Genomic DNA, 144,179 nt, shown 5'->3' on the forward strand with positions numbered 1-144,179 from the left:
AAGGACGGATCAGGAGAGGCGTTTCCAGGCCATTGTCCAGGCCCAGCAGGAGGACCGCGAGAGGTTCCAGAGCTGGATCGATCGGGAGGTTCGCGCCGAGGCCGCCGGGCCGCCCGCCGCACCCATGCACCTACCGCTGCGCAAGATGGGGCCCCAGGATGATCCGGAGGCCTTCCTTGAGCTTTTTGAAAAGTTGGCGGAGGCCTGCGGGTGGCCCCGAGAGCAGTGGACGGTGTGCCTCATTCCCCTGCTCTCTGGAGAGGCCCAGGTGGCCGCCCAACAACTTCCAGTGGCAAACCTACTGGTCTTCGACGACCTAAAGAGGGCCGTCATCCAGCGGGTCGGCCGGTCGCCCGAACAACACCGCCAACGGTTCCGGTCCCTGGACTTGGGCGAAGCCGGTCGGCCCTTCGCGATGGCCCAACAGCTCCGGGACTCCTGCCGCAAGTGGCTACTAGCCGAGGGAAGCGACGTGGAGCATGTCGTCGACCTGGTGGTGCTGGAGCAGTTCATCGCTCGGCTTCCCAAAAAGACGGCCGAGTGGGTCCAGTGCCACCGCCCCACGTCGCATGGTGGCGTGCCCAGGGGTCGGCGCACCCCCACCTACTAACTCTCTCTCTCCTTCCCTCTCTCCCCCCTCTCTCTCTCGCCCTGTCCCTTTCCCTAGGTCCCGTCCACCCGGCCCTCCTCGTGTCCCGCCCCGGGCCATTTTGCGAGACCAAGGGCCCCGCCCAGGGGGGGACAGTGCTTCCGTTTCTCCGCTCTCTCTGCGCCAATTCTCCAATCCACTCCCTGCCACTGGGGCGGCGGGTAGGTCTGGGCTGGCCTGTTGGCGTTGCGGGGACCCGGAGCACTTCGTGGACAGGTGTCCAGTGATGGAGGTGGGGACGATGATCCGGGTCCCGGACGTCCCGCAGGTCACCCCAGGTCAGGCTGGCAAGAACCAAATACCAGTGTGTATCAAGGGGGAACATATCCGGCCTTGGTGGATTCAGGATGTAACCAAACCTCAATCCATCAAAGCCTGATTCAACCGGGGGCATTGGATACAAGCCGCGTGGTTAAGGTGCGGTGTGTACACGGGGATGTGGTGGAGTATCCGGTTGTCCCAATTATAATTCAATTCCGGGGACAAAAGCATAGTGTGGAGGTGGCGGTTAGTCCCCACCTCCGGCATCCGATAATCTTGGGAACGAATTGGCCCGCGTTTCTGGTTTTATTGGGGTCGTTATGTGCGGATGCCTCTTGGGGAAATAAGGCGCGGAAGGAGACCGCGCGGGTACAGGTGGGGGAAACTGAGCCAGGACTGCTGGGTTCTGCTTCAGGGGAACCGAACGAAATCGGGAGACTGATTCTCTCGGAGCGTGATGACTTTCCTCTTGAGCAGTCTCAGGATGAGACCCTAAAACATGCGTTTCAACAGGTCCGCGCTATCGATGGCCAGTCTCTCCAACCTGCCCTCCCGCTCTCCTATCCATATTTTGTCATTTTAAAAGACCGGTTGTATCGAGTGACCCAAGACGCTCGGACAAAATTGAATACAACCCAATTGTTAATTCCAAAGGGCCGCAGGGAAATGCTTTTCCACGCGGCTCATTCTAATCCTATGGCGGGCCATTTGGGACAGGCAGCAACACTAAATCGCCTCATGGCCCGTTTCTTTTGGCCGGGCATTCATGACAACGTGCGCAGGTGGTGCGCGTCTTGTCTGGAATGTCAGTTGGTAAACCCACCGGCCGCCCCAAAAGCGCCTTTGCGCCCTCTTCCCTTAATGCAGGTCCCCTTCGAGAGAATTGGTTTGGACCTCATCGGGCCATTAGAGTGATCGGCACGAGGACATCGCTTTGCACTAGTCATAGTTGATTATGCAACACGATATCCTGAAGCGGTGGCCCTCCGCAACATTTCCGCTAAAAGTGTTGCGGATGCCCTGTTTCGTCTTATCTCCCGGGTGGGGATTCCAAAAGAAATCCTCACCGATCAGGGCACAGCGTTTATGTCACGTACGCTACGCGAACTGTATGGATTATTGGGCATTAAGTTGATTCGAACTTGCGTCTATCACCCACAAACCGACGGCCTGGTCGAACGATTTAATCGCACGCTTAAATCCATGATCCGTAAGTTCGTTCACGAAGATGCCAAAAATTGGGATAGGTGGCTAGAGCCCTTGTTATTCGCTGTGCGAGAGGTACCGCAAGCCTCCATGGGGTTTTCCCCCTTCGAGCTTCTCTATGGAAGCCAGCCCCGGGGGGTGCTCGACGTACTGAGAGAAACGTGGGAGGAGGGACCATCTCAGGGCAAAAACGAAATTCAGTATGTGCTGGACTTGAGAACAAAACTCCACACATTGGGGCGGCTATCAATGGAGAATTTGTTACAAGCCCAGGACCGCCAGAGCCAGCTGTATAACAGGGGAACTAGGTTACGCAAATTTGCACCGGGAGAGAAAGTACTTGTATTACTCCCAACGTCGAGCTCCAAATTAATGGCTAAGTGGCAGGGACCGTTCGAGGTCGCACGACAGGTCGGAGATCTCGATTATGAGGTAATACGGTCCGATAGGAACGGGTCCCGTCAGATCTACCACCTCAATCTCCTTAAAAAATGGAATGAGGCGGAATCAGTGATGTTGGCAACGGTGATTGGCAGAGAGGATGATCTCGGGCCAGAGGCGAATATCAAACCACAATCCCTCGCCCTGGCTCCAGGTGGAGATCACCTCCCGCCGTCCCAACTCACTGATTTAACGAAATTGCAGGCAGAGTTTGCCGACGTCTTCTCGCCCCTACCGGGCCGTACTAACCTGATTCAGCACCATATCGAGACCGAGCCGGGCGTGGTAGTTCGCAGCCGGCCGTATCGTTTACCTGAGCACAAGAAAAAAGTAGTTCAGGCTGAATTAGGCGCTATGCTTGATGGGGGTAATAGAAGAATCTAATAGTAACTGGGCGAGCCCGATAGTTTTAGTTCCGAAAACGGACGGCTCAGTCCTTTTCTGTGTAGATTACCGCAAGGTGAATGCTGTGTTGAAATTCAACGCGTATGCCGCGGGTTGACGAGTTGCTTGATCGGCTAGGCACGGCTCGCTTTTGTTCGACATTGGACTTAAAAAGGGCTATTGGCAGATCCCCTTGTCTCCATTGTCCAAAGAAAAGACAGCTTTCACAACGCCGTTTGGATTACATCAATTTGTTACCCTTCCGTTTGGCTTGTTCGGGGCCCCAGCTACCTTTCAGCGACTCATAGACAGGATTCTACGGCCCCATGCTGCGTATGCAGCTGCCTACCTAGATGATATCATTATATTTAGTAATGATTGGCAGCGGCATATGCAGCATCTAAGGGCTGTCCTGAGGTCGCTGAGGGGAGCGGGGCTCACGGCCAACCCAAAGAAGTGTGCGATTGGGCGGGTGGAAGTAAGGTATCTGGGGCATGGGCAGGTGCGTCCCCAAATTGATAAGACAGCTGCTATTGCGACCTGCCCACGTCCCAAGACCAAAAAAGGAGGTGAGGCAGTTCTTGGGGCTGGTGGGATATTATAGACGGTTTATTCCTAATTATTCGGACCTCACCAGCCCTTTGACTGACCTCACTAAAAAGGAGATGCCAGATACGGTCCAATGGACGGAGCCGTGTCAGCAGGCCTTTACTCAGGTCAAGGCTGCTCTGTGTGGCGGGCCGTTGTTACACTCTCCTGATTTTTCTCTCCCTTTTCTGTTGCAGACAGACGCGTCGGACAGGGGGCTGGGGGCAGTCCTGTCCCAGGAGATAGAGGGAGAGGAACGGCCGGTGCTGTACATTAGCCGGAAGCTCTCGAAGAGAGAGGCTAAGTACAGCACCATCGAGAAAGAGTGCCTTGCCATCAGATGGGCCGTCCTCACCCTCCGCTATTATCTCCTGGGACGGGAGTTCACCCTCTGTTCGGACCACGCTCCGCTGCAGTGGCTCCACCGCATGAAGGATACCAACGCGCGGATCACTCGTTGGTATCTAGCTCTTCAGCCTTTTAAGTTCAAGGTGATCCACAGGCCGGGTGTTCAGATGGCGGTGGCCGACTTCCTCTCCAGAAATTGAGAGGGGGGGGGGCTGCAGGCCGGATGGCTCCCCGGCCTGAGTCAGGCGGTGGGGTTATGTGGCAGGGGGGGCGTGGTTTAGCGAAGTCTGCAGCGGGAGAGAGAATCAGGAGACGAGCGGTAAGTGAGTGTTTTGGGCGAAAATTATCATCACCTGTTTCTTGTTCTAGTAATTGGCGTGGAGAGAGTATAAAACGGCAGGAAACCGGAAACCGAAACCGGAAAGAGCAAACCGAGAGTGTTGTGCCGATCAGAATAAAAGTCACCAGTTGGTGTTTGTGAACTTTAATTTTATATTTGTTAAATAAATACGTCAGCAGTCCAGCCGACCTCTTTGAAAGTGAAAAAGTGACATTCAGCCAAGTATGGTGACCCATACTCAGAATTTGTGCTCTGCATTTAACCCATCCGAAATGCACACACACAGAGCAGTGAACACACACTGTGAGCACACACCCAGAGCAGTGGGCAGCCATTTATGCTGCGGCGCCCGGGGAGCAGTTGGGGGTTCGATGCCTTGCTCAAGGGCACTTAAGTCGTGGTATTGAAGGTGGAGAGAGAACTGTACATGCACTCCCCCCCCACAGTTCCAGCCGGCCCAGGACTCAAACTCACAACCTTTTGATTGGGAGTCCGACTCTCTAACCATTAGGCCACGACTTCCCCTACACGACTTGTCCTCTTCCTTTCCTCCAAACGAACTTGCTACATATCTAATAAAAAGAAAACAAGAACAAGCTAGTGTTAGAGGCCTTTTTTGCATTTTGTTAATTCTATAATAAATATAAAAAAATAGAATACAAGATTAGAGAAGCTAGTAGCTGCTAGATTTCAGAGCAGGAGTTTGGATGGGTTGAGGACACTCAAACACCTGCTGAATTCAACTGGTGCTAATTTTCCTGTCAAAGAACTGGATTTGCTTTGTCAGGTTTTTTTCTACAAATATGGGGTAAAAAAATAAAATAAAAAATAAAACTAAATCACAGCTATGACCCAGTCTAGATATGGCTCTTTGATGTCCTGAAGATTAAGCAGTTAAATACATAATTAAAAATCCACTTAGATTAACACATAAACAGCAGTGTGTAACACGGTCACATTTTCTTGATTCAGCAGCTGCACGATGTGCCGCCGAGAGTCCTGTCTTGAATTGAGAGATCTGGAACTGATTCTGTGTAGATCGGTAGCTCGGTGGTTAGTGACATGTCTCGCGGTGTGGCATTCTTTTAGCGCGTGTTTGAAACCCGTGCCAACATGGACTTCATTTTGTGTTTATCCTACTTACTTCAGCCGCGAAACGGGTGATCATACTAATAACTTGTAATCTTTACAAGAATATCTGAATCATGCAATGAGCAAGTCTGCGTTTATTAAACACTTAATATCGCATCAGTTTGTGCTTTCAGAATCGCAGAGTCTGCTGCCATCGTTCCAGCACATCTGCAGCAGACACCTGAACCAGGAAATTGGTCACCAGATAACACGGTAACCAGATAAACCGTAACACCGGGAAGATTAGCCAAATAGACTGGTGACGTAGGTCTGCGCACGTTTCTCAATACAAAGTTGAGAAACTTGCATCAATACAAAGTTCGGACTTGCATCCTCAGTAGTTCAGACTTTGTGCATTCGACCCGGGAGTGTGATGTCTGCGAGGACGCAGGTCCGGTAATTCTGCAAACAGCAGCGTACTTGATAACATGTCAGCTCGCCTTGACTACTGCAATTTTCCTAACTGTATATTTACAATAAAACAAAAAGGATATGAAATACCACTGCCTCCTTTCATTTTTCATTTAAACATAATAATAGCAGCAGAAATGTACTTAGTTCAGGGAAATGTGTATATACAACCCGAATTCCGGAAAAGTTGGGACGTTTTTTAAATTTTAATAAAATGAAAACTAAAAGACTTTCAAATCACATGAGCCAATATTTTATTCACAATAGAACATAGATAACATAGCAAATGTTTAAACTGAGAAAGTTTACAATTTTATGCACAAAATGAGCTCATTTCAATTTTGATTTCTGCTACAGGTCTCAAAATAGTTGGGACGGGGCATGTTTACCATGGTGTAGCATCTCCTTTTCTTTTCAAAACAGTTTGAAGACGTCTGGGCATTGAGGCTATGAGTTGCTGGAGTTTTGCTGTTGGAATTTGGTCCCATTCTTGCCTTATATAGATTTCCAGCTGCTGAAGAGTTCGTGGTCGTCTTTGACGTATTTTTCGTTTAATGATGCGCCAAATGTTCTCTATAGGTGAAAGATCTGGACTGCAAGCAGGCCATGTTAGCACCCGGACTCTTCTACGACGAAGCCATGCTGTTGTTATAGCTGCAGTATGTGGTTTTGCATTGTCCTGCTGAAATAAACAAGGCCTTCCCTGAAATAGACGTTGTTTGGAGGGAAGCATATGTTGCTCTAAAACCTTTATATACCTTTCAGCATTCACAGAGCCTTCCAAAACATGCAAGCTACCCATACCGTATGCACTTATGCACCCCCATACCATCAGAGATGCTGGCTTTTGAACTGAACGCTGATAACATGCTGGAAGGTCTCCCTCCTCTTTAGCCCGGAGGACACGGCGTCCGTGATTTCCAACAAGAATGTCAAATTTGGACTCGTCTGACCATAAAACACTATTCCACTTTGAAATAGTCCATTTTAAATGAGCCTTGGCCCACAGGACACGACGGCGCTTCTGGACCATGTTCACATATGGCTTCCTTTTTGCATGATAGAGCTTTAGTTGGCATCTGCTGATGGCACGGCGGATTGTGTTTACCGACAGTGGTTTCTGAAAGTATTCCTGGGCTCATTTAGTAATGTCATTGACACAATCATGCCGATGAGTGATGCAGTGTCGTCTGAGAGCCCGAAGACCACGGGCATCCAATAAAGGTCTCCGGCCTTGTCCCTTACGCACAGAGATTTCTCCAGTTTCTCTGAATCTTTTGATGATGTTATGCACTGTAGATGATGAGATTTGCAAAGCCTTTGCAATTTGACGTTGAGGAACATTGTTTTTAAAGTTTTCCACAATTTTTTTTACGCAGTCTTTCACAGATTGGAGAGCCTCTGCCCATCTTTACTTCTGAGAGACTCTCTAAGGCTTCTCTAAGACAAAGCTTTTATAGCTAATCATGTTACAGACCTGATATCAATTAACTAGATGTTCTCCCAGCTGAATCTTTTCAAAACTGCTTGCTTTTTTAGCCATTTGTTGCCCCCGTGCCAACTTTTTTGAGACCTGTAGCAGGCATTAAATTTTAAATGAACTAATTAAGTGGATAAAAGTGTAAAATTTCTCAGTTTAAACATTTGCTACGTTATCTATGTTCTATTGTGAATAAAATATTGGCTCATGTGATTTGAAATTCCTTTAGTTTTCATTTTATTAAAATTTAAAAAATGTCCCAACTTTTCCGGAATTCGGGTTGTATATATAGTCATTACAAATTAAACTAAATATTATATCAGTTGCCTCTTTTATTACCGTCGACTGTGAGTGACGTCACTTCCCAATGCAAACACGCCCAATAAAATGGCCCCACCCCTGTCACTTGATTGACAGGTGTCCGTGTAGACGTTGGAAATTCAAATGCAAAAGAAATTGCGATTTCATTTGAGTTTTGGCAGTTTACATGCACAGTGCAGAGAGAGTGAAAAGGCAAATGGTAATTAATATTGCTATTTAAATATGACAGGCTCACAGCTCATAAGATATGGTAAACACAATTGCAAACGGACTTTGCATTTCCATTTTAAATTTGGCAGACAATGTGCGTTCGCTTAAACGAAAATGCTAACGGTAAAGCGCGATTTGCATTTGCGTTTGGATTATGTCACATTTTATGCGTTCACAAATTGAAAACGCAATTGCAAATACAATTTGCAATTCCTTTTGAATAAAGTCCGGAATATAATTCCATAACTGACTTCAGGAAAAGGGGAATAACCAATGACATTTGAGATAACAACTAAAACAGCAAGCCCCGCCCCACGACTGACAAAAATGAAATTGTACGCGCGAGCAGAAGAAGGTGAGAAGACCTAGCGCGAGGATGTGGGGAATGATCATGATCGCGCGAGGGCTTGTATTGCGCGCGAGGGCTTGAATTGCGCGCAGAGGACATGTCACTTGCTGGAGTTTGAAATGAGCTTGCTGGCTCCCGTTTCCTCATGCCTGATTTAGTTTTCCTCTCGCGGAAGTGATTTATCGCGCGCGCAAGCATCAGTTGTATGCTTGGTTATTATTGGCAATAGGCTTGTTTGAGATGCGCCTTGCCTCGCCTGAATTGTAAGCGAGAGTAGGCGGCTGCAGTAAGGGGAGGAGTTAAAAAAGTGCAGGCAAGCCGGACACTTCCTGAATCTCGCTGTGTTGTGGACTGCAAACGTCAGCAATGGAAGAGATCGCGTTCGCGTTCTTTATCGCAGACGAAGTGGATGCAATTGAAATACCACTGCTTTTGCACGAAGATGGTTATGATGAGGAGAATCACTTAAGGTGAAGTGCTCATTACTTAAAATGGCTTTTTCAGTAAATAGTAGGGATATAAATCTATCTGGTCTTGGTATGTTGCAAGTTGAATAGATCTAATGAAAATAAACAGTCCAGACTGCAGATAATTCAGCACTAAATAAAATAAAGGTTTAAAGGATTTAATTAAAACGTAAAATAAATGTTTTCTCTCTCCTAGGAATGTCCCTAAAATTCCTCACTTTGTTGAGAATGTGGTCCATTTGTACAGTCCTTCTGAGTTTCAAAGTCATTTCAGACTTTCTAGAGGTCATGTGGAGGTATGTAGGCAAACAAAACATCATGTTAGGCATATGCTCCCCCCATGCAAATTCATGTGTCCATGGTTTTATTATATGATAACTATTTTTTTTCTCTTCCTAATGCAGGATTTAATTAATACACTTGGTCCTTTTTACATGAATAAACAGCAGACTAAGGTGCCGCTGACAAACAGTATACTTGCCTCTCTATGGACTCTTTCCAACCAAGAGTCCTATAGAGGAGTGGCAGACAGATTTAACATAACCAAATCTACAGTTTCAACACACCTGCATGATTTCTGTTCTCTTGTAATAACACATTTGTCACATTACATCTCCTGGCCCAGAGGACAAGCCCTGCACATATCACAGTTAGAATTTGAAACAGCTGGGTTTCCTAACACTGTCTGTGCAGTTGATGGATGCCACATTCCAATAGTAAAACCGCACTGTGAGAATCCTGTGGCCTATATCAATAGGAAACAGTTCTATTCTGTAATTCTTACAGGATTCTGTGACAGTCAGCGGCGGTTCTGTCATGTCAGTGTGGGTCACCCTGGTAGTTGGCATGATTCAAGGGCATTTCGGTTGTCAGAGGTAGGCCGACTTCTTGAGGAAGATCCACATTCCCTGGTTCCTGAGGGCATGCATATAATTGGAGATTCTGCATACCCTCTCTCGCTTCAGCTTATGAAGCCATACAGAGACAATGGCCACTTGACTTTCAGGCAGAGATGCTTCAATAGGAAACTGAATTCTGCTCGTGTAGTTATTGAGCATGCATTTGGAATTTTAAAATCAAAATTCAGGAGACTCAGATGTCTTCACATGAAAAAAGTAAAGAACATTTCTTCTGCAGTCACAGCCTGTTGCATTCTTCATAACATCTGCCTGAAATCCAATGACCAAATTGACGAGGATCAGCAGGCAGATGTTATGGAGGATGAGCCATACCCACCAGAAGCCCACATTCACAATAATGCTTCACATTATAGAGATGCAATCTGTGGCCGCCTGTGAACATCACATTTACTTGTTCTACCTTCAACAATTCCCTCCATTAAACTTATCTTAAGAAGGTTTTTGATTTAACTGTTTTGTGAGGTGGTGGATGGGATTGTACAGGATTATTTTAAGCACTTACTATCAAATGATTGACATATATTCTGCTAGTCAACCACTGTCCCCTCTCTAGGGAGGAATGTTTGTGTTCTCTATAATAATGATGTGATAAGCAATAAAATGATGATACACATGGGAATGGATTATATGGTTAAACTTTATTTTTTAATAGATCGATTATCATTTCCTGGGATTTACTGATTTTTTTTAGTTGTTCAATGATTTCTCCAAGGCAGGTAAGAGATTTTTTTTCAAACATCCTTCTCCGCCTCTCTTTAAGCCTTCTTCTGCGTTCCAAGTCAGGCCGCACTAGTGACTCTAGAGCAGCTGTTCTCCTCTCTGAATGCGCTTCATAAACTTCACAGAATGTTGATGCTGTTTGTCTCCTTCTGTGCATTTCTTTGGAGGGCATAGCAGTGGAGGGACCTGGTTGTTCTTCTGGGAGAGGCTGTTCTTGGGAGCCTGTGGCCTGTGCAATTGAGGACTTGGTCTGGGATGAGGTAGTGTTGAACAGAGGAGTCGAGCAGATTGTGCCTGATGGTGCACTCCCAACTCCAGATTTCCCAAATAAGTCTTCCATTTCCTTTGAGAAAACATGTAAAACAATGTAAATAGAGATGCTTTAGAAATTATTTTTTATGTAAACCCAGTGATTTGCAGTAATTTCAATACAAAAAGCACACCAACCTTGTAATACTCCCATGTAACTTTTCCCTCTCCTGTTGACCGACACCGGTCTTTAGCCCTTTTGTAAGTAGTGATCATGTTGCCAAGTTTTTTGCGCAATTTTTCATTGCTGATGTTGTAACCTTTTTCTTTGAAGGCTTGCTCCAGCTTTTTGTAAAATGCTATTTTATTTCTGTAGTACAAATGCAGATACATTTGTGTGAGGTCAAGCAGCAGCAGCGTGGTCCTGTGTGTGAATTCTATGAAAACAGCCGTTTAAAATTGTGAAAGATCAACTTTATACATATTGGATATTAGTTAACTTTATACATATTAGAAACAGTGCATACCTTGTTGGGTTTCTTCACATTCTGACTGCATGGAAGGGGATTGAAGATTGTGTGTTTGTGTGAGATTTATTTTCCTTGTTTCAACAGGGCACTCGACAAGGGATACTGGATGATCAATCACTGGAGGGGGACACTGAGACAGAGATGCTGGACGTGGAGGGGGAAGTTGAGACAGAGTAGTAACAGGAGGGGGACACTGAGACAGAGATGCTGGACGTGGAGGGGGAAGTTGAGACAGAGTAGTAACAAGAGGGGGACACTGAGACAGAGATGCTGGACGTGGAGGTGGAAGTTGAGACAGAGTAGTAACAAGAGGGGGACACTGAGACAGAGATGCTGGACGTGGAGGGGGAAGTTGAGACAGAGTAGTAACAGGAGGGGGACACTGAGACAGAGATGCTGGACAGTGGGTAGTATCTGCTAAAGAGAACACAATAATAAAAAATCCCCATGATCATTCTAAACGTTATAATGTTATTATGGTTAAAAGAAAAATGCCTTACCTTGTTTCTGTTCTGCAGATCTCACTTGTTGCATTATATATGCTGCATATTTTTTGTCTATAAAAAACGAATTTCAATCAATAAAAATAAAATTCATTATTTTTACATCATCAAGCAACCAATTTTTTATTTATTTTTTTACTTACCATTCTTTATTCTCTCAGCAATTTCTTTGCTTACTGTTAATGTGATTGCTCCCTGGGAGTCTGATAGTTTTAGTAACATATTCTCCATCTTGCTACAATTGTAAACTTTGTGGATGCCTTTTATAATCAAAGCCATAATGAGAAATGATGAGCAAACAGATGCTGCATTAAATTTACATTGTTATCCCTAATTATGGGTTAAACATTTAAGAGTGGGACATGGCACAGCTGATTAACTTGATGTATATCCTACTTAAGGGATAGTTTACCCAAAGAAAAAAAATCTTTGGGTGAACTATCCCTTTTTTACATGAAAAATATTCCATATAAATATATTACACAATTGTGTGTCACCTTAATGTAAGTTTGGATTTCATGTTTAATGACCAATAAAAGTGTGTACAGCTAATTAATATTCAAAAATTATATAAAACAAAAACACATTCTAAATTAAGAAATTAGCATGCATTTGTGGGTTTTGTTTACTGCACTCCTGGAATAAGACATACCTAGATAAAGATCTTAGATAAAAACACAAACATGAGGCCTTATTGTAAAACCGTCACATTAGATATGCATGTTTGATTGACTAATTTATTTAATGGATTACTGTTGTTCAAAAATCTCAATGTACAAAATTAACACAAGCATGCAATACAATAAAGAGAAAATGACAACAAACAGAACTTTAAACCAAGAAAATAAAAGGGTATATAAAGCACATGTCCTAAATACTTATAGTATTATGCTAATGGACTTCTTGGAATTAAGGGAAAAAAAATATCAGCTGACATTCGCTGCCAATGACCATTAAGCTGTGTCGTCAGCAAGTCGTTTCCCATCATGCTTTTGATCAGCGCAGTCGGTGGAGAGCAACTGCGCGCGACTGCAGAATCCGACAGGTGCGCCTTGCGCTCGCGAGAGATTTTTGACATACGTCAGCATGACATCAGAGCAAGGCGGACCGCACTCGGACACATTTCTAACCGGCATGCATCTCGCGCTGATCACCGGTGATCGATTCTGCGCAGATTTTGCTCATCTCAAACAAGCCTATTGAGTTACCTTCATACACTTGGTCGTCACCATAGTCGTCACCACCGTGTGGCTTCGCACTTACGCCTGTTTCACACATACTTCCTCTGCAGTGCGTATGCGTTGCATATTTTTTTATGAACCCATGTTAACGGATTCCAGCACGCAGTTGCGGTCTGTCAGTGCGTTCCAGGAGCAGTGCGTCTGCAGCAGTGCAACGATTGTTTACATACCGAGTCTATTTTTGCTGTGCTGCATGCACTGAATTAAAGTGACAGCGCATTGTTCGGGGTAAAAATGAACATGGATTGACACGGAAATGCAGTCATTTCACAATAAATGTATGCTAATTAAAGCCTAATGTGTTTCACACGCAACACATGGGTTTTGGCTAGATTTAAAACAAGAAAAAGAGCAACTTTATAGAAACAAGGCAACATTATATATGCACTTTTATAGAGGCAGAAAAAAGTTATTTAAGACCCGTTGGATTGCGTGTAATAAAGATTTAAATGCAAAAGGCACGAGAGTCTGTCGGTGGTGAGTTTTAATTTTAAATGTTTGTGATAGCCTAACAAGAAAAGTAGGCTAATGTTGTGTTTAAATGTGTTGCAGCTTGTTTCAGCAACTTATTATAAAAACCTAGCAGTGAAATGCATGAGTAATACGTTGTTTATATTTGAATTTAAATATGTCTATAAAAGATTGTTACTGTACTGTGATGAAAGAGTATCACAATGCTGAAAAAGCTTTTTTTTTTTTTACATTATTTGATATCAAAATAATGGACAAATGTTGTGTTTTGTGGCTTAAACAGCCGCGTTACGCCTGTTTCACATATAATCCGTCTAATCCGTTTGTATTGCTTTAATTCTCTGCAGAGAATGATCTGGTTTACACACAGCTTGAGTCTGTGTGCAAAGAGATAAAACTTTTTATAGTATGTAAAAAGATACATTGAAGGACAGATTAGGACCTTTGAGCCAATCATGTTGCTCAGTGCACATCACCTCATAACACACGCACATCTCATGCACATTACATGGTAGATGCCTGGTTACTCTCAAAACTGCCCGTCCCTGGTACACAGTTTCCCCATAAATGTTGTTTTTCAACCTAAAGCAGTTACGTGCACAAGTTACATAAAATAACTCAATATCCCTATGGACTAAATATACTACCTTATTCATTGTATGTTTAAAAGATACTTAAATTAGATAAATGTAATCAATGCCAAATTAACAAAACTAAAAATTTCCATAACATTGGTCATGAGAAAAGTTGGATCCTGTCCCTATGGACGGCTCTTTTAAATCAGGCAACATGGAAAGTGCCAATTCCATAAATGGGGGACGGGGAGACCGAATATTGGACCACAAAAACATGAAAGACTCATTTCATAAATGGAAAGATATGAAACGATAACGGGACAAGGGACCAAAGAAACAAAAAAAAAGGAAAACATTTCGTTCTCAGCCTCCTACGTACTAACCAGCAACAACTGCCCCAGCCCCTGAATCTCAATATCAACCTTACATTTATCAAGCGCCTAATCTTTATTCAGATTTATTAGCACCAAACAGTGTAAAGACTGACTGCTTAGTGTCAATGCAGATCAGGGCATGACAGAATCACCTAAGAATTTTAAACAAACCCATCCGGTGAAAGCTAGTGAAAATGAAAACGTGCAACAGCTTACCTAAACAGATGCAGGTACAGTATATACATTTTTGTGGATACTAAAAGGCACGTCAGTACGTCACAAAAGCCACACCTCTTATGTGCAACTAATGGGTCCAGATTTTAGAACAATACTCTTTAGAACTTATTATATAACAGAGGAAATCTTGATTGAAAAAGTCTCCAACTTTGGACCCCACACATGATAACATTAGATTACCCCTATTTTCCAGACTATAAGTCACACTTTTTTTCATAGTTTGGCTGGTCCTGCGACTTATAGTCAGGTGCGACTTATTTATCAAAATTAATTTGACATGAACCGAGAGTAATGAACTAACAGAAAACATTACCGTCTACAGCCGCAAGAGGGCGCTCTATGCTGCCAGAGATGCTGCTCAGTACTCCTGTAGCCTACCACTGAGCAGCATATAGTGCCCTCTCGCGGCTGTAGACGGTAATGTTTTCTCTTGGTTCTAAATAAATGCTACTTATAGTCCAGTGCGACTTATATATGTTTTTTCCTCGTCATGACGTATTTTTGGACTGATGCGACTTATACTCAGGTGCGACTTAAAGTCCGAAAAATATGGTAGATTCAACTTTATTGTCATTGCACATGTAAGGTACAAGGCAACAAAATGCAGTGATAAAGTAAAAGGGTGAGGGAACGCTACTGACCCTGATCTTATTAATTGGGATAGGCTTGAATACATAAACAAAGAACTGAAAACAATGTTAGAAGCAAGATAGAGTGCAAAGCAAGATATATCACATGCCACAAATACATCAATTTTTTTTTCTTTCTGAAACTGATCTGTATCTATGCTAAAGATCTGTGCTAAAGATGTCATCCGAGCCATAACCACTTCCTGTTGACTTTGATAGCTGCTGATGAAAGTATGCCAGAACTCTTGATGGTAAACCCTGTGGGCGACATATAGAGATGAGGCCGGACTGATCAATGGTAAATCACACAGAGCACATGTAAAAACACATTGCCTTGTGTATGTGCAACAATACCCATTCTCCCCAGAAAAGGAGCAGGGAATCTCACCAGTGATACATGATCACTTACAAGAAGATATTATTGTAAAAACCTGCTAGGTTAATGGCTAGATGACCATGTTACTGTTGAGATTGAACAACACCAAAAACACAAAATGGATTTGAGAAATGTGTGTGCATTGTTGACAAAAGAATTGACTGAAGAAATTTGGCAAATAATAGTTTCCCCTAAAAAAAATCTAATCGATAAAGTAACTTCTATTTCAAACAATGCTGAAGCGTATAATATATATTTAATGACACATGTTTCATATATATTCTCTCGGAACTTTATTGAAGCTTCAGTACATTTCTATCAGTGAGGGTGATCACAAACATATTTCATAATGTAGTTGTGAGTAAGCCACGTCTCCTTTGCAGTGGAAACTATCTGGTCGGCAGGCAGGAGGAATCCATATTTGCCAGTTTCATGCAACTCAAAAGCAAAGGTATAATTGATGCCACATAGGTAAGCCCAGTCAACACTGAAATGAAATATGCATAATGCATTTTGCAATACTGAGACCACATCTACTTTTTCTCTTCAGTATTTTCGAACACGCAGCTTTACAAAACAAGTATGACAACACATTTACTGTGTAGCACAGGCCTTTCAGTACTTTGCAACTGTAAATCACACATTTTTGGTACTATTCAAAATATACAAAAGCTGTCAGTGTGGTGGTGTGAAAGGTAGATATTTGTATCTTATGTACTCCTTTAAGGAATATTAGTACTTCAAATGAATGGTTCACCTAAAAATGAATATTTGCTTTGCAGGAAGCATTATAATGGGTTATGGACTTGTACTTTGGGCAGAAGTGTCTAAGTTAAAATGCCTTGATGGATTTGTTTCTTACAAACACTCAGCTTTTCACAACATATTAATTAAAGAGCTTGAACCATGTGGATTTGTGGATTATTGTAATGTTTTCATCAACTGTTTGGACTCTCATTCTGACGGCACCCATTCACTGCAGAGTACACATTGGTGAGCAAATGATGTAATGCTAAACTTCTCAAAATCTGTTCTAATGAAGAAACAAACTCATCTACATCTTGAATGGCTTGAGGGTGAGTAAACTTTTTAGCTTTCTGCAACTATTCTTTTAGGGTACATATTAGTACATTTTGAAATGGTTCCACCAACTTTTGTACCATTTTTTTGAGAATAAAAATAATTTACTTGTTGTTTTGCATGGACTAGATCTGATCTTTAATATTCTTCAGTAAATATTGATGAATAAAGCACACTGTTGTCTAGCTGAGCATATTTTACTGTTACATTTTGGCAAATTAATTTAAAACATAAGTGCAAAATAGGCTGTATATATACAAAGCTCAAATGTGTTTGAATGAGAAAAGATGAATGAATTATGAATCATAATTATGAGGATCATAAATCGTGCTGACTATGGTCACTGAATGCAATTTGTACTAAAATGTATTCAGTCTAAGACAAATACAGACAAATAAAAAATAAGGGTTCTTCATTCTAAGAAGTACCATGAAACCTTCTCAATGATCAAAAGTTTCTTTACAGTGGAAAAAGATTGTTTATATTATTAAAGGGGTCATACGATGTTGCTAAAAATAACATTATTTTGTCTAGGCAATTTAAGGTTAAAAAAACAAATTATTTTCCACATACTGTGTATTGTTTCTCCACGCAATCACACAAGTTGAGTTCTCATATATATTAGTGCTGATGATGCCGGTTAATATGCCATTTGTGACCTGATGCACCCAACTTCTGTGTATCCGTACCAGGTTTGCATTGCTGTGTTTCTCAGTGACTCCAATAAGATTACTTTATAATCTGTATAATGCAAGATACACAGAGCCTTCAGAGCAGCTCATGTTGAGGCTGGGTCAAAGGGAGAAATTATCTTTGTATCATTAATCTTTTGCTCCAACACCAATTCTTAGTCACGAATTTACAGTCTCTAACTTAAAAATCTCTAGCATTAGTTGGATTGTATGCAATAGTTTGAATGGGCGATGGACAGTGTAACAACTGTAACAACAAATGCTACTTGTAACAAGTATATGTCTATAGAAAAAAGTAGTATAGGCTACTATGAGACATCTTGTGGCTCAACAGGGTTTCCCATTTTAATAAATCACATTTTATCATAATATTTAGTCTTGGACGTTTAACAGGATTACATCTATTTTCTTACAGTTTTTCACAAAATAACTTTATCAGGAAGAAATGACCCAGTGTATGCAGCAAGTCATTTTAGAGACTGTCAGTTCAGTTCAGAGGTACAGACCACTGATCATATATAGTTCAGAGGTACACACACAAAAAAAAGAAAAAAAAGGCGGAGCCTTAACTTGGCCGTGACGCATCAAATCACGTGACGCCTTCATCTTGTCAGCTGACGCTTGGCGGAACTGTAGTTTCGTTCGTCCTGCATATTTTAGTCATACAGATAAAAGTAGTGAATAGTTTAGTTTAGTAGTTCTAAAGTTAATATTAAATCTTTAATGTGATAAATCTCTCTTCAGAATACAGTAAGTGCCTTCAAATCATCAGCCATGGCGCTCAGCGATGCCGCTGTTCAGAAACAGGTAAGAAAACCAGAAGTTCATAAACTAAGATTATAATTTATTTAATAAACCATTATGTTTCAGATCAGGTAGCCTAAGTATAGAAATATCTGTTATAAGACTCATTACATGAATACGGTGCACTTTTAAAGTCCCATGACTTCTATAACGAAACATTACAAGCACGAATCTGATGATTTACGTTTAGGATACTAATTTTATACTGTACATTTAAATATAATTTAATAAACTAGTAACTAATAAAAACAACATTATTTTTTAACAAAGTGTCATTATTTTGGCATATTCTGAACTGATATTCAGTTAACTGTAAACCATTTTCATTTTTAAAATATGTAACGTAAACGTAATCGTCTAATTTTAAATCTCGTTTTAAATATCATATTTAGTGGTAGGATTATGTTTTAATAAATCTGAATTGATATTGTTTATTATATTTGTTATAAATGTGTATATATATTTTGCAAGGTGTGTTAAGTGTTTTGAAAGGTGTATATAAATAAATTCATTGTTACTTTATAATTACTTATTATCTTCTACTCCTAGCAAGACATCTTTTTATATTCCATTCACTTTGAGAGTTACCAAATTAGGTTTTGCAATTAATTAATATGCTGTGATTGTTTAACGCTGTGTATTATGAAGGCAAAAGAGGAAATCTCTTTTCTTTCAGTTGTCCAGCACACATCCATGGACTTTCCTATCAGCACTGAAGCAACACTTTCAGTCTCATTTCCCCATCAGTTTCCCTCATCCCCTTTTATTTCATTACATCATCTAAAAAAAGGATCAGAGGGGCTTTCATTCTAATTTAACCTTGTTTTGCTTGTTTATTGACACTGGTCTCCTTGCATCTCTCCAGCTCAAACACATGATGGCCTTTATTGAACAGGAAGCCAATGAGAAGGCAGAAGAAATTGATGCGAAGGTAACATATAAATGCAGTGATTAGCATAAGTGCATGAATATGGTCTGAAATTGTCTAGAGCATTTTTAGAGCATCATGTGTATTGCTGGCATTTCACAGGCAGAAGAAGAGTTTAATATTGAAAAGGGACGACTGGTACAGACCCAGAGGTTGAAAATAATGGAGTACTATGAGAAGAAAGAGAAACAGATTGAACAACAGAAGAAAATGTGAGTTGGAGTTCTTTAAATGAGTAACCTGGGTCATTCTTCAGATTATTTAACAACATCTCTGGTCAAATCCACAGCCAAATGTCGAATTTGATGAACCAGGCCAGACTGAAGGTACTCAAAGCCCGTGATGACATGGTTAAGGTATGATGATTATGTGATTTTTGACATTTCTATAGTTTATACTTTTGTAAAATCGCAAGAAATCTCACCTTTATCTTCCTCCTGTGATTTTTTTGCAGGATCTCCTTAATGAAGCACGACAAAAGCTGGCCGACATTGCCAAAAACCCAAATGAGTACTCAACACTGCTGGAAGGCTTGGTGTTACAGGTCAGCAGACTTCTATTTTAAATAAATGCCATTCTTTTTAACTTTTTATTCATCAAAGAATCCTGAAAAAATGATCCTAGGTTCCAAAAAATATTAAGCAGCACAACTGTTTGCAACATCGATAATAAAACAGCATATCAGAATGATTACTGAAGGACCATGTGACATTGAAGACCGGAGAAATAACTGATGAAAATTCAGCTTTGCATCACAGAAATAAATTATATTTGAAAGTATATTAAAATAAAAAATGTCATTTTAACTTGTAATAATATTTCACAACATTAATGTTTTTTTATAATTTGTATAATTAATAATTACTTAATTACCGTTTCTTTTTGCCTCGGCAGGGATTTTATCAGCTGCTGGAGCCCAAGGTTATAATTCGGTGCAGGAAGGATGATGTAGCAATGGTGCAGGTGAGCTCTATTCACCATCAACGTCCGTATATCAACTATACAAACCCTTTACATTTTTAAAGAGGTTGATATACTGTTCATTATAGGCTGCTGTTAAGAAAAACATCCCTATTTACAAAGAGACAGTAAAGCATAATATTGAAGTGCGCATCGATGAGAACAGCTTCCTGTCCCCTGACATGTAAGATCACTTATACACTCAGCTTTGTTAGAAAAGGCTAATTTATACATAATTAGATATGTTCATTTTTCATCCTTGGCATCCTCAGCTCAGGAGGTGTTGAAGTCTATAACGCTGATGGCAAAATCAAAGTGTCCAACACACTGGAGAGCAGATTGGACCTTCTATCGCAACAGGTAGAGAAACTAATCACATTGTAGAACAGGAAGAAACAGGATAAAAGCTGTTTTGTTTTGTTTGTTGTATTCAGGTTCTCATATTCTTTGCTTTTTTTTTGCTTTCACAGATGATGCCTGAGATCAGAGTGCAGCTGTTTGGTGCGAACCAAAACCGCAAGTTTATGGACTAATGGTGCATTACTAAATATGCATCATCGGTAGTTGAGAGAACAGTGAAATTCTGAAGCCCTGATAAAGTGATGAAGAGGTTTGATGGGAAGTTCTTTTTTTAAGGTCACTTTGTGGATTTTCTGTTGCAATTCATTTAATCATGTTTCAGCAATGAGTTGCACTCTTGTCGGTTTTTGCTGGTTCTCTTAAAAAAACCATGCCAAAGAAAGTAGTTTGAAATGAAAGGCTTATAATGTGTGCTTATGTTACCTTATACCTCTCCTTTGAGTGTTTGAGTGCTTTCTGTTTGAAAATCATGTCATCTGTATGGAAAGTGGACACCTGAAATCTTATCTCAGCCTGTCTGAACAAAGAGCTTTAAGCTCTCAGGAATTGACATTATTTCCTTGAATGTTGTTAGCTAAGCTAGCAGCCTTACCCTCATTCGATGTCTAAAAAATATGGATTCCTCTGTGCATGTCTTTGTGTTTTCATTTGTAGTTCAATTGCATTATACTACAGTGAAATAAATATATTTTATTTTTATTCTGAAGCATTTCTGTGCTCATTATAATATAAACAAAACATTGCTGGTTACATCAATTCAGAAATCTGACAGAGGTGTAAAGATGCTACATATCCCTCAAACATTAAAAACATGCTGCCCTCTTGTGGAGTTCAAATATACAAGATGCAAATTAGCATCAGTTGTGTTCCACAAAAGATGTTTTGCATTACCAGATTTTTTATTTTTATTTTCTAGAAACACTCTTCAGTGAACAAATTAATAAGCAGAAATCAGTCTTCTATCAGATATCAGTCTTGCATATTTAAATGTACAGATTTCTTGTTGCTTTACAATTTATATATATAATAATATATGAATAGGAAGTTTCTGAGATATTTATCAGAAATCAAGTCTTGTCTTTCAGGAATATGCCACTGCATACTTTGAAAAATATTGTATTGTTGGTATTATTAAAACTGTATTTTTAATAACAGCAATTTTGTATTTATTTTTTCTAGAAGTACACTCAAAATGAAACTATTCAAGATCTCATTTCTCTATTTTTCACTTTACCCTTTTTCTACCAAATGTGAAAAAAAATTTAAGCACAAATTCTCTACATAAGAATATATATACATAACTTGAGTGGCATGGATAAGGCTTTGTTGCTTTTGAATTTATTGTGCACTCAAAAAAATCATTTAAAGAAGAGTTTTTTTTTTTTTAAATTACCCAAAATTATATAGCCTACAAGGAATTTCGTCCCACAGAGGAACATAAAACAGGAGGACAAGGCATCCGCTGCGAAGTCCAGCAGTCTCTTCACATGTAGAGACTGAGATTTACTGAGAGATGAGAATTTAAGCAGCAGCTAGATGAGGTCAGCAGACACTAAACCCAGTTTCTGCTTACTTTTTGCTGTTTAAATGGGTGGTAATCAACAGTAGAGAGCCAAAACATATATTTAGAAGATACAAATCCATAATCTCAACTTTGATTCAAGTCTTCTTTCTATGGAAGCCTGTTTCTGCCACAACATAAAAAAATGTGAGATAAAGCCTTTTGTATTTTTTAATTTGGTCTAGGGAATAACAAATTGTGAAATGTAAACTCAGAATTCAGAGGGGGAAAGAAATCCCAATTGTTCAATTCTCTGTAAAAATGGGCTTCCATACCTTTCGGCAATTTAAATACACATCGATAAATCAATTATCAATAAATCAATTATCACAAATCATGTTGGTTTAAAGCTCATTGTAACTATGGGCTTAAAAACAATATTAAATTGGACAAGACACTGAGGACAATAAAAACCCTGCCAGATTAGTCAGAACGGGACCCTGTCTTACCTAAAGAACCCTGTTTTTTAGTTTTTAGGTACTTAAACATAGTTAGTGTTCAATATAGGCTTTTATGTTAGCGTTACACAAGCCTCCCCTGTTTTCCCAAAGTGTCTGAACCTCCTTTGGACATGTGAATTTCTCTCATCCCTTGGCCCATGTAGAAACAGTACTGTGTGTATGATTACTGAGGTAACGTCACCTGCTGCTATCCCAGCAGCCCCAGCACGTGCTCGCCGATTCCCAGGAAATACACACCCTGAGCGATGCCGAAGAGTGGAGCGATGACTAAAGCTCGACACGTTGCTCCTTTAAGAAACGCAGCTGGTCCTTCTCGTTTTAAAATGCGTCTGTGGATATAAAGGAGTGACTGCCATATAAAAACTAAGATACATGAATATGGTCATTTTTATATTATCATAAACAAAAAAAGTCAAAACGTGCAAATATAAAGCTTACTGTGCACAGTCAATGATGCCTCTATAGGAGTCCTCTCCTTCCCCCTTCTGCAAGGTCTGTAGGCGAGTCTTTATAACTGAACATGACAAATATTAATAGATGCATTCATTTCAATATTTATTTTTAGCATAAGGCGTATATTAAACTTTTCTTGGTTCTAATTTTAATTTCCCAAATGCAGGTTATAACAGAGCTATGTTCAGCAGGTAGTCTGACTTAGTTCCATGATTTGGTTCTTTCAAACAGCTCATATTAAAGATTAATTCAGCAAAATGTTTGAAAGGATAGTTCTTCCATTCTGTCATTTGAAGCAGTTACAACCCTTGGACGTTCTTTTGTCTGCTGAACACAAGTTGACAGTAGCTATTGACTTCTATAATAATGAAAAAACTAAACAAACAAAAAAAAAGGGTATGGAAGTCAATGGCTACCATAAACTGTTGAAGATATCTTCCTTATATTGAACAGGTTATAAATATCTAGCTTGTTTTTAAATGTTAGTTTAACATTAGTTAGATATTTCTGCATAAGGACTTCAGCACATAGACTTTAATTAGAATATGTGTCCATGCTGTAACATGTAGGCTCTAATTAAGTTATGAAAACTGGATGATATGTTTTCTGTGAGTCTATTTTTGAGCCTCTAGACAATGTAATATTACAGACAGTACTGCCAAATCTTCAAATATAGACATTGAAGGGGCTGCCAGTGTTTCCAAATAATCCCCCTGTACCCTTCACTGATGTTTTAGGCAACAAACAGTTGTCAGTCGGACAATACAATAAATGTAGAGATGAGCTATAAACAAAATGCTTTCTGAATAGAACATGAAAGCAAACTTTGCAAATGAAATGTTTCAGTCTACAAATTACAGCAGGAATCTGTCACAGCACATGGACTTGACTAATTAATCACTCAGAAACAAAATACTCATTATGTGGCTTTATGAAATGCTGGGAGTGACCTAGTTAAGGGAACATTTTGGTAAAAATTTACCCATAATTCATCACAAACAAAAAAGCTGATTCGTATTAAGTATTTGTGCTCACATTTCTTAAAGATCATTTTAATTAACTGATTAATCGTCAGTAATGAGTAAATAATCTTAAGTAGAATTAATCAGTACTTTTTTAAAGAAATGTTTAAAATATTTTGAGTACTTGCACAAATGTTAAATGTATATGTGTAAGTGAAAATTTGTGGATCCACTTGTTTTTATTCTGCAATCTGTCATTGCAAATATATTGACAAATATAGCATTCCCTTAAATTATATTCATTTTATCTATTAAATGCAACATTGTTATTGCATAGTATCATTTTAATATAGTTTTATTGTTATTAAAACTAAAACTAATAAAAAAAATTGTTCATAAAAACAAAGCTTATATGAAATAAATATGAATATATTAAATTAAAATAATAATATTTAAAAAACAAACATTTAACAAAACATTTAAGAGATTTAAAGAAACATTTAAGAAATTTAAAAAAAAATTAACAATCATTTTTTTAACAAAAATAGGAAATTTGTCTTGGCAGCTAACTGAAATAAAGTATGTTTGAGCTGAAGTAGTAAAAAAAAAAGCTAATTAGAAATATACAATAAATAATAAAATCACAACAAATTCACTTAAACTACAATTCACATAAAAATAAAAAAATATCAAAAATATTAAATTCAAAATATTCACAACTAGAATATTATATAAAATACATATATTAAAATATAACAGTACTGTATATAAATAATATTAAAATAACAGATTTTAAAATAACAGACATTATTTTTCTGATATTACTAACTACTACTGAGACCTATTTAAAACAAATTTTTTAAAAATATATATATATATATATATATATATATATATATATATATATATATATATATATATGCAGCAAGCAATTTGGGAAATAATATATTAAAAAGTATAATATAGTTATATGTATTCAATATATTAAAACATAAGTAACACAGCACATTCAGATGTAAATAAATAAATATGTAGCATCTGTTAGCCATACTAAAACTATAACTGACACCTATGCACAGTTTCTCAGCAGTGCAGCAGTGGTGTTAAAACGGGATTAGCACTGATTTATATAGGCTTGGGTGACTCCAACCGTGACTCTGACTAACTGAATGGGACTTTTATCTGCGTACAATTCTAAAGGAGAGAGAGCAAACTGTGTTCCTCTACTCTTCTCTTGCATGCATCTCACCGTCCAGGGGAGTGACAGCTACTGCTGCCACTGAGCCGGCCATGCAGCCAGCCACGAAAGACTGCAGGAAGGGGGCCCGCTCCTGGGGGTTACTATGGCGATCCTCAGTGCGGCCCACGGCATTGAGGTTGGCGAACAGCGGGAAGTAGATCATGGAAAATGGGACGTCCCTGAACAAAGAACAGACATAGAGCCATACAATGCAGAAATAGCTGCAGGATGTTATTGATGAATCGTGATTGATTGCTGTGTCTGATTTGTTTAGTCTGTAAATATAAAAGTGTGATTATAAAAATATGATTTAGATTGTGTAAGCCGCAGATGAGAGACAACAGAGTGAGATAGATTGAGTTCTCATTAGAATTCCATTAAGAAGAGAATTCCACCAACGGTTAATTAGAAGCTATGAATAACAGATCAGAACTGACAGCTGGCAGGTTACATCAGTTCAGCTGGGGTTACATCACAGTCTGCGGGGAGCCTGTGGGGGAGGGGCTTATCTGATAGGTGAGTGGGTGTATTTGTGTGGGAGGTGTTAAAGGTGAAAGGTTACTGTGATGTACATCCATCCTTTAGTAACAAAATAGTGCACGTTTGCTGAGAGAGCAATCACTTGAGTTAGTTAAGACAGCATCAAAAGATCTGGATGTTGATCGGCTAACATAGCTTAGTTATTTGACTAAAAGGGAAAGTTCACTAATCCATTCAAATTCTGATATTATTTATAAGGGTGGCATGTCATCTGAACTTTCATGGCTTTCTTTCTTCTACAGAACACAAAAGGTGCATTTGTAAAGAATCTTCTTTTACAATATAATGACAGTGAATGATGATTGGGCTCTTAAAAGACACCAAAGAATTTCATTAAAAATGTCCATATGGCTAATGCACTATAAGTCAGACAATAGTTAGATGAAAAAAAACTAAATTTAAGTTGTTTATCAATTAAATTCTTCAGTAAGGATGTCAAGTTCCACATCACAAATATAATGATAATGTCACAGAGGAATAATATAATTGGAATTACTTTCAGAGCTATTTTTTTCAATTACTTTGAGAGCTTTTTTACAGTTGTTGAATGATAAAAACAACTACTGTATATCAGTGTAGATAATATTATAGTTATCTTTATTGTGGTTATTCTTGATTGACCTTTTTATGGAATATTGTTGAGTTTATTATAAACAATTTATCCATGCAAATTAAGTTTTGAAATTTAATCAAACCAATTCCTTATGAACAAATCAAGTCCTATGATACATTCTTTCTCGTTCAAGGAGGCATTTCACTTGGAAATACTTATAAATAGAGAAGATGAGCACAACTTCGGACTTCAGACTGTTTTATTTCTTGAATTTTATTCAATTAACCAGTCATCGTGGTTAATTGCTCACCGGAGAGAAAGATTTGAATGAATAACAACTTAAAATGTAGTCTATTCATCATTAAATTATGATTTATATTACTTCAGAAGTAGCATATGAGTCCTGTGAACTACTTTTAAAGTGCTTTTGGTTTCTTTTTTGACATTGAAAGCTCCAATTCAATCTATGTTCAATATGTATCCTTGTTCCACTGTAGAAACAAAGTTATGCAGGTCTGGGGGAGTAAATGATGAGAGGATTTTCCTTGACAACATCAAAAATATTCCTTATAGTCTATATTCTTATAGGTCAAATAGGTGATTGTGTCTTACCTCATCAGTGTAGCACCAGCACCCTTATAAAGACCCCTGAGGCCTCGAGTCTTAAGAAGCTCCAGGGTGATACGGGTGGCTGAGGATCGAGGAGGGGGATTGGTGCTCGGCTGTGCTGCCTGAGAGGCAACCAGTGAAGGGGTCGGACCAGCGGCAGAGGCAGTGACAGTGCGCTGAGCAGCTTGTAAACACAAAAGTGGAGAGGTGACAACTCATTTCTTCAATATCATCTTTATATTTCTTTATCTTGCAGTGTAATAAAACTGGAACTGCTGTTTGGTGGACACATTCCTACTCAAACAGCTTATTTCTGGCTAGCCTTTGTACTTAGTAAGGCATCCTGAGATAGAGAACTACATACCTTGGATGACACTCATGGGAGCATAATAAACACACTTACCCAACCTGCCAGCATCCTGCAGTTGTATTTTTAGCATTTCCATGGGGGTGGTGACTACCACCTGACAGGTTCCGGCTCCACAGCCTGCGAGGATTTCCCCCCACAGAGGTAATTTTCTGCGGGTGGCAGATACAATGACAGTTGGGGCAGATGAGACATGATTATTATTGCTTTTACCAAATAAATAATTGCTTGCATTAGTCAGCTGGTGAGCTAAATGTCTCTGTGGAATAGCTTACAGATAAGGTTTTGTTAAGAACCACAATAAAACTCTGACAGAGTTTTCTCAACACCACTACTGAATGCACCGACCCACAGAGTCATTTCTTTTCAGCTAATTTAGTGAATAGCTTTTAGTGAATCGGAAACATACAGTGCAACCAGTGCAGTTAAATTCCTAAACAAATAACTCTTATGAGTCAATGAATTTTTGTGAATCAGAAACATACAGCGCAACCAGAGCGGTCCGATTCCTGAACATATGAATCTAATGACCTGATTCTTTTTTTAGTAAGAAACATACAGAGCAACAAGAGTGGTCTGATTCCCGAACATATGACTCTAATGAGTCAATTCTTTTTAGTGAATCATAAAGTGTTCTAAAGAAAAATAAAAGTCATACAGGTTTAGAACAACATGAAAGTAAGTAAATGATGACAGAATGTTGATTTATATGCGTTTTATTCCTTTGATTCTAATGTCCCCATTATTTCAAGTGAATCAGAAACATACAGTGCAACAATGTGCCCCAATTCACGAATGAATCGATACTTTTAGTAAATCAAACAGATGCTTTAAACATACTGTGTGATTTAAATCAGTATAGCTTTTTAGACAAATATCAGATGTGGGAGTGTTGTGGGAAAATACTTGCTTTTAGAAATGGATAAAAAGTGGAGGTTACCCATCTTTGGAGAGCTTCTGTCTGAAGACATCATTGGCAGCCAGTTTGATGGCTTTCTCTGGTGTGACCAGTGTAAGATTCACAGCTGCACCTGAGAGAATATCAGATATTATATTCAGAATATAAACAAAAGCAACATATAACAGAACCTGTCAACAATTAAAACTATCAATATTTTAAAACCCAAGTCGGCACTGTAGACAAGAAAAGAAACTTCATACCTCGATACATGCCAAAGTAGCCCTCCATTTTAATTGTCTTTGTCAAACAGTCCAACCTTCATAAGAGAGAAATGTTCTGCGTGATTAGTTTAAATACTCCAGTTTGGTTATGAAATATGCTAACTGAAGTGATTCATTTATTCAAATGCAAAAAAATTCATTCACAATTCATTCAAATGCATTGTAAATTTCCTTAATAATATTTGGTGACTCAAAACAACCAGAATAAACTATGTAAAATCTCTTAAACAAGAGACACCAAAATGCTCCTTATGTCGGTGTATAATGAACAGCCAAATTAGACATTCACAAAAACATTCTTAGAAGAGTGAGTAATGTGTGGAAGAACGATATTAAAACAATGCAGCCTGTCTCTTGCCCACAAACCACTTGGGTATTCGCTTGTTACCGTCACTACAAAGAGCACTTCTCTTTATCTCAAAGATATCACACATGCATAAAGAGCAAGCTACTTAAAGAATATTCGGAAGCGTGAACAGATCAAGCATGCAAAGCATGTGATTCAAGTTGTTTTGCATCATCTGAGTCATTCAGTAAAATCGAGACAAAGTCCTCCGCCCAGAATAAATCACCAACACATGCTGCCTTCGTGATTCACTTTGAGTGAAACCATAAACAGTTGTTTTTAGAGGCAGAAATGTTTAAAAAAAAATTAAATCAAGTGCACAAAAACAATAATACACATGACCATTTACATGGAAGAACTATTTAATAATCTAAATAATAGTTTTCCACAATAAATAACTTTTTTGTCCAGTGGAAAGTTTCCATGAATGTGAAAGGTTCTTAATGCAGTCATAGATGCCAATGAAGAACCTATGCACCTGCAAAACAAGAGACCCCAAAACAAAGTTGGGGACATGCAATGTAACATAGTTATGGGACCTCATAAAGATGTTGAACTCACATTCCACTATAAACACGAGCACTCTGCTGATTTTGGAGGCGGGTCTTGGCGAGATCAATGGGAAACACGCAGGTCACTCCCACCAGTCCAGCCACGCCCCCGTTAATCAGCTTAGCAGGGAGGCTGTGAACACCAGGAAACAAACACGCACATGCACAACAAAAACCACACACAAAAACATGTCAGTATAACAGCTTAGATGGATCTCAAATTATATATACGACATCAGTGGAAAATTTACCTCACTTTCTTGTCGGCCATTTTGGCCAAACTTTAACTGATTTCCTCCAATTCTCCTCTCTCTGCTGCAAAAGTTTCAGGATAAACTGTCCACGGCGTGCCCACATTCACACCCTTCCCTTTAGGGAGAACAGCAAGTCTTTGGTAAATATAAATCACCTTGAAACTTGTTAAGACACAATTGAAATACAATTCAGGACATCTGTGATGATGTTTTAGTATAACGCAATATTTCTGCAATAAAAATAGACTTTACATTTGTTTTACATGCACTGATTTCACTTTCTGGATAGTATTTTTCTCAGGCTCAGCTCCAGAATCAAATCAAATGCTTCTTAAATTAGTGAGGGTGCTCTCTCTCTCACTCTCATTCTCATTCTCACTACATATATATATATAAGAAATCAACAGATATGTGTGTGATTCGCAGAATTGCTCAACGCTCCAAAAGATGTTGAAATAGAAACAGATTCCCAAAGCACAAACCATAAAGCAATGGATAGTTTGCCAAATCTGCAATGAAATGCCATTACTACAGAATTAACCGAGGGTGATATTGATTTGATTTGAGGGTGCTTAGCAACCTCTAGCACCCCCGTAGAACCGGGCCTGGGTTTTCAACAGTGCACAAACAGAGAACATCCTCCTTCCTAAAGTCTCTCTAATCTTGCTGCTAATGAGGTTGTGACCTCTTGAATTAATCTAGAGAAGAGAGCTATGTGAGGGGCTTATCAATATGACTTCCTGTTCTTCAACACAGTATAAACAACATCATTAAAAGATGTACTTTCTAAGCTTTTATTGACTACATATAATACTAAAGTCTTATACATCAAACTAAATTATATCAGTGTTTTTAGTTTTCTAGAGTAGAATGATGTAGTGTAAAACTGAAAAAAAAATCTGAGTAGTTGACACATAAAATGTCTCTGTCTTTTATTCTAGATTTACCTGTGAAAATGTATATATATATATATATAAAGGAATGTCTATATCTTCCAGTAAATATAAATTAGCACTTTCTTTTATTTTTTCTCACTTTAAATGGTCCTGCAATTTGAAAAATAGTTTGTAAAAATATTTAAGGTACTGCTTTATAAAAAGGTTAATTTAATGCATTAACTAATGTTAGCAAATGGAACCTATTGTAAAGTGATACAATAATTTACATATTCTCAAATAAGGGATATAAATATGCATACATAAATAATATATTAAAATAGTTCTGATTGGAAGTCATTCCACTGAAACTGGTTGAAACTACTCATTACTGATTATTATTGCAGGCTTTCTTTACACTTTTTCATTGTTACGCTCTTCCTCTCGCTCTGGCTTTTCTGGAGCCCAGTGGCATTCTGAGCATGCCTTTCTCTTCAGCACTGGCTTCTTTCAACCCTGCTCTATTCATACCACTCCACTGCCAAAACATAGACAAGTGAGATCTGGCCCCCCTTCCCAATCCTTAAGCGCACCCTCAAAAGTCTTTCCACAATTACCCCAAACAGATCCCCCTCATGCAAGCCTGCATATTTGACCAATTCACAAGTTAGGAACTCTGTTTGAGGGGATGATTATCAAGTTCTTACCTCTGTCAGTGCATTGACCAGGCAGATCAAGCCGTCCACTTCCCCCGTCTGCACGCTGACAATGTGTGCAGCAGCCGTAGTCAGGCACAAGAGATCCGACAGAGCCAGCAGCCACTCAGGGGCCGTTTTACAAACACAAGCATTGTCCCTCCGTGTTTAAGTCCCTCCCTCTTGTGGCGACTCCCAGTGACAGACAGGGAATGAACAACTTTCCACTAATGAAACTTGACACACATTCACACATATACACACAAACACAAGCATGTACACTCTATTACACAAGTTCATCTCAAATTACAAAAAAGACAAAACAATTATATTAATACAATTATATTAAAATGAATAAAAATTTAACACAATCATTGGATCCATTATCTGCTACATCCATTGGACTGTTTTGGCTACCAAATGATTATTGATTATCATAATGAAACAAATACATATTTATGATCATCTGTGTTGCTGTAAAAAACAAAAATGCCATAATTCACATAAAATGTTATTATGGTACTGTGTAAATTTAATTATTATTATTACTTTTAATTTAATGAATGAAGAATCATATGTGCATATGTTACTCTTTGGGAACAAAATGTTTCATTTATTCATATTAAGTTCTTGTAAATAGAAAAATAAATAGTATCTGATGCTGGAACAAACAATTTAATAAAAAAAGATAAACGATGGGCTATATAGACCTTTAACACAGAATGAACAATGCCAGCCATCCAGATTGCATTGGCAACTAATACTTGGCAACTAAATTTTCTACATTTCTAAAATAGGATATTGTGTTGCTTATTGTCACGTGTCGCTGTCGTGGATGGTTAGGACAAAAAATACATGGAAAAGATACTTTTTATCACGTCACATCTGGTTGGGACACACGGTGTTACAGTTTGATCCCCCAAAAAATCTAAGTTTAAAAATATTAATGCTGACTGATCTGATAACTGAATCTGCAATTAGGGAAAGTGGAGAGAAGAGATCCAGTCTGGAGATGATCAGGAACATTTGATTTGCATGGCAGACATGGAGATCCAGATTTTTTTTTTTTTTCATATGTTTTTAATATTCAACAGGCAATTTCTTATTTTTCTAAATGCAAAAATGTTCACAATTGTTTGAATAAAACAAACTATGGGGGGTCTGAATATTTATCTTTTGGTTATTTTAACAAAAGCAACAATAATATAAAAACTGTAATAATTATATATATATATATATATATATATATATATATATATATATATATATATATATATATATATATATATATATATATATATATAAAACTGTGTAAAGGCCACCAACAGTGTGCGTTATATATTTATGTCACCAGGGGGCGCTGGATCCTTATAGTGAACACCAATTTGTAATTCACATCGTTAGAATTAGGCATAAGGTAGCAGTTTTAACTCGTGTCTGCTGTTAATAATAATAATAAGATCTAAGGACTTATACTTTGTTTATAATCACTATGCCAAAACACTATTTAGAAACAACTTTAGCATATTAAAAATTACAGTGCCAATCAACTTCTGTCGTCGGTAACAAACAACAGCCTCTATAGAACAACGATTTAATTGCAATGTCTTATTTTAATGCAATCGTACACTACTAAAATTACAATTAAACGATCAATCGAACAAAAAATATGATAGAAAACGAATTAACAAATTTAATGCAAATTGTCAGTGTAACGTATGATGCTATCGCCCGTAAACATCTCATCTAGATAATTCGCGAGGATTCTCCAGTGATCATAACACAACAGAGCAACTTCCCTTTCAACGAAATTCAAATGTGTGTGCATTCCCTTTAAACGAACATACTATTTCGAGCGAAGGAAGGTCAACTGACCGCATAGACTGACTAGCTGCGATGTTTTTTTTATCTCACAGTGACTCTACCAGGTCAGCTAGTTATAAAAATAATTAATATTGTAAACAGCAGATATTATTAGGGTTTAGTTTGATTTGTGTTGATATTTTATTTGTTTTGGTACGCGTAAACCCCTATCCCCGTGACAGATGGTAGCGCCCAGCCCATCTGTTCTCCTCTTGTGAAATGCGGATCGAAACAGATTGTACGACTCCACGGGTCGCGATGGCTACTGCACCTCAAGGACAACAAGTTTTGTAGTCCAGTTAAACTAGTCCTATGTGAAGAACACGACGGACGGAATCGTCTAAGCCACTCTTTTTAATGTGAGACACTCGTTGGATAACAGAAAAATGTCCCAGGGATGTATAACTTCTGTGGAGGAGATCCAGTCTTGGTGGGAAGTCCCCGGTATAGCGCACTTCTGCTCTCTCTTCAGGACGGCGTTCAATTTACCAGACTTTGAAATCGAGGTAAATTATACCTGTCCGAATTAACGCCTGTTTCCTTTCCGTCAGGTTCATTAAAACGAAACTAACTAAACAACAACAACTCAAGTTGGCCATATTTCCCAGTCATATGACTTTGTTTGTTACTTTAAACATTGACTCTATTTGTGAGCTAATAATGGTACACCAGCGCAATTCTATGCTAGTGAATAAAGTCAGTAATTTAGCGTTGGTTTATATAATAACAGAGCTAACGTTAACCCGTCCATCCAGAAGTCTATCCAAAACACTTGACGCGCTGACTGTTGTGTTTGTGATTTGTTTTTACTTCAAAACAAGATTTTAATAAAGACAAAGCTTGTTTTTTCAGTGGTTAGTAGTGTTTGGTTTTGTCTTTGTTAATAAACAGCGTCTCTGAGTAGCGAGTTGGGTTATGTACGTCGTTATTAGGTTAGAGTTCGTTTCACCTTAAGTTCAACAAATGATTAATGTAATCGGTCTGTTTGTATCCGCGTTGAAGTTATAGTCTTAAATTGGATTTTAAAGTCGCCCCTTTATTCTCGTGAGACATTTGTTTTTTGTTTGTTTAGATTCATGTCGCAAGTGGCGTCGAGTAAAACTGACTCGTACGCTTTTAGTGACTTGATTAACTGGATCACCTGGGCTTGTTTTGTTGTATTTAATCTTGGGTCTTTTTTGTAAACTCAAGCCAAGTTAATGATTATTGGGTTACAAGTTTATCGTTGGATCACAGGCTGCCTTCGAATTGGTCATTGTTTCAAACAGTCTGTTTTGTTTGTGTTATTGATTTTGTCACTTTACAATGATGCTGAAAAATTAGTCTTAAATTGATCTGCCGGTGCGAGTGTAAGCCTGAAACATTTAAATAGCGTCGTTTTTACAACACACCCATTTTTAACATCTTCCCATTAACTTGAATTTGAAAAAAAAACTGAGTTTGTCACAGTCATCAGTACACTCGGTCCATCTCGACCCCCACATGTGTGGAACGTGCTAGTCACTGGCTTTGTGTTATTGCATGGAGGATTTGAGGTGCTGATCACCGCGTGCGTCTTCCCGGAAAAAGTTACAGCTGGCATGATAAGTTAGGAATGTCATACTAGAGATCTATCGAGATTGCCTGGTTTATGACAGATTATTGTATGAAATATTATCGTAAGTGTCTGATATGCAGAAATAACTTTTTTAATTGTCTTTTTTTTTTACTCAAAATAGCTAAATAAACGATAAAACAGCTTTTTATTATGGCAAATTATATTACTATTTATTTTAATTATTATTGCTCTCAATTAATTTAATTACGTAGCTGTTGTTAATTCAAAAGTTAATTTATTTTATGCTTTTTTTGTTATAAAAATGTAATGCTTAAGAATAAATAGCTGTAATTAAAAGTAATTCAGAAAATATATTTTAAATAAGTTACTTTGCATGTAGGTGCTATTTTTTTCAGAGAAAAGTGATGCCATTGTAATACACATGAGTGTATTAATAAACTACAGCCGAACAGTGAATGTTTATTATAAAATAGATGTCATCGGTTTCTAATTGGTATGTTGGATGATTGCTATGGTATGATCATTTTTGGGTCATGTTTGATATTTTTTTGCAACACCCAGCTTCCTGCATATGTTTACTGTGTGCACAGTGTTTTTTTTTTTTTTTTTTTTTTTTTTTTTATTGCAGTGATCGCAGATTACAGGCAGCGTGTGTCAGTGCAGTGCAAAGGATTTGCATTCAGAGGGTGGGGGACAGTGTCAGGCGCAAGTCATTGACTGTTTCGCGATTCATCCTTGCATCCTAATTGCATTCAGCGTAGGTGTCCAAGGTCATTCAGCACAAAAGCTCTCAGTCCCACTTCAGTATCCTGGTAACTTTGCAGCCATGCGTGAATGGGACTGTGAATAATCCAATCGGTTGCTTTAATCTTGTGATTGAGACATTTTTCAAGTCATCCCTCACATTGCACCATTACAATCTTCTATTATAATATTTTCTCTTAATCTCAGTTGTCATAATGCCTAATAGTGTTAGACTGACTGTTGAACACAGTAAGGCTTCTCCTGTCTTTGCATGACCACAGAAGATTGTGTGAAAATTTGGTTGAACATCTATTGGCATTGTAATTCCTTATAGATTTTAAGAACTTTTACATTTGATATGTAGTTCAAGTGCAAAAATTTGAATTGTGGTTTTACTTGCATCCACTTTGTGCCATTGGATTTCTGTACGATTTTGTCATCTCATTTGCGTGAGCCAGTCAGCACAAGTTGAGGGGAATGTAATCAAAGCAGAATTGCCAGCAACTCGCTCAAAGATGATCCTTAATGTGGTGATGCATCGGTTTAGCTGACGTTTTTATGTGCCTGATCTATTTGTTTTCAGTCCTTGTGGGTCTTATCCAGGGCCATGTCTAAAAAAAGCAGCTGGATAAGTTCAGTAAATAGAACGCAAATCCAGGTGTAAGAGGATACAATGTTTTTTTTACGTAGGAAAAGGCCTACCCTAAAAGGTGGCTCTATGACTGTTTGTCTTAAATAAACAGATTAACTTTGCAAGTTGTTTTTTTCACACACCTGATTTTTGTCACAAAGACCTTGATCTCACCTGTTTAATAGGCTATTAGTTCATCAGTTGAATCAATCTCTTGACTTCAGAACATTTTATAATATAAACTCCGTAAACCAAAGTCAGGAATCTTGTTTTATCAAATAATCTTGCATTATTTTGCCATAATAAGGCTGAAAACCAGTGAAAGATGGATTTTTGCTGATGAGTGTCACCCTCCTAGCACAAGCTTTGTGTGTCAGACACAGTGGATATTACAAAGGCAGTGATCCAGTATGAAGTTTAAGGTGTTGGCCAGCTCCTTTTCTTCTCCGGATCCGTTCCAGGGGCTGACAATGGAGATTCTTCTTGGCAAGCGGACAATACGGCTCCTTGCACATTGTTCCTTGGTTACACTTCACAGTCTCGCTTCATATCTCTGCCCTAGATGAGAGAAGGGCTCGGCAGGAAGAGGCCTTATTCGCTTGGGCTCTCTCCGTGCTCTTTGTCTGTGTGAAGCACGCTTGATTTCCTGGCAGTGTGTCTGTGAAACGAGCCCTGAAATCCCACCGCTTCCAATAGCTGAGAGAGGCCGAGTCCTTCAGGATGTCCCCCCTCACCCTTCATACACAAACACAGCCAGAGGACCGAGTCTGCCGACTCCACACAGAGAATGAGAGTTGGTGTTTTGTTGCTTGACTTTTTTTCATATGTCTTCATTATCAGTTTGACTGTGTCTAGAGAGTGGGTGGATAATTGATCTGTGAGCGTTTGTTCCAAGTGTTTACCACATCAAAAAATTTGATCGGGACACCAAACATTTGTGTCAATGAAATAAAGTTGCAACTATACGTAGTCATATTTTAAGGATATAGTGACAAATAAGACAAAGTTTAAATTGCAAGAAACAAAGTCAATTTCTGTGTATATATATATATATATATGCGAAGGTGGTAATGATGAACCATAAATGTCTATCATTCATCTTATATATATTTTTTTTGTTAAAGATTTGCAAAGATTACATTTTTACACAGTTTGATGCAGTCATCGTAATTGACTCTTCATTTCATCCTCTTGTGGCTGGACTACTTTTGCATGTGTTTAGTAGTTGTTTCTCTGTGTTATTTCTAATGAGAATCTGTGACTGAACGAGTTTATAATTTAGACTTGATGCACTCCTAATTAACGCTCATCTCTGTCAGAGATCACATAGGCCATTGTGCAAGAGCTCATTAAGCCTTTGTCGAGCTCTGATGTAGCACGTCCACATGTTCCCTGACAGCTGTTTGTCTCATCCATGATCTTTTACATGGCGTAATTTTCTCAATGTCTTCCCAGTGGATTATCACAGACTCCCCCTTTCATCTTCCTTATCTCACCTTCAGCTCAGGGTACAAGTGCCCCTTTTGCTCTTTCCTCCACTCAACTTGGGGTTGTGTGTTCTGCCAGTGTTGAATAGAGCCTCTTTCACATTTCTCTTCGCACACTGCTGCTCCATCATTGGCCCTGGCATGAGCATGACTAAATCACAGATGGTGGCTTTCTTTGCCTCTCCCCCTGGAGAGCCAAGATGGTCGTAACTTTGTGCTGGTGTTCGTCTGGGGCACCTTTTCTTTAGGGCCTCGCACTGCTTGATTGTAAAGGGAGATTTAATCTCAAGGGCAAAGCGGGAACTGACAACAGCTCTTGTTTTGAAAAGCAGATGGGTTAAGATTTGGAAAATGGATATGTGTCAGGATCTGTAGTGCTCTCTCGTTTTGCTCCAAAACCGGTTGCCGATTGAGAAGGATGGCCATGAGCGCATATGCGTGTGCACGTGTGAAGCCTGTTTTGAATTAGCAGCTTTGATGTGTAAGGGTCTTATTCTCGGTAGAGCTCCTGTGGTTTTGAGGAGGAGGAAGTGAACTCTGGCTGTGGGATTTGCACCATCAATAACTGATGGGTCATCAGGCCTTGTTTCAGACTCCAGATGCTGCAGCTTGAAAAGGACCGCTCTTAACCACCTTCATTCTAGATATTTTAACTAATCTATTCCAGTCAACCAGATGAGAAAAGACATTCACACATTCTTAACTGTATGGTTTTTATTTTTTAAGATAGCTTGTCAAGGCATGTTACTTGTCCCAAACTGTTTGCTGTCTTAGCATCCAGATGAAAGATTTTTTGCTATGATGTGATCATTTGTTCAAAAGTTTGGTTTCAAGATGCATTTTATTTTGTAATAAGAAAAAAAAAATTTTAGTACTCTATTCAACAAGGAGACATTGAATACTATCAAATGTGACAGTACAACATATATAATGTGGAAATAGATTTCCTTTACAAATAAATTGTTCATTTTATACTTTCTATGCATCAAAGAATCCTGAAAGACTATTTCCACAAAAATACTGTTTTCATCACTGATAACAATTAGAAATGTTTCTTGAGCAAATCACCATATTAGAATGATTTCTGAAGGACCATGTGACACTGAAGATTAGGGTAATGGCTGATGAAAATTCAGCCTTACGAGACATTACAGGAATAAATAACATTTTAAAAATACATTAACATTGTAATAATTAGCAGTATTACTATTTTACTTTATTTTTATTCAAACAAATAAAGCTTTGGTGATCATAAGAAACCTATCTCAGAAACATTTAAAAATCTTATGACTCCAAACGTTTGCTAATATCTTTATTTTTAAAGTATGTAATACTAGACAGATTTATCGGTGTCTGCGATTTTTCTCTGATTCTAAAAAGGAGGCCTTAAACCACTAATAACACCTTGGCAACTGCATAACAACCACCTAGCATCATGATGTCATTTTGCATTTACTTTGCATTCTTCATGTGTTAAATAATGACCCCATGCAACACTGAATCCATCATATGTACACATCACTTCTGCCTTAACCACCGTATCCATCCACATTGTGATCACCAACCCCCCACCTCTGATTGACAGGTGATGATAGAAGTAAATCTATCAGCTGGGTCCACATGGGGTAAGGGTGGAGTGGGGTGGAGGCGTTTGTACTCTGTGGTGTTTGTTTCAGGCAGCTCCATTGTTAAAGCACCCCATGGCTCCCAGTGTCTGTCTCCAGTTTGAAGCTGCCGCTCCACACGCCGTTGCTTGTTTGTGTTTCGTCTGGGATGAAATCGAAGTCCCCATTGTGATTCTAGTTTGTCGGGTTGGTGTTAACCCGCTTAGAGTGTGCCTGTCAGGTGTCCCTCAGAGCAACGTGCTGTTTATGCTTGTGGCAGCATGATGCAAGAACCTGCTGGTAGCTCGTAAGAGCACGGTGGGAAATCTGATGTTTTGTGTGTCACTGGGGATTGCAGCTCTCTCCCTGCAGACAGTTGAGTAGGCAGCGATGGGCTCTCCTGCGGGAATATCACCCTGCAGGATGGAGTTGGATGGTGGGGGAGGCTATGCGCATTAGGGCTGTGATGGTGAGGAAATTTTCCCACCGGTTAATTGACATGTGACAACACAGATAATACTGGTATCATGTGGGGCGTTTCGTCTTTCCTCGCTTTGTTTCGCTTTTAAATGGCTTGTAAAAGCAGCGTGAGCATTTTACTTTCACTTTCAAATAGCGCCAATTCGCCATAAAACAATTGTTCGTTTTAAGTTTGTTTGAATTTTTTTTTTAAACTTAAGTGCTGCGCAGCAGTTCCGCATCAATTGCTTTTATTAGCAATGTTTGTTAGCAAAACAAATAAGGCACAGCATACACCTTGATGTCAAATAAAATAAAAAAAGTTTACACAAAGTTTAAATAAAGTAAAAATCTTCAAACAATGTGGAACCAATTAAATAAGAAACGAATGTAAAAAAAAAAACTTCCAAAATTACCTTAGACAAATCGCAAAAGTCAACAGGCTTTACAAAATCTAAAATATTTCCAAACAGGCACTTTTGCATTTTGTTTTGAAACTAAATCATCCGCCATTGTCTTGTCTGTCTCACCGCACTCTTCTTGTCAGTCAGCTTGACTCACTCTCCTCACTGGATAAATAAAATCTAATCTGTGATGCGACTGTCATTTGGTATGCTGCATTGAGCAGCCACGTTCAGTTTTTAATTGTAGTGTCTGTTTTTTTTACTAAACTAAATGATTTTTATTACTATTAAAAAAATCTAAATGACGTTGGGTGTTGGTGCTATGGTGGCCAAGTGACGTAACAGGTGTTGCAGTGTAACAGTGATATCACCATTAGCACCATCTATAGTGGGCCTATTTCACCAGGCTCCACTCCGACAAGCCTCAGCTGACTGCGCGCGCATGTTCCCAGATGGACGAGGCTTCTATACTTGTGTTCACCATTGTACTATTCCTTGAAATGACGGGGCGACAAGGAGTAATTGTCCTCTAAAACCATCGTCGTAATTTGCCAGTACAAGACTTTTTGCATGATGAATGAGTTGATGAATTAATAATTTCTTCATGTACAAACTAATTAGTATCTAAATTAGTTCTAATTCTATTTTTAAACAATGAAAAGAAAACTTACTTCAAATAAAAAGCCTTGGACAAACTATGCAAAAAAAAAAACTATGCATTGTTTTCCATCAAAGCATCAAAAAAACACCTGATGTAGTTTGAACTTCGTATTAAACCGTTTCTGTTTCACACACCGGCAAAGATGTGCATGTTCGGATGCGGAGCTGTGTGGAAAGTTACAAAAAATGCTGTGCACACCGCCATGCGAAATGAGTTCGCACACACTCAAAGCAAACTTCCAACAACACCGCAATGACGTCATATTTGCCGCATGCACCCAGGCGAACTTGCGGACGTCGAGTATAAAGGCTGATTTATTTTTTGTTTAAGGTGGAAGATCGCTTTGAGTGTGCACAAACTCATTTCACGTGGTGGTGTTTACGGCATTTATTTGTAACTTTCCATGCAGCTCTGCATCAGAAGATGTACGAGTTCAGGGTGATTCTAGCCGAACATGCTGGCATTTGTGTGAAAACAGAAGCAGTTTGATGCGAAGTTTAAACTCCATCAGGTACTTTTTGACAATTTTACGGAAAATGCATAGTTGTTTTGCGTAGTTTGTCCAAGGCATTTTATTTGAAGTATGTTTTATTTCTATTGTATAAAAATTGAATTAGAATTAATTTAGACACTATTTTTACGATATTTGTTTAAAGTTGTCTTGTGTTTGATGTGAAATAAAGCCAATAGTTTAAGATTGATTTAATCAGTTTGTACATAAATAAATTATTAATTCATCAACTCATTCATCACGTGATTGGTCTTGTACCGGCAAATGACTTCTCATCTGTGATTCCCGATGGTTTTAGAGAACATTTACTCCCCATTGCCCCCTTTCGTTTCAAAGAACAGTACAACGGCGAACGCCACAAGTATAAAAGCCTCATCCATTTGGGAAGGTGCACACGCAGTCGGTGGAGCCTGCCGAAAGTATAAATCACACTTCAATCAGCCTTATCACGGCAAATCTAGTATGAGCATGAGATGTGAGGAACCCTCAGCCTTCAGTGGAGGTAGCAGAGAGAGCGTGTACGTGTAAAGCGTGTGTGTGTTTTAGAGGGGTTTGCTGGGGGGTGTCGATGTGCTTCAAGAGGCGAGTGTGTAACAATGGCCCAGCTAGACCCACTCATCTGCTCTTGGGAACAGTTGTTTGAAGAGAAACCATGATTGTCTTGTCTGTAATGCTTATGGTAATGTTTCCTGGTTGTGCTGTCATCACAAAAATAGTCAAACTGAACTCTGAAGTTGGGGCAATATGGCCCAAAAAATGATCATGATCATTTTTTTTCCTTCATATCAGTTGATATCAATAATTATCACAATAAATGTCAAATCTTTATTTCTTTCAAGTTTAAAGCCAGATTTTTGCTCCAAAGTGAAAGTTGTAAAAACCAGACCATGCATTTTTCCTTAACAAAATAAATAAATATCTGAATTGAAAAATGTATTTCTTAGTTCCTGCATGTTCTAATGAGTGATAGTTTCAAATCAAGAAACAGATTTGGGTTGCCTGATAATATTAGTAATATCACTTTTTTTTGTCTCTTACTAATGCACATATGATAGTAGCTTGAGTTACTGTGCGTTCACACCGCCGGCGTCGAAAGCGTCAAAGTGGCTGGAAGTCATTCATTTTTAATGTAAGCCGGCATCGAGCAGCGGCGAGGAGCGGTGTGGCGCGACTTGGCCATTGAGAGCGTCTAGGAGAGTTGAAATCAAGGCAACTTTATGGTAATGAGCTATGACGCGGTTGGGCAGCAACCAGTCGGAACGTAGAAGTCCACCGCTTGAGAGGATTCCAGAGAACGCAGCTCCGACCACATTAGTTCCCAGGACAGGCTGATTATTGCTGTTTCGCATTTGCATAATCTATGATGTGTCCCTGTTTGCGTACAGGGACATAAAAAATAAATTAAAAGTGATACGTGGACCAAGGTGTCTGAGATTGCTGATGTGCAGCAACGTTATAGGAATAATAATCTAATGATATAATAAATAATAGTACTGTAGTCCCAGTTTACTTTTAAACAAATTTCCCTGATTATACTTACATTAAGTAATGTTTATACTTGATTATATTTACTTAAGTAGCATTTTCAATGCAAGACTTGCATCAGAGTATTTTTACAGTGCTTTATACATTATTAGGTAAAGGATCTTAATACTTTGTCCACAACAATATTTACTGATAGTCTGCACGAGATCAACAAGCTTGTTTGCTTTGTGGCCACTTTAAATACAAAATAAGCTTTCGATCTACGTCAGAGCGTCGAAGCGCTCACAAATCTTTCTGCAGCATCGTGAGCAGAGCGGCAAGAGCGATTTTTGACGCTCTCGACGCTGGCGGTGTGAACGCACAGTTAGGATGTAGAGGTTAATTTTAGTTCATTATCAAAATCAGTAATATCTGTAAAAATTGCAGCAACCTCTTAAGTTGATACTTTGGGTCCAAAAATCACTCTTGAGTCACATCTCAAATTAGACTCATAAACAGTTGACAAAAATGTACTTAAATTGTTTATGCCTACAAGAAGTATTTTATCTGAATCTTGTGGAATTGAAGATGAGCAAGTCTTATCTGTGGTCTCTATTATGAAAACAAACACATTTTTAATGAGCGGTATTTAAAGAACATTTTTATATTTTTCCAATTAATTCCCCATCCTTGGAATGTTAATTATTATTTTTAAAAGCACTGTTATTAATATAAAATGGTCAAAACTAGTGATGCACAAATCATGATTTGTCATGGCCAATTCCGATACTGATTTCCACGATCGGAAAAAAACAGCCGAAACTTGTACCAACCCAGAAGGAAGATTTTCGGCACAGAAATTCTCAGTCATTCTTCTACATTTTTTTTTTTAAAACTTTGGCCATGGTTAGCATGAGAATCCATCTCTTTAACACTGTGACCAGCTCTGAATACACAAAACACCATTGCCCCCCCCCCCTAACATCTAGCACAGTTTTATCATAGGTAGAATCCAAAATGTTTCAATAAACATTTCAGTCAACCCACGGGGGAAATCAACCCATGGCAACAGTTTAAAAGAAGCTGCATCCATTACGAGCTCCAGGAGTCAGATTTCACTGATCATGGGCTGACAGACCATGCTGGAGGATTTGCTGCTCAACAGATCCTGAACTCATTGACAAATTTCTGATCTTCCTTTACACAGAGTGTACGTGATCGCAAAATCGAAAGTGAACAGTGAGTGTTCATTCAAAAGAGATTTAAATTCACATATGCCTGTCTATATGCATACATGTTTGCGAAAGTGGGTGGGACTGGACTCTTGAGCGGGTGGTAATGGTCAGAAATTCAGCATGAGCAGGATTAAGAAAACAGATTTCAAAATACTTCCACACAAATTATGTTTGTGAATGAATCCAATGTAGTCTTTGCACTAGGGCTGCAACTAACGATTATTTTGATAATCGATTAATCTGTCGATTATTTTTACGATTAATCGATTAATCAGTTTATGTACTTATATTTTAGTTTTTTCCATTTTTTCCCCCAAGTAAATTATTAATAAATGGTCTTTATCCTTCAGCATAGATTTTTAAGAGATTTTAACCATTTTGCATTGTCATATCCTAATCAAAAATATACCTGGAGTTGTTTTATTGTGTTAGTAATCCTTTGTCAAACTCTTCTGCAATCAGAACACTGACCCATACTCCGGCAAATTTCACAAGGAGATTTAAAATAATGTTTTCACCATGGCAGTCCTTAGAGCTCCTAAAATAGTTAAACATCCCGAACGAAGCTTATTAAGGAATCTTTCAGAACATATTTTCACGAAGAATAAGGATAAAACAGAATAAAATTGCAGTGCATTGTATTTTATTATTTACTGGGAAACAGCTTTATAGCTTTTGCTGTGAAATTGTAAACAATCCTTCGAATAAAGTGCCAATGGCATGAAACCTGAATGGAAATCACAATTTAAAGTAAAATCCATCAGAAGGTTGTCCAGAAAAAAAAAATTGGACAGTCACACACAAAAAACCTGCTGTGTGAAAAAGAGCAGTGAATACTTAGAAAAAAAGTGCATTTCAAATATCTTTAAACATTTACCTCTCTCATTCAGTCATAATTAGGCTGCACGACTGAATTTTGAACTGGTAAACTACAAACTGATCACAGAACATGTTTGTAAAGCTTTAAATGTTAACTGTTAAAAAGCAATGTTATCAGCTTTTACGACTAAACATTTGCAAACAACATTGTACTGGAGAATCTGCACAAATAAAAGTCTTAGGGGCCGTTCACATATCGCGCCTAAAAACGCGTAGAAAACGCTAGGCGCACCGCTTTCTCCTCCTTTCCAAAGCGCTCGGGCAGAAGCGCCCCTGAGGCGTCTGCCTTTGCTAAGCAACCATGACGTGCTCTCTCCTTGAAGACGCGGAAATTTCAGCAAAGGATAAATGGATTTGCAGCTCAAAAAATCGCTTGCAGTAGCTCTGCTACTAAATTTATTTCAAAATGGAAATCCATATACAACTATGATCAGCTGTTCCTTTCATCTTGACTGAGCTTTTAACGTTGTTACGGGAAAGGATGAAGCTGATTGGTTAGTTCTTGTCACATGACCCGCGATGCGCTTGCAGCATTCTGAAAAGTTGAGATGTTTTTAACTCGACGCGGTGCGGTGTTGGAAATAACGAACTTGAGCGCGCAAAAGACGCGATATGTGAACGTCCCCTTAAACAGTTCAGTAGTGCAGAGTTTACAGGTTACTCTTCTTTTTTGAAGGCTCAAAGTAAAGTACTCCCAGTCTCCCACATCCCGCTAAATGCTGCAGAGACGCTGTTCGGGAAGCACGTGACATAAAACGAGGCCAGCTATTGGCTATTCGCTACTTCTCCTGCTGTACTGGCTGAGTAAAACCTCCGGTGGCTCATTACTGCCACACTTTGGTCACCGCAGATTTGAAATATGCACAAAATGAGCCGCTTACGGCAAATAAAAGTTATTTAGCAACGAATCGATGACTAAATTAGTTGACAACTATTTTAATAATCGATTTTTATCGATTAAATCGATTCGTTGTTTCAGCTCTACTTTGCACACAGAGGCACTTCCGGAAAAATTGGCCGAAAAGATGCAAAAAAAAAAATACATAAAATGTTTATGGCCGGTCAACCGGAGCATCCCTAGTCAAAACCAACTTCTAAAATATATATATAAATATATAAACTAATACTTTTAATATAGGATGATACTGATGTTCATTCTGTATTATACAATATGCTTTTTTTTGAGGCATTTACTTGATCATTAACTTTTTTTGTTTTTTTTTGTTTTTATGATTTAAAGTTATCTTTACTGACAAGGCATCGTTTAACCTGTTGACATTTGTTTAGCAGGAATTCTTTTATAAACAACAAATATGGTGACATTCTCTCATGCTGCCAATGTAAGTAACGAGAAGTCATTTTGTGCTGTAGTGTTTGTTGATAATGTTTTAAAACTTTTTTTTTTTTTTGCTCCGTTTATAAATGTCATTTTGTATTTTTTAAGGCATCAAGCTCCAATGCTGTGGCAAACTAGTCCTGTGTTCATGGTCCATACACATTATTGCATCTGGTGGTATAGAGTAATATCGTGTTTAAGACGCTGGCAACAAGACCACCAAGTGGAGGCTATGCAAGAGATCAGAGAATATGGGGAGGCCATTGTGAGTGGAAGTTTCCTACAGTTAATGATCCCCATTCAGTCGTCTGTATAGTGTTCCCAAACCCTGGATGTGTCTGACCACCCATCCATGGCCACCTGTTGCACCTGGCCCTGACATTAAGATGGGTGGCCCAACTCTTCTGTTTAAGTTGCCCTGCTCTTGACCCTTTCTAAAATTTGACTGGTGGGTGGTATGACCAAAATATTTTTTTAATTAAACCCAAAAATGTTTTGCATTTTTACACAACCATATAATAATACCTAGTTATGAATCTAGAATTTAGTATTTAAAAAGTTAAAGGTACATCTAATCTAATTATTTTTTTATTTTTAGTTGGGAAGAAATAAATATTACTTAAGTTACAAATAGAATACATTATAAAAACAATGCATAACATTTTTTTAATTTCACTGGATGAGCTGTAAGTATTTGTAAAAGTGTACAGTAAATATACTGTACTTGAAGAAAATGTAAAAAAACAAATAACGGATTCAGATTCTGTAATATATGAAACATTTTTTTGTTTGCAAATATTATAATAAAACTATAGAATCCAATAGAATTCCACCAGACATATTTTAGGAAGGATAAATAGCTAGGGTTTGTCAGAGGACTGAATATCTTAAAGAATAAGTCATAAAAATGCACTTTCTCACTGGTGACTCAGTTGATTATTTGGGCTGTACGGGAATCAAATAAACGATATATCTCTATGTAGTAGTCTATATATGGGAGTAGCTGTTAAAGATGTTTAAATGAGCCCTTCATAAAGCAATCAAAACAAGCTCTCCAAATGAATAAGAGAACAGGTTATAAAGACCCTTCATATTAAATAGTATTAGATTTTTTTTAAATTGCATTTAATAGCCTATATTATACTTCCAAATAAACTTTTGCATTGGGTCTTTATTAAAGCAAGTTTTGGGCTGAGTTTTTGTAGCATTTACAACGTTATGACCTGTAGGCGTCATTCGAGTGATTGGAGTGATTCGAGTGAATCATTTTGCGATGCTAATGGTTCAATTGATTATAAAGCTTTGAAAAGGTTTGTTTCTTTTATCAGTACAGTGTCAAACAGTTTATGAGAATAACCATGTATTTTTACCCCGAACTCGAATTATAGTGTCAATCGAGTTTTTAAATAATTTTCTGTGAACTAAGACTTCTGTACAGTATTCTGCACAGTGCTAAAGGCTATGTCAATTAGCATTTCATTGTAAATAACAATTATCCTTATGAAAAATGCCAGAGATGACTTGAACACAGATACACCATACAGAGTTGCAATCGTGTGTTAAAGGGTAACTCCGCCCCAAAATGAAAATTGTGTCATAAATAACTTGCCCCATGTTGTTCCAAAAGCTTCGTTCGACTTCAGAACACAATTTAAGATATTTTTGATGAAAACTGGGAGGCTTGTAAATTAAAATTACACTGTCAACGTCCAGAAAAGTATGGAAAACATCATCATAATAGTCCATCTGCCATCAGTGGTTCAACTGTAACGTTATGAAGCAACGAGTACTTTTTGTACGTGAAGAAAACAAAAATAATGACTTTATTCAACAATTCGTCTCCTCTGTGTCTCTCCGCATTACCGTAGCGCCATTTTGGAGAACATGAGCTGAACGCAGGCTGCATATGCTCTTCTGTGTCAGGCACATCACAATGGTATGCTTTCTGCGTGTATTTAAGCTTTGCTTTGAAAGAAAACATTGCATCCTTGCAGCGCAGCTGACACAGAAGAGTGTACACTGCCTGAGTTTACTTTACAATTGTTGAATATAGTAATTATTTCTGTTTTCTTTGCATACAAGACGTATTCTTGTCACTTCATTACATTACAGTTGAACCACTGATGGCAGATGGACTATTCTGATGATGCTTTTCATACTTTTCTGGACCTTGACAGTGTAATTTACTTAGCAGTCTATGGGACAGTCACAAGCCTCCCGGTTTTCATCCAAAATATATCTTAAATTGTATTTTGAAATTGAATAAAGCTTTTACAGGTTTGGAACGACATGGGGTTAAGTGATTAATGACAAAATGTTAATTTTTGGGGTGGAGTAACCCTCTTTAATTCTCTTCACGTTTCATCAGCCAAAAAATACCTGACAAAAGCAAAGCAAGGCAAGTCAGACATCTGAAAAGAATTCTCATTTGTTACAGAAAAAAAATGGGAAAGAGCGAATTATTATTATTATCATTTTATTTTTATTATTTTTTTTCTGTCATCTCAAAATTCACGCGTTTTATTTTGAGCATTTCCGCATCTAGTGCACCATCAGAGAGGGCATTCAGTGTGTATGGGTGGATCTTGGAAGAAAGATGCACAAGTCTGGGACCGCAGTCAGTCAGCAATATACTTTTCCTTCATAGCAGTATGGAGTAAGCATAGCAATAAGGCCTAGTGATCAAAATGGAGCGGCACTTAATAGACAGAGCGATTCGAATTTGCTATAATGAACGCGATCTTGCATAGCTTTTCAGTGATCTACGGCTCTGTCTATTAAGTGCCGCTCCATTTGAAAGCAGGTGGTGGCGATTTAGCGGTAATCACGGAACCGAATTTACTGACTAGGTGCGCATGATCATATTGTTAGATATATCGCCCAGTCCTAGCCATCAGCAATCAGTCTATCGGCCCAACCCTAGTTCACGGTCTTCCTGTTGCTACCTTACACAGCAAAAGCTGTTTATGCCCATAGGCTATACCATCTGTAGAGAGTTTCTGGTGTGCACCAAGAACTGGTACGGGGGCGGCTCGGTTTTGCAAAAGCTCATGGCAGAATTACAAACCTGTATCATTGCACTACAATTGTCACGTGCCCCACCATGTCATCCAAATTGAAGATTTGCTTGGTAAACTATTAAAGGGATAGTGTATTCTTAAGTCTTTTATATTCTTAAAAATATCACACAATATCACACAGAGTGAGTTAATGATGACAGTATTGTATTGTTGGGTGAACCCTTTAACCTTGGATTTGACTGAAGATGTTACTCCTAATGTATCATCAAATGGTTTCTTGCCCAACTGTGCTGTGCACTTGCCAAACCTGTTCTGCTAGTTGGTCAAGGAAGAAGATTGAGGTCTGAGATTTTCAGGGAGCTGTTAGGAGACTTTGTGGAGGAAAGGACATGTACATTAATTCCCCTTCTCTGCCATCTGATCCACTGAATGGCACTTCAAAAGCGAAGTGGGATTGTTAATCCCCCACAGTCAGCCTCAGGTTTGAAGTGTGATCAAAGTCATGGCTGCACTGATAGATGGGCCCACTCCGGCCCTCTTACTGTCAAGGGAACAGGAAGTTTTGTAGGTGTAACAGAGAATCTGAGGGATGTGTGGAAGGCCAGAGTGACCCATCACTCGAAGATGATCCTGGATGTTCATGAAAATCCCAAACAATCATAGTGTTAATGAGTCATGAACAGATGGATAAAAAAATAGATGAAGACCAAATTTGCCCAGCCATAAGCCTTTTTGTTACATTTTCAACTCTGGACTTCCTGCCCAAGTAGATGGTCTCCTTCAATAAGGAGTTTCACAGACACTTTAGACTCTTTGAGTACCTGGAGGGAATAATCAATAGCTCTTAAATTGCTTCAACAATCAACCCAAAATAGCCTAATAGATTCAGCATGTTAACCACTGACATTTTTCCTAGAGAACAATCTAAGGACTGCTCCTTTTTTTCACTTTAAGCACAAACATGTCTCATCCTGTTTTTCAAGCTCTCCCTCTGTTTTTCCTCCTACTGACACTGGGCTCCTGGTTTCCGCGCCTCTCCACAGCCAGGAGGTGTGTTAGCTGACCCTCTGTGACCCCATCCTCTCCGCCATTTCTCTAGAGAGAAACCGCAATCTGCAGCTTGAGTGAATCTCACAATGAATAGATGGATGGGCTGCCTCTCTCGTCCTTGAGTTAATTTTGTAGTGTCACTCTGTTCTGAAGGGGTAAAGGGGAGAATGTTTTATACGGGAGCTGAAAAGTGCTCCCTGTTGCCTGAGGGACTGAGCAGCTTGCTGAGTCCTTGTGAACAGAAAGCAATCGCAGTCTGTAAGCTCCTTGAGATGGGCCGGTGATGAAGCACTGGCCATTGACATTTCTCAATATCCCCCTCCCTCTTTCTTGGGGACACTGGGCATACAGAGGAGAAAGAAGTGCATGCTGGGTTAGGTTGTGCTGGGTCAGCCCAGTCCTAACCATGGCTGTGGGCTTATGCTGTTGCTTAGCTTCTCTTCTGCTCCTTTTAGTAGGCTGGAGTTTGCAGTCCTTACTGTCGCTTCATAAACCCTCAATAGCTGCAACACAATGGAAGAAGACAGGGGTCAAGGTTAAACCTCAGTTCCATCTTGTTGCTAGAATCTGTATTGAGAACCTGGAAAATTTTTGAATGCATTTTCAGTGTATAAATTGGTCATACATTTTCATTTACCATATATGCAAGTCAGGTGGTTACCTACCATGCTTTCATCGTACTCCGTTGTTAATTCATATTGACAGTGACTTATTGCTTCTCGTATTGGTTTCACCTAATGTTTTCATAACCTGTTTAGATGTCTAATTTGCTTTGAATTTTCATTAAGCTATCACTTTCATCTAGAGCAAATTGCTGTACACCTATTATTGGGAAAATCCCTTCAGAGCTACCCAGGATCAATTGTCTCGCCCAAGGCCGCAATAGTAATAGCTCATAGATTGCCCCTTGAAGGGATTGAGTTTACAATGGTGCCCAGATTGTTCATGACTTGGATACACCAGATGTTATAATTTAATGCATTCATTTTTTTCAGGAATAAGGACTTCTGACCAAAGACATTCAAGTTGTGCCACCCTTGGTACTTAACCTTCACATGAATCAACATTTGTGAATCACATCACAAATTATGTTTACTTGCTCCTTAAAAGTTAAATTTTAGTTGGACTAAAGCAAAGAATTTACTTTTTGGTAACACTTTATTATCTTATTAGCATGCATATTACTAGCATGGCTTTTTTATTAGTACTTATAAAGCACAATGAAATGTATTTATGCGGTTTAAGGTTTAAAAAACATTATTTTTCACATACTGTACATTATTGTTTCTCCTCTATGCCCAGCCTTTCTGAAATGCATAGATTTTTCCAAAGCTCATCGGCCTGAAAAGCGAGATGTGCTCTGATTGGCCAGCTACCCAGTGTGTTAATATTTGGCCGAATACCTTAAGCGTGTGACGGAAATGTTAAGCCCCTTACCATATTGTGATGCCCTGTCCGGCCCGAGCGACGATTCAAAAACATTAAAACCCAGTATAAACAAGGCATTTGTTGCATCCAGTGGGGACATAATTATGGGTTATAATGACTTTAACTGTCTTTTTATACGTTGCATTGCTTCATGCTGCGTAAACGTAAAATCATGTCTGCTTTTGTGATCTGAGAATTGACAAACAACAAGTGCTACTCTACACTGCTCAAAACTCATGTTTGAATCGTCAGTGGCAAATTCTTTAAATATAATAAACCTACTTGCAGACTGTGAGTCAGAACAGCCAGCATTGTAGTCTTCTCTACCAGGATCAGGAAATAGTCCTCCATTTAAGATGAGCTGGACACATCTGAATATTTGAGTTAATCTGTTCTGGAACAGTGTTTTGTCAGACAAAGATACTAATTTGTAGTTATGTCCTCTCTTGGAAGGCCAAACAAATTAGTTTAGCTTTCACAACAAACAGCGTGGCCTTGAGTGAGCAGAGGCTGGCTTGAGTGAGCTGGACCCTGGGTTGGACTCTGCTTCGTCCACAGTTGAAAGTGATCCAGCGATCCACACTGCGAAGTTGATGTATTTCCTTAGTGACCAGCACAGATCAGCTCCAGGCATGATGCAGATATCATCCTCTTTTTGAAGGCCAAACAAAGTAGTTTCACTTTCACAATGAAATACACAGCCCCTTCATGACATTGCGGTGGCAACAACAATACTACACTGAGAATAAAAGTTATGCCTTCTTTCTTTGCGTGAATATTTGGGTGGTGTTATGCAAATCTTCCCACATCGTGACATAGACATGTGGAGGCGAGTTAAAATGAGCCATTTTAGGGGGGCGTGGTTGACTCTTCTATAAAGAATATCTTTTTGGATTTGAGACTTTAGTCTTTGCAACCTGACGGATCTTCATGCACCAAGAGCTTGTAACACTCCAAAGAGAAAGGGAAGCTTGAAATTGCATTATATGACCTCTTTAACAAATACATTTCAAATTATTAATAACCAGCAAATAAAAATTGGACCCCAAACTAAAGAGTGACTGTCTTTTTAAAATTGAGATGGACAAGTGATGGATGACAAAATTTAGTCCAACTAACTTCAAAGTTTCGAAGTGCAAGGTTGAGAACCAAGGGAACGCTTGGTAAATTTGGTCATGTCAACCCGTTATTATACTACTATTGGCCTCTGTGAAAGACAAAGGTGATGCCCAAGGTGCATTTAATCCTTTTAAATATTCAAATATGCATTGTGTGGTAACTTGCCTACATGAAACCTGCTGTCGTTAAATTATAACTACATAAGTGTCCTCACTGTGACATACCCCTACTCCTATGTGCTGATTAACCAATCAAAGTTGACTTTGGGCTAAATGTCATTAACACAGGTGAGGAAACAAAGACATATGAGGATGAGTTATAAACATTTATAAAGGAACTTGGGTTTAACCAAATCAAATGGTGCATGAAATTGCTTTGTATTGGTGTAATATTATAGCTAAAAATATTAAGGTGACACCACTTTAATCCAACATTCAGTGCACATTTAGAGGGTTTTTAACGTGGCTCTTGCAAACAAAAATTTGTCAGGTTGGCTTCTGAACTGGCTATGGTTGAGTGCCATCACTCTACAGGCAGTTCCTTGTAACAGCAATTTGTTTTTCTCTTGTTTCAGTCGTAATGCATAATGACAACATTAGAAGGTAGTCAAACATGATGTTATTGCATGCCCTTTTAGCTTTAGTAAGAGTTTTGTAATGGGAGGTTACTTTTTTTCTCTGAAAATTTAAGCTAGCATATGAAATTCAAAAATTTACACTACTACTGTCTGTAAGTGCCTCACGCTATGTGGCTTTAGTTAGCAACAACATTTTCTCATCAGTGAAAGAGTGGTATAAAAATGTCAGGCTGGGCTGTTAACGCTGACATCATTTCATATGTTCATAAAAGCAGCTGCTAGTTAAACTCAACCCTGCTAAAATGGCTAACGTCCCCTGCCTGCTGTTCTCTGTTTGATAGGAACTTGAGCAAGCACTACTGAAACAAGACAAAGACTTCCTCTCAGACCTCCTCTGCTCCCTGCTAAAAGGATGTTACCAGCGCAGAGACATCACGTAAGTGCATCACTATAAGTATTTTCTGTTCCCATTAAAGGACTAACAGTCACAGTGTAACTGAAATAGAATCAGTTCTTTTCTTCCAGATTGTGACGTACATCCGAGTAAAACAGATTAATAATAATAAATAAAATGTAGGACGCCAATTATTTTGATTAAAATTGTGACGTCAAAAATGAAATGATAAAAATATGGGTTTAGAAAAAGCATAATTTTTTTTTAAATAAAGCTTAGTCAGTGGTAGAGTCCTGCACAGGTCACCCGTGATAACCGTCACCCGTGATGATATAAAAATTAAATCCATAATTTATCAACCCTCCTCTGTGTTCTTGAAACATCTTGCGTCTGTTATTTCCCAACCCATCCTGAATCCATCTACATCTGCATGAGACCAGTTGCCTGTAGTAGCACTGTAGTCGTGCAGCTAGGTTACCTGCAGAAGTAGTAGGTCAAGGGGCCATGGGCCCCTTCCTAGTAAAGAGTGTGAATTATTGTGTGAGCCAGTGCTGTGATGAATGATTTGCCCCTAAAGGGAGCTCCCTTCCATAGTGGTGCCTCATCAGCAGCAAAAAGGAGTCTGGTCGATGACTGGGTAGGCAAGAATGATCCCTTTCGCATACTCAGGCAGGCCGTTAACAGGACACAGGGTTTTATTGGATTCGACAGCAACTGGCATCCAGGGGGAGGCCGCGGGGCACTGGCCTTTCACAGAAGTGCCCTTTTCATTTTACATGTGCTAAACGCCCCATCAGAATGGGGGAGGGAGTGTTACGGATGAGAGAGAGGCAGAGAAAGATGTAATGGCAGGGGGCCTGCAGCTGTGAGAGAGATCATTCTACTTTCTCAAGATAAGCCTATTCTTTCTCTCCTTTTTTGCTCTCTTCCTTCTCACTTGTTGTCCTAAGCCTCACCCTTACCCTATGCATTCGTACCAGGAACTGGGTTTTAGGTTGATCAAATTGACCCCACCCGGAACTATCTTTTTTTTATTATTATTATTATTATTTTTAGGGGTGTACCATATCACGATATCTATGATATAGCGACGTGATGACGTATGGTGGATATATGTTCCCTAGCACGCACAACAACAACACCACAAACCCAATAGGTGTGTTCGAAGCAGCGTTGCGCAGACTGATCAGTGTATGACTACAAAGTTTCGCGAGGTGGGGGGGCTAGAGCAGTGGTTCCCAACCTCGTTCCTAGAGGTCCCCCAACACTGGACACTTTGTATCTCTCCTTTGTCTGACACACACATTTTAGGTCTTGAAGTCTCTACTAATGAGCTGATGATGATCTGAATCAAGTGTGTTTGATAAAGGAGACATGGAAAACTCCAGTGTTAGGGGGCCTCCAGGAACGTGGTTGGGAACCACTGTTCTAGAACATATTTAAGCACTCACTCTTACCTTCAAAAATAGGCAAGGAGCATATCTTTAGTAAAGCGGCATGGAGAGAGGGGAGGGGGACGGTGATTTCAACCGACTGCCTGAGGCCAGCTTAAAAAGATTGTCATGAAAGCTTATCGATTTCACGTGTTTTAAGCCTTTCCACTTTAAACATTCAAAACAGTTTAAAGAATTAAAACATTAGACGCGTAAAAAACTCAACATAGTTCAGTGCCGAATTTGGTGCGCAGATGGAGAGCCGCGCAAACACCAAACCGAGATCATCTTCATTTCCTCCCGTGTCTGAATGAAATAATACACCTCGCAAGTTTAAACACAGAAGCACAAAAAGACAAGGAAAGCTTAATTCAGCACCCGCACCTGCAATTCATGCAGAGAGCTGAGTTTACAGTACTTATAAACAACAAATTAAGTTTTGTCATTTCTGGCTCTTGAATCAACAAATAAATACAAAATTGTCACCTCAAAAGTATCCTCGAAAACATTTTCTGTTATGTCTTAAGTGAAAGTAAACAGTTGCAAAAGAAATGGAATGTGTATCATATTAAATGTATTATCTCTTAAAGTGACCGCGCCTAATTTACTAGCTGCTGTCAGTGTCCTTAATGTTAATCCAAGAAATGAAATGGGAGAAAACCACTCACTGCTCTTTACTGAATTACTTTGTAGATTTAACAAGAATTAATCTATATTTAATTTATACAGTAAAGACTATGCTTTGCTATTTACATTTGATTATTCCGTTTCTGTACCTGGACACCTAGAAACTAAAAACATTGTTTAATTTTTATATTTGTTTATTTGTGCTATTTACACAATTTACAATAGGGCCCACTGGTAAAACTTGCTCCGAAGCCACGCTAAGCCCAACTACGGCCCTGTACACCTTATGAAAATTGATTTACACTTCAAATTAGGTAGTCTGTCATCAATGACAGTAGCTCATTGGAAAAGCCCTTTATTTTGTTTGCACTAATAAATGCTGCTGCCTGCCAGCTGCAATCACCAATGAAACCTTGTTTATTATTATCGCAAATATTCTTAAAATATTGTGAATTCTTTTTTAGGCTATATCGCCCACCCCTAACCCTAATTTTTTTTTATTTTTAGGATTCAGTCCTTTAGCAGCTACCTGGAAGACATTATCAATTACCGGTGGGAACTAGAAGAAGGGAAGGCCAATCCACTGAAGGAGCACCCATTTGAAGAGCTGCCACCACGCACACAGGTGGAAGTCTTGCACAGACTCTGTGACTATCGTCTTGATGCTGCTGATGTCTTTGACCGGCTCAAGGTAGTAACCTTTAATAGCACAAAAACTGATACAGGTTTTGCATTTGTATAATACTCCCCATAACAGAAGTGATCAAAATGCATTTTGTCTAAAAGAAACCCGGGGTTTTGCAGGGCCTGGATTCAGACAGTTTACGTGTTGAGCCTCTGGGCCAAGATGGGAATGGAGCCCTGTATTGGTACTTTTATGGTACACGGCTGTACAAAGAGGAGCCAGTCGAAGCAATGTCTCCCCACTACAGGTATGGAGAGGTGCTTTCACAAGAGCCTACAAGAAACAATGGCATTAATATTTGTTAGTATATGCATGTTAAAAATTAACAAACCATTTTTATAGTGACAGTTATGACAAGAAAAGAAAAGGGAGGCCACCAAAGAAGTCTGAAGATAGACTGGCCATGTAAGATCGCTTTAAACATCCGTTAAATGCATTGTATATAAATGCTTTGTTACAAAGACTTACTACTTTCTAGGCTATAAAGTTGAATTATTTAGAAAGATGCATGTCTATTCTTGTTTGTTTTAGGGAGGAGGGGGAAGACACTGTGAAGGAAGAGGATGAAAGTGTTGAGGAGCCCAAGCCTGCGACAGGTGAGTCACTGGAAACAAGTATTGCTGCTTTTATTATTTTTAGTGTTTTATTAGTATTGCTGCTGTTTGTTGAAGGCCTAAACATGTACTTAACCATTTTTTTCTTCATTATTTTTTCTGCATTGTAAGTGGCTTAAAGTGCCCTGGGCAGCTGTAATGCATGTCTGCAATGTGCATGAAATGCACTTTCAGCAAATTCATAAAATGTGAAACTTTTTAAATTAAAGTTTAAATTAAATTCCAGTAGTCATACCAGATGTTTTAGCTTGTCTACACAGGGATTTCTAAGAGATGAACGCTCAAGCTACTGGCTGGAATCTAAATCGATTTAGTAACATTTGACAATTATCAGGATTCTTTGGTTCTTTAAAATTTTTATTTGGTCATTTTTGTGTACTTTGTGGAGGGTTTTAACTGATTAATCCTTGATATTGATCATTTCTGAATCTGTTAAAGAGGTGATATTTGTGTTGTCAGATCGTGGGGCCTGGTCTCTGGTGTGTAACACAGAGGAGCAGTGGGTCAATCTGGCTGAAAGTATTAAGGACAAAATCTCTCCTCAGGACCGGCACCTGTACCGTATCATCACTCAGAACTTCCTGCCTGAGATCAGTAACATGATTGAACAAAAGGTGAGACTTTTTGTGTGATGTAATCGTGAGTCACATTATGAGTCAAACTGGGATATAGGTTCCATAATATCATTGTCAGTAGGGTGTTTAAATGTTTCTTTTAGAGATTCTTTTTTTTTCTTAAGATTTTGTAAGGGTGCTTTCCCAACAGTGTTTCAGGCTAGGGCTGCATGATTTGGGGGGAAAAAATTAATTGAGATTTTCTGGTTAATATTGAAATTTGCGATTTTAACAAATTAAAAAATAACAATATATCAATTAGATATAAATTGACAAGATAATAATTCTAATTTTATTTGACAGAAAACTATTGTTTTTACAGAAAGCTGTAGGGTTTTTAACATAGAGGCATATAAGTGTACATCATATGACGCTCCATGAAATCCCTAAAATGAGCAGTGTCTCATTTCGAAGGCTGCATCCTCTGGAGATCCCATCCTCTAAAGTATGCATATACGGAGTGTCTCCTCAACCCAAAATTAAACAAGGCAGCCTCTGTAGAACAGGCGGAAAAGGAAAAAGGAAGTGTCTCGTTGCTTGGCCAACACATTTATAGTGTCGTTGCACTCTCACACTACTTAAATGTAAAATACCAGAGGGTTAAACAAATTAACAATTTCTCGTCTGCTAGAAAAGAACTGTTCTCAACATTTGAAAATTACTAAACACTGGTTTACCACATCTGCCAACTGAGATAATACAACTTAAAGATGAACTGGAAAATACTTATTTAAATTTCATTGCTTGTATGTAACTTTACATCTGTGGGCGCCTCCTTTTTTTAATTTTATTTATTTATTTTTTATATAACGACTGTTGTGGGTTATCAGTAGCAGCGAAGGATACATCCTCCGAATTCTTGTAAAAGAAGGTCGCATTCGAGGGTCGCATTTGGAGTGTCCTACCTCGATGACGTATGCAGCCTTTGAATGAGACCTCTGGAGGGCACAGCCTCCGAAATGAGACACCGCTATGGACAAACATCTAGCTATCACTGTGACTGAATAAAAAGCAGCTAGAAACGTATAAACTGATACCAAGTCAATACAAAGACGCGGTCAGATTATGGATCAGACGCGTTCTCGCTCGGGTCTAGAGACGCGATGCCGCGTGTTTGGCGTGTATGCCCCATAATACTAATCTTGTTGATCGTTATAATAGCATACGTTTTCTGTAAAGATACGAATCAAAACAACTCACCTGTCGAGTAAAACACAAGCGAGATCGGCATCTCTTTCTAGTTGAAGTTTGTCGTGAAGCTCTCTTCATCTAGAAAATACAACACAGATATCGATGCTCGCTCTTTCTCTAATCTTGTCCTAAACTCTTCTTGGGTCGTTTGGTTGGCTTGTACACTTACGTTTACGGGAGCTGTCCTTGTCGATTGAACCAGCGGCAGACAGTAAACAGTAATTATGTTCCATAAATAAGTAACACAATCCACCATAAGACCATACATGATCATTGTCTTATCTTACCAGTGAGAAACAGTCTATATCAGATGCATGTTGGTATGCACATTTTGAAGTGGTGTTGACATGTAATTTCTGTGGCTAATCAAGATCTATTAGTGTCTGGTTTCCATAGCTACCATGCTTGCAGCAATTACCATTACATACCTTCACCGTAAAATTTACGCCTTCAGTGCTTAGCAAGCATCAGCATTCAGCATTATGCAGCTTCACATTTTCCACAGCTGTACATAGATCCGAAAATAACCAGATATTTTCTTTCGCAACCTTGATGCAATAGGTTTTAACATGGACAACTGCCTCTTCAAATCAAACAAATCCACCCACTCTCTCTCATACATGCACACAAGCGAAGTCTCAGAGCCCTGTCAGAGCCAATCCATCTAGCCGTCATCACGTGGCAAGCTCTCACCTTGAAGTGAGCTGGAGCATGGTGATTGACGGCCTGCAGTGCTGCAGGTTTTTTGACCTCTTAAGTGGTGATACCAGAGACACTCCATCTTCTAGCATGGGATTAAGTGGTGTAGGGTAATGCACAAAACTGAAGATCCTGAATATACTGATATGGGGGAAGATGGGCCTTTGTCACCGTGGGCTGTTTGGTTCTGTGATGACAACCTTTACCCTTTCTTTACTCTCTTGGTTAAAACAAAGGGTATATTCAAGTGACCTACCTGACAACCACAAATGTGTGTAGCTGATGAGAATATTCTTCCCCAGGAGAAAGAAATAAAGCACAAACTACTAAATCCGCCCAAGGAACACAACAGCCATTGCAACACTGAACAAAATGGCAGCAAAGAGAATGAGGTAGGCTTTTTTAAACTTGCCAGCACTTTCTTGTTTATGTATGTGATGTAAGTCAGGGGTTTTCAACCTTAGTGGCGTGTGCCCCCAGGGGGACGAGCATCTGTTAATTCAGAGGCATACCCTCCAGAGGCCTATTTATGAATACGAGCTAGCAAATATTTAGCCATCCCCAAGGGGGCAGTCTGATTAGTCCCACTGCTAATCAGTTGACAGTTAGAGAAGTGTTGGCTTGAGTATCAGTCACACTTATTGACAGTGTAAGATGATTTACGGTAAGCAGTGTCGGGAATACAACCACGTATTGGCATGTTGCGATCAGAAACAGGCTCACCCATCACACTGAATCAGGTAATATATTTATTATCAGGTTATATATTTGTTTCATTATAATTACGCACTCTATACCGGGACAGTCCTAAACCCTTTTTAGACTTCAGCCCTACTATGTCATTTTAGCCCCCAAAAACTGTCTGAACGATCGGGCAAATGCTGCTTCCTCAAAGTTTTGGAAAGGTTGAAAACTCCTGATGTAAGCTATGGTTTCATTGATGAATTTGGGTAAAGCAGACACGAGCCACAACTGAGGTGGACAAGCAGAGGGAGGAGGACCTGGAAAGGCAAGTCCTGCTCACTGAACAACGGCAAGAAGAAGAAAGACTGCTTCAGGAAGAACGGGAGAGAGAGGAACAGGAGCGAGTCAAAGCTGTCGAGGGTGAGTCATAGTTCAGCCAACCAGTGACCAAAGTTTCCCCAGAAGCGTGATTAAACACACACTGGCGCTAGAGCACATTCTGTGGTCTTGTCTCAACATGGTGGTTTTGAAGTCAGCATGAATTTAACACAAGGTTGCTTTAATCATATAAAGAGCTGAGCTAGGGGAAACGATGAGCCTCACTCCTCGTGACAATCATACAGCTGATATCCCCTGTCAGCCGGTTAATTAACTCTTGATTGTGCTGCTGCTGATGGGCCTATCCACATTAATGTATTATGGATGAAGATTGGGCCTGCAGTCCTTTCCAGTGGTTTCTTCCCTCAACCTCTTTTTATCCTCCTAGCAGGGTGTGTCAGTCAGGGCCTTTAATCTCAGCACATAAAGCATTTCTCTCCTTTATCTTGCCTGTGCCCTTTGATCAAATGTGCCTTCTAAAGCTGCCTGATGAATTGCTCTTATTACTATTTGATTTAAAACTTTTCATTACCTTGGCCTAGGCAGAAGTGGGCAGGTGACAATCGCACTATTAATGGTAATTAAAAGTGTAAAGTGCTTTTTTATTCTGTCATTCACTGATATGTTTTTCTACGTTGTTCAGAGCGTGCACGTAGAAGGAAGCAGCGAGAGGAGAAGGCCTGGTTGCTCTCTCAAGGAAAAGAACTTCCCCCTGAGCTGCTGAATCTGGAGACTCACTCACTTAGTCGCCGAGCACGTCGCACCAAAGAGCTGTAAGGAGTTTGTTTTAACTCTCAAACTCCGTATTAGCTTTACATTCTGATAAAAATCTCCTAACACATATTTGGTGTTAGTTTTGCTTGTTAATTAATGTGTAAGCTTTTATGTGTAGATTGGTGTGGTTGTTGCTATTCATTACTCCCTTCTCTTGCTGTATTGTAGTTATGACATAGACGATGATTACACTGCTCTCTACAAAGGTAAGTGTTTGTGTTATGATTAAACCACAGTGTTTGTTTCCTCATTCAATACCTACAGTAAAGTAGAAGCTCCACTGAAATAATATAAAATAATTTTCTCTTCAGTGTTGGATGCCCTCAAAGCTCACAAAGATGCCTGGCCTTTCATGGAGCCTGTTGATGAGTCTTACGCTCCCAACTATCATGAAATCATACAGGTGGGCATACAAGCTGTTATAAAAAATATTGTTTGACCTTAAGAATAATTCAATAAGATAATTAAAATGTTTTGTCAGACTCCAATGGACCTGTCCACCATTGAGAGAAAGCTGAATGATGGGGAGTACGTTGCCAAGGATGAGTTTGTGGCCGATGTAAAGCTTATGTTTGAGAACTGTCTGGAATACAATGGAGAAGAGAGTGGTAAATATGATTTAACTCTGTTTTGTTGCGAAGTTAAGCAGAAGAGTCAAGCATAAGTGAAATGAAAAAAAGAAGTGCTAAAAAATAATCTACTCAACAAAATGTAGGAATGTGTAGCAGTGTTTAAAAATTGATGAGCAAAGCAAGTCATAGTAGTAGTGGAAGTATGTGAAAAGGCACTTAGGGCTGGACGATTATGGCCTAAAATCAAAACCTCGATTAATTGAACATTTTACCTCGATTACGATTAATAAACGATTATTTTGTTTCTGTTTTATTTATTTTTTTGCCCTCATAGTCAGTGGCGGAGCTAGAGTTTTATACATGGGGTGGCCAAGGCTAATTCAGGAGGTCCATGACAGAAAATCAGTGTATAACTCCAACCTGGTATTAAAAAATGGGAATTATATAAATAATTTTATTTAACAAAGATGTTTTAAATTGATCAAAAGTGATGATAAAAACATTTATAATGTTACAAAAGATTTCTATTTCAGATAAATGCTGCTCTTCTGAACTTTCAGTTCATCAATGAAACCTGAAATAATTATACTCAGCTGTTTTCAACATGATAATAATTAAAATTACTTTTCTGAGCAGCAAATTTGAATATTAGCACGATTTCTGAAGGATCATGTGATTGGAGTAATGACGCAAAAATTCTGTTTTAAAAATCGCAGGAATAAATTACATTTTAAAATATATTCAAATAGAAAGTTATTTTAAATAGTAAACATTTCACAATATTACTGCTTTTGCCTTATTTTGGATCAAATAAATGCAGGCTTGGTGAGCAGAAGAGAATTCTTAAAAAAAAAAAAGAAAAAACATTAAAACGTTTTTGACTGGTAACGTACACTATTTTTTCTAAATTGTTCTAAACTAGGCTTTACAGGGAACCCTAACAATTGTTTTGTATACAAATTTATATTAGACCATTTTCAACGTTATATATATATACATTTTTATTAATTATAATAATAATAATAATAATAATAAAAAGCATTGAGTAAATATATAAATGTAATTTTTGCATTACATTTTCTCACTAGTTTATGGACACTAGTGAGTGGATTTTCTGCTGTTAATATCTTCTAGCTGCTGTCTTTCCGCGGTTGAAACACTCGTTGAGTGATTACATGATACACAGTCAGTAAGTTGTAGTGTAACTTTCAACATGGATCGGATGTTCCTTCAGTGTTTACTTCATGCTACTAAAAATGCACTCCTGCTTTGCTTGAATTTGAGGCAAAGCGGGAGTGCGCATGGCTCCAAAAAGCTCCAAAACTATATATAGTTTGAAATTCTTAATAAAATCTGAATGAAGATTTTGAGTGCTGTTTCCTGCTGTGTCGTGTCCGTCAGCTCGTTGTCTGTCCTCACTGCTCTGCGATGTTTTCGCGAAAATGAACCTGTGTAGCGAGAGCGCGTGCACGAGAGGCTGGAAACAGATGCGATGCTAGACCAGACGCGTCGCATCCTTGATTTCGCGGCTAAAATAAATGCTTCTTTATGGGGTGGCCTGCCAGATGTCTGCTCATAGTTCACTAACAAGGTTTGTACTGTAAATATGATTAACTATTAAAGGTGGGATATTTTTCCTATTGAAAGAGCGATCTGACATCATAGCTCACTATCAGCAGTTATTTTATCTATGCTCGTAACATTTCTTACAGGTTATTGCTCGTGTAATAGATAATTAACACAGTACCAGTATGAGTGATTGCGTGTGTGAATTAATCATTCCGTCTCTATATTATTGTGAAGCTGTGTTGTAAATAGCCTAGCTCCTTCAAAGTAGAAAAATATGCTATAAGTTTTGAGATTCTAAGCTACTTTAGTGATAAATCACAGGACAGCGCTGACAACTAGTTTCTGCGTTCCTCTGTGTCCGCGATCTTCATAGCTACTGTTTATATGAGTGTTCGTGTCTCAATGCAGCTGCGCGAACATGGGAGCTCGATATAATAATAAACATCCAATCGTCTAATCACTGGAATGTCCAAACCATAAAACAAATACAACTGACAGAGTTTAGTGAAGACGCAAGGCTCACGCACGCATACCATCACTATGTGTTGAACCAGCGTTCACCTCCGTGTTTTGTTTTTATGCCACTGACTGGACGGGGCAGAGTCATGTGGCTACACACGCAGTAGTATGCTTTTAAGGGGAAGTATTAAAGGATTAAAAAACCGAAATAACCGACATGGGAAAATTACGTCGGTTAGAGGTTCTGAATTTCGGTTTTGATTAATTTTCGATTAATCGTCCAGCCCTAGCTCTGACATTGATTGCGTTGCGTGCATCAGGTCCTGCAGTGCCACAGAGACATTCCAGCCCCGCAGCTCCCCTCCCTGGAGCCATCCATCAGAATACACTCCCCTGGGGCTGGCGGGGTCAGAGATCAACTGTGGTTCTGTGACCTGGTTGGTGTGCTTGCTGTGCATGGGGAGATGAGATTGTATGTGTGTGCGCTTGTTTACCTGTCTGTATATCCACAGAATACACAATAATGGCTGAGTCCTTGGAACGCTGCTTTAGCCGGGCCCTACTGAAGCACTTCCCTGCCGAGGATGGTGACACGGATGAGGAGTTTCACGTAAACAGTGAGGACCGGGACCGCAAGGATAAGAAAAAGAGCAAAAGTCACAAACAGTTGGGTCCTGAGAGCTTGATCAGAGCCACTGAGCAAGTTCAAAAACGCAAAACGTCCAATAGTGGAAAGGGAAATTATCAGCAACAAGACAAACCCACATCTACTTTACAACACCCTCCCCCATACTACATCAATGGTCCCCCACATCCTCATAACATCCACCCAGGGCAGCAACAGTCTGGCATGTTACATCCTGTTCAACAGGTTGGACTACACTCTCTACACAAGAAAATTTGTTTATTGTTGACGGCTGAAACAAATTAGTTTTGACTTATCATAAAAGCACTTCTGGAGCACTTATTATTGCCAGTACTTCAGGGAAGTCGTGGCCTAATGGTTAGAGAGTTGGACTCCCAATCGAAAGGTTGTGAGTTCGAGTCCCGGGCTGGCAGGAATTGTGGGTGGGGGGAGTGCATGTACAGTTCTCTCTCCACCTTCAATACCACGACTTAGGTGCCCTTGAGCAAGGCATCGAACCCCCAACTGCTCCCCGGGCGCCGCAGCATAAATGGCTGCCCACTGCTCCGGGTGTGTGCTCACAGTGTGTGTGTGTGTGTTCACTGCTCTGTGTGTGTGCATTTCGGATGGGTTAAATGCAGAGCACAAATTCTGAGTATGGGTCACCATACTTGGCTGAATGTCACGTCACTTTCACTTCACTTTCATAAGAGATGTGCTCTTTTTTTGCCTATAGTTTCAACAAACTGCAGGTCCTTTAGGACCAGGAATGTATGCTCAACAAATGATGATTGACCCCCAGTATCCATATCCTGGACAGAGACCCCTCATGTCCAGGCCACCAATGGATCATGGAACTCAGCATATACCTCACTACAACATGCAGGTATGTAGTGATCTTCACCAGTAACATTAGTTTTGATCACTTTGTGAGGAAAATTTGTTCCTCACCACTTGAAGGTTGTTTATAATGGTTTTCTTTTTTTCTTTAATCAGGGTTCCCACATAAATGGTCCAAATCTTGGTCCTAGATACCCAATTAGACTTGATGGTCAACCACTACAACATCCACATCAGCAACATTCTTATCCCGGTCCTACTCATGGTCCTTCTCTTGGCCCAAGGCCAATGACCCTTCAGCCTGGAGGCCTCTGTGCCCCTCCACCTGAAGGCAACATGTACCCTTCATGGCAACATCCAGAAGGGCAGTCCATGCAGCCTGTGGGGAACCGGTATCCCAGGCCAGGTGTGCCAATGCATAGTTCCTACTCTCCTTATGGCCCCCATAGCATGAATGTACCCAGGATGTGGCCACCCATGAACAATCAGGGGCAGCAGACACCTGGTGGACCTATGATGCAAGAACAGAGTTCAACTAGCCAGCATCCATACAATAACAACATGATCCATCCTCCACACAGTACTGGTTATGCAGTGACAAATGGTCAATATAGAATGCCCTCTGTCGGCTCCCAAAGTCCTATTGGCCAAAGACAACCAGGGGCTCCTCAGGTATTGAGGAAACATTTGGCTTCCATGCTTGATAGTCCAGAGATGATTGCCCTCCAGCAACTCTCTGCCTCATCGTCTCCTCCTGTTGAGAACTTTCAGCCTACCCCACAATGTGGTGGTAATACTTTAGCTTCTGATGCTTTGTCTTCTCATGAAAACCAGCTCATCAGGCCTTCTATAGATGATGCTACAAACATCCAGCACACTCCCATATCCCCCAAAGGTGAGAGTGGTATTTTTTTGCAATGTTTGGCATTGCAGTATTGATTTCAATGAAAATTAGATTGGGAGTTTGCATTTGCATGATTTAAGCACATTTTATAACCATTGTATATCCCAACAGGTTCAAGTCCACAATCTGGTAATGAACAGTCAACTGGAGAAAATGCCTCGACTGAAGCTGACATGCTTTCTCATCTTAATCCAACAGAAAAATCTGAGCAACCACTTCTAGGAACAGTTCCGGCATCAGTGTTCAATTCTAGCACAGAAGATCCTAGTCAGAATGAAAAGAAACATAGACTGTCAAATCTAGAGAAAATCCACAACAGTGACCACCCAAATTCTCAAACCCAACCAGGTCGCCCACAGCAAAAATCTGTGAATGACTCTTCATTACCCCTAAATGGTCCTCAGCCAATGCCTCATAAAATCCCAGAGGAAATTCCCCAGTATCCCTCTCAACAAATCCATAAAAATGTTCCAAAACAATTTATTCAGAATAGTTCTAAACGACAGTTTCAGAATGTTCCTTCACATATTCTGCAGAATCTTTCTCAACAGATGCCACAAAATGAATCTCATCAGCATCCTCAGAACATCTCACAGCAAATACCACACAATAGACCAGTCAGAGGGCCACAGGTGGGACCTCTTCATGGAATGCCACAGATTCCACCTCAGGGGGGTCAGCCCGGTGTTCATCAGCCTGCTACCCTCAGCTCTCTACCTCCTAGCCACCCTGTATCACATCCACTTGCTCAACCCTCTCCAGCTGATCAGGGAGACCAAAGGCCCTGTGAGCCTACGAGCAGAAAAGTGTCAGGTGGTAGTACAGCCTCCAAGGATAGCAGCAATGCTGACATTAGGAATGATCATGCCAGTGGGCTTTACAAACCACAGCCCTTCAGTCCAGAGTCACAAACCCAACTAGGAAGGCAGGAGCTAGCACCCTTTCACAATCAGGCTCCTCCAATACACACTCAGGGTCCAGAGAGTAAAATTGTGACCCAATATGGTGCAACTGAGCCAGCACATCAACACTTTGGTCCACAGATGGGTAGAGCATTAAACCCACCAGATCACCAGCCTTACCAAAACCAGGGACCACCATCACAGGGAAATAACCCTCATCAAAATCCTGTACACTATCCTGCTTATCACCAGCAAGGTGTTCCATACCAGTATCGCATGGCCACACAGCATCCTCAAGGCCAATCCAGCATGTATCTTCAGTTCCAGCAGCAGCAGTTCTATCACCACCCACGAAATGGCAGACCTGGATTTCCATCTGAGGAGTGGCCTAGACCTCCGTACCACCCTCAGCAACCAATGATGCCCAATTCTTACCCATCACCATCCACTGGAAGTTTTAATGGCCGACGCAAGGACAGTAGCGTGTCTCCACATGGCTCAGATCAATCTGCTGAAGGTTTAATGTCACCTATTCCTTTACCGGATGGGTCCCATAGCAGTGCATTGGAAAACAGAGACGATGGCAGCCCTGCCAAGCAGGCAAGGACTGAAGAGCCTTCTGAACGGTCTGAGAGCCCAAAGGAGATCTTGGACCTGGACAGCCACAATGCTACAGCCCAACATCGTACTTCAGCTCAGCCACACCCCAGTTTCCCTTATGGGCCTCAAAGCATGTATCCCAGCATGCAGCAGAGTGGTGCTCCTCCATCCCATATGGTGGCAAGTGAGCCATATTCTAGTCAGCAGTTTCCCAGTGGACATTTTGCACCACAGCATCCTCATCCACATTTGATGGAAGCTTTACAGAGGCACAGGCACCTGCACCTGCCTTTCTCTCCAGGCCAAACTCGCATGGCTATGTACAGGCATCCAAATGTTGCAGGGCACTTCCAGGGAATGATGGTTGCTCAAAGAGCAGTGGTTGCAGAACACTTACTTCACACTGGGTAAGATATCTCATTTAACTCTCAGATCTTATGATATAATTGAGTTGGATCCAGAAGAATGATCCGCTTTCACATTAATTTTTATAAATTTTAGTAACCCGTTTTCTTGTCTGATAGGCACCAGATGTTGGGTACAGCATCTCCCAATGGCCAAGGAAATAAACTAGTATGAAAAGTAGGATTTCATTGAAACTCAAGAAAAATTAATATATTTTTGTACAACACCGTTACATCCTGAAATATACAGGAAAATGGAGACCACAACAAAAATCAGGAAGATTGTTGATGTGATAATTTGCTGAAAATGGCAAGTTATTTTATCAATTGAAGTCCTGATCCTCAGACATGCTCCACTACCCACCTAGAAAACTTGGCACTGCCTTTCAGTGAGGAGGGAAAGGAATAACTTGCAGTACCAAGAAGTGGGACCACGTACCAAGGAAGTGCTGTGAATCTTCAGACCTGTTTATTGTTCCATAATACTGGTCTAGAGCTTTTCTTCTCAGCCTGGAATGTCTCTTTGGCCTCATTCCCTACAAAGAAACAATATCTCCAGTCTCCTTTGCATGGGCTGTTACTTGGGAAGTAAATAAACTGATTTGTTTTTTCAGTCCATGAGAATAGCAAGATATGATTTACCAGTTTGTGGTTAAACTCAGGTGTAGTAAAGAAGGTACTGAGAGTACTGGAGCTTTTTCCAAGCTCCGTGGAAAACTAGACTCTGTTACCTTCATGTACTTGTTGAATGTTCTGTTGAAAGATTTTAGATGTAGTGGTAGTAGTAACTCAACTTAAGGAATAAAAGATTAATCTTCTGCTCCAATAGGAAACGCCACACTTGGAGTGTTTTAATGAGGTGATGTTCATCTCAACTAAAACACAGTATCTATCTGCATTCTGTTAATGCCACTTCAATTTAAAGATTGTCTTTGATTTTCTGGCAGAGAACTTGGCTTCTCTATTTATGCACTAGGAATAGTCTTTCATACTGGAATTGGTGGCCTTGGGCATAACTTATATGTGTGCTCCTTTGTATGGGACTAAAACTTTTCACTTGTTTTATTCCTTATTGATGGGTCCTGCTAGTTTATGTGTGCACAGAATGAACCAGATTTCAGATACTGAGGTAGCCATATTTCATCTTAATATCTGCACGGTCTTCTAATTCACAGTTATCCACAGCATTTGGGATTCCTTGAAGGCTGGTTTATTGTTGTCACCTGATATCATTCATCACTGACCATCAATCTTAAATGTTTTTTTGTTTTACATTTTGGAATCTAAATTGAATTTTTGTCTCAATTGACAACTAGGTAGAGTCTCAATACTAAAAACACATTAGATGAGAGAATCTATATTAGCCTTAAAACATTAAAAAAAAAAAAAAAATTGCTCCTTTTATCCAATGGGAGATATGTGGATGTGCTCATATTTTACATGAATGCTTCCTCTTTTAATTCAATGTACTGAATGTGTCCTCAGGGTGTAGTGGTTTTAATACGGGTATTGTCAATAGAATATTCATAGAAAAAAATTGCCATGAAATGTCACTGGAACTATGGTTAACTTAAATTCATCTGTGATCTTCAGTATAGACATGGGAACCAGGCAACCAGTACATGTGGTTAATGGCGTTTGTCACACTGTTTTTAGAATTACTCTAATATTTCTTTGAAATGTTTTTTGTTTTTAATGGGGGAAGGAAGGATGGACTTGATTTGTTCATTTTAATTGCTTCTACTATTGTCTTGCACTAAATGAATTGCTTTGAATATCTGCTTGTTTTTTTATGTGTCCTCTTGGTCTGTCCAAATTACTAGCCTATTTTACTCTGCTCTTGTCAACAAACCATTAAAAAGAAACCACAATTCAAGAAAATATGGCAGGAAGAATATCTACCTCATAATGCCAGAATGTGGCACATTGTCTAATCCCTTCACATGTGGAGATCTTCATTTTTTTGGTCACTTGTTTGTATACTTCGATATCCTTTTTCATGATTTACAGCTTGATATGTACATCAACACTATATATAGCCTTAATATGTTCACTTGCAAAACAAAACTGTAATTATTACTTTATCAGTGCCAAGTTTGAACATGATTACATTTATCTGCATTCCACTTTTTGATTGTTGGTGTTTAAGTGGTTTATCAACCATAAGTAAAATGAAGGCAACAATCCAAGTTTCAAATTTTGCCCTCATTGTGCCATTTTGTGGAATCCAAACATTGAAGTGGAAAGTTGTACACCTTATACGAAGGATTTGACAGTGATTTTGTGTTACACTGAGATCATTTTCCCAGAAACTTATGATGGTGCAAAATGGCGTACAGTAATATTTTTGTGGACAAAAACTGTTTATATGTATTTTATGAACTAGGGATATGGAAATACTAGCAGCTGTGAGATGACATTGACATTGTCCACCATTTTGTACCAGTCTTCGCTAATAAGTGAAGAATTATCACTTTAGCAGTCTGTCAGAGGACTGTCCTACTCCACTGTTAATATATAAAGGAATTTAGTTTTCTAATGTACTACAGGAATGTGTGGGTTTAGCTGTGTACATAGTTTATATATATATATATATATATATATATATATATATATATTTTATATATTTTATATATATATATATATTTTATATATATATATATATATATATTTTATATTATATATATATATATATATATATTTTTTTTTTTTTTTTATATATATTATATATATATATGTTTTTATATATATATATATTCTTTTCTTTCACTTATTGCTGGGTATTTGGTAACAGATCTGCATCTCTTGAAATCCACCCTTCAACGTCTCTGCTGTCATCTATTCTGTCTGTACTAGTTAAGAAACTAGTTGGTTAAATGTGAATCATATTTATTTGCTCTTATGATTTGTACATTTTTGTCTTTTTTAATATAAATGTGTCCTCATGTTTGTTTTGAAACGGTTCACTTTATCTCAGTAATTAAGATGACATCCAAAACAACACCTGTAACTTTCATAACGTAAAGTTTACAAGTTCTTACCTGACTGAAAAATTATTTTCGAAATGGACCGAAGTATTTTCTATACTGTACATTTTTTTTAAATAAATTATGTTTCATTAGATGCTGCTCTTTCTGTCATTTTTTCTGTTTTATAAAAAATATGTGCTGGTCCTATAATTAGAATATCATCAAAAAGTTGATTTATTTCACTAATTCCATTCAAAAAGTTAAACTTGTATATTATATTCATTCATTACACACAGACTGATATATTTCAAATGTTTATTTCTTTTAATTTTGATTATAACTGACAACTAAGGAAAATCATTAAGATTGAGTTAATTAGCTGATTAGAGTGTGGCACCAGGTGTCTTCAATATTTAACCTTTTCACAATATTCTAATTATCTGAGTTACTGAATTTGGGATTTTCCTTAGTTGTCAGTTAAAATCATCAAAAATTAAAAGAAATAAACATTTGAAATATATCATCCTGTGTGTAATGAATGAATAAAATATATAAGTTTCACTTATTGAATTAGTTAAATGAATCAACTTTTCGATGATATTCTAATTATATGACCAGCACCTGTACACTGCAGACCGTGCCATTTTTGATAACCTGGCGTTTACATGGTGGTACACTAAAGTACTTACATGGTAAGAATACATGGTAACACGTGTTGCACTTCTAAATTGTTAATAACTTCTTAACAGACATTGTCATGATACATATGCTGTATATATTACAGATAATCGTGGTCTGTTCCTTGTACTGTAACGTTACTCAGAAAAAGTCTCAAAAAGATTTCAGTCGGTTCAAATGCCTCACTGAAGACCGGAATAGTAAGAGATATCACGTTCATAGTGATCACTCGTCATCTTCTGGACATTTAAACTTTAAATAACAAGACTAAAATGAATTTATTATTTTAGTTTTTTTTAATACAAGTCTTTGTCCTCAGTCTTTTGTCCTCGCGCACTAGCACACAGCGGAGCCAATGAGCTTCAAGCAATGACATGACGTCACTGTCTGTTGTGGAAGTCAGAAGTGGGGCAGAAGTCAGTCAAGCTCGGTTAAATAAAACAAATTGCATCTTTGTTACCGGTGTGTTGAGACACGGCGTACTCAGTTGTCAGAAGACCTGTTCTAATTTCGGAAGGTATTTATTTTTCTGTACGTTTATTTGGGCTTTATTCAGGTACCTTAACCGTTACTGATGCGGTTTAATGTATGCTTGGTGAAAAACTCTTATTGGATAAGTAAATTCGCAATTAAATGGTTTCGAAACTTGAAAGGCATGTCAGGATGTATATAAGCGTTATAAAGAAAACATATCACAACAGCTAGACAGACTTAATCATGACTGATAATAGGTAGCGTACCGCTGTGTCATGTGGGTTGTTTACCAGTAATTTGGTCTGTAACAGATGGTCACATTGTTTTAGCAGGATTGATAGATTTAATTTCTATCATATGTGTTAGTTTATATTTTGCTATAGAAGTAAACAGTTTCCAACAGCTGACATCTGATGGTTAAAACGGTTGAAACTGGTGGTTGGAGGTTGAAACTTCCTTCAAGGTAAAAAAGAAGTGCAAGCAGTGAGCAAATCCCCTTTTCTGCAGTTTCATATACACATAATACTGCTAGTACATTCAGCATAGACCAGTAAAATTAACAGCTGACTATGTTCTAATGAGTATTTTTTTCTCTCTCTGTGTGTGTCTTTTAAAACATAAATTGAACATATTAATTATGTTTCAATTGATTTATATTTCTAAAAAAAAAAATAGTTTTTTCTACATAATGTTACTAGCTAGCTATACACTATTTTTTTATTAGAAATGTACACATTTCACAAATGAATCATCGGTGAGAAATGCATCTGTAAATAACGTGTTTCTATTAAATGTATTTTTATTCAAATTAAGCGAATTCTAATCAACAGACACGAATAGGCCCCAGTAACCGAAAACATTTAATTTTACTTGTCATTTACTGCATCACCTGTTATTAGTATTAAATACAATACCATCAATATCAGTCAGTGGTGCATAAACATAAAAATCACTTAAAAAATAATTAACCAGCTACTTGTTTATTACTTTTCATCAATAGCACAGAGATCTGTGGTTGAATTACATCACAACCATGCACGTGGTGACACTAAGAGACCTGATGTGGATATGGATGCTGTTTCTGTGGTGTGCATCATGTCACTGTGGACCAGATCCCAGGAAGCGGGAGGCTCTGATAAGGCTGGAAGCGTCTAGACGGACAGGAGGCAACATAACACTGAACGAGAGAGAGGAACTGCTTGACAGGAAGCTTCAGAAACTGAAGCAGCATGATATGGAAGCAGGACACGTCCCACCGTCCATGCATTTCTTCAAGGCTAAGCGCTTCATCGATCAAAGTCCTGTGTTTAGTTTGCTTCAGAAGATGCCTAAAGGTGCTATAATCTAATAATGCAGACTTTTTGTGTTTGTATGCCTATATGTATGGTCACACTTTATTAAGGTTCATTTCTAACTAACTATGACTTTTGCCAGAAAGACACTGTACAAAATATTTAAACTCCACCTAGGCTTAAGTATGATGATTTATCTGATCTTTTGTCCAGGTGCTGCCCTGCATGTTCACGACTTTGGTATGGTGAGTGTGGATTGGCTGGTGAAGAACGTGACCTACAGAGAGAACTGCTACGTGTGCTTCACAGATGAGCAGACCGTGCAGTTTATCTTCTCCTCCGGACAGCCTGCGTCTCTTCCACGCTGCTCCTCATGGACTTTGCTCAGATCCCTCAGGGAGAAGATTAAAAACAGCACTGATTTGGACAACAGGTATATCCTGAAAAGAAATCTCCAGTCGTGAATCTGAGACTGGAGGTGAGGGATGTTTATCTCAAATGTTCTTTGCCTCAACAGTTTCATTCGAAATCTCACGCTCTTCACTGAGGACCCAGACAGAGCCTATCCGAGCCAAGATATTGTGTGGAAGAGATTTGAGCAGGCATTCTTGGTGGCCTATGGGTTGGTCACCTATGCACCTGTGTTCAAAGACTACCTCTATGAAGGTCTAAGACAGTTTTATGAGGACAACATCATGTATGTGGAAATCAGGGCGCTGCTGCCAGCGGTATGGATGAAATACTCCTTAGAAAATAAAGAAAATTAAAAAAAATAGTGTACTGTAAATAGATACTAATATGTGTTCATTTTTATTATAATTTCAAGACATATGAACTTGATGGCAGATTAAATAACAAGGACTGGAGTATGAGGGCCTGCCAGGACGTTGTGAAAAGATTTAAAGAAAACTTCCCAGACTTCCTAGGAGCTCGAGTGATTTTTACCGTCCACAGGTGAGAGAAACGTTGTAAATTAGAATGCAAATTATTATTGTGATGCAAAGCTGTTTTCATCAGTCATTACTCCAGTCTTCAGTGTCACATGATCTTTCAGAATAAATTCTGATATGCTGATACTGACATTTCTTATTATTATCAATGTTGAAAACAGTTGTACTTCTTAATATTTTGTGGAAACCTTGATATATATTTTTTTTCAGGATTCTTTGGTAAATAATAGTTCAAATAAACTGTTTTTATTTGAAATCAAAGTCTTTTGTAACATTATATCAATGTTTGATTTGGTTTGATTTGATTTCCTGTTGCTTTTAGGGGTATAAATGCAACTGAGGCGGTGAAGACAGTAGAGGAAGCAATGAGACTACACAGGAACTTTCCAGATATCATGGCAGGCTTTGACTTTGTGAGTGTATGATGAGCATATTACTAAAATACATGATTTGTGAATAAACTCTGAAGGAAACACTTGCTTTTATAACTCCAGGTAGGACAGGAAGACCTTGGAAGACCTCTGTGGTACTTCAAGGAGGCTTTGAGTCTACCTGAAGACAGGGGTGTTAACCTGCCCTACTTTTTCCACGCAGGAGAGACAGGTTTCTTTTGACATCTAGGTTCTTTCATCTTGTACAAAGCAGTGTAATTCAAAGTTGTCCTTTAGGCTCAAAAAGTTTGAGTGCTTGTTCTTTTTTACGGATGCTAATGCTATTGTAAAATCTGGTAACTTCATTCACTTTTCCCACACAGATTCACAGGGAACAGATGTTGATCAGAACCTCATGGATGCTCTTCTATTCAACACCACACGTATAGGTCACGGCTTCGCTTTGGCACGTCATCCTGTAGTTAAAGACTTGTCTAGAAAGATGGATGTACCTATTGAAGTCTGTCCAATCTCAAATCAGGTATATCTTCACTCATTATGCCTTTAAAGTGAAAAAATTATTCAAATAATTCAATAATTTAAAATAATTCAGTCAATTTCCAACGGATAAGTCCTGCCCTCTTTTTTTATTTATTTTTATTTTATTTTATTTATATAGATATCCTGCTAAACTGTCACATTTAATAGGTTACAAACAGGATTTGATATTCATACTTACTTAATGTGTCTTAAACGTTCACTTTTTTTTATAAAAAAAATGCTACAATCTCATAATTTAAGATGTAAATATGTAAATACTATATGAATTTAATTTTATGCAAGGTTACATTTTGAATTAAATTTACAGTTTGAAATTGCCATTCAGACGATTGAGGTTGGTAAAATGTCTCATACAGCAAAAACTCTTCAGTGTCACATGATTCTTCAAAAATCATTCTAATATGCTGACTTGAAAAAATATTTTTTGTGGAGACGGATACATTTTTTATGAATAGAAAGAACAAAATAACTTTATTTGAAATAGAAACCTTTTGTAACATTATGAATGTCTTTACTGTCACTTTTGATCAAATTAATACATCCCTACTCAATAAAAGTTTTAATTTCTTAAAAAAAAAAAAAAAAACGTACCGAAGCCAAACATTCGACCACTAGTGTATCTTTTTGTTTTAGTACATTATACATATTTTTTTTTCCTTGCCACTATGCTACTTTTTCAGTCTTTGCTATATTTATGTTTCATTGTCTGAATAGCCACTCATTTGAAAAATGTAATAATGCTTTAACTCTTTGTCAGGTGTTGAAATTGGTCTCAGACATGCGGGACCACCCAGTGGCAGTACTGATGGCTGAGGGTCATCCTGTAGTTATCAGCTCAGATGATCCAGCTCTGTTTGGGGCCACTGCCCTTTCACATGATTTTTACGAAGCCTTCATGGGCTTTGGAGGAATGAGCTTTCATTTAGGCACATTGAAAGAGCTGGTCATAAACTCCCTCAGGTAACGGATAACTACTACTCTCATGCTTTAGGATTTATACAGACATTTTTTGGCCATAAGTTAAATCTACAACCAGGCTTTGCTGTTTTTTTGTAACTTATTTGTCCTTTCGCTCTTCATTTCTAGGTACAGCTCATTGCCAGGTCAAACTAAGAAAAATGCTATTGAGGTATTGCTGGTAAATTGGGACAAGTTTGTCTTGGAAAGTTTACTGTAGACTACTTTAACAGGTAGTTTGTAAATCAGGAGGATTCAAGCATGCTCTAAGGGCATTTTTACTAGATGTTTTCCCCATTTGTTTGTCATATTGGTGAACATACTGGGGTGTGGATACTGCAATTAACGCTGTTACTTGGTATGAGGAAAATGAATGTATTCTCTTGAACTGGCCTGTGCTGCCATCTGGTGCAGAATCTATGTACTACTGATCCTCTGTACTTCCCTTGAAACAAAATGGAGGACTGTAGTGCTTGCAACTTCAAGCTGATGACAGCAGTTTTGTGCAATTTTGTGAATTCAGGACACCTGTTAAACAACAAAACCGTGATGCACTTAATGTCAGTTAATTATTTTATTTGAAAAAGTAGTTATCACCAATAGATCCTCTGCAGTGAATGGGTGCCGTCAGTATGAGAGTTGTGACAGCTGATAAAAACATCACAATTATCAAAAAGTAATCCACAAGACTCCAGTGAAGCAAAAAGTTGCATGTTTTTAATAAATCCATCAATACAATGTTTTTAACTGCAAACTGTTGCACCCAGCTAAAATCCTTCATCCATAATATTGCTTTCTCTGGTGAAAATGTCTCGTCTGAATCAGAAGAGAAATACACATAGATTAGGCACCATTTACAAGTGAAAAAAGTTCTAAACAAACAGTTCTAAACAAATATGTCAGTGGATTCTGATGTAAGAGGTCAAAAGGGAATAGACTTTCCACTGGAAAAAGCGTTATTATGTTAACGCATAATAATATTATTATTATGTATTTTGGCCAGAAGAGAATATTTAAAGTTAAATTCCTTAATGACTGGTTTGTTACTTACAAACACACAGCTTTTTGCTTCATAAGAAGTTAACTGATGGACTGGAGTCATGTGGAGACTGGAGACGTTTTTATCAGCTGTTTGGACTCTTCATTCCAATGGCACCCATTCACTGCAGAGGACCCATTAGTAAGGAGGTGATTTAATGCTAAACCAAGCCTGTTTCATTGAAGAAACAAACTCATCCAAATTTTCAGCAAATTTTCTTTTTTGGGTGACCTATTCCTTTTAAGTTTTTAAAAGTACATTTTTACTTTAACAACCTCTGCAGGCTGACTTTAGTTACCTGATTTCAGTTGTTTATGAATATGCAGCTCATTTTGTTTACAACATGAATGTTTTAAAAAACAAGTGTTACAACTCCATCTGCCATCTTTACTGACCTATTAAAAATTGTGCAGCTTTCCAAAACACTTCAAGTGGAGTCCCCGGTCTATTTAAAGCTAAGGTGTTTACTGTAAAATGATATAGTGTATTGTCCTCGATTACCGAGCCCTGATGGTCTTCATCTTTCAGGTTCCAGCTGTAATGTTTATCTACTGCTGGTATTAAACTGGGAAAAATAGCGCTCATCGGGAATGTTGGTGTACACATCCTGTAGATGATTATTCCTGTAAATGAAAAAAGCTATTATTTCAGTTTTAGTAATTTTAATATCTTAATACATTTTAGTTAGTTATCACTGCCACATTTTTCATTTTCATATAATTATCTAATATTTAGATTTTGTTTCAGACTTTTGTTCAAATAATTAACATTAACAATGCTGCTGTTTAGTCCACTGACTTATTAAAATGCATAATATTTAAAAAGTTATTTCTAATTAATTAATAGGTGTTCTAATCACATATAGTCAGCCAAACCCTATTTAACTCACTGAGCGTCATGGGCCTGGGCCAGCTGTGTATTGGTGTTGTCCATTGCCCTGCGCAGCTCCTTATTAATACGCGCTTGCTGTCTTTCTAGCAGCAATGCAGCACGGGCAGATGTCATGCGCTCATGATGCTCCTGAAGCTCCTTCTCTTGTTGCTCCATGACGGCATGCTGCACACATTTGTTTGGTTATTAACTCTTAATTGTTTGAAACATTTCAGAAGTGCCATTTGATGTTACTTACTCGTAAATAAAAGGTGGAAAAAACAAAGTACCAAGTGCTGGCTTTACCTTTCTATCTTCTGCTTGCTGCAGCTGGTATTGTGTGTACTGCTGGAGTTCTTTAGGACTCATTCCCTTGTAATAGTCCCTGCGCAGGCGAGACGGACCCAGCACGCTAATATTCTGTTCAGGGTTTTCCATCAGCAGGTCTCCATTTAGCTGGTTCAGGATGTCCGTCTGGTTGTTTTCCTCCTCTTCATGATGCTCTTGTAGATGTCGGTGTGTGATTTCTGCAGCCTGTGGTCGAGAAGCAGCATGGAACAACAGGAAAATGATGGTTAATTGAGAGTACTGATAGTTCTTCTTGAATTTTAAAACCTAACTTGTGAACTTTAGTGGTCAGTGACTCACCAGTGCAAGGTTAAAGTCTTTGGTGGTGATGGCTGCAGCTCTCTTGCTTTGTTCCTCCATCTTCTGCAATTCAAGAGCTCGGGTGTCTAGAGCCAGACTGCTTTGATCATATTTGTGCACTATATAGTTTGTAAAAAGAGAAAACATTTATAGGTGGGCTGGGAAAAACTGAATTCATTCACTATACCCTTTCAGAAAGAATAAAGCAGAACATTCAAGATTGGGACCAAGTGTGACTGATTTTTTTGTTTTAAATTGACAGTTTTTGGGGCTCAGACAGAACGGGCTCCCATTCAGCCAGTGAACTTACTCTCTTGTTGTAACCCGTGTTTTGCTCGCTCTAGTTCGTATTGCTGTTGTAGGGACCATGCTCTGAGCTGCTCCTGCTGCTTCCTCAGCCTGTCCTTCTGGACCAGATCTTCTCCACCCAGGCCCGGCAGGATCTGCATCCCTTCCTGCTTCTTCAGCAGCTCTGGATCATTCAGATCAAACTCACGCCGGCTAGACGGTTGTTGAAACTGTTGTCTGAATTGCACAATGGCTTCATTCAGCAGGTGGTCATCTTTCTTCTGACGCTGCTCCAGGATACAGGCTGCACGATCACTGCACAGCAGCTCATCAGCTAATAACAGAAAGGAAAGGAGTTCGAGTTAACTTCAATGTAAATGTCAGTTGTGTTATTGAAGTTATCCAAAGACGTTGTATTTGCTAACATGGGTTAATGTATTGTGGACTAACATGAACAACTAATGAATAACTATTCACATTAACAAAGATCAATAAATACTGTAACAAATGTATTGTTCATTGTTAGTTCATGTTAGTTTATACATTAACTAATGTTAACAAATGATACCGTATAAGTGTTACCATAAAATGTCATTAAAATGCTGAAATTAGGAGGACAGTGGAAGCAATCAAAAACAACAAAAAGAGCAATGAAATATAAGTGCTATAACAAGTCTCAGTTAGGTTAACACCGTAAACGTAGCATGGGCTTTTAAATAATATAATAAATAAAAACAAAACAGATAGAATAAAAAAAGAATAGAGCAAGCTAGTGTTAGAGGTCTTTACACATACACACACACAATTGCATAATAAATGAAAAGAAAATTGAATACAAAAAGATTAGAAAGGTAGTTAGATTTTTTTTAAAGAATAGAATTAGAATAGTGAGTGTTAAAGTTAGAGGGTCAAATAAAGATGGAAGAGATGTGTTTTAAGCCGATTCTTGAAGATGGCTAAGGACTCAGCTGCTCGGATTGAGTTGGGGAGGTCATTCCACCAGGAGGGAACATTTAATTTAAAAGTCCGTAAAAGTGACTTTGTGCTTCTTTGGGATGGCACAATCAAGCGACGTTCACTTGCAGAACGCAAACTTCTAGAGGGCACATAAGTCTGAAGTAACAAATTTAGGTAAATGGGTGCAGAGCCAGTGGTAGTTTTGTAGGCAAACATCAATGCCTTGAATTTTATGCGAGCAGCTATTGGAAGCCAGTGAAAAATGATAAACAGAGGTGTGACGTGTATTCTTTTTGGCTCATTAAAAATTAATCTTGCTGCCGCGTTCTGGATTAATTGTAAAGGTTTGATAGAGCTGGCTGGAAGACCTGCCAAGAGGGCATTGCAATAGTCCAGTCTGGACAGAGCAAGAGCTTGAACAAGGAGTTCTGAAGCATGTTCCAAAAGAAAGGGCTGGATCTTCATGATGTTGAATAAAGCAAATCTGCAGGATCGGACCGTTTTAGCAATGTGGTCTGAGAAAGTCAGCTGATCATCAATCATAACTCCAAGGCTTCCAGCTGTTTTTGAAGGAGACATGGTTGATGTGCCTAACTTGATGGTGAAATTGTGATGAAATGATGGGTTGGCTGGAATCACAAGCAGTTCTGTCTTGGCAAGGTTGAGTTGAAGGTGATGGTCCACGCACACACACAAGCTTTCTAAATTAATTGCTTTACTGATTATTTTTTAGTATATATAATAGAGGGCAAGAAGACTTTTTTTTGAGGAATAGAATTAGAATAAAGAGTGCTACAATTATATATAGTTATATATAGTATACATATAGTAACTATCTGTATACATATAGTATACAGATAGTTACAGCACCTGGACATGTTCTTATTTTTTTTTATAATAAAATTGGGGAGAAAAGTTAATTGTAAAATATAAATGTATTAATGTAGTCATTGCATGAATAAATAATATTTTTAATAAAAGATCCAGACCAAAAAAAAAAAAAAAGTTCCTCACAGAACTCACTATAGACTTTCAGTTCATTCGCTTGGCGTTGCTCTTTCTCTCTTCGTTCTTTAACTTGGTGGTCGAGAGCATCCTTGTCAACCTGACAAAGAGAGAGAGAGAGAGAGAGAAAATTGCATATTATGTTGTTTACAGCTGTATAAAGTTGTTTACATCTAGCAAACTTACTCCAATCGTACGGAATGTGTCATTGAAGACCCTCTCCCTGCGTTGTAACTCCATGTTTCTCCTTCTGTCAAGTTGAACAGCTTCAACTCGGTCTGACAAATGCTCAACTTGATTCATTGTGTATCACCACCACATCAAATCGATATAACGAATATAATCGACGTACTGGATGTCACAAAACGAGGGAAGCCCACAAACAAACACGTTGCTAAGAGACTGAAGAAGCGTGTTTGAAAATTGCGCCTCTCACTGTTGTTTTTCATAGCCTAGGTGCCCTAATCAGAATGGTTGAAATACTCCAGATGCATATTTAATGTAGGTTTCAATAGTAATTACTGGTAATTAAACACTTTTTAGAACTTGATCCTGTACCTTTTCATTTTTTCTAAATCGTTGATAACTGGAATCCATATGATAATGCGCTTTATTCAGGCTGCAGTGGAGCGTTTAGACTAGTACTTTTTATTATGTATCTTGCATTTGTAATTTGTTATGCTGCACGCCAACACCAATGTCATTTTACTGTAATAGTTTGATCAGTGTTTGAACAAAATTTTGAAATGTCATCAGTAGTTTAACAACATGAAAATGATACTTTGAAAATAAAAAAACATGATAATGTAATCTGTCACAGGACACAGACCTCAGTAGCAATATAACACTCAAAGATATGTTTTGATGTGCAGCTGTTTTAATATATTATTAAAGATGTCACCTGTATCAGGTTAAACTTTAACAAAAAAAAAAAACACACAGAACACAGTCATATGTATCCAGTTCACATACTTGTACATGCATTTCATTTTGAAGTTCCTTCTACATCTACGTCCTTTACAATGTTTCCACTTCGTTGAAATTATCTTTTAAAAGTCTTTGATGACATGTTGTATTGTCCATCTTTGTCCTGTGCATGTTTGCAAAATCAGATAATAGTAGGAGTCCCCTCCTTGGCCGATCTCAAGACATCGATTTGTGTTTCTGTTTTTTATTGCATTTCCCTAAAAATAAAACAGAAACCAGAAAATACATTTTCACTGATAATAACAATTATAAAAATATAATTGTATATGACAAAACAGAATGAACACACATTTAGCAATGCTAAGCAATGTGAAATATTCCATAAAACATATAAATAAAATACACAGCAGGACCTTACCTGAGAAAAGTCCCAGTATATACTCAATCCTTTCACCTTGGCATTTTTACAGTCATGCAACGCTGGTGTCTTTCCACTACCAGGATCCATTAGACAACGGTTAGAGTTATATGTGTGAGATTTGATGCCTCCAATGTAGATCTCTCCATTACGGTTGTAATAGCAATGCTGTGAGAGACAGTTAAATGAAGAGTGCTTTTTGGATGTGGTAACTCAAATAAAAGGTTTACACTCACATACAGTACCTGAGGTTTTTAGTAATGACACCTAAACAGAATTGGTACACTTCCAGGAACAGGTCCTTGATCAATACAGAATTTTTCTTTAAGGTCATTATTCAGCTGTTATGAGAATAAAACAGAAGCAGTTTAATGATAACTAGTTTAGATTGAACTAAGCTTTATTTATCCCGTCTTTTCACGGGAAAAGTGTATAATAAAAGACTCTGAACATCCTTGTTTCTTACCGCACCATAACCAATTATGTCTTCCCAGACGTCTAGGAGAGGATATACATTTTCCAGATACCATCTGAAGGGCTTACATTTGAGTTTATTTCGTAATCGTTTTCTTTCACTCACATCACCAATATCAATCCCATGATTCTAGAGAAAAAAAACAGTTCATTTATCAACCAGGTCCAAGCTGATATGAGAATCAATGAAATTAATATAAATGAGACTGTAAATACAGGTGCATCTCAATAAATTAGAATGTAGTGGAAAAGCTAATTTATTTCAGTAATTCAACTCAAATTGTGAAACTCGTGTATTAAATAAAGTCAATGCACACAGAGTGAAGTAGTTTAAGTCTTTGATTTTGGCTCACATTTAACAAAAATCCACCAATTCTCAACAAATTAGAATATGGTGACATGCCAATCAGCTAATCAACTCAAAACACCAGCAAAGGTTTCTTGAGCCTTCAAAATGGTCTCTCAGTTTGGTTCACTAGATTTCAGGATAATGGGGAAGACTGCTGATCTGACCGTTGTCCAGAAGACAAGCATTGACACCTTTCACAGGGGAGGGAAAGCCAAAAACATTCATTGCCAAAGAAGATGTCTGTTCACAGAGTGCTGTATCCAAGCATGTTAACTGAAAGTTGAGTGGATGGAAAAATTGTTAAAGAAAAAGATGCACAACCAACCGAGAGAACTGCAGCCTTATGAGGATTGTCAAGCAAAATTGATACAAGAATTTGAGTGAACTTCACAAGGAATGGACTGAGGCTGGGGTCAAGGCTTCAAGAGCCACCACACAACTGGCTACAGTTGTTATATTCCTTTTGTTAACCCACTCCTGAACCAAAGACAAAGTCCCCCCCCCCCATGAAAATATCCAGTTAAAATAAAATATATTCCAGACTTTTCAAGGGCCCTCTCTTCCTTTGGGGCCCTGGTAATCAGTACTGGTTTTACCCCCAGTCCGACGCCCCTGGCAGCATCCCATACAAATCATCCCACGGGCATTCTGTGAAGACTCCTATTCTGCCCCTGATTGGGTATGACTCGCTGCCATCATTGGATTGATTGGTTTGTTTCAGGTTCACGACCAATCAGAGTCAGAGGAGGGCGGGTCAATTCGTCGGCGAGGGTTCTCTGTTGTGCACGGTGGCTTGTCAGATGTGCGACAGCATACCTCGGGAGAACTCAATCATCTCCTGAGGCAGATAGTGTAATGACAGTTTTTTTTTATCACCTCAATAATTTTCTGATTGATTACATTAGTTTTCATAGGTTGCCTATTTGTTAAGAAATAATGTTAAAAATGTTAATGAATCATGTTATGTTATGATTTGTTTCATTGTTTCATTTGGTAACACTTTACAATAAGATTAATTTATTAAACATGAGTTAATGTATTAACTAACATGAACTAACAATGAGTAAGTAATACATTTGTTACAGTATTTATTAATCTTTATTAATGTTAGGTAATAGAAATAAAGCTGTTCATTGTTTTTTATTCATGTTAGTTCACGGTTCATTAACTAATATTAACAAGATTTTAATAAAGTATTATTAAATGTGGAAATTAACATGAACAATCATGAACAATTGCTGTATAAGTGCAGTTCATTATTAGTTAATGTTAATTAATGTAGTTAACTAATGAACCTTATTTTAAAGTGTTACCGATTTGTTTATTACGGTTAAGGTGTACAGTCAGACAAAGCATTATTTTAATTAGAGGGATATAGTTAATAATAGAAATATAGTGCCTATGTGAAGCAAATAAACAACTAATTTAAATGATTGAATTCTTCAATAGGCTACTGTAGAATTAACAACATAAGTTATAGCTGAGGTTGTGTTTAACCGTGTGGTATCTTTTATGAAAACATGTTTTAAGCTGTGATTTACCATCGCTGGCATGTCATCGGACCTGTGGTCATCGTGGCCCCCCCAGGCGTCCCTTATTTTTCTGTATTGCCTAACAGTAAATGAGCATACTTCCCAGAAGGCCAACAATTCACTAAACATTTTTTTTATTGGTCTTATGAAGTATTCTAATTTTTTGAGAGGAATTGGTGAGTTTTGTTAAATTTGAGCCAAATTCATCACAAAAAAAGAACCAAAGACTTAAAATACTTCAGTCTGTGTGCACTGAATTTATTTAATACACGAGTTTCACAATTTGAGTTGAATTACTGAAATAAATGAACTTTTCCATGACTTTTTAATTTATTGATATGCACATATGTGATCTATTCTCTATTCTTCAGCTATTCTTTAAACAATGTTTACTATCACTATTACCTTTAGAGGGAGATTCCAGGCAATATTCACATTTGATTTATATTCATCCAGCCAGATTTCAGCCACTCTCAGAGCGTTTCGAATCATGGGTTTCCTGAGATCTTGTGAATAGGGCTTATGTGCTCTTTCAATGTGTGCGATCTTTGAACACGGCACCACTTCAATACTCCCACCACAGAGCCAGACCTGATTTATTACATTTTAGACATTAATCAAATTCAAGCACATATTCTAGGCCTAATTCTGGCACCAAAATGTGCAGTAATGACTTACACGTATTCCTAATTCAACATTTTCACCTCCATAAATTGTCATTCCTTCATCCAAAACTCCAATTTCTCCAAGGAATTGACGTTCAGCAACAAGGATACCCATGACTGATATATATATACGTATATATATATATATGTATGTATATATACGTATATATATATATATGTATGTATATATACGTATATATATATATATATATATATATATATATATATATACACGTATATATATATGTATATATATATATATATATAGAGAGAGAGAGAGAGAGAGAGAGATAGATAGATAGATAGATAGATAGATAGATAGATAGATAGATAGATAGATAGATAGATAGATAGATAGATAGATAGATAGATAGATAGATAGAAAGATAGATAGATAGATAGATAGATAGATAGATGATACTGATCAAAAGTGACTGCAAAAACAATCTCTTTTCAGCAAAAAGTCCTTTAAAAAATCACTGGGGACAAAAATATAAGCATCAGTACTATATGGTGGCTGTGAAGTGCAAATGAAATTTACATTTCAGATAACTCAACAGCAAATAATGAAACGGAAAGAGCGGCACTTATTAAAGTAAGCCTCCTGATTGGATAGATAAAGTGTCCATTTTTTTTCATATCACGTGCAGTTGCCGCGGGTTAAATCGATCTCTCCCCCGCCCCCTTGTCTATCATCTCAGCCCCCTACAACTAAATTCACCTGTTTGAATGATTGGGCCAGTGAAGTTGTTCCACTTTTACGAAAGGCATTGCGCTACACAGGGGCTGGGAATTGATGTTCATGGTAATGAAGAGAGGAGAATTGCGCTTTTGAGTATGTAGGTCCACTATCACAGCGGTAGTTTGCTTGGGCGCATGCTGAACTAGAAGGATGGGCCCAGCTTGAATGGAGCTTCCATCGCTCTGTGTTGAACGGAGGGATGGAGAGCAAGATCAAGCTTTCTTTGAGGGAGTTCCGGCCTCTGCGAGAACTGATCCTCTCTTGTTCCTCTCAGCATGCTGTTTAGGACAGCTTCTGAGGCTCAGGTTCCAGCGTTACTCTGGAGCTTCATGTACGGATAATGTTTTGCCATCTGAGGGTGCTGCTGGAGCCCGGGCTCAGGTTTTGGCTGGGACTGAGGTGGCATCGGTTTTTTGCAGGATGAATCTGCACACTGAATCGCTTTGGCAAGAAGTGGCACAGAGCCTGCGAGGTCCTCTGTGCCATTATAAAATGCTCGGCAAACCCATCTACAGCAGGGCTAAATAGTCCCTTAGGGGAGACTGGCGAGTCGTGGAAGGCCACCTTGTCAGAGTCCATGATCTCAGTTAGATTCAACCAAAGGTGTCACTCCAGCACCACCAGATTGGCAATAGCTTTGCCGATCGCCTGTGCCGTTGCCTTAGTAGTATGCACAGCCAGGTCAATTGCTGTGAGCAGCTCCTTAAGGCGTCAGAATCCTTGGTCAGACTCGTCCATGAAGCGGAGAAGTTTGGCCTGAAACACCTGGAGTACTGCCATTGTACAACGGTGTTCCTTCAGGTACCATTCATCAAGAAGGCTGTTGGTGGGCTCTTCCAGAGCCGTCCAAGCCAGGCCAAGATCCTTCACAGCCTTAGACAGAACGTGGATGACTCGCTGTCCAAGCTTGTCCTTGTTGTTTGTGTCAGAGGTGGGGATTCTGGCTCTTTTTCTGAACACTCCTACTCATCAGTGTCCGATGCTGTTAATGACATGGAGTCGTCAGCGGTTATCCCCTCTTCAGAAGCGCTGAAGGATATAAGGCTGCATGTAGCCATGAGGGGCACTGATCCTCACACCAGAAATGGGAGCGCAGAGTGGGAGGACCATCATCATGGAAGAAGGTGACCCCCGAGTGAAATCATCACAGTCTAGGTGCTGTGACGCACTCGCAGAGTGACATTTGAAGCAACTTCACTGGAAATTTGCTCTGAAATATGCTCTTTTAAGCACAAGATGGCTGCAGGGGAAGGCTTCTCCCTTCTTCCACTGCCAGGGCAGCTTCAAACAAATGCTTGGAAGTAAAATTGCTAAACATAAAAATATAAACTTATACAGCCATATCTTTGCAGAGTATTAAACAAAACAATAGAATTGTTCCCAGTAATAAAAACGGATTAAAGATTAAACTAAACGATTAAAAAGTACACACAATCACAAGTTACAGCAGGTGGCAATGGAATGGTCACACCCTGAGTAAGCAAGTTTTTGGGTTAAAGAATTTGGGTATGTTTTTGGACCCCCCATCCGCCCCCCTTCAAATTGCTACATAAAATTAAATTAATTTTTTGATTTAGCCATACAAGAATTACTACTTGAGCACCAAATCAGCATATAACAATGATTGTTGAAGGATAATTTGACACTTTTATACTTTGCAATCAACAATATTCATTACATATATTCAAATAGAAAATATATAAACTAGGAAACCGTTGTAAAGCAGTTACCTGATGTCTCGAGTATCGGGGATTGTTCTGTTCAGTGGTAATCTGTTACTGAGGAACTGTTCCACAACAGTCTCTCTGACTTTTTGATTTCTATGGCTGAAATTGGAAGTATATTGAAATAATCCCACAGGATAATGAAATCTTTCAGTTTTTAATAATGTTCTCAAAATGGATGTAATGAGCACAAACTCACCTATTTCATTAACTTGATCTTCTATTCTCTTTAGTCTTCTAAGTACCTCTGAATCTTCTGATCTGATAAATGATATGTACACAAGAATGTAAACTATGATACCAATAACTAGCATACAGACTCTTGCAGCAATCCTCATTTTCAAAAGCTCTCTGCACCCATGTTTTCTAAGAAAAATCCTCAGAAGGTATGCAAGTGCTTGTTCATAAAGGTGAGTGTCAATAACGTTGTATAGTTCACTTTTGATTTATGCAAGACACCTCTGAGATATGGGAGTGGTTAAAGTAATTGCTGATTTGATCAGAAGCATAAGATTAAAAAAAAATTATGCTCACCAAGAAACATTTCTTGTTATAATCAATGTAGTGCTGCTTAATTCTTTTGTTTTTTCAGGATTCTATGATAAAGAACAGCACTTATTTAGTTCTATTAAACTCACATTTATATGGATAGCATTTTTTACAATTTGAGTATTGTGACCTTAAAGAACATTCTGGATTATAGTGTAATAAAATGTCTGTTATATACACATAACATTTAGGGACTTAAATAAAACATAAACCAGCAGCAATGTTTTGTAATTATCATAAAACCTAATTGGTAGATGATAGATTTATGATTATATTTTCTTGACCTGGTAAGAACTGTACACTGTAAGAAATTGCTGTAGATTTAGCAGCACAGTATTGTAAAAACCTACAGTAGCCTACAATACCACATTTATACATTAAAGTAAAATACCGTAATTTATATTGCATTTTGTTCTGGGTAGTTTTGACTGAGTGGGAATATATTTCTATATTTTAGTGTTGATGTAACCTTCCTGTAACTGTGATGCAATAAGCCAGGCAATAAATAGCTTTATTTGCTGTAAATTGCTGTAAATAGCGCACCACCTGACATCCCATCACATTACTATTGCTGACTGGAGAAGTGGAATGGATTTCTGGATTTTAAAAAGGCATTTATTTGAAAACTAGACTTTTTTTAAGTAATACAAACGTCTTACTGTCATGTTTGATCCATTTTAAAGTATCTTTGCTGAATAAGTTTTCTTTTATTTATTTTTTAATAATAATTTAAAAAAAATAAGATAATAAGAAATGTGGGATCAAAGTCATGTGATAAATCACGTGTAAATGACCTATAACTTATCATACAAGACCACTAGTCATTAAAGACACTGAATATTAAATAACATTTTTGTCTATGTTGTTCACAAAATGTTTTACATTTTTAAAAAATCTGATCTGTCCCATCTGTAATTTTTTTCTACATCAGGCAAATGTAAGAAAATGCATCGCACTTGCACAAGGAGGAAAAAAAAACATGCAAAAGCTATAAGTTGAATATCTTTATTTATGTACAGAAAAGTGAAACTAGACAACAAGTGAGGACCAGCAGAGATCTGACTGGACACTTGTTTAATAGCTGACTGTTTTGGCGGCCTTGGTCTCTCCGATCTCAGCATCCAGGTAGCGGTAACGGCGATGGCGACGCAAGGTTTCAATGGCCTTCTGCTCAATGGAGGAAGGGGTAATGCCCAAATCCTCCAGTCCTGGGAGGTCAGGGTACTTCATGTCCGTTGTGTGGAACTATAAATGAGGGTTTTAACTATTTGTTACATTCTTGATGCTATAATAAATGCATAATTTTGTAATGCTCTGAAACACATACCCGGTCGACTTTATCACGGGTCGTCCAGGGCTCGAAAGCGTTCATCTCAAAAAATCTTGCAATGAGGCTAAAACCAGAAAACACAAAGGGAATATATATGTGGCTGCCAAAGTAGGTAAACTTCTGTAAACGGTCAGGTTAAAAGTGAAAGTTGTGTGATTTTTTTATCAAACTACATTTTCTTAATCCATGGCATAAAGTCTTGTTTTCTGAAAAAGTTAACATTTGTCAAAGTGTATGTTCTTGTTTTAAACATAAACATTTATTTTTTATACATTTTTAATTAAACAATAACAAATTTATTTTAAGTATTTTTGCTTCTTAAGTAAATTTAAATGTTGTGTGATCAGAAGGTAGTGGTTGTATTCAAGACAGTTTTTTTTTTTGGATCTTAAAAAGGTCTTCAAAACTCTTAAAATTTACCTTCAAAAAAACCTGCCGAAACCATGTCTAGGTGACACCAGTACTAGTAGCATACATCACCTTTAAGAAAAGTCATATAAATAGATTTTTTTAAGGAAATGCTTACTGATAGAGAGGGCGAGGTATGGGGTAAGCCAAATATGGCCTGTGGGACAGAGCATATATGTACTCCACCAAGTCATGCAGTAGATACCGGTTGGGCCTGTGGAGCAAGAGATTCATTTCATATTATTTTGGACACAAGAATCCATAGATTGGAAAGTGTGAACTTTCCAAAATTAGAAGACAATGAAGGAGAAACTGTACCGGTTCTTACCCAACTAAAGCATATGTTTTCTCATTAGCATCGGGGTCTTTGATGACATTAACGATGGCTTTGGCCACATCCACCACCTGTAGAAAGCAAGATATTGCATAATCAGAGACCATGATAATGAATATTTACTTGTGTTCAAACTGGTTAATACTCACATGAACAGGCTGTTTGACTGTCTTCTTGCCCATTGCAATAAGAGGAACAGCTTTACCAAACCAACGCATGTCTACACAACAACAATTACAGGAAATATCAATTTAAACACAGGTGAACTGTCCCTTTAAGACTACTTCCAAATTCTACTTCTGTCATCACAAAACACATAAAACAACAAGGCATATTTTTAATAGTTAAAATCAGTAACTGATTACAGGATATAATCAGACACCTACTAGCAAAATGGTTCAAGAATCTATCCTCTCTTCCGAAGCATTCAGCGGGTTTCATAATGATGGCATCAGGGAACTCTTCTCGCACCACTGCCTCACCTACAGCCTGCAACATGACCAGTTAGGACACAACAACTGTGCAATTATCCACTTTGTAAATGCATTATTATTGACTTTAGAAAGGTTTACCTACATCAGCAGCCTTATTTTGCTATTTGATAATAAGCACACCCAATACACCATATAAGCACATTATTAAACTTTTACCTTATTCCTTAAGTACTTGGAAGGGCTGCGGATATCTGCATTAAGGTGGGATACATGTATGAACTTTTTGATTCCGGCTTCATGAGCTGCCCTTGCGATCTGCTGGGGGATAGAGACGAAGACATCTTCAAACTTGTAGTTCCTTTAAAAGGGGGAAAGAAGACAGCATGTTTTTTAGAAATATAATCTATTTGAATGCATCTACAGACTACCTTGTGGTATCTAAGTTAGAATTCGGTTTAGCTTAGGAAGAATTTTGTTCATTAGGCTGGTTGAGGATCATTTGGTTTTGAGATATAGAAAAGATCTGATGTTTTTAGCACAGTAATTTGAAACAAAATCAAAACTGAAATTACAAAATAAATCAGATTATCAAATGGCAAAGGTTCCTGTTTAATGAAATAAATATATGTGCTGTATGTGTTCGAGTGAAGCATGGCAGTGTGTTCCTTCCTTCACATAAACAGCTCATCAATAAAAAAAAATTAAAATTAAGAAATTAAGACAATTATTATATTAATATATTCATTCTATTTACAGTGAATTTTTACATTAGTATTTATTGTATTAAGTAATTTTTACATTTTATTTAGTAATATTTATTTTATTATTACCATCATTATTGTATTATTATTATTATTATTATTATTATTATTATATATCCATATTGATATATATTCACAAAACCCAGGCCAAATCGTGCAGCCCTACAAACAAGCATAGTAAACATGGACTTCATTTTAATTGTATTTTTAAAATCCCTACTTTCTAGTACCTGGTCTCCCACTCTCTTCCCACAAGGTTGATCACCACGTTGGAGTGAGAAATTGCCCTTTTGATCGATTCCTTATCCCTTGCATCCCATTCCTGTAAAAGCATCACAGTTTAGGCCACTTTCATTAGAGATGAAACTCTTCCTATGGATAGAGTGCATTTACCATAAAGATGATCTGGCCTAGATCACCCATAGGTCTGAGGTACATGAGATCGTACTGGTCACATCGGTGAGGAATCACGATCTGGGAGCCCATACGTCCTAAAATAAACCCATACAACTTTTCGAACCAATGAAACAGCAATGGATGGCTTGTAAGTGAATGAGGCTCATTATGGTTTTTACAGTGAATAATATCAGGACTCACCGAGTCGGTTGACAACATATCTCCCCAGGAAGCCTGTGGCTCCGAACACTGTTGCAGCTACTCCACTGAAAGACGAGCGGCCTCCTTTTCCTCTGGGCACCACAGCATGATGGATCTTCCTATGCTGAACGGTCACAGGACCGGCCGCCAGCAACACTGGAGAACAGGTGCCTGACGACAGAAGAAATAAAAACAAAATATGTCTATTTAACTAATTCAAGTACACTGACAAAACTGTATCTTAAGACTCTAAATCCAACAGTATAATATTTGATACATGAATTTCTGAGAAATCAAATCTGTTCTACATGACTTCTACAACAATGCATTCAATATGATATGCAAAGTTTTTAGAATTTTCTTTGACAAAAAGTATTCGATTTAAAAAAAATATATAATTATTATTGTTTTTTTATTTATTTAGGCTTTACACGGTTAATCTGGCAGTGCGACTTTTAGAATAACAATACGTAGCATACACATATAGCATGATAAAGGTTGCAGAACGTATAGAGGAATACGTAGGAATCATAGAATAATAAAAGAGGCGTTCTGTGTATCTCGTGCGCTGGTGATGTCTATAAATTCTCTCAAGGTATGTTTTAAAACAGTCTCTGATTATTCTGCACCGCACACAGCACATAATTACTGCATTCAATTGAAAATAATAAAATTAAAATCTTACAGCAAAACCGCACGTTTATAGTTTTAAATGACACAGTAGCATATTTCTGACAATAGTAATATATTTCAACTCAACTGTTCTAGTGCACAAATGAGGCCTGATGTCTTCAGCCGGGGTCACAAAACATAAGACAACAACTTATTTAAACATCTTCGAATCACTATATTACTCGTTCTGTTAACAGCCTCAATCATAATAGTATTTATATACACTCACACCGTGTGTATGGTAAACTAATCTAACTGTGAACTCACCTGAAAGCTTGGGTAGGACACCCGCAGGACGGCAAAACAGAGTGACAGCCGCCATGATTCTGGCCGTCAGAACGGAGGCTGGGGAGGGTCAAACGCAATCCGAAAATAGCCAAAACTTAATTTTAGGGACAGTACTACGGAAAGAACTTCCAGAAATATACATTTATCTTGTATAATTTTAAGTACGTCGAAGAAGCAAAGACTAAGCTATAGATATATTATAAAAACAAAGCAGAAAGCGTCGGATTCGGACAATAGCCTATATAAAGGATTTTCCCCACACTTTGCAATAACATTACGAGTTGTTTACAATAGAGGCAAACCTATAAAATCAACATATAAAATATGCACAGCAGTTATTTTCCAACTTTTCAAAAATAACCTACTTTTAAAAATCAGTATTGTTTTAGTAGCCTACATTATAATAACATCGATTCTAAATATTAATGTAGTAATGAATACCCGCAGCGCCCCCCCCCCCCCACCCAAAGCAAGTTTTGCACACACAAAAAAAAAATGTATTACATCTTTATTTTCATAAGTATGACAGTATTTTTTCAGGAGACAATTTAACATATATAATTATAATACTGAAAGGCACTACCTAACACCCTTGATCCAAGACTTTCTTCTAAAACCCCATGAACTAAATTGTAAAACAACAAAGGAGAGAGATAGCACATGGTAGTAAAAATCTCTTTTTCTATTATAACTAATAAACAATATAAGAACAAGTAAAACCTTGTCTAATGTTTACATGACTTGGTGACATCCACAGGGTGCGTGGTATTTATCTTAATAACTCTATGTACAGGAAAATATACTATTACAATCCATAAAATATTTTAATTTGGTATAAACATACAATGATCCACTAATTTTACTTTAAATGTCAACATTCTTGACCTTCCCTCTAAATCTAAATCATCAACAGCATTGCCATCATTATCAGTCATCATCAATTCAATCAAACAAGTATTGTGCACATTCTGATGATCTAGTGTGCTTTTCGTCAGATTTAGTCTGAGGATATGTTGCTCTAGAACAAAAATGTATATGATAAATCTCTTTGGCTCAGTAATTACTTCACGACAGCTCACTAACTCACAGAAACAATAAAAAAAACCTGGCAAACGACAACAAAGCATACAAACCCTGTTAATCCATGCAGTAAGATTGCACAATAAAGCAGCTTTGGAACTCAAGTTTACCTTGAGCTCTATTAATGACATTACTAAAAGCTTTGATGTTTTGAAACAAAAAAGGAAAAAGCACACTAGACCCAATAAACATGCACATAGCATGATGCTCAGCAAAATATTCCATTGTTACAAACAATCTCATAGTAATAATCCTTTCAAAATACATCACAAGCACCAAATTATTCACTTTACTTAGAAATCAATAAATCATTTGAATAATCAAAACACAGACTACCGCTCTTTGACCACTAATCTAATTCCTCTAGACTGGAGAGTGTAGATGTGGTCACATAAGACTATATATAGAGGCTCTATTTATTTATTTTATGTTATTTTTTATTTTAGTTTAGTTTGTGCAAAACAGAAATCTTACAAACATCATATCCTCTTTCCTCAGACCATGAGTTAGAAACTGCTAAAAAAATAAATAATTTGTTTGACTTTTTGTACTTTTTGCCATACAACAAGTCAAACACAATAGGTAAGTCCAGACCAAGCGGCTGAAGTATAAACCATACGCTATAAAACATTACTCGTTCTTTTCTTAAGGGTGTTATACAATAGGAGGGAGAAACTGAGGCTCCTGTCCTTCTGAAGAATCAGTGCTTGAGCCTGTCTGAGGTTTGATGATGATCTGAACAGAATGCTCTCCACTTGAATCCGACTTGCTATCTTTGCTCACACTTTTGCCTGTATCTTCACTCTTTTCTTCATCGGCTGATGCTCCTATAGGACGCAGACGCTCTTCTGATGCCATCTTGCCTCCTTTTCTTGTAGTGTCACTGACCCGCTTAATTTTGTCATCAGAACCAGATTTATCAGCTATAGAACAATAAAAGATATAAATTATAATATGCATAGTATAATACAATGTTAAATAAATAAAAATAATGTAATTGTTACATTAAAGTCAATATTAATACAAAAAAGTAATTTAATTATTTAAAACATATATTATTATAATTATATATCATGTTATTTCATTTTATTTCAGAATTATTCATTAAAAATCCATTAGTTTAAGACATTCACACATTTTCCAGCATGTCTAAGGGCCCTTGTATATCATAGCCGATAGTTATAAGCAATTATTATTTTATAAGAACATATTCTGACCCTTGCCTGTCCTGTTTAAAGTCGCTTTGCGGTAACTGATTTCATAATTGTTGTCATTGTCTTTCCGGATAGTCCGAGGTTTAGGATGGAGCTTGTTGAGACGTCCCTCTGTGATCCATTCATGCTGCAGCCCTTCATCAGGTGTCATGCGTTTTGTGGGATCCCACCTACAAGAACCCGATGATACAGGTTGAAAGAATCTGTTTATGTGTGTCGTGGGGATAATAAATATGAAAACAAACCATTACTTTACTATACATACACAAGGCAGCGTCGAATGAAGTCAAGAAACAGAGGATCATTGGTCTTCAACAGACTGGCAAGATCTTTTGAGTTGGGTCGACGTTTCTTCCCTTTGCTGTTGGTGATATTCCTTGGGTTACCTTTGGAATCTGATTGGAATATTTTATTGTTAAGATGTCAGTCAAAATAAGTTAGCATGAACAAAGTTATTTTTAATTAAATGTTATTTGGATAACACTTAACAATACGGTTCTATTAGTTAATGAATTAAATAAAATGAACTAATAACAACCAATTAATTTGTAATAGTATTTATTCATCTTTGTTAACGTTAGTTAATAAAAAATATGACCCTTCACTGTCAGTTTTTCTCAGCTCAGGACCATTAAATAATATTTACAGATATTGATTTTAAAGGAGCTATGTGGAGGTTTTTACTTAAAAAAAATCTTTAAGATAGAGTTTTCACTTGTACATGTATGCGCCAACCATGATGTAAAAAAAAGAAAGACACCTCGACTGTCCACCACGGTTGCCTCTATCAGCCTGTAGGCTCAATTGTGTGTGGAGGAGTCGGGCCCGAATTGGCGCGAAAATTCACAAAATGTGACGTCATGCGCGCTCTCGTCTACTTGGGCTTACAACCGTACGGCACGCCAGCCATTATAGTAAGCAGCGGCAATAGTGTTTTCAAATGGACTCTGCGGATGGAAAGAAGCGACCAGCCTCCAGCACAATTCAGACACCCACGGACACTCCTCGTAAGTTAAAAAAAAGAGTGTGCGCACTGAGAACGAGCATGAGACTGGCTGCAGTTCCTCTAACGGCCACTGGTGTCAGTAACGGTTAGAAATTTCAGAACCTACGCAATGCTCCTTTAAGAATGTACAAACAAATGTTGAAAAACATCAACTTCGATTAATAAATGCTTTAGAATGATTTTTCATTGTTAGTTTATGGTAACTGATGTTAACAAATGGAATCTTGTCGTAAAATGTTACCTTTATTTGTAAGCAATCGTGTACTTACCAAAAAATAACCTCCGTCTTGATGCTGTTTGAACAAAGTCATTTGGAGGAAGTCCCATAATCTGCAAAATCAAAAATGATTGTGTTCAACAACCATTGCATTTCAAATCACTACAAAAGAATCATTAAAGCACATAAAGTTATTTAAACAACTTTCATCCACAGAATCCAAAGACTCTTTCAAAGACTTTGAAGACTCTTTTCTTTGCTATTTTCAGGCAATAACAATTAACAATCAGTAAAGGTTTTATGACACTTTTATGCTGTTTTTGCATCCATTTTAAAGCTGTGACGCTCCAGTCCCCATTAGTCGTAACTGCATGGTTTCAGAGAATAAAGAAAGTCATAATATGAGCTAATTCTTTGACTGCTGATACAGTCTCTCACCTCCATGATACAGGCGATCTGCTCCACTTCACTCTCTCCTGGGAAGAGGGGATAGCCAGTGTACAGCTCTGCTAAAATGCAGCCCAGACTCCACATGTCTATTGCCATGCTGTACGGATGGCCCAGAATCACCTCTGGTGAGCGGTAGAAGCGGCTCTGAATGTAAGTGTACACTGTAGATGAGAATACAAGTGGTCTATTAGAGCTACATGGATTTAACAATGACACTTTAACATTATTAATTAGCTTAATGGATCAAATAGCACTAAATCATTGTTTGTAAATCACAGATTTGTTTTAAACTAGGATAAAATTATACTAAATGCAAATGACAAAATGAGCAAAAAAAAATCCTGCATAATTAGGAGAGCAAAAAAACACTTCACTTCCACTTCATGCCAATTGGGTCTAATCAACCGATTGCAGATTTTGCTATGTATTGCCCCATATGGTGAAAATCACACAATCAGGATAAATCTGGTGATGTGCTCATTACACAGAGATTTGATGCTTACCTCTCTGTTGCTCATAGCAACTTGATCCAAAGTCAACAACCTTAATGTTTCCTTGTCCCCTCTGGGACAGGAGAATGTTCTCCTATTAAGACAAAAAAAAAATTGTGGATTACAGGGGTTTTGTCACAATGGTCCTTTGCACTGGTGAATGCTATTTGCTTGAATTGAAAACAGCTAAAGGAGCTATTCAGCCGAAGGTCCAATTTGCTCTTTTCCAGACTTGGAAAGTGAATTCTGACCACGGCTGTCCCTGGTCCCCATTCTTCAGAAATCATACTAATATGCTGATTTGGTGCTCAAGAAACATTTATTTTCCATATTAAAACAGTTGTGCTGTTTAATATTATTGTGGAAACAGTTATACTTTTTTTTTCAGGAATCTTTGATGAATAGAAATTTCCAAAAGAACAGCATTTATTTGAAAGTGAATTTTTGTTGTAACATTATAACTGCCTTAACTGTCACTTTTAATCATTTTTTAATGCAACCTTAATGAATAAAAGTAATTATTTTTCATATATATTTTTAGTATACTTTATAGTAAAGTATATTTACTATATATAGTGCATTACATTTAAATTCTTAAGGGATAAAATGTCCTTAATTTACATAAAAATAATGTTGTAATAGTCCTAAAACATTTTTTTTTTTCGCTTTTCATTTTTGGCTAATTTACACTTTAACAGACTTCAGTTTACCGGTTTTAGGTCACAGTGGATGATCTTCTCTTTGTGCAGCATCTGGAGGCACTTGAGCAGTGAGTGAGCAAAACGGCGAATCAACCCCAGACTGAAGCCCTGGAAGTTGTTCTTCTTAATAAGCTCGTAGAGGTTCACTCTGTATGGAGACAAGAGGTACAGTTAACATGTAGTCATCTGTGACAATGTTACAGTTTGATGTTAATGGTTAGTACCTTGGGAACTATGTATGGCCTTGGATTGGAGTATGGGAGTATGCCATTTATCTAAATACCTCTAGAGGGCAGCACAGTTATTTTTGCCACTTCCTCAAACTGAAACGTTGGACAAACACAACCATTGTCACTCAACAACCTCCTGTCTTAAAGCACATCCATAAAAATACAAGTCTGTGTTAACCGCTAAGCATTATGCTAAAGAGCCATTTGAGAGGGAACCCATAAAAGTCATTATCTTTGTCAGTAGGGATGCCTTTAACAGCAGCTGTGAACAGTCTAATGTAATCGGAGACTTCACACCATGAGTGGGCAAGGAAAGAGATAGGGGCCTAATCAAGGCATTAACTAAAGGATTGTGTTACGGTAACCAAAGACAGGGAGGATGCATCTGATGTCCTCTAAACGTCAGGCTGCCAGTGATGTAGCTGCTTTTCCTGCAAAGTGACTTAATTGATCACTTTACCCAAAGCCCTTAAGGTCTTCAGTGGGAAACTCTCACTTCACACCTAAATATGGTCACTGTCGGGACAAACCACCACACCAGGAGGTAAATCACAACTAATGTGACATCTAACTAATGAATTATAACTTATATATGATCTGGAAACAAATATTTTTTTTTTTACCTGTTTATACCTTGGATATCTGGTCTACTATAAATCTTAAAGTAAACATGAAATCAAAATGGACTAATAAAAATATAAATTAATAAATAAATGTAATTAGTTACAATTAATTCAAATGAATTGTATATGGTTTTAATTGAATATCGTATTTCACTCATAAATATGGTATTCACTTTAAATAGATGTCTAAAATAAGCTGTAGTTACAGGGAAGTATTCTATTTAAGTCCAGTACATGACTCCTCTGTTTAACATGAGTTACAATATAAGTTTTATAGTTAAAATTAAAATAGATTATGTCTAGTTTTTTCCACCCACCCTAGCAGCTCAAAGGTGATGCACAGGTGGTTGCGGAAGTAGAAGTACTCCTTCATGTGAATGACATTGTGGCAATTATCTCTGTCTCTTCTCCGCACGGCATCTAGGATCTTCAGCTCTACAAGAGCCTGATGATGGAACCTGAAGGTCACAAGAAAAATAACTTAAGTTAATATGTATTAACTTTATCAATATGCAGATTATTAGTACTGTTTTTCCAAATGTGACGGTGTTTCTACAATGATATACTGCATATGATTTCGAAAAAATAGTTTGAATGGCTTACTACAGTTTTATATTACTTTAGTTTATGGCCAGCATTTTAGAAGCTAAGGCTACAGCTACATTGATCCAGATACATTTGAAAGCAGTGTTTTTGGTTCAAATCGCTCCCCGTCCTCATTAGTGTTTTCAAGAGCATGTTTCCAAAAGTTTCTCATCCACACTGAAATGTCCAAAAAAAAAAACAACAACCCTCAATTCATCTTACTGTGTATCCGTAAAGCCGCATAAAAGCTTATTAAGATGATACAGTTCTTACACTACACTTCTGGCAAGATTATTTTTTTAGCAAAATATCTCACCATTCATTATTGCGTCCAGGTCGCACTGAAGCACAATTTTACGTGTGGTCTAAAATGCAACTGTGTTCATGTTTTGCCACGGGACAGCAATTGTAAAGTAAATTGTAAGTACATTTTTAACACTGTGAAAGTGAATAGTAGGCACAATACTGATCTAAACATACGTACATATGTGGCACATGATTAAACATGCATAATTTCCACACTACGATGTGAAAACTACGTTTTAAGATTTATTCACATGGGACAGCGTTTTCAAAAAGCTCAGATTTTGCAGGACAAAAACAATGTCTCAGAGTGGACAGAAAGCCAAAATGCAAAGGAAAAGATGAATCTTCATATGTATACACACACACACACACACACACACACACACATACACACGGCAAATAAAACCTGAGAGACTCTTGAAAGCAAATTCAGAGCCGCATTACAGTATTCAGCACTGAGCTCTGCATTTTGAGAGGGTTTAAAGTTAAAGCGGGTGTGAAGGTAGTTGTGAAGGCATGAGATCAGTTCTACCAAGACACGTAATGCGATACAAAACAGACACCTTTTAACACCCTTCAGTGTATCAAGTCCAGTGTAAGCTATGACCCAGTTAAGCGCCGATTAAAGACCTTTTGATGGCCTTATTAAGAGAAGAGTATGAAAAGGCTTATTTTACTAAGGCAGGGGTCTTCAATATTGTGCATATTTTCAATGCTATTTCTAATTTTAATGGGGACAGTAAAACATTTTGCCTTTTAAGTTTAACTTTATTAATACCACAATATTATTTTAATTAAATAAATGTAATTCTTTTTTTAATTAATAGCAACTGAATTATTATATTATTTATAGTATTTGTTACTACTTAGTTCACATTTAAAAAAAATTCCCCACAGCAAATAGCTTGAAATCAAACAATAATTGACAGACCCCCTTGGCAGTACCACCACAGACCCCCTAGGGGCCGCTGATCCTGATCGTACAAAGACTGCATGAGGATTTGAATGAAGACATGGACGGGAGGTTCATTTTACCTCTTTTTATTCCGAATGACCTTGATGGCCACCATCTCATTTGTCTTGTGATCCAAACATTTCAAGACTTGGCCAAATGATCCTTTTCCAATCACCTCAAGAACTTCATAGCGATAGCCTATATGGTCATGCAGGACCTGCACAGAGTATTTAGAGGACAGAGTCAGCTGACAGACAGGTCAGCATAATTATTTCCGTCTCCTTTGCAGTGGCAGACTTCCTTTTACTTGGAGAAACATCTCAATGGTAATATTGAAATGCATAAATGTTTATCATTTGTTTATATCTTGACTAACACTCAGGCACATATCTGGACTGTCCAATGTGTGACACAGTTTACATGTTTTGAGTGCAAATGCCTGCAATATGGCTGTTTAAATCGTCAAGCCTGAGGGCATGCAGTCTAATGCCCAGTAATCCTGAGGAACGTGTTTCTGAAAAGGCACATTCATGGAAGACAGGGTGGGACAGCAGACGTTAGAGTCTGGCAGCCTGTAGCTGAATTAGCCAGCCTCGAGCTGTAATGCAATTTCATCATTTAGCAAGAAGTTGAAAATTAGGTCAGTATGTCACCCAGTAAGGTGTTTGCCAGAAGCCATAAAATAAATGTTAACTGAAATAAAATGAAATCTAAAAAAAAAACCTTAACCTATTTTATTTCAGCTACTGTAGCTGCCAAAGCGACATTTCTCATTTTCATTTAGTTCAAGTTAACTAACATCCTAAAGTGATGTAAAGTAAAACCAGAAGATAAATAATGTATACAAAATAATATAGACATATATATATATATATATATATATATATATATATATATATATATATATATATATATAAACATTAATTAAAATGGAAAATATGAACATAAAAACTAATTCAAAATATTAATAAAAACTATAATAGTATCTCACTCATGCTAAAATAATACAGACAGGCAAAAGTAATATAATCACAGAAAGATATATGAGATGTCATATTTAACCTTTAAGTAGCTGCCATGCTCATCGTCGTAGCCTGAATTCTGTGGGGATCCCTGGGAGCCCTCAATCTTCTTAGTGTCCAAACCCAGATACCAGATCTCAGAGTAGTCCATGATCTCCTCCCTCTCAAATTCGGTTAGCTGGTTCTGGAAGTGCTTCAGTGCCGCTGTTTGCAAAATGAAGGAAGACGTGCATAAATAGTAAACATTCCTGTATATAATCCAATTAACCAGAGAGATACCAGAGTATTAGAGCAGTCTAATTCTATTTTCCGTTATTATTGCACTGATTACATTTATAAAATACATGAAACAAACAAAAATCCAGAGCACTTCATACTTGTTGGAGTCATAGGCAGCCTCTGTCCCTCATATGTCCTGATCTTCTCAAACTTATTGATGATGCTCCTAGTTAAGGATTCGGAGAGGTTTTCCACAGATGAACCAAAGCGATTGGGAAACTGCGGCCTCGGTCTCTCCTCCTGTGTTGCAAGAAACGGAAGTCAGGCTGAAAAAAGGTCTTTATGTAGCCATTACATTAATTGTTTACTCAAAAATATATCTATTTACTTATTTAATGCCAAACCCATATACTACTGTATTTTCTTTTCTGTAAAACTCCCAGAAAAAAAAATACAAAAATGGTCCATACGGCTTAGGCACTATATTCCAAGTCTTTTAAAACTAGCCATAGCTTTGTGAGGAACATACTTCACATTTAGTTGCTATTCTAGTCATTTGGACTATTTTTAGCTATTTCTGATGGGTCATTTGTGATTTTTGGAGAATGACAGATATGACTACTGTTAACAGTTATATAAATCTGCATGAAAAATCCTGTTTTGAGTTCTAGAAAAATCATAGAGAACCGTGTAGACATGAGAGTTAGTGAACTGGATTTTCATTTTCTGAGTCTTATCCCACCTGATTCCCTTGAGTGCTTTGCACCAACTGTTTGACGATACTGGGTAAGGTTCCATTCGAATGCAGAAGTTTGCCGTTGGTCACCAAAACTTGCTTGACCGGAGCCTCTAGCTGGGGCAAAGTACCAACCCCCGTCCCACACTTCTAAAAAACATAAGATACAATACTGTAAGTACTGTTCAACATGAAAAACTCTATAAATCAGTAACAAGGACTGAACGGGGGGAAAGATATGTGAGCTTCACACAAGGCTAGTGGCCAACGACCCCAGTGAACCAGACCCCCTGCGTAGAGGATGGAATTTCAGCGGCGGTTGAGACCGAGGCGGGACAAAAGCAGAGATACAGCAGTCTATCACAACCCCATCATAGGAACGAATATACACTCTACTTACATTTACATACATACAATCTTACATTTAGGGTGTAATATAAGTGAATGATAAAGATTTTCTCTACCCAGGTACTTTTTGTCAATATATTCTTCAGGAAGGAGATGAAAGGTTCCCTTGCTATGAAACAAATGTAGGGCACTGCACAAGGGAGGGGCTCTTTCATAGCTTGCTGGTTTCCCCCAACTCACGGTTCAAAGCAAGTGCTCGACAAACTTCTGGGCTGAAAAAAGAGCAAGTGTGTCTATAGATAGATGCGATATTTAATCTTATATGTTCTGGGGATACTGCGGCATCTGCCAACTTGATCATGATGCATAGAAACAGAAGCTAAATTTAGCATGGGGCACCTGCAGAGACCTACAAGAATACAGTAGACTGCTCAAACAACGTGCACCGTTCAGGTACCGCAGCTGTGCGTTGAAACCACTAACGAATCAAAAGATTTCCACATTCAGAGGCACTATGCCAAGCACTTTATTATGAGCAGCTGTTATCACCCGTGAATAGATTGCTTTTAGCTAATAACAACTGTTAGGGGTTCATTTCACACCCAACATTTCAGATTTAAAACAAGGCTTTCCATGGGTGCTTGGAGGGAATGTCCACTGTCATCTATACATAGCGGCAAACAACGTAAAAACCTATTCACACGTCAGCTGAATGGTTGTATATTTAGGCCAAAAAATGTTGAGCATTAGTGTTGGGGAGTCCAATTAATTTAGCAAATTGTTTTGTTTAGATTGTTTCTGATTTGCTGAATCATTGAATCATTACATAAAATAGCCTAACTGCTCCCACAAGTATTTATGCAGTATTTCTCATAATACTGCTGTTTATTATTGAGTCTGTTCGATGTGTAATGTTAAATTGATGCAAGTGGCATGGAAATTACACACGCATCAACTTTAAGATAACTCTATTGTGTCACATTAGATGGTTTGTAATTTAAACACTTTCTTAAAGTATTAAGCCATGTGTATTTATAACCAAATATTCCAGATTAGAGGATGACAATTGTAAAATATAATAATCAGTCAACCAGTTATCTGAATATTGGAGGGACGTGTTTTCCAAAGTGTCAACAGTGATTATGGTGACTCAAACAATTCGATCCACTTGTGGAGTTGAGTCAGCTTTGGATTCTTGGGAGTAGCTGTTCGAAATGCCTGATCAAGTAAAATCATATATGTGAAAATGTTTTTTCATATTTAACATTTGCATAGTATACAGTATAAGCTAGCATGCTGAGTGTTCAGGTTGCAAAATGTTTGCTAAATAAAAAAATAAAAAACATAAAAAAGAATATGTTGATTTGCTGCTTAAGAAACATTTCTTATTATCATCAGTGTTAAAAACAACTGATGTTTTATATTTTTGTGAAAATATGATACATTTTTTCAGGATTCTTTGAAGAGAACAGTTTAAAAGAACAGCATTTATTTGAAATAAATCTTTTAAAATCGTAAACGTCTTTACTGTATTCCTTCTGAATAAATGTATTAATTTCTTTAAAGCAATACCGATCCCAAACTTTTTAAAGGTAGTGTATATCATATAGCGATTTTGTAGGATTTAAATGAAATGAAATGAAATCGCTTTGCATCCTAGACAGATTTGATTTAGCAGGTGGACTGAAATATTCACAACACCCTGCGACCATCTCCCAGTTTTTCTGTCAGACAGAGTCAGACTTACAGTAAAATGATTTGCAAAGCCTTCATGAATCAATAAAAATGAATCATCACTGTTAAGTAACCGCTTATGATTTTCTCTGTGAATAAAGTCTCACCTGTGGGTAGGTGCAGTTGGGTCCTATTTTTGTGTTCTCGGCCTGAGACCTGTGGGGGTGAGGGAAAGCCTCGGGTCTGGCTGACTGTGAAAGAGAGCGGAGGAAAGACGTCATGAGCGTGACGAGTGGGCACAGTCTCGCAACCCACATCCACAGTCATACGTGTGGGATCCTGGCTATATAACTCCAGAATCCATCTCCGCTCTCTCTGTGTTATTCAACACAGTGGATGACTCAGGTTCAATACACCAAGGTTTCTTGTTTTTAATTCTAAAGCACATTAATAGCATTTCAATAATGCCCACATGATGCAGTTTGACCTCATAGCAGGGCAGTCGTGATTTGCAGGCTGGTACTTCACAGCAATCAACTACTATCTAAAGTTCCTCTTAAGCACGAACGCTGAGTGACCAATATATCAGGAGACCTGCGAAGACTAGTCAGTCATGATTGCAGACACATGAGGAAATAGGCCTACATCCATCTTATTCAGGTGGAGCGTGCGTCAATAGTGTTGACAGACAGCATAAGGATGGATGAAAAGCTCCAGCTAAACTTAGAGCCTCTCGGATGGAGGGGGTTGAGAAACAAAGAGAGGATATTGGTGGGCTGGTAGCAGAAGTCAGATTGGCCAAGAAAGATACAGACAATGGGATGATCTCGCGTGTATACACACCTTGGAGACTTGTGTGGCTCTCAGACCCTTAATCCAAAGGGTGTTTATTTGCAGAGTCTAAAACATATCGCAGTTTTTGGTCAAGCAGTGGGGGGTTCAGCCATCCTGATGTGTTGGGACTTAACTGCATTCATTCACTTGCAACGAAGTACATATTGGCTTATGAGGGATCAGAGAGTAGATAGACTCCAATGTGGCAGCAACAAAGAGAGGCATTTAGAAAACAGGCAGTAAAAATTTGTTACACTTAGACTAGACTCCGGCCATCAGCTATGCAATGTGAGCCCCGGGCTTTAAAACACTAATTCAAATATTAACACCTTTGCTATGTTCAGGACCAAGGGCTTTGTGTTACAATGTGGGTCACTGAACAATGCAAGGGTGAGATAGATACTTATTGGTCAGCTTCATTTGCCAATAAAATGCTTGAAAAATCATATTCATTCCTTGGGTGATTTGACTTTTTTTTTCTGATTAGAGATGCACGATTGGCACAACACCATTAAAAATATTTATTTTTTGACGTTGTAAATAAAACAAAATTATTGCAGTACAAGAAAAAACGATTTCAGATTTTCTACATCGAAATTTCATGTTTAATTAAGTATTACTTTCTGTTTCTTTAAATGTGAATTTCAGTAGCAGTTTTTGAGTGAGAAATATATATATTTATATTTGGTTGATATTGGATATTTAACTGTGCATGATAATTTCTAATTTTTACATTACTTTTGCCATCATTGCAGGCTTCCTTAAAGTTGATCTTTAAAAACACTGACTGTTTAATACCACTGTTTAGCAAATCTCAAAATGAATATCAATTTTTAATTCTCACATTATGTTGTGATGGTTAAATTCGATTGTAGCACTTAAAACACTTGATTAAAATGTTTTATTCTTATATATATATATATATATATATATATATATATATATATATATATATATATATATATATATTATAGAATTTTAAAAATCACAAAAAAAATGATTTACCAGGATGCATCCCTAAAATAAACTCTTAAAAAGGTTCTTTCTATGGTTCCATGAAAAATTACATTTCTTTATTTGCATCTACTGTATGTTTCCATGAAGAACCTTTAACATAAATATATTAATAATATTATTTAAATTCTCTTCACACTAAGTAAAATGGTTGTTATGAGAACGGATCACTGAAAGGTTCATGTTTTTTCTATGATATCACTGCAAAAACACCCTTGTGAAACCTTTATCTTTCTACTGAGAGTTAAACCTTTCACACTACAGTTTGCCCAATTTTATATCGCATATGCTATTTTAACACACTGATTGGTGTTTATGCCCACCACCAATGGGTTTTACTCATTTTGGTATCATATACACAGAGAGACAAATAGAGGATTTAGGTCACCCCAATAAAGAAGAAACTATGATCGGTGAAACCTAAACCACACCCTGAAAGGCTCAGAAATACATCTTATACCATTCTTAATACTCAGGACTCTTAATGCCTTTCTTAGTAACTTGGAGCTCAGTACTGAATCATTTGGTGACAGCCACCTTAAAGGTTGGTTCATACTTAGACACTGGCTTAAGGTTTTTTAAGCATCCTAAGCATCACATGTTCAGACCAAATATATTCATAGGGTGCAAGAGGTGTTTTTAATATCAATCTTTGACAGAACAGAACAATGTAGCTGTCAATGCAATTCACTTCATTATACATAGCTGGGATAAATCTCAATGATGGAGTGATAGGATGAATAGAAGACTGGGACTTATATAATTTATTGTAACCTTGCACTCATCAATAAAACCAAAAATACACAGAATCGTGTTACTGTGAGTTACGATTCTTAGATGGTGAAGTGCAATGAAATCTGAGCAAATAACCAAATAAAAGGAAGTTTTTTAATAGTCCCTTACAAAATGAACATGGTAACCACATTTTCTGCCTCTAAAAAAGCCTATATAGCTACAGTATAAGTTGTATATGTAAAAATAAATAAATAATAAAATACAAATAAATTAATAACAACATATTTTAATTAACATGCATATATTTGAAATAACATTTCATCTAAAAAATATTTCTCGGCATTTCGGTTATTTTATCTTTTTATGATCAGCGGAGACTGATAGGCTACCAATCACCGCTATAACATCAATAAACTGTATGATCAGCCATTATATTAACTGTATAGGTATGGTAGGCTATTATATAAACTGTGCTTACCATGGTATGGCTACATTTTAAAAGGCGTACCTGCAATTAATAATAGGCTATATTTTAAAATATGTAGGTTATTTAATAAAAAAAAAAAAAAATACACATTCGTAAATTATTTCATGCTAAGATTGTATAAAGTTTACAACTTTTTTCATAATAATAGTAAACTTCTGTACAACCAATACAGTAAGGTTAATATGTTGCAAATATTTACAACGCTTTAAACAAGAGTATACACTAGTCCTAAATGCATGCGAGGGAATGCATAAACTGCTAATCTTAATACATTACCTTGTTATTAATTTCAGGAAACATGTCGCTTTTTGACACGTGGATATTTAACGCATCCAAGTCACTCACAAGGCATATGGCATGAGAAAGAAAGAACGCGTTCGTTATTAAATCCAGAAGGCAACTTGCATGTAAATCTTAAGGATTCTGTAAGACACCGGAACCCGTGCTGTCAGCACTGGAAAATAGCAGCTAGACTTCGCGAAATGAAGTGTTTCCCGACGAGGCGGAGAGGGGTTGAAAAGCTTTCGTCAGGAAGAGATTAAAGGAAAGATGCAAGCTGTCCCTCAGCTCCACTTGACTTGTATGTCCCGAGATATGCCACCTGTTCAGGTTTTCCAGGCTGCCCGCACTCTATATAGATTTGTTTACGTGCGCTTACCTATCACTGAACCCATATCCTTCCATCCTAGCACACTGCATTTGTTTGCCAAGTCATGGCGCTCCTAAAGTGGCAATCCAGGAGAGTTATGGCACAATGTCCGAATGTGCAGCTGCACAAGTCAGCCTCTAATAACACACTTTTTAGTGTGTTCCTGCCGCGCTCAAAATTTCCTAACTTTGATACGAGCTTTCAGTTTGTAAGGGCACCGCCTTCGCCAATATCTGTTTACTGCTCTCTCTTTAAGTTACCATCTGTCAACGGACGATGGGTTCCCAATAAATAACGCCTATCAGTACGTCGTCATTCCCAAAGCCCTGTGTATTTCAAAATGTCAGAAGAGCAGTGGGCGAGCCAAGAACTAAAAAACGTCCCTCACTCTACATTATTAACTCCGTGATTAATTAGGATTTGATTTGAACGGGAGATCAAGTAGTTGCATAAGTTGCAAAAAAAAAAAAAAATAATAATAATAATAATAATAATTATATATATATATATATATATATATATATATATATATATATATATATATATATATATATATATATATATATATATATATATATATATAGTAAATTTCCACACCTAAATATTATTAGTAGGCTACTGTTGAAAAATGTGTTTAGATGAAAAATGAAGACTGAACGGTGTAAATAATTGAGCACAGTTATTATATAAGTAAAATATATGTGTCATTATTAAAAATATAATAATCACAAATAATTATTTAAAAAAATAATAAACATGCTCCTCCAGCCATCAGGGATTTTCATTGAATTACAGAGTCGGCTACCTACTGTCATATTGGGGTTATGATGTGAGTTTTTAACAGCTTAACTGTTTTTAAGATGACATGGCGTGTTGGTGCCAGGCATTGGCACAAAATATTTCTGCATAATAGTCTGCATGTTTCCTTAGTCCAACCAATTAAAAAATCTCACAGGAAAGTGAGAATGTGTGAAGAGCCCCTACATCTGCCTACGACAGCTACATTCAGATTGTAAAACTATACTAGTGATAGATTATGTTTAATGATAGACACACACACACACACACACACACACACACACACACACACACACACACACACACACATATATATATATATATATATATATATATATATATATATATATATATATCTTCGTAAGACATTTGTAACATCTTGAATTATCAACAAAAGTCCCTTTTACTGAACACAGTCTGAATTATTCTAGCTATACAAAACACTTAAAGCCTTCCTAAATGGCAAATATAGAAGGTAGCAAGTTGACACTTTTTCTCACACCTATTCCCTGTAGAGCTCAACTCACATGTAACAAGCATGGTAGAGGCGGAAGCTGCACTGTATCTGATACAACTCAACTCAGTATGTTGGCTTATTATCGAACCACCTTTCTCAAATGTCAGACTCAGGCAGCCTGTGTCTATACTAATTTAGGCCTAAAAATTGTGATTGTAGTTCTGAAATTCAGTGATAGGATGGGGAAAAAGAGGAGAGCATTTAGTTTTGACCCTGTAAAATTTAAACAAGCATGCATAGCAAAATAAAAAACCACAGTGCATGGCATTTGGAGTATTTTTGAAATTGGTCTACTTAAGTGAATAACAAATCTATTGAAAATGGATTGAATATGGATTAATGTTTAAAGACCAAGTTCATTCTGTCATTATTTATTCATGTCTTTCCAAACACACGTTCTGTTGTTTTATCATAGTAAAAGTAGAACTTTGATGGAAAATGTTCAAATAGATCCATACAACAACAGTTCATCCCCTGCAAAATATAAAAACACTATAAAAGCAGTCCATAAAAAACAGAATGTGTTCGGAAAGACATGAGATGACAATATTCAGTTTTAGGTGAAGCTATTTCTACTTTAACTATTGAGAGAGCAAACTAGACTATTTACAAAAGACAGAGATAGATAAGTAGAGAGAGGCAAATGTGTGAGAAAGAAGACCAAACGCTTTCACTATGGTGGGAGGAGGGAAACGAGGCCCGATTATGATTAGTGTATGTTACATAACACAGAGGCACTGTAGTAATCATGGTGAGCTATGGGGATGAACTGTTCCTGATGGATTGCTCATTCAGCACAATGGAGCTCAGAGAGGGCACATGCATGACACCTCTTTCCCAGCCCAATCCTCATCAGCCTGCAAGCATCTCTGGTCCAACCCATTCAAGGCTCCTTTATTAAGAAAATAACAGCTTTGCATGACTGAAACCACTCATGGAAACATGTGAGGTTGGATGGCAATGAGGTTTGGATGAACTACTCATTTAAGCAACAGGTAAAACCTAGACAGTTCTTCACAACAGGCTGCAAGGCATTATAGATGATTCCAAAATCTACATAACCCTTATCTCACATCAACTTTTACAAATGCACTAAACAAGCTGAACTGCAATCTAGCTGATCTAGAGTTGCAGGTACACTTATCCATGATTCATTAGCACTACTACAGGGGCTGAACATTTTAGGAGATGGCACATTCTGTCAGCAGAACTCCACAAATTTTTACCTCGGGTTGAACTCTCCTGTTCCTCTGACTCTGTCGGGTGCCCCAGCAGTTCTGGAGGATCTCAAAGCCACAGCAAGGTGGTGTGGTCCCTTCTCCACCCATGGCAGGGTCTCGCCATGCTGTGGTAACCATAGGCTTCAATCCCCCTACATCATGTCCACTTGCTGGTTAGGAGCCCTGAAGTTAACTACACCAACTTTGGTCTTCGATGATCTAGCGCTCCATGGTAAAGAATGAACAACTTGAAGGGATTACCTTCTTTCAGAATTCTTCAGATATGTGCTTGGGCAAAGGATGCCCAATCTCTGGATCTGGGATGTAGTCACACTTCAACTGTGCACACTGTATTTAAGAGTCCGTTTCACATGCCATCTCCACATCTCTGTTTGAGGAGGTGTGTGCTGCAGGCAGGGATAAATCAGTGGTAACATGGGGTGCTCGGGGAGAGCTTGGTGACGTGTGGACGAGACTCCACAAGGGAGCCATCCTGAGCCGGAGACTGAGCAGTGAGGGCTCTCAGTGCCATGTTCCTCTTCCTCTATGGGAAGCATCAGGGGAGTGATCCCTGACAGTGGAGTTCCACTCAAGGGACGCAGAAGCTGCTTCTGTTGGGACTTCTGCTGGTAACTATTCCCTACCAGAGGTCGTCTCCTGGAGACAGAGCCGGAGATATTTCCTCCCCCTCCGCTGTTCACATTCCCCCAGGACGCTGACAAACAGCAGTGAAGTGCAGAGAGGAAATCTTATCTCCCAGCATGTACACATAGGCTTTGGTTTCTCCTGCTAAAGCACAGAGAGAGTGGGAAAACTAGCCCTGCCCTTCATAGTGGTACCTCCGCCATTTGCCTCCATAGAGGATAATATTTCTGACTGTTTCATCCATGGGGGCTTGGGGTCTAATGTGTACACCCACATCTCTCAGTGCCACTAAAAAGAGAACAAAATGGATCTTGTGCACCTGCCATCAGCTGAGAATTGAAATGTGTTTACAGACATTGTAACTAACATTTGGAAGACATGTCACTTAAATTGTGTCACTCAAAGGTTATGTAACAGATGTGTCATCATAATACATGGCCACTGGGGTTTTCAATGTGAGGTGGACGTGTTACAATCTACTGTGACATTACAGGCCTTTTCAAATATAAAAAAGTTTTAAAATAGAACAGCTTGGAACTGTCGTTAAAACGTCATCTCTTCTATCAAATTTCTTCAGAGATAACACAGAATCATTTGGATTGGGATCAATTCTTGTAAAATATTTTAAACCAATACACCATTTGCCACCGTCCTGCATAGTTTAGCTCCAACACACCTGCCTTAAAGTTAAAGCTATCCTGAAGATTTTGACTAGCTTGTTCAGGTGTGTTTAAATACGTCTGGAACTAAATTCTGCTGGAAGGTTGCACTCCAGGACCAGGAGCAGTATTGGCCACTCCATATACAAATCAACAGTAAATTTATAACAGGGGTCACCAATCACAGTCCTGGGCCCATATTCACAAAACATTGTTTGGTTGCGCATCATATAGTAATTGCTGTTAATAGTGTTTATCTTCTGTTTGATTACATCCTTAAATCGATTTTTCCGTATATTTCTGTCATATGCAAATAAACTGACAATCACCACTGTTAAGCTGCTACTAAATATTGTAGAAACTTAATTGTCTGTAAAGTTGCTTTGTATCATAAAAAGCTCTATAAAAATAAACTTGAATTGAATTGAACTGAGTTGAACATCTTAAGGCTAAATGTAGCTCATAACTCACCAATTTACGAGAAAATCGTAAAAATAATGGGTGTGTCAAGCCTAAATTTAGGACTCCTAAATTTTTGCTCTAAACGTATTTCACAAAGCGTTTTAGCACTAAAACTAGCTCCTAAATCTGTGAAACGTTAGGAGTCATGAAGAAAAATCTTAAATCATAAGACCAAGCCACAACGTATCCTAAAATGGCTTTTTCCAGCAATCAGCCTCGGAACATAAACATTTTTGAAACAACTGACGATAATGTGCTTTTAAAAAGGTATAACCTTTGGTTTTGGAGGTTATCCCAACTACAAATTTTCCTTTGATTATATGCTTGTTTTCATTAACCAATTGGGCAAGAGGTAACAGCTGTGTTTACGTCCAGTTATTTTTTTATTTTATTTTTTTGCATGTCTTACTATCAGACATGATTATTCTACTCTGTTAATTAAAAGGATGTTTATATGCATGTTCACAATTTTTTTTATGAGAAGCATACAGGCTGACAATTAGCTGAACATATACATATATATTAGATTTAAATTAAACAAGTATACATATATATTACATATACATGACACTTTATTTGAATGTGGCAATTAATATTTTTATTTTTAAACCTTTAAATATGGCAACACAACATTGCGCTCTGCTATATTTCTATGAATAATTCTCTGACAGAGACCCCTTCCCTATTAACCAATCACTGAGTGCATAGTTAGTAAGCACTCTACCATCCTGCATAGCAACAAGGTCAAGCCCACCCTTACTCTTAGCTTAAGACTTCTCTCTATTCCTTAGTAAAAGTTTGTCTCAGCAGCTTTGTGAATAGGTTTTAAGAGATAACTCTTAGCTAAAACCTTTACTGCTATGTAGGAGAACTCTTAGTGGTAAAATAAAATGTTTTGTGACTACGGCCCTGGGGGCATATTACAGAAAGTTTCTTATCTTAGCTTTTAACTTAAGATGTGATATGTTAAATTAGGATTTTTCTGAAATTCATATTACAGAAGCAAATCTTAACTTGATTTGGGATTCTTATCCTATCTTACAAAATCATATATTATCTCTAGTTAGGAAATCTTAAATTGCATTATCAAGCTCGACAATCCACTCTCATGTCTGTTACCAAGCAACCAACACTGCAAGAGCTGCTGATGTGGTAAACAAAATAAAAGAAGCTATCACTTTGAAAATCGCCTTTTGCAATGCTCTGTGATGCTTTGTTGGTCTCTGTAATGCTGGTTGCAGTTCCTGTGCTAACTGTAATAGCATGTTGCGAGACAGGCTGTAATTACTTTATAAGTGTTTTGTCATCAAAATGTAACACATCTTCAGGATCCTTCTACCATTAAACATCTCCGTTCTTAATTTTCAAGTATTAATAAATGAAATACCTTTGTTGGACAGTGCAATTGTAAGCGTTTTTTCTGTTACATTTCAAACAATTTTGAAGTTAGTTAAGACTTTAGGATTTTTTATCAAGTAAGGAGGTTTTTGTAATAACGCTATCCCCTTCCTATCTGTAGTTAAAGGAAATATGTGTAGGTTTTTACTTAAAAAAATCTTTAAGATAGAGTTTTCATTTGTACATGTATGAGCCAACCATGATGTAAAAAAAAGAATGACACCTCGACTGTCCACCACGGTTGCCTCTATGGAAGAGTCGGGCCCGAATTGGCGCGAAAATTCACAAAATGTGACGTCATGCGCATTCTCGTCTACTTGGGCTTATGTCGCGTTCCAGGCAACCCGTAACCCGTGTTTTTCCAACCTTCTACCCGTGAAACTGCACTGGAACAGCAGTCAAACCCGTGACTTCCCACCCGTGAACTCGTACTAGATAGATGTACTCCGAGTTACGAACTCTGACGTCACATAGCCTGCGAAACAACAGTGGCAGCCTCTACGGATAATATTGCCTATGGATGCAGTGTTTACGCAAGTGGTGCACGTTAAAAAAACGAATTTAGGACAATATAACATTGCAATAAAATTAATAATCTAGCTACAATTGCTTGCGCTCAGGAAGTTTGGCGTGACTTGCCTGGAACGCTATAAAGTCGTGAGTCGTGGTTTGAAATCGTGACTTACGGGCTCAAAAACCTGCCTGGAACGCAGCATTACAACCGTACGGCACGCCAGCCATTATAGTAAGCAGCGGCAATAGTGTTTTCAAATGGACTCTGCGGATGGAAAGAAGCGACCAGCCTCCAGCACAATTCAGACACCCACGGACACTCCTCGTAAGTTAAAAAAAAAAGAGCGTGTGCACTGAGAACGTGCATGAGACTGGCTGCAGTTCCTCTAACGGCCACTGGTGTCAGTAACGGTTAGGAATTTCAGAACCTACGGAATGCTCCTTTAAGATAAGATAACACACTTAGGAAATGCTTTTCTGTAATAGCCTTTGTCCTAAATGTGGTCCTAACTGAAATTACCATTGTTAAAAACATATAAGATACTGTTATAGTAGGATCTTTCTGTAATACGCCCCCTGGAGGCCAACCTTCCTGCAGAATTAAGCTCTAACTTGGTTCAACACACCTGCCTAGGAGTTTCGAGGAATCCTTTTGACCTTGATTAGCCGGTTCAGGTGTGTTTAATGAAAGTTGGAGCTAAACTCTGGACACTGGAGTGGACACTCCTAGTTTTGAATACAGTTAGGAAATATCTTCAAATTTCTCTCTATATAAACAGTTCTTAATCTAGAGAAATTGTTTGTGGCAGTTAAAGAACTAAAGAACACAAGCAATTCCTGAATAAAGTGAATTTGGAGGATTATAATCATAATCTATAGTCATGGAAGCAAAGGAATGATTTTGACTTACTGTGGCCCTAAACATTACATCTGAGCCACAACTTTAGTACATTGGATGATCAAATATAGTGCTTTCTACAAATGATGCTAGACCTTTGTTATGAGAACAAACTTTTCTAGCCTTGCTACTTCTGGCTCATCTAATCTAATGTTAATGTGACTTATATTGATGCTGCAAACTGGCTGTGGCTACAAAGTCAATATCACCCATGATATTACAAAGGTTTAACAGTGTATATATCGGGGGTGGCCAAAACTGGTCCTGGAGAGCCACAGTCCTGCATACTTCAGCTCCAACCCTAATCAAACACACCTGAACAAGGGTTACTTAAAGCAGGAATGTGAGTTTTTATCAAGGCTGGAACAAAACTCTGCAGGACTGTTGCTCTCCAGGACCGACGTTGGCTATCCCTGGCAAATATCATGCGACAGAATGCAACAGACTTTTGTTTAGATACCTAGTTGGCAGATATGCAACTTAAGCATATGTAGTGATTAGCAAGTGGATATAAGTTGTTCTGGTGAGAACAGGGTCATCCAATAGCAGTTGTTGCAAAGTAGAGGCTATATGGATTAAACACATGTGACATGTTTAGGAAGCCAGAAGATAAAGTCGAGGTAAAGTCCACACCTTTGCTAAGATGTTATTTTTACACATGACCATATACATTTGTTCCTTATTGAAACTACAGATGATGGTCTATTTTAACAGATCAAGTATGTTGATGACCAATTTAAGGCCTACGCTTGCACTAATATAATTAAATGGTATATGCAGTCTTGTAGCTGAAAAATGTTGAGTGATTTAGTGTAACATAGTGTAACACAGGTCTAAAGAAAGACCTGTATATATCTATTTGGACACACTTTTTTGTGTGGACTATTTTTGACTTAACATACCGTACTAAAAAATGCAACCCTCAGCAAGACGATCATAAAACTGAGCAAGCCTTGGTGCCAAGTCTAAAGATGTCGGTCTGAATATGTATAGCCTCAACAGCTCTGCTTAAAAGATGCATTTATGGCCACAGCCATTCAGTATGCTAATTAAATCACTGTACAGTAACCTGTACTATTGATATACTTCTAAATATTATATACTCAACAGACTTCTGCTTACCTAATTCTTAAATGCCTGTGCAAAACCTTCTAATACGACGTGGGTGGTTGCCAGGGGGCTGCTCTGTGGTTGCTAAGCTGTAAAGAGTGTATTTTAGCATGTTACATGCTACATGTTCTAAGTGCCCAAACCATCAAAGCCCACCTTTAAGTCTCCATGATATTTAAGATAGATCCCTTCTTGATTGTAAATCTATTGAATCCATCTACTTTGTACTTGTTTAATCACCCACCAGGCAGAAATGGTCAAATTACCTAGAAAACTAATAATGCACATTTTGTGGCATCACTCCTTTTCTTAGCACTAACACCCAGAACAAGTTATATGCCAAACCTTAAGATTAGCGTTTATTCTCAACTTTAGCAAGCACCATTTGTAATGAATGAATAAGAACAACACTCCAGTCTCTCATGAATATGGTCGGTAATGCCTGATGCTTGAGATATACAGATGTTCATGTTCAACAGTAGAGTAGTTCAGTGAGTGGGCAGAGAGATAGACTGACAATGCCCCACGCGTTTATGCCAGCATGAGCAGCATTAGTAACATTATCTATTAAGGTCAGCTGTCTGGGCCAGGCCTCACATGGGCTAATCCCTATCACACACACAAATACACAAACCCATGTGCATACACACGCACACAGAGGATGGGACAGGATGGCGAAGATAGCTTTCAACATCTATTCAGGTTTAAATTACAGCTGACATCTACAGTAATCACTCTGAGAAGCTTTGCTTTTGTTGCCAGGGATTTCATTTTGGCTTTGACCTAGACTTTAAATGTGCTGAATCTTTGAGCACAGATGCCCCATGGACTGTCTAGACCAAGGGCTGTTCCAAAATGACCCAACTATTTTCAGCAGTGTCAGGGATCTTCTTTTAAACTAAGTATTTTTTAATGCTTAATTTACAAAGTGACTAACATTGAAGCTATTAAAAGCTGGCACACTTCAATATATGAATTATATGTGTATAGTACACTTTAAGTACACAAAATTTGATCTATAGAGAAACATTTTGAGACAAACTTAACCTAATTTAATGATTACTTGAAAATTGGTTTGAGTCAATTTCATTTTTTCAGTAACCGCTTTCATTGGTTCATTTAGGGAGGTTATTCAGTAAAACATCAACAGTCTAATTCAAACCGCAGACCAAGATTGAAGGAACAAGTTCAGAAGAGTCATTTGCTTTTGAATCGTACTGCATCGGTCGAAAGACATCTTTGGGTGCTTCACAATATCCCTACTCGTCTCCTCGCTCCTCCGTCCTCCATCCTATGACCCGGAAACCGATCGAACACAGCCATCTTGAAGGACATCTCAATTCTCTAATTGCACCACGAGGAGACGAGGATCGAGGAGGGAGGAGGCTTCATGAGGAGAGATGAGCGAGGATACACAGGTGTATCCTATGCGGAAGTATTTTATCGACTTAACGTGACGCACGTAAAAATTCTCCTCCCCCTTCACATCTGTTGTAACAATTTTTATTTATATTTTACCTTTTCACTTCAAATAAACCATGCATGTCATATATTTCAAACAGGGCATCTTGCTTTATTAATATTTATTATGAATGTCTTAATTAACAAACTTTAACAACATAAGGGCAGATCCCTTTAATTACAGCTGATGACACTTTGAAGTAACGCTAAAGGGAGCGAGGATAAATCATTTCACTTGATTCAAGTCCTCCATCCTCACGTCTTTTCCTTGCGTCCTTCCCTCGCATCCTGAAAGGGTGGAGCTAAGACACGAGGAAAGGAAGCGAGGAAAGGAAACGAGGATGCACAAATATGAATTGAGAAGCACCCTTTGTTTTGCAGGCAGACGTCACTTACAAAAACTCAATACTTGTGTTCTTGTTATTTTTCAGTCTAGTGCCTTTGAAAAACAAAACATATTCATTTTATACTGCAAGTTAACTAACAACATAATTTAAATACTCAATCTAGTGAGTATTTTACTTGTGTTATACTTAAAATAAATTCTAAAATAAGTAGAAGACAATCAAAATTTGTTCATTTGTCCAAACGATAAGCCTTTAGTGTGTTTGTTTCATATATTGTATAGTTATTGCAGTTGTGTGTTGAGTGTACAAGTTTGAACCTAATGCATCTTTTTCAGTCAGCTGTCCAATGGCCTTAAACTAAATCTTGGATGTTAAATAAAGAATATAATTAAGCAGATTCACTTCAAGGTTATGACACATCCTTGTAGACATTTGCCATACTCAACAAATTAAGAACTTTTACAAAGGTCAACACTGTCACTTTTGGCCATAATTTATACAGTCTGCAGGTAACGTTGTTTATCTTACAGGACTATGGGCATCAGTTAACTAAGCTCAAGAGACTAGTTACTTCAGTGTTCTCTAGTAGCCTGGGTGAAGTGAGAAACCTCATACCCTAGAAACACTAAGGAAGGGACTACCTTGTTATTGCAAAAACAATATCCCCCATGTTTTACATACAGTGTGTATATTATCTTAAACTGAATTACAAACACATGAAATCACAACCTATCAAGAAAAAAGCCCTTTGTTTGGCATGGCATAATTGTCTGAATATTTGTGTACAACTCATGGGATACACACTCTTAATATGTAATAACACTCTTCTTTTTGCCCTCGGTTTGTTGAATGACATATCACAATTTGTAAATTCTGAGCCCTAAGGATTTACAACCATCTACAGCATCACACACCTGCTCATTATATAAAGTGTTCTTCTTTAGTCTTTCATCTCACTGTTCAACATCTTACCTTGTTTTCTCCTCCCTCTCTCTCTGATTCTGCTCTTGGGCCCATTTCTACCTTCTGAGGAGTGTTCGGATGAATCCAGGCAACAAATTAAATAACAAATCTAGTCCTGTAATGGATGGTAGCTACAGCGTGGGCTGCGATGACACTGTTTGGGTGCTGTGGAGCTTCAGCCAGTGAGCCTGGTGTCTGGTGCTGACATGTTTGGCTCAGACAGCGAAGGAACCTGATGATAAGGCATTGAGTGATGGAAGCAGGTGCAGTCAGGCTACCACGCGCTCATTTTATGCCATCCACAGGTTTACTTTTACTACATTTGCATTCTTGTGCTCTTCAGAAATGCATTAGATAATGTCAGTGTCACAATCAGGTAAACATGAAGGACAGATTTGGTAAATTTTAGCTGTTTAGCTAATTTTAGATTTTAGCATTACATCACTTGCTCACAATTGGATCCTCTGCAGTGAATGGGTGCCGTCAGAATCCAAACAGCTGATAAAAACAAAACAATAATCCACAACATGACTCCAGTCCATCAATTAACGTCTTGTGAAGTGAAAAGTTGTTTGTAATGAACAAATTCATAATGAAAATTATTGTTGTTTGAAAATATGAGTCCTCTATTAACAATATTGCTTCAGTGAACACTAGCTTGCTTTATTCTTTTTCTATTCTATCTGTTTTCTTTTTATTTATTATATTATTTAAAAGCCCTTGCTACGTGTACTGCGTTTAAGCTATTTGAGACTTGTTATAGCACTTAAATATCATTGTGCTTTTGTTGTTTTTGATTGTTTCCATTGTCCTCATTTGTAAGTCGCTTTGGATAAAAGCGTCTGCTAAATTACTAAATGTAAATGTAAAGTAATTTTGTCTGAACAAGCAAAACAATTCACAGTTTTATACAAAAGCGCATTTTGAAATGTCTTTTAAAATGTTAAAGTTAAAATGTCATTATGATAGATTTGTTTCTTGCAAACATGCTGCTTTTCATTTCACAAGATGTTAATTGATGGACTGGAGTTGTTTGGATTATATTGTGATGTATTTATCAGCTGTTTGGACTCTAATTCTGATGGCACCCATTCACTGCAGAGGATACATTGGTGAGAAAGTGATGTACAGTAATGCTACATTTCTCCAAATCTTTTCTGATGAAGAAACAAGCTCCTCTACAAAAAAAGTATAATTTACATAATATATAAATATAAATATATACTGTATATACTGTTTATATATATATACAGTACAGACCAAAAGTTTGGACACACCTTCTCATTCAAAGAGTTTTCTTTATTTTCATGACTATGAAAATTGTAGAGTCACACTGAAGGCATCAAGGGCTATTTGACCGGAGAGTGATGGGGTGCTGCGCCAGATGACCTGGCCTCCACAGTCACCGGACCTGAACCCAATCGAGATGGTTTAGGGGTGAGCTGGACCGCAGACAGAAGACAAAAGGGCCAACAAGTGCTAAGCATCTCTCAGGGAACTCCTTCAAGACTGTTGGAAGACCATTTCAGGTGACTACCTCTTGAAGCTCATCAAGAGAATGCCAAGAGTGTGCAAAGCAGTAATCAAAGCAAAAGGTGGCTACTTTGAAGAACCTAGAATATGACATATTTTCAGTTGTTTCACACTTTTTTGTTATGTATATAATTCCATATATAACTCCACATTTTCTTTTCATTTCATTCAGTTTTCTATCACACAGGTAAACTGAGAATTGTTATGTCACTGTCTGTGCATCCTTAACACAACCACCCAGTACAGACAGAAAAACACATGACAACATCAGTCAGGGGGCAATGTGATCTTCCTTTGTAACGGGACACAAAGTAAGTCAAATTCTGTGAATTTCGCAAAACAATTTGAGGTTCTGTCTGTTTATATTACCTTAATCCGGTGCTGGTGGGAACCATTTTTAATTTTAACCAAACAAAATCGCTTAATCCCTAAACCACAATTAATCATCACCATTTAGTTGATGGCATGACCACTGTAATTCAACATATCACTAAGCACAGCATCTCAGCAAATTAAGAGACTCGTGCTTTTCAGGTTTGGGATATCCAGTAGTACATCACATGGTAATGCACACCTCTGGGAAAGATGGATCTCTACGTTGGCCACTCATAGTGACACATGTCAAGACTTAGTCAACACGCGATTAATCATCACCAGTGTAGTAGAACAGTCAATCCCATTATGTCATAATCACCATCATATGATGATGTAACTCCAATATTTGTTTATGAACAAACACTTCTGGTAATGTGATGGATTAGATGAGGCATCTCTAAGAATACAGAACTGCTATTATGCATCATTTTCCCTTTTATTCCATATTGTCAGACAGACATTAGTTGTGCTTCTATAATTTGAGTTTGAGTGTGTCAACAATAGTGAAGTTTACTCTGATAATGATACAGCATCATAAAGAGACTCCTGAGTCACTAAATCCCCCACAAATCCAATTATGTCTTGTTGGGGTAAAGTGGGAAACCAGCTGTCCATAGAGCTGTGTTCTCTGTAAGGCAATGGTGTGGGGCTTGTTAGTCCACTGAAACAATAGATAACAGACTCTGGTCACAGACAGGGCAACCTACTGCTAGCTGTACTGTTACAACCCCAGAAACATCACTGTGGACACGTGGACAAAATGAAAGATAGGATGTTGGCATGTCGTTCATGGTTAGGGATGATCCAGAAGGCACCGGTTGATGCCAATGAAAACATTCATTCATGAACTGCCTGTCAATAATTCAGCGAGGTTGATATACTAATGGGTTATGTTGGCTTGAAAAGACAAGGGGAACTTGTATACATCCTTCAAAATAAAGGTTCTTTATTAGGTTCCATGAAGAACCTTTAATATCAATAGAACCTTTCCATCGCACAATAGGTTTATTATGGTGGTGGAAAATATTATTAAATGTGCTGTATGTAATTTTTAAAGTACCAAAGCATAAAAATACCATAATATGTTTGGATATATTTAGGAAACATCCTAAGTTCACATACTTGTTTCTTTGAAAAACTATGATACTACCAGTTATTCTACTTAGAAATGTGGCGTCTGTGTCGGAATGTCTGTTTTTGTTTTGGTCTGTGTGATTTCACCCACTGACAATTTGCCCAATAGCTCAAGCCTAATAACCCAATAGGTGAATTGCAAATTTGGAGTATCCAATATCATCAGGAGTGCGATAAGCTCCATAAGAAACATTATCAGGTGAGGCGTTATCTCGATAATGGCTATATCAGCAATGAACACTCGGCTGGAGGTCTAGTGCTTGCCAACACTTAGCTTATCAGACACCAAATGCAAATCAGTTATCATACCCCATATGAAAATCAGATACGTATAAGATTGATATCTTATTAGTATATTGAAGATGAAGTTTGTAGTTTTTATCAGCATAGACAATTGCAATCTGCTCGTTTATACTGAACTGTTTTCTGAAGATATAGCTATTTTTCACTTCCCTGTTCTTTTCTATTCCATTTTTTTTAATGGAAACATGCACTAGGCCATTTTACTCGCATCTTTTGCAGTAGTTCAACTTTTTTTTTTTAAGTGTCTCTTAAAGGACCAACACATTTTTGCATTCCACCAAGCTGCTTTTGCATTGTTTGTCTGTCGTTTAAAGTTACTGTACCTTGTGGGTTTTTTTTTTTATTCCACTGCCATGCATCTCATGTTTTTGCATTCTACTCCACATTGTTTTTCTATGTAAACTTGCTAGATGGACGTATTTGACCATTGTGCTTGAGTTTTTTGTCTTTTTACAGTATCTTGCAAGACATGGCATTCTAAAAAAACATTTTTCTATATAAACTTGTATTAAACGGATGCTTTCCAGATGCATTTTCTTTCCACTGTCACAATTCTGTGTGAATTAACGCTAAAGGCTTCTTTCTCAAATAATGTTTAATTAATAATAATGCTTAATAATATTTTGCTGTATAAATCACAAATATTTTAATAACTATATTATAGCAGATATTTTTTGCTTTTTTTTTTGGATGGCTCTTGACAATATAAATCCCTGGTTGGTGCCTTACAGTTTAGGATAAAGGTTTGAGAAATGCTTTAGTATTTCCGTAGTTACTCACAAAAAAGTCTTTGAACCAAGTCTTAACAATAATATATATATATACAAATAAAAATTCATTAATTCATTTATTAATAGCGTGACATAAATCATCTCAGGCTTAAATTAGAACAAATGTTTAGCAGTAAGTAGATGAACAGTATGTTCCTTGCACAAACTGGTGCTAATGATAGCTCAGCACCATGTTCAGATGTGCCACATTCAGTGAATCTCTCCTGCAGTCAAAGGAATGTTGGGAACACAACACCTCCACTAAAAGAATTGAAACCAGCACCAGTCCACCATCCAAAGCGGCAGCTGTTTCCATGGCAGCGTAACTTGTTGAGCAGAAGTGGGCTCTTAGAAACTCAGTTGCTTCAAGGTTTTTACTACTTCTCACTCTGATTAAAATGATCTCCTTTAGAAAACAAATGTTCCAGTTTTTCCGCCAGCTGACGTATTAAAGTGATGCACTGTGAGGACCTTGTTCAGATTGAAAGCAAATACGCACATTATCTTGTAATACTAATTTTACAGACAGATTAAAAAAAAATCAGTCTTACGTTAAATCCATGACAACTCACTGCCTGATTCCTCTCACACGGCATCTATTCTACAAGCAAAGAAAGAAACAGTCACTCAAGACGAAAACATCTTCAAAAAGTCTGATAGTATGTAGTTTATTTTACATTAAAGGAATAGATATTTCACACTTAAAATTATATTATTATATCATTTATTCACCCTCATGTCATTCCAAGCCTGTTTAACTTTATTCTTCAACAAAAGTAGATGTTTAGGAACATGTTCATGGTGCTCTTTTTGCATATGGAAGTGAATGATGACCAGGGACTGTCAAGCTTCAAAATGACAACAAACTCCATAAAAGTTATAAAAAATTATAACAGAACTGTCATTTTATGATAAACTACCTCTTCATAAAACATGCAGCACTGAGCAGGCGGATTGCTGAATCTGAAAACATGAAAACATGTTATTCCCTCTACAACAGAACAGGTCAAGCCATTCATGCAAACAGTGTTCCTGTTTGACATGTACAGTACAGCACAATGATCTGTGGACAAATGTCACCATCCTGTCATCCACAAAACAAATAAATGGCATTATGGCTTTGCATTAAAGTTGTGGTACCTGCCAAAGCTCCGGGAAAAAAAGTCAAAAGGGATGTGCTCAAAAAGAAGTCAAACAATTCTCCAACAGACACTTCCAACAAATAGATGCCCCAGACTCATGCTTTGAATGAGTCTGTGTTCTTACCTATAGTTGTCCATGCATGTATGTAACTGTTTTCTTTTCTTTTTTTAAGCCAACAGGAGCAGAGGTTTATTTATGTGAACATAGTGCTGTATGAAGTTATGAGCATTAAAGTGCACCTACAGTACCCTTTTCACCAAAGGAAGGCTAATGTTCTTCTCCTTCATGAGTGTCTCTATTTTCTTCCTCACAACTTTTCTGTTCAAAGCAAAACATATCTATGCTTCAGGAAATGCTGTAAAAGTAAAAAAATAAAGAAATTGCTTTACATTTCACAAATAATTACAAAGAAACAGTAATAACACATTCATAAAATTCATAAGAAATTCATAAGAAATATGTATTTTTACAGGTTCTATCAATTTTATGAATTTAAATTATGTACATGAATATGGATATAAATTGTTAAACTAAATATATACATCGGCAGTTATAATTGCTAAAAGCTGTACTGCAAGCCTCTAGTGACCCCCGCTGGCTAAAAGAATATTCCTTCGTATAGCCCGTACATAAGCTTTAAAATATTTTTGCCTATATCATAAGCCTTTACAGATTGTATAACTTGCAGAACTTTATATTAATATATAACATAAAAAGGAAACTAAAGGTGGAAGAATTCTGTTTCTACATACTTTTTGTCCATGGTCAGATCACTAGCTCTCATTTAACAGGGTGTACGAAAAGTCATCCACTTCTGACCATATTCTTCAGATCCTGTCTATATGATGGAGAAGTGTGTGCTGTAGTAAACGGGAGCGCGCAAAGTGAAACTGATGAGGGCGGCAGGCAGGGTGCGCGCCTACCACGCACGTGTTTCATGTTGTTGTGGTGGTCGACGTATTTTAGGATGCCTGATTATTTCTGGAATTATTAAACTGTTTATTTAAAGGCACAGTCAATTAATACTACATAGTAAAAAAATAATAATTGTTGGGCTTTGATTTATATAGTCTTAGCTACCATACACCTATCCATTAAAATAAAATAAATCTTTGCATGTTTGTGATCTAAACAAAAGAGCTAAATAAACCATTTCAATATTTATAATGTGGAAATTATTTATATATATTTTTATAGATTTTTATAGTCCCTTCCATTACAACCAACAACTTTTTCTAAAAAGTGAATGTAGGCCTATGTGTTTGCAACAGTGTCCGTGAAAAGCTTGAGAATTATAAGAGACATAATGACTGAAAAAAGGGGGAAAAAAATCGAATTCATATTTTATTAAATCCACGTCATTTTTATTCAGGCTGTAATTTTGTCAAAATATGCAAAAGGTGTGAAAATGTTACATTGATTTTATATTATGTATTTATGATACAAAAAGGTAATTTTACTCCAAAATATTTTAAGTGGCATTTTCATCACATTAAACAATGTGTCACATGAGATGTGTTGGAAATTACAATATGTGGTGGCAATGCTCATGATTTTTCGACAAAATGACAGAATTCATCTGAGATGCCTGTGTGTGCACTTATTTTAAATTATTGAAAACAATAATAACAATCAAAGCATTTACATTTTACATAGATTATTTCTATTGTAAGCTTTTTTTAAGCTCAGGCCACATGATGATGTGATGATGTCCTCATATTTTTCCCCGTGAGGAATTGTGCTTGATTTAGGCTTCAAGAGACAAAGAGCTCAACAAATGTGTCACTCTACCTGTAACTGATACAACATGCATCTTTAATACAGGTCTTGTATATGTAACAGAGAACAAATCCTATATTCACACCTCATGCTTCTGCTCAATGACAGCAGTATCCCATCCTAAAATGCTTAATTAAACTATTAAATATTACAACAGTACGAAAGGGATTGACATGGACAATATATAGGTCCACAACTGCTATAGATTTTTAGAAACATCCATAAACATATTGGACAATATATATTACATTTAAAAATGTAATTAAATTAAATTAAAATTAAATTTAGTCATTAAGTAGATGCTTTTATCCAAAGTGACTTACAAATGAGGACAATATATATAAAATCCCTCTCTCTTTTTCTTTTTTCATTGTTTGAACACTTATTGAACATATTAATGACATTGGTAATTTGTGGGGAAATAAAGTTTAGAATGCATGTTGGGATGATCTTTAAAACAACTTCAGACCAGTGATCAAATAACCTAATTATAGCCTATATTGTTAATTATAATAGTAGGCTATTTTATCTGATAAACATGTTTAAATGTTTTCTTGCAGTGTACACACAAAGCACTCTGCTTGCTTGTATTTAAGTAAAAATTAACAGCTGCATATGCAAGAATAATATATATATATATATATATATATATATATATACAGCAATTAACTTATTTCATCGGTGGATAGGCCTACATTTTTTAGGAATGAAGAGGAGAGGATTGATTGATGTATACAAAGAATTTACAACATCAAATGAAAATAACTAAGTTGTCTTAATAAATAAGATATTTATACTGTAGCACCACAGATACAACGCTTATGCTTATGGCACAAATTAAAAAATTATGTTGCTTTCTTCTGTATTTGGTGTTGAACGAAGCACTTTCAACAAATAAAATGTAGCTGACTTTTGGCCTGTATGTTGGTATATGTTGGTAACCCACTAATGTCATAATTGTAGTTTTCTCTGCACATTAACATTAATAAAGGTATTTTCATAATTGGAGGAAATTCCCCACTTCAGTCACTTCACTATAAATTAATTTGTATTTAGTATGTCAATAGTCAAGTCAAATTTGCTTACATAGTGTTTTATACAATAATAGTTTCAGAGCAGCTTCACATTAATAAAACAGGAAAATAACAGTGTTAATTTTGTAAAAATCACAACTTATGAAACAAATTGAATTTAAGCTGCAAAGCAGCTCTACAGAAGATAAGTCATTTTTAGTCAGCTCAATGTAGATCAGTGTTTAAGCAGCTCTACAGAAGGCAATTGTCATTATTTAGCTCAAGTCAGTTAAAATTTTGTTCTCAGTGCCATTATATCGATAATATTACTGAATATGAATAGTATTTTATACCAATTAATCACTCTGACTCTGCCCACACAAGAAATTTCTTTGAAACTGAATATCTGTCCTGATTCCACATTTAAGGTCAACCTGACCATCTGCATTAGCACTTCAAAGTATTGCAGTTTAAATTCTGCTTCCACTTGCTCCAGCGAACTTATAAAAAGAAAGCAGAATCTGCCCCTCCCTTTCTTGTGAAGCACTGTTGGCTCACAGCTTTGCAGACAGAATAACCATTAACATTTTACAGCAGCCATACACAAATACACATGGATGCTCTATTTCAAGCTCATCAAATGGCCTTTTAACGACCTGGTTGTTTGCATTAAAAATATTCTTATGTTTTAATTTAGAGCTGTTATAAAGCTTCCAGGATGTTCTGTGTATTCAGAGTGTGAGGGTAAAAGTTAATCTGAACGTATTAAAGAAAGTGTAGAACCTATGCTTTTATTTACAAAATAAAAATTATTAATAAAAACATCAAGATTTAAAAATAACAATAAACAAAAAAATTGAAGTAAATCAATCTGTTTAGTTCCAGTAGTCGACTAGCTGGTGCAGAATGAGTACTCAGCGAGTCAGTTGGTCTTGTGCATCTATGGAACAGTAAATCTCTCTTTTGTATCATTTTGGTGTAGACTACACTGGAACACGCCCGTCCTGAAGAATCCAGCTGGGACGAGGATTTTGGGAGTGTCTATCGTGAACTGATCCACTCCCCGGCCTCAGAGACTCTTCTCAACCTGGAGCACAGATACTTCGTCAGTGTCTCTGAGCTCATCAGCGAGAGAGACATGGAGCTCAAGAAACTTCAGGAGAGGTTTGTGTGGGAGGTTGTTACGAGATGGATTTCTGTTTTATGAGAAAGAATGCCAGGGAGTGCAATTTGGATAGTGAACTTCCAACATAAATGCAGAATACTACCATACTAAGTAATTAGGTCAAAAAGGTCAAAAATAAGATGTTTTGTTTAATTGCAAATTATTGCAGATGGCATTCTTTTATTTGTGTAATTTTTTGTTATTTATTTATTTTTTATAAAATTGTTATTAATTGTTCAAAAAAAATATTTGACATTTATATTATAATAATTCATACACCACAGTTCAAAAGTTTAAGGTCGGTTAGATTTTGTTGCTTGTTTTTGAAACTCTCATATGTGTACTATGGCTGCATTTATTTGATCAGAAATACAGTAATATTGTGAAATATTAGTTAAATGTAAAATAACTGTTATCTGTTTCAGTGTTTTTTAATGTAATTTATTTCTGTAATGCAAAGGTGATTTTAATCAGCCATAAATCCAGTCTTCAGTGTCACACGATCTTTCAAAAATCATTCTTATATGCTTCCATTTCTAATTCATTTCTTATTAAACATTTCTTCATCAATGTTGAAAACTATTATATATTATAGTTTATAGGTTTTATTAGTCATCAAAAACACAAATGTAAATATAGGAATTATGTAGAGACAGAGAATGTTAAATAAATCAGAATTATCTTACATTTAAGCTTCTTTATGAGAAACATGCCCAAAATGTCCAAACTTGTGACTCCTCCTATAAGTTGTATATGAAATGCATTTTTAATTTTTTTTTACAAACAGGCTGTTGATATGAACAAAGTCATGCAGGAGCTGGGAAAGACCTTGTGTGACCAGGATGTGAATACTGTTGCTGCCCAACACTTCGATGCCCAGCAAGTAAGACCAATCTGACAGTCAGACTGAAATTAACAATTATTCAGAATGACTCCTGATTCTTCTTTTTGGTCTTTCTGTGATGGGAAGGTGCTGGAGAACAAGTGGGCCAGTGAACTGAAACAAGTCACAGGTATCCAGAAACAGGAGTATCAGGATTGGGTGATGAAGCTCCACCAGGACCTACCGAACCCCAACAACAGTACGATAAAGTGAGTGAAAGAGAAAGCTCTAAAGATACTGATGGAATTGAGTTGATCAATGATTGTTCTGGGAAGTGAACAGTAGTGGGAATCGGACACAGTAAGACAATCCTGTCTTAGAGATTTCATTCAGTTTCATTCCAGTGTGAATGTTCTTGCCACCACATTAGATGCAGTTTCACTTCTGATTACATTTTACGACATCCCCGCTTTGACACATTGACACCGTCTCTTCGAGGGGCAGCGACAGCTGGAGGAGAGCTTCACCATCCACTTAGGTATGGTGTTTCCTTGGAAACATTGGCTGCTACTAAACGGCGCATAAAAATACCCGCATACAATACACTGCCGCGGTAATTTGCGCCCACTTGCAATCTGTCTCTGAAGTTTTGCTCACATGTAGTAGACATGTTCCACAAATGTTTGACAACCAGAAATTGTCCAAATGCACTGTATCCCTCTTTTTTGTCTTTGTTTGTAATGTTTGATAGTTTATTATCTAGTACAATGACATTCATGCATTTTTAGTGATGGCTAAAGGGTCCAAATATTTTTGGTACCACTCTACATACATTTGTTAAGGATGCACAGATTTTAAAATTCAGTGCAATAGCATAATTAAAATAGAAATATTCATATTATTTTAGCTAAATATATATATATATATATATATTTAAACTTAAATCAGTCATTTTAAATACATGCATTTAGGCATCACAATATTATCATGGACAATATAAGAATTGGACAATAATTTTGAGATTTGCTAAAGATTGCATTTAAAAGTATTATTAAACTCTCAGTGTAAAGTACATACTTATTGACTAAAAGGTTAACTAAGTGTGTTTTAGATGACGACAATGTAAAATAAAGGAAATGCACAAATAAATAACCAATATCAACTATTATAGAGTACCATTTAGAAGTCTGGGGTCAGTGCTTTTTTTTTTAGTTTCAGCTTTCTGCTCATCAAAGGAAACATTGTATTGTGATTTTCACAAAAATATAAAGCAGTTGTTTTCATTATTGAAAATATTAAGAAACATTTCTAGAGCTGCAGATCAGCAGATTAGAATGATATTAAAGTTATATTAGAATGACTGCTGAAAATTTAAATCTCTGTCATCACAGGAATAAATAGCATTTTAAATGTACTCAAATCGGAAACAGTTCAGTCGAACTATAATAATATTTTACAATATTGCTATTTTACTACATTTTTATTAAATAAGAGGTAGCCTTGGTGTGCATGAAACATAAGAGGCCTCTATCAAAAACAAAAAACACGCCTAGTGTATATAGGTAGTGTATATTGAATATGTAATTACATCAAACTATATATAATTTTTAAATAAACAAATTACTATGGATACAAAAAGATATAGCGGTTTTATATTCTTTTAGGGGCTCAGCTGAAGACCATGCACAATCTACGTCTGATGCGATCTGATGTTCTGGATTTTTGTAAGCACCATCGTCACAGCAGCAGCGGGGTAAAGTTACGGTGGCTGCAGACCGCGCTCTCTCTGTACTCCACATCGCTTTGTGGTCTGGTGCTGCTGGTCGACAACAGAGTTAACTCGTACAGCGGCATCAACAGAGGTATCATATCATACCATAATATATGGTATATTATAAAGGATTTGGCAACTAACGTAAACAACAACCAATTTCCAAATTTCACCAAATTTCCAATTGTCCCTATGACATCAGACTTTGCAACAGTGTCTCAGACGAGTGTACAGACTTCCACTTCCCCAGAGTGGATGAGCAGCTGGACATCATCCAGCAGGTGGTGCTGTATGCACGAGCTCAGCGCCGCAGCAAGCAGAGAGAGCAGCCCGGTGAGTGACACAACAACTGTGTGTGTTTGTGCCCGTCCAAAACCAGCACCTCTCCATTGCACCATCACATATCGGACTTCAGTCCTACCGCGAGGAAGTGTCCAGTTTCATGCGACAGGGACTAGCTACAATGAAACGTGATACACATTTTTTTTAAGATGCACAAAAGTTTTGGCAGAAAATGGAATGCTCTCATAAAGTTTTGCATTTTGCTAAGTATTTGTAATAACTGTTATATATCTAATGAACACTGTTACATAATTTTGATTGAAAGAGAACACATATTACCATAATATTATCTTTTATTTTTTTTTATTTTTTTTTTAAAGTGATTTATGGAGAAATTAACCACTGAAATTTTAATTTTATTGTGTTATAATTATGTATATATATATATATATATATATATATATATATATATATATATATATATATATATATATATATATATATATATATATATATATATATTACGTAAACAACAACTGAATGCTTAATTCTGATTGGCTAATGAACGTTCTGAGGTTTGCAATTATTTTCTGGGAAACGCACTCACTGTATTTCTATTAACTTTGTTAATAACTGCATTAGAATGCTATCAACGGCTCAAGCCTCCATTACCAGCTTTAAAATTATGTTTTGGAACTAGCTAAAGAGGCACTGGATGAGATGCGGATGAAATAGTCCTACTCACAATAGCGATTTAAGTACAAAAACCAGACGAATCCCTTTAAATATATCATCTGATCGATGTCTTGAAGTGTGGTAACCATAGTATAAATGGAATAATTGACTCCAGGCCGTTGAATTATTAGAAAAAAAATGCACACCCGAGGTGTAACATTATTTTTCAAATAATTAAATGGCCCGTCATCAATTATTCCTTACATATATATATATATATATATATATATATATTCACATTATTAATTATTTTACTGTATTTTTGTTAAACAAATCTGGCTTTATTGATTCATCTGGCGATATATATGTCCAGGTCACATTTTACACAAAAATCTAAAGGAAATAATATGAAGTACATTTTTGTTTTGCATAAAATAAGCATGTTTTAGGACAGTTAAGATGTTAGATGTTTTTAAAATTTATATATTTTTGGATTTTCAGCTTAATTTTCAGCACATCCTCCCATCTTAATTCACAGCAGCTTGATTTTCTTATTACTAAAATTGTAGTTTTTTTAAGATTTAAATTTTTTAAATCGTCAATTCAATTCATGTATTTTTTTTTTTTTGTAGAAAATGCCTTGTGCCTTTTAAAAAAAATGATAATTAAGCACATTTTCCTCCTTAATTCAATTACTGTAATGCCAGTAAAAACTATCAATCGTTTAAATTGTAAATTAAGTTGTAAATGTATTCATGCATTTTATATATATTTTATGTATTTTATTATAATGCATTTGTTGCACTGACTTTCTTTTTTTTTTTTTTTTTTAATGTCCAGACATTATTAAATCTTATGGCAGTCATTGTGGAAAATAATCATTAATACAAAGTTACAAACTTACAAGTGAAGTATAACATATTTGAAAATACACTTCTTGAATTTGTTTTATAGAAATGCCAAGAAATGGAGGAAGTGAAGACAAAAATAAGATCATAGACAGAAATTCCTCCAATACCCTCCCAGGTAATTAATACACTGTCTCATGCTTTTAGCGCTCTGCTTGATGAGTCGTAACACTGGAGGATGCTGTGCTCTCCTTCTCTTCAGGTGAATTCTACATCACACGCCATTCAAACCTTTCTGAGGTTCATATCGTGTTTCACCTCTGTGTGGATGATAATGTGCGTTCGGGAAACATCTCAGCCCGGGACCCACATGGGCCTGAGGAACATCCTGAAGGTTTGCTGCACCCATGACATCACCACCATCACCATCCCACTGCTGCTGGTGCGTGACATGTCAGAGGTAAGAGTAGATGCATGATCCTTCATTACACAATTTTTATTGCTGAACTGTTTTGTATACATTTACAAACAGTGATTTTTGATAACATTTATATGTTTTTTTTATATGGGAAGGTAATAATGGGGTTGTTTCAAGGTTTAAATTCCTGAAAGTATCCACATTCTGAGCTTTCGTATTGTTACACTCAATTCTGATGTGTAAAAATGGTAGCTGAGGACATTGCCAGTATCATATGGTGTTCAAAAACCCAACCAAGCCTCAACTTTCAATTTCTGGAATATATAACAATCTACACTCTAAGGGTGTTCCAGAGTTTTCTTCTGCCAACTACCAACATTTTATTGTTTTTCCGGGGTTTTTTTTTTTTTTTTTTTGTGGGAATTGTTGAGGATTTGGCCATTGGAACAGGCAAACAAACAGCCAAACACAACATTCCAGTTCCAGCTTAACCACCTGTGTCACGCTACATATCATCTGATTTATTTGCCCTCAAGAAGCTAAATCATTTTATTCACTTGTGCTCTGTGTTTCTATTATTCATTATGCAATTCTGTAATCCTTGAAAACATTGCATCATTGTGCACACTTAATAACTGTAAATGATCAACAAGCCAAAAAATCTGATCTGGCTTGCACTGATGTGTGGGAAATGAAAAGGATGTGATCTCTTTTAGAAACAATTCTATACTTCTTTGTGGTTATTAAAATGAAAGAAAGAAAGAATATTTTTATATGCTAGAGTCAATTTAGACATTACAACATTTTAATTTGGAAAAAATGGATATTAATTTTGAAATGTTATGGTGTTATTAAATGATCTGTGATTTTAAATAATAATTTTAAGGGAGTGTAACATGTTCTTCTTTAAAAAAAGAAAAGGAAAGGAAAACAGCATATGCAATTAAATATCTAATACCAGTTGTTATACAACCAGCATAAATGAAATAGTGGATGATAACCAATATTTTGTGTCCGGATTAAATGGAACTCTTTAACTTTAGGTTCAAACCGGATTAATTGGCCTTTTCTGAGTGGGGTGCTCAACCTCAAAACTCTGTCGTCTAATTTAGAAATGCTCTATTTTGGATCAGGCCGTCTGGACTGACCAGTTCTAGGTAAATGAAAGCCTCAATCAAAGCCTCTCTGACCGCAGGCCGATGTTGAGGAATGTTCAGTGTTCAGGAAATGTTTTTCATCTGAACAGGAACTGTGTGTTTTCCCAGCCAAAGGCCAAGGATGGTTTTAAGCCAAGGTCTTAAGCTCTATTCAGACAAGATTCGTTGTAGGACGTATGTCTGTAAAATAATTGTTACTGTAGACATCTCTAGTGTTTATCATCAAATGTCTGTAGAAAACGGCTAGATTGCCCTGAATACTATATTTATATGTATCTGTAATGCATGAATGACCTATCACAATATCATATTTATCTGTGGTGTTTAATTAGGCAGGAAATGTTAAACGTATGGCTTTATTAGGAGTAAATTAATTAATTTTTGATGTATTATGTCATATTAAAGAACAATGTTAAATTTATTGGAGATTTGAAAAGTCATGGATAAGAAGTTGTAGTTCCTCACTAGGTGTAAATGTTTCTCTACAATCCTGGTTACCCATATGGTTAAATATTATCTCTGTCACTGACTTTTTTCTCTCCCTTCCTCTTCTGTACAGGAGATGACTATTCCTTGGTGCTTGAAACGAGCTGAGCTGGTCTTCAAATGTGTGAAAGGTGGGCAAGCAAAGAGCTCATATGTAAAACATGCAAAACCTGTCAATGACTATCAATATGTTATATCAGTATAATACATTTTTGTTTGTATTCTGCTTATCATTGTCTTTAATGTTGGTTTGGTTAAATGTAGTAGAACATTTTAGGAACATAATAGTTCTTGGTTGTAAAATATTTGTAGTTAAAATAATTCCCATCATGGTTGGCTAGTCATGTAAAACCAGCCTTAATGTCAATATTTTCCCTGTGGTAATAAATATCTTTTAATATTTTATTATCATTTACATATTATTTGGAAAATAATTCTAAAAATAAAAGAGAGTTGACCTCTCTAAAGGATAAAAGATATAAGAAATTAATAAATTAGAAAATGGAGAGTTGAAAAACTAAATTATGTATTTTTTAAGGTCAATATTAGTAGTTTAATCAGTTTTGTCCTTTATTGTTCACATTTATATGCCTACCGTTTCAAATAGATCATGTTCTCCATCATCTCAACATGAACACAAGAGTTTAATTCTTCTTTGGCTTTTCCAGGTTTTATGATGGAAATGGCCTCCTGGGATGGAGGAATCTCACGGACTGTCCAGTTCCTTGTTCCCCAGGTACTTTTTGTCCTCACTGACAGTACAACAATGTCTTTTTAATCTAATAAGTGACTATTGGATAAATTCACTTGTTATTTACTGGCAGTGGAATAAATGATATAATAACACCGTTTGTATTCTCAAACAATAGTGTCCATCGTTTGACACATGCTCAGGCTTAGGGGACTTTTCACATTCACAGCTGCTTGTTTTACACTTTAGCACCTTTTAAAATAACTCCCTTAAACTCGTCTAGATGTTGCACATACTGAATACTTACACTGTGTACTGTAGATTTACACTACTGTTCAAAGGTTTTGGTTAGAGTAATATTGTGGAAATATCATTGCAATTTAAAATTACCGTTTTCTATTTGAATATTTTTCGAAATGTGAAGTGTGATGGCAACACTGAATTTTCAGCAGCCATTACTACACACTTCAGTATCACATGATCCTTCAAAAATCATTTTAATATACTGATTTGGTGCTTAAAATACATTTACTATTATTATGTATCTAAAAGTCTCCAGGTTTGATCGACTTAATGCAAAGTATCATACTTGTGAATGATAGCGTATATTGTTTGATTTGTTTTATTTACTACCAGTGAAATTGTTTCGCAGTTTAAGAATGTGGCATCAATCTGTCTTTCTGATTTTCTTTTATCATCAGAGTATCTCAGAGGAGATGTTCTACCAGCTGAGCAACATGCTGCCTCAGATCTTCAAAGTTTCCTCGATGCTCACGCTAACATCAAAACGCTAAACAAGAGACACAAACGGACGCATCAGCCCTCACACCTCAGCTGGCTATATGGAGGACATCTTGTCACGTTAGGTTCTTAATTTTCAGAGAAGCACAAACCGTAAGCTGTTTTGATGTGTACTGTCATGTGATCATCAACACAAGCCTGTCACAGGAAGCTTAGCACCATGTCCTGATTATTTCAGTCATGAATTTTCTCCTGAATTTGCAGATTTGTTTGTTCCACATCAAAAAAACGCATCAAATATGAGAAGGAAGTGTTCAGAGTTTTAGCTCTTGTCATACTGTGAGTGCTGTTTACCTAACGCTGCATGGGAAACGGGTAATGCCAAGACAAGCTGTGTGTTTGTGCTGCATTGCAGTCAACCACCTTTGGCCCCTGTGTCATCATTTCGCTCCACAAACAGCAGATGGCACTGTATTCGGTAGCATTTACATGTAGTGTAAGGTAACCAAAGCTGCTGATTCCAAATGTCAAATGAACCCAGCCTTCCAAGTATTCTAAGTGATTTACCATGTGTTTGTGTATTAAGTGCCAGCTGTAACCCCTGGCATGTGTGCAGTTCTATTGAACTGTGTAATCTTTGAAAAGTGGGGCATCTGAAAACCGTATCATCTGTTTGTTTGTTTTTTTATTGTAAATCTAACCTGTTAACCTCATTTATATTTTTTCAAATAGGCTTCTTAAAATATGCCTATGTAGTATTGATCAATCCGGCTATTAAGAAAATTATTTCCAGTTTTGTATTATTTATTTTTATAAAACCTTTACAAAGAAAATCTGCATATTAACTACTGTCTGTCAAGTGTTTTGTTGGATTCCTCCTAACGAGGATATTAGCACACAAAGGTGTGTCCGATACTACTGACATGCTAATTACATCTTCATTGCAAAATGTTTTTTAAATACAGTACTCTTTATCAAATTAACTCTGAGTTTTCCTCTTTGATAAATAGATTTATAAAAATTAGTCAGCTGCATCATATATACAGTACAGACCAAAAGTTTGGACACACCTTCTCATTCAAAGAGTTTTCTTTATTTTCATGACTATGAAAATTGTAGATTCACACTGAAGGCATCAAAACTATGAATTAACACATGTGGAATTATATATGGAATTATATACATAACAAAAAAGTGTGAAACAACTGAAAATATGTCATATTCTAGGTTCTTCAAAGTAGCCACCTTTTGCTTTGATTACTGCTTTGCACACTCTTGGCATTCTCTTGATGAGCTTCAAGAGGTAGTCACCTGAAATGGTCTTCCAACAGTCTTAAAGTAGTTCCCCGAGAGATGCTTAGTAGTTGTTGGTCCTTTTGCCTTCAGTCTGCGGTCCAACTCACCCCTAAACCATCTCGATTGGGTTCAGGTGCAGTGACTGTGGAGGCCAAGTCATCTGGCGCAGCACCCCATCACTCTCCTTCTTGGTGAAATAGCCCTTGATGCCTTCAGTGTGACTCTACAATTTTCATAGTCATGAAAATAAAGAAAACTCTTTGAATGAGAAGGTGTGTCCAAACTTTTGGTCTGTACTATATATATATATATATATACATTTTTGCCTTGTATGGTTTCTTTAATAACTGTCAGTACAAATATATTCATTTAATATGGTGTATGTCATACCTGATCACCCCCTGTCACAAAAGGACACCAGAGGATCTCTAGACTGTGCTGCTGTCCGTGGGAAAGTGAACTTAATCAGTCCCTAATGGCCCTGCAATCTCGCTGTCATTGGTGCTCAACTTTGAGTTTGTGCTAAGGAAATGTGCCATCAAATGTCTTACATTCTTGGTATCAGTTAGTGGCTGCATCTGATCGCTGGTTACCTTTGCCCGGGGTATGAGACATAGGTGCGGACCCCTCTAGCACAACCACCTCCCCCACTACACTTGCTGTTTTAACGTCACAGCCCTACTTTATAGCCATTTGAGCCCTTACCATCCACCAACTGTGCCTGACAGAGCACTGTTTATTCAGCCAGGCTGAAACATTGAACGCCCTCACCGACTGACTGCCCTCTCCTGTTTGTGTGATGCGTTTGTTTTAATTAGGGCCTATTGTCTGAACACTGTCTACATGTGTTGTCAATCCATAAAAGGGTAGAAACAATAAATGTAAAGTTTATTCTCTTGGTGATTAAGTCATGAAAAGAAGCTGACACTCAATTTAATAACTGTTTTCTGCGATATGTCATTAGAACAGCAATATAAGCCAGGCCTAGACATTCCTCATGGGATCTGATAGTGGCACGGACTCTTCTGTTAAGTATGTCTGCATGTCTCAGCTATTCCTCTCAGAGACCAACACGAAGACAGCACAACAAAAAATATTCTTATCTAAATGTAGCTTCCTTGTAACTGCAGTGTTCTATCTTGCTGCCGGGGCATAAATAGAAAGAATACTTTTGACCTTACTTGTTTATCGCATTGATTTCAATAAGATAATCTTTTAACATATTGAAATAAAAATACAAAGAGAAAGAAATGTTGTTATTAACAACATGAAGTGCATGAAACATTACATGACACCAAGGTTGCTCAAAGTGAGGTTTGTGAAGGCAAAATTCAAAAGATAAAAAATAAGAATTAGGGAGGATCACTACATTATGGATAATTTGTTGCTATTGTCCGAATAATATGCAATCAATAAAAAAGTGGTTGTAGTCTGATTTTGATTATTTTTAAATGTAATACAATTAAGCATTTTTTGGAATCCAATTATGTAATCCAGATTACAAGTTATCAGTTTAGGCTACTATTTAGCACTCTTGATAGATGGCTGGACAGATACATATATAGAAGGATGGACACTCAATGAGAAAGCCTGATTTAGAATAATAACCCTGCTGAGACTAGCTAATCAGTTTTTAGATGGTCTCTCAGGCTGCTGGTTTTCCGCTATAGGCTATTTTATTATATTGTACTATTACATAATGAGAGTTTTAGTGGCCTATATTTATCCATGTAATAGAAAAGCCATTGTTGTGTTAAAAATAAGTAAAATTAGAAATTCTTGCAAAATCAGCCACTCAAATGAATTTTTTTTTTTTTTTGTGGCTCTTTGTTTCTCTATTGTTTCTTTGGTGGTTGACCTGAGCTCAAAAAGAGGATTTAACCCATCCGCTACACCTCCCTGGTCCGTGCAGTGATTCATGACTTTTTTTCCCGGATAATTCCAGCACGTCACTGAGTCCTTCCCACAAAGTCTGCAAACAGCGGAGCGTCCGTGGAAGCGAGCGGACACACGAGAGCTGCGTCTGGAAGGTAAGAGCAGACTGTTTTGTTATATATATGAGCCTTACTTTGTGTCACTTGACGTGGTCGAGCCTAGAGAGGTGTCCGAATGAGTGATAAACGCAAGAAACTTGTTCATTGAATCAAAATAAATAACTTCCGATTCCTTACGCTCGCGGCGCATAAAATCACCGGAGAGCAGAACTGCAAACATGTTTGTACCGTTATACACACAAAGCCTAGTGTTGCTTGCATGACGTTTAATTTTGCCTGTTTTTATCAGTGATGTCCACGATAGAAACCGACAACCGGTTTCCTTATTTGGAAGTTCATTCATGGAGTCATTTAAACTGACAAACTTCTTGTAGCATCTTGTACTCTGCCTTTTCTATTATACAAACACGAGGTGCCAAGTGCCAGGGTGGCATCGACTGTTGCACAATTAGAGTCGAACATTTTTTTTTCCAACTGAAGTATTTCTAAAGCTGTAAACGTTTGGTGTAACCCCCGCTGTTTTGACACATGGCTCTGTGGGGGAAGTAAATACTTAAGTATTTCGAGACTTTGTTTAGTCTCTGCCTCGTGTTTTGTCTGTGTCGCAGAACTTAGCGAGCTGCCTGCCTAGACAGCATTTTTGGGCTTCATAGCCAGATATTTCGGCGTATTCAGAGCGTTCGATGTTCGAATCTCTTCTGGAGGCTCACCTTTTAATCGAGTAACCTTTTAACTCACCGAACGGACAAAGAACTGAATATTAATATTTTCGAATATTTTCGACTCATTCAGGTTGATTCAGGTTAACAACTCTTTACTCTAATCGTAATTTACAATTTAATAATCAGCAGCTTGTACATTTGGGTTTATTGGAACGATTTGAAGCATGTATACCACAATATACTATAATAATGTTAAAGAATCGTTGGATTGTTTGTTGAATCAGTTTTAGTCCGCACCTATTATGTTCAAAAAGATTGTGTGAGACAGCACAGTGTTTCAGTGAATGTTTGCTGGTAGCAAATACAAGATACTGAAGGAACATGCTGTATGTTACATGTTCAGATGTTAATATATAAATTGAAACTAACTGAAGATGCAAATGTGGTTATATTTGGTAATATTTTCCATCCACCAGCACAGTTATTATGAGTCACTGCTGACAGCTAGACAATATTTATGGGGAGTCTAGACAAGTATTTATTTATAGCAGTCTCTCTTGACATTATTCGCCTGAAACTATTTAATAAAGAAAATGACACATTTGAAAGCCAATTTCTCTGTGGGAGAGTGTGTGCCTCTGTCTCTTCTGTAACAGACAGACAAACCTAATTTAAGATTTTTTTTCATTAAGTTTAGGTGAGCATAAAGATGCTTTTAGGGCTTGAGATCCAGCACTACCAGGGCTCATCTGCTACTTCCTTGAGAAATGTTCCTCACCCGAAATTCCCTTGCCAGACCAGCTGTACTTAGCTCGTCTAATACTACACAACAGTAGATCAGATCACGCAACCTGCAGAGCCTCTTAAGCCAGTCAAGGCGTTATTTTTTCTTAATTATACATGCTGCTCTTTCAGCCCTATTTCAGCACCTTTACCACCATGCAAGTTATAGAACACGTTAAACTGGTGATGCTCCAATTTATTTGAGTAATTTTTACATTTTACTCCTTTGCATAATAATAACAATAATTTATTTATTCAGTTATTTTAAATTATATGTGCAGAGACATTATATGTAATAATTTATAATAATAATAATAATAATAATAATAATTATTATTATTATTATTATTATTATTATTATTATGAGTAGTTGTTTCGAATCTAAAAGACTAAGAATTATTTAAATATATATTTTAGTTTTTGTCTAAAACTCATGGTCAAATAAACTAGCAGTAGTATTAATAATAATAATAATTAATATTATTATTTGGATTTGTTTTATTTAACATTTATTTATATATACAGTACAGACCAAAAGTTTGGACACACCTTCTCATTCTAAGAGTTTTCTTTATTTTCATGACTATGAAAATTGTAGAGTCACACTGAAGACATCAAGGGCTATTTGACCAAGAAGGAGAGTGATGGGGTGCTGCGCCAGATGACTTGGCCTCCACAGTCACCGGACCTGAACCCAACCGAGATGGTTTAGGGGTGAGCTGGACCGCAGACAGAAGGGCCAACAAGTGCTAAGCATCTCTCAGGGAACTCCTTCAAGACTGTTGGAAGACCATTTCAGGTGACTACCTCTTGAAGCTCATCAAGAGAATGCCAAGAGTGTGCAAAGCAGTAATCAAAGCAAAAGGTGGCTACTTTGAAGAACCTAGAATATGACATATTTTCAGTTGTTTCACACTTTTTTTGTTATGTATATAATTCCATATATACAACCCGAATTTATATATATATATATATATATTGCAAATAGACTGTAATTATATACTGCATTATATATGTGCAGATAAATAATAATCCTAATAATTAATATTAATATTATGCAAAGTTGTAGTAGTTTTTTTTTTTTTTTTGCCTGAATCTCATGGCCAAATGGACTGCTTCAGAAACAAAATAATTTGTTGGTCCTTTTGCATATTTAGCTGTCCTCAGTATCCAGTCAGTATTAAGGTCAGCCTGTTCCAGTTACCCTATTTTATCTCAACAGATGAGAAGCAGTTGAATTCTGGAATTTAGCTAATTAAGCTAGTTAACTAGTTAACTCAACTAGTTTTTAAAAAAAAAAATATTTTAGTGGAGCTCAAATTGTTGTTAAAAGAAACAAATGCATTCCAGAAAGCCTCCACTTGCCTCAAGTTCAAAGTTTACACCACTAACCTGTAATACACAGAGCTATTGCCAGCTGGCTTACGGTGAATGATGACTCCACGTCTAGACCAAAGGGCCAAGTTTGCAGGGTTCGGTTGGCAAACTTTCATACTCTTGGCTCAGTTTATTCCTTTCAAGTTGTTCATTCCTTTAATGTTTGCTGGACTGGATTTCAGTAAATAATCGGAGCTGCCAGTGAAGGCCAGGCTGAGCTGATGATGTCTGCTCAAGTTAGAAAATGAAATATGTGACCCTGGACCACAAAACCAGCCTTAAGTGTACATTTTTCGAAATTGAGATTTATAGATCATCTGAAATCTGAATAAATAAGCTTTCCATTTATGTTATGGTTTGTTAGGATAGGGCAATATTTGGCCGAGATTATTTGAAACTATTTAAAAATCTGGAATCCGATACCCCAGAGACTTAAGACTGGTTTTGTGGTCCAGGGTCACATATATACTCTGTTTGATGTGGTGTATTCTTATGACTTCAAGACAATGGTGGTGAATGCAGATTTTGTGATGAAACACTTTGTATTGCATGCCTGAGGCGTTGCGGTTCAAATGGTTTTATTTGCCTGTTGTCCTAAGATTGCAGACAAACCTCATATGACCCATCTTGTGTAAAAAAAAAAAGAAGAATGATTTGAAGGACATTAATTCAGATTAATTAATATTTTGCTTTTTTCCATCATGTAACCCTACCACTTGTAGAATAACACGATGGCAAGATGACAAAAGTGATGAAAACTGCTGAATACTGAAACACTGTGTTTCAACATTGCTCTACCAACTGTTTGTTTTCTGCCTCGGTGTTCGTGGACTCAAATAACTTTTATTACAAAGAACTGGGGAGTTGCAGCCGTGTAGAAAGGATATTTTTGGCATCCTTTGAAAAGATGCTGTTTGGTATAGTCAGAACAAACGACAAGAAACTACGGCTACTTTTTTTGTATGTGCTTGAACAAATCGCATTAGAGATGATAGTAATTTTTTTACATTGTTTTTCATTATTACAATTTAAAATAGGTCTAACTGTTTTCTGTTATAATTTTAAAATGTCATTTAATTTGGTTTGCTGAATTTTCAGCAGCATATCTTCAGTTTTCAGTGTCGTGATTGTTTTCAGAAATCATTCTAATATGAATAAGGATTTGTCTGCTGCTCATCAGCAATGTGACTGCAAGATGTTTTGCATCTTAAACATCTTGCTTGTGCTTAATTCAATTTAGAACCTTTT

At 37.5% G+C, this 144,179-nt stretch overlaps 9 protein-coding genes and 1 pseudogene across 15 annotated transcripts in view; 5 read left to right on the forward strand and 5 right to left on the reverse strand.

The window, feature by feature from the left end:
- The first annotated feature begins 17,784 nt into the window (after positions 1–17,784).
- LOC132133096 (V-type proton ATPase subunit E 1-like) lies at positions 17,785–20,934 on the forward strand. Its single transcript, XM_059545811.1, has 9 exons — positions 17,785–17,990; positions 18,853–18,918; positions 19,018–19,127; positions 19,205–19,271; positions 19,370–19,459; positions 19,810–19,878; positions 19,965–20,059; positions 20,148–20,235; positions 20,346–20,934. Exons 1-9 carry the CDS (start codon positions 17,958–17,960, stop codon positions 20,406–20,408), a joined length of 681 nt encoding a protein of 226 aa, XP_059401794.1. The 5' UTR covers positions 17,785–17,957; the 3' UTR covers positions 20,409–20,934.
- Positions 20,935–22,437: 1,503 nt separating this feature from the next.
- LOC132133098 (mitochondrial glutamate carrier 1-like) lies at positions 22,438–31,121 on the reverse strand. The gene is made up of 10 exons (XM_059545816.1): positions 30,897–31,121; positions 29,312–29,429; positions 29,071–29,193; positions 28,143–28,198; positions 27,922–28,012; positions 27,018–27,133; positions 26,618–26,798; positions 24,922–25,091; positions 22,696–22,771; positions 22,438–22,586 (listed from the first exon to the last, which is right to left on the reverse strand). Exons 2-10 carry the CDS (start codon positions 29,329–29,331, stop codon positions 22,445–22,447), a joined length of 975 nt encoding a protein of 324 aa, XP_059401799.1. The 5' UTR covers positions 29,332–29,429; positions 30,897–31,121; the 3' UTR covers positions 22,438–22,444.
- Positions 31,122–32,973: 1,852 nt separating this feature from the next.
- Positions 32,974–69,659, forward strand: LOC132133097 (chromatin remodeling regulator CECR2-like). Of its 3 annotated transcripts, XM_059545815.1 has the most exons (18): positions 32,974–33,253; positions 53,256–53,350; positions 55,876–56,059; positions 56,173–56,300; positions 56,396–56,458; positions 56,585–56,649; positions 57,127–57,281; positions 59,474–59,563; positions 60,128–60,275; positions 60,877–61,006; positions 61,176–61,213; positions 61,319–61,410; positions 61,489–61,615; positions 64,120–64,478; positions 64,969–65,118; positions 65,229–65,967; positions 66,088–67,885; positions 68,003–69,659. In XM_059545815.1, exons 1-18 carry the CDS (start codon positions 33,134–33,136, stop codon positions 68,055–68,057), a joined length of 4,536 nt encoding a protein of 1,511 aa, XP_059401798.1. In that variant the 5' UTR covers positions 32,974–33,133; the 3' UTR covers positions 68,058–69,659. The 3 variants fall into 3 exon arrangements, with proteins under 3 accessions (XP_059401798.1, XP_059401795.1, XP_059401797.1); XM_059545812.1 differs by lacking the exons at positions 32,974–33,253; positions 53,256–53,350; positions 55,876–56,059; positions 56,173–56,300; positions 56,396–56,458 and having other exon boundaries at positions 56,547–56,649; positions 65,229–65,919; positions 65,953–65,967; XM_059545814.1 differs by lacking the exons at positions 32,974–33,253; positions 53,256–53,350; positions 55,876–56,059; positions 56,173–56,300; positions 56,396–56,458 and having other exon boundaries at positions 56,547–56,649; positions 60,131–60,275; positions 65,229–65,919; positions 65,953–65,967.
- A 2,239-nt stretch (positions 69,660–71,898) lies between these two features.
- On the forward strand, positions 71,899–77,092 carry LOC132133415 (adenosine deaminase 2-A). 2 transcript variants are annotated; one of them, XM_059546220.1, is made up of 10 exons: positions 71,899–72,046; positions 73,009–73,337; positions 73,509–73,728; positions 73,813–74,023; positions 74,122–74,249; positions 74,568–74,658; positions 74,740–74,848; positions 75,000–75,157; positions 75,935–76,137; positions 76,264–77,092. In XM_059546220.1, the coding sequence occupies exons 1-10, from the start codon at positions 71,904–71,906 to the stop codon at positions 76,352–76,354; spliced, it is 1,683 nt and encodes a 560-aa protein (XP_059402203.1). In that variant the 5' UTR covers positions 71,899–71,903; the 3' UTR covers positions 76,355–77,092. The 2 variants fall into 2 exon arrangements, with proteins under 2 accessions (XP_059402203.1, XP_059402204.1); XM_059546221.1 differs by having other exon boundaries at positions 71,900–72,046; positions 73,004–73,337.
- Positions 77,093–77,617: 525 nt separating this feature from the next.
- Positions 77,618–81,310, reverse strand: LOC132133595 (RIB43A-like with coiled-coils protein 2). Its single transcript, XM_059546481.1, has 7 exons — positions 81,128–81,310; positions 80,960–81,041; positions 79,002–79,313; positions 78,692–78,810; positions 78,350–78,577; positions 78,063–78,229; positions 77,618–77,796 (listed from the first exon to the last, which is right to left on the reverse strand). The coding sequence occupies exons 1-7, from the start codon at positions 81,242–81,244 to the stop codon at positions 77,718–77,720; spliced, it is 1,104 nt and encodes a 367-aa protein (XP_059402464.1). The 5' UTR covers positions 81,245–81,310; the 3' UTR covers positions 77,618–77,717.
- A 560-nt stretch (positions 81,311–81,870) lies between these two features.
- Positions 81,871–85,421, reverse strand: LOC132133596 (probable polypeptide N-acetylgalactosaminyltransferase 8). Its single transcript, XM_059546482.1, is given in 6 exon segments — positions 81,871–82,125; positions 82,287–82,454; positions 82,532–82,627; positions 82,753–82,890; positions 85,047–85,232; positions 85,320–85,421. Coding segments are annotated over 6 exon segments (825 nt in total). The 3' UTR covers positions 81,871–81,990.
- A 3,892-nt stretch (positions 85,422–89,313) lies between these two features.
- Positions 89,314–93,268, reverse strand: LOC132133085 (NADH dehydrogenase [ubiquinone] 1 alpha subcomplex subunit 9, mitochondrial-like). The gene is made up of 11 exons (XM_059545786.1): positions 93,125–93,268; positions 92,186–92,356; positions 91,982–92,079; positions 91,819–91,910; positions 91,044–91,185; positions 90,780–90,882; positions 90,543–90,613; positions 90,388–90,464; positions 90,178–90,273; positions 89,649–89,715; positions 89,314–89,566 (listed from the first exon to the last, which is right to left on the reverse strand). The coding sequence occupies exons 1-11, from the start codon at positions 93,177–93,179 to the stop codon at positions 89,396–89,398; spliced, it is 1,143 nt and encodes a 380-aa protein (XP_059401769.1). The 5' UTR covers positions 93,180–93,268; the 3' UTR covers positions 89,314–89,395.
- Positions 93,269–93,642: 374 nt separating this feature from the next.
- Positions 93,643–109,038, reverse strand: LOC132133395 (dual specificity tyrosine-phosphorylation-regulated kinase 4-like). 3 transcript variants are annotated; one of them, XM_059546189.1, is made up of 14 exons: positions 108,349–109,038; positions 105,170–105,253; positions 102,987–103,130; positions 102,403–102,544; positions 102,066–102,229; positions 101,084–101,220; positions 99,475–99,615; positions 98,314–98,452; positions 97,616–97,697; positions 97,101–97,273; positions 96,715–96,775; positions 95,705–95,834; positions 95,449–95,609; positions 93,643–95,148 (listed from the first exon to the last, which is right to left on the reverse strand). In XM_059546189.1, exons 1-14 carry the CDS (start codon positions 108,370–108,372, stop codon positions 94,880–94,882), a joined length of 1,851 nt encoding a protein of 616 aa, XP_059402172.1. In that variant the 5' UTR covers positions 108,373–109,038; the 3' UTR covers positions 93,643–94,879. The 3 variants fall into 3 exon arrangements, with proteins under 3 accessions (XP_059402172.1, XP_059402171.1, XP_059402173.1); XM_059546188.1 differs by having other exon boundaries at positions 95,443–95,609; positions 108,349–109,037; XM_059546190.1 differs by lacking the exon at positions 105,170–105,253 and having other exon boundaries at positions 95,443–95,609; positions 108,349–109,037.
- A 19,710-nt stretch (positions 109,039–128,748) lies between these two features.
- LOC132133080 (protein C12orf4-like) lies at positions 128,749–137,611 on the forward strand (annotated as a pseudogene).
- A 2,319-nt stretch (positions 137,612–139,930) lies between these two features.
- Positions 139,931–144,179, forward strand: part of LOC132133090 (solute carrier family 45 member 3-like) — a 22,367-nt gene continuing 18,118 nt past the window's right edge. The window contains exon 1 of one of the 2 annotated variants that reach the window (XM_059545801.1): positions 139,931–140,145. The gene's annotated coding sequence lies outside the window, so the exon portion shown is untranslated. Of the gene's footprint in view, positions 140,146–140,888; positions 140,912–144,179 lie in introns of those variants that run through there. The other variant, XM_059545803.1, reaches the window with a different exon arrangement.

The sequence above is a fragment of the Carassius carassius genome, chromosome 50 (assembly GCF_963082965.1).
Source record: "Carassius carassius chromosome 50, fCarCar2.1, whole genome shotgun sequence".
Taxonomy (NCBI): domain Eukaryota; kingdom Metazoa; phylum Chordata; class Actinopteri; order Cypriniformes; family Cyprinidae; genus Carassius; species Carassius carassius.

Coding starts and splice junctions, on each gene's coding strand:
- LOC132133096 (XM_059545811.1), top strand. CDS start 17,958: ATGGCGCTCAGCGATGCCGCTGTTCAGAAACAG. Junction 18,919..19,017: donor CAGAAGAAATTGATGCGAAG/GTAACATATAAA, acceptor GGCATTTCACAG/GCAGAAGAAGAGTTTAATAT. Junction 19,272..19,369: donor CCCGTGATGACATGGTTAAG/GTATGATGATTA, acceptor ATTTTTTTGCAG/GATCTCCTTAATGAAGCACG.
- LOC132133098 (XM_059545816.1), bottom strand. CDS start 29,331: ATGGCCGACAAGAAAGTGAG. Junction 28,199..29,070: donor GCTCGTGTTTATAGTGGAAT/GTGAGTTCAACA, acceptor TCTCTTATGAAG/GTTGGACTGTTTGACAAAGA. Junction 22,772..24,921: donor AGCTGTCACTCCCCTGGACG/GTGAGATGCATG, acceptor TGTCATGTTCAG/TTATAAAGACTCGCCTACAG.
- LOC132133097 (XM_059545815.1), top strand. CDS start 33,134: ATGTCCCAGGGATGTATAACTTCTGTGGAGGAGATCCAGTCTTGGTGG. Junction 59,564..60,127: donor ATGGCAGCAAAGAGAATGAG/GTAGGCTTTTTT, acceptor ATTTGGGTAAAG/CAGACACGAGCCACAACTGA. Junction 61,411..61,488: donor ACTATCATGAAATCATACAG/GTGGGCATACAA, acceptor ATGTTTTGTCAG/ACTCCAATGGACCTGTCCAC.
- LOC132133415 (XM_059546220.1), top strand. CDS start 71,904: ATGACGTCACTGTCTGTTGTGGAAGTCAGAAGTGGGGCAGAAGTCAGT. Junction 73,338..73,508: donor GCTTCAGAAGATGCCTAAAG/GTGCTATAATCT, acceptor TCTTTTGTCCAG/GTGCTGCCCTGCATGTTCAC. Junction 74,250..74,567: donor GTGATTTTTACCGTCCACAG/GTGAGAGAAACG, acceptor TGTTGCTTTTAG/GGGTATAAATGCAACTGAGG.
- LOC132133595 (XM_059546481.1), bottom strand. CDS start 81,244: ATGAATCAAGTTGAGCATTTGTCAGACCGAGTTGAAGCTGTTCAACTT. Junction 81,042..81,127: donor ACACATTCCGTACGATTGGA/GTAAGTTTGCTA, acceptor TCTCTTTGTCAG/GTTGACAAGGATGCTCTCGA. Junction 78,230..78,349: donor AGCAAGCAGAAGATAGAAAG/GTAAAGCCAGCA, acceptor AAATGTGTGCAG/CATGCCGTCATGGAGCAACA.
- LOC132133085 (XM_059545786.1), bottom strand. CDS start 93,179: ATGGCGGCTGTCACTCTGTTTTGCCGTCCTGCGGGTGTCCTACCCAAG. Junction 92,080..92,185: donor ATATGTTGTCAACCGACTCG/GTGAGTCCTGAT, acceptor GGTTTATTTTAG/GACGTATGGGCTCCCAGATC. Junction 89,716..90,177: donor ATACCTCGCCCTCTCTATCA/GTAAGCATTTCC, acceptor TTCTGGTTTTAG/CCTCATTGCAAGATTTTTTG.
- LOC132133395 (XM_059546188.1), bottom strand. CDS start 108,372: ATGTTTCCTGAAATTAATAACAAG. Junction 101,221..102,065: donor AGCATGGCAGCTACTTAAAG/GTTAAATATGAC, acceptor TACTCTGTGCAG/GTCCTGCATGACCATATAGG. Junction 97,274..97,615: donor TTGCTATGAGCAACAGAGAG/GTAAGCATCAAA, acceptor TCTCATCTACAG/TGTACACTTACATTCAGAGC.